This window comes from Equus caballus, chromosome 7 (assembly GCF_041296265.1).
Source record: "Equus caballus isolate H_3958 breed thoroughbred chromosome 7, TB-T2T, whole genome shotgun sequence".
NCBI classification, from domain to species: Eukaryota; Metazoa; Chordata; class Mammalia; order Perissodactyla; family Equidae; genus Equus; species Equus caballus.
Window position 1 is genome coordinate 74,954,419 of NC_091690.1, and position 102,679 is coordinate 75,057,097.

A 102,679-nucleotide genomic window follows, 5' to 3' on the forward strand; every position below is an offset into this window, starting at 1 on the left:
ACCTGTTCTCATCTTTTTTTTCAATGTAATATCTCTAATTTTTCCACATACTATGTTCTTTAGCTAATTACAAATACTTGCTGTCTCTCAATGATTTCATGCACTTTTAAAGCCTCTGTTCCACTTTGTTTTCTTTGTATGAATTGCCTTTTGCCATTTTTCTTTTTAGTAACACCTTATAAAATGAGGCTCTTTATGATTCATCAGGCAAAAAAGAAATATTCTCTCTTCAGTGTTCCCCTACCTCTTGGCACATACTTTAGAACTGGACCACTTTCAGTTCAGAAAAGTTTAAGTGAGACTGCTGAGTCATATCTATTCAAGTTAATGAAGTATCTTATATCACTCCTTTAATTGAGTTGAGATAAGACTCTCTTGGATGTAATGGACATACTTGTGGAGGGTCATCCCCTTGCTCTATGTCTGGCCTTCTTGAGATAGGCAGACCTGAATTTGGGAAAAGGCCATATCATGCCACTGGTTTAGGACGTCAGAGTTGATGTTCATTGTTTATGTCTCTCGTTTTTTCAAGTTATGCTTTTTGGCGAGGAAGATTGGCTCTGAGCTAACATCTGTTGTTAATCTTCCTTTGTCTGCCTCCCCAAAGCCCCAGCACCTAGTTGTATACCCTAGTTCTAGGTTATTCTAGTCCTTCTATGTGGGATGCCACTGCAGCATGGCCTGATGAGCAGTGTGTAGGTCCATACCCACGATTGGAACTAGTGAATCCCAGGCTGCCGAAGCAGAGCGTGTGAACTTAACCACTCAGCCATGGGGCTGGCCTCTGTTTATCTCTTAAAAAAGGTGTTCTCAAACTTCTTCTTGTCCATTGCACTGGCATCTCATAACTTTTTATGTCAGATTTGTTCTAAAGAGAATGAAGCTGATGCAGAATCAGATTGCAGTCTGCCTTTTCTACTCCTAAGGAAGCCAACAGGGATGCAGGGCTTTTAATTCTAAGAAAGTTGAGGAATGAGGGTATGGAGAATCTGGAGGAGATCTAAAATGGGCACATAGAAGAGGATGCAATTGTCAATGTCAGACTTCACCATGGAAACTGCCAGGCAAGAGAGTCTCTTGGAGAAATGGACATTCCTGAGAGAGGTTACAAGAAGAGTCAGTGCTGAAGCAGGTGACACTGTGTCCCTAGCCAGCATCACCTGATCAACACATTTATTTATTCACTTACTCAACAAACAATTCTGGAAAAAATATAATAAAGATACTATGTAGGGGACCTAGGGATACAGAGAAGAATAGGACAGAGAAACTGATCTGAGCGAACTTTCAGTTACCACATATTCTTTCAGCAATAACTGTGTGAGCTTTGTTCCTGACCCCAAAGCATCCTGTCTTTATTTCTGCCACTGAAGTTGTAGAACAGAGTTGGGGTGGATGTGAGAAAGTCCACTGTAGAACACACATTCCAGGGTAAATTGTATAGGAGGTAGAGCTGTTATTCCAGGATCTCCTTCCCAGAATATTCCAGAGCAATGAGTTTCTTCCAAACCCATTTCCTCCACCTCCTCCTTATTCTTCCTTTTCATGTTTTTCATCATCATGATTGACAGGCAATCTCTTCCCTACATTTATTTTTAAGCTGTTCTTGTAGATCATCGTTCTGTGTTGAAATATAGGTATATCACTGGAGGAAAGCCACATTTCCAAAGATAGGGAGTGTGGAATTTGGAAGATAGAAATTGCTTCTAGTGAAAATCACCCAGGGAAATTGTCTTTAGAAAAAGTAGGTGATGAGAAGAAAGACTCTAAGGAGTGAAAGATGTATCACCCTTTCTTGATCCAGACAGAGAAGGTTTTATGTCTTTCAGGAAACTTTTCATCCTATGTAAGTTGTCAAATTTACTGGCATATAAGTGTTAATAATATTCCTTTGTCATTTTTTAATATCTGTAGCATCTGTCGTGAGGTCACCTCTCTCATTCCTGCTATTGATAATTTGTCTTCTCTCTTTTTTTTTCTTCTCCTGTTCCATCTGGCTAGAGGCTTATCAATCTTATTACTTTTCTCAATGAAACAGATTTTGTTTTCATTAATTTTCTCTATTTTTTTTCTTTTGTCTATTTTGTTGATTTCCTCTCTTTATTATTTTCTTTCTTCTGCTTATCTTGGCTTTAATTTCCTCCTCTTTTTCTAGGTTATTAAGATGGAAACTGAGGTTATTGGGGTCTTTTTTTCTTATATAGATGCTGTAGTGCTATACATTTCCCTCTCAGTACTGCTTGACTTGCATCCCACAAATTTTTGATGTTTTATTTTCATTGAGTTCAAAATAATTAGTAATTTCCCTTTTCATTTCTTCTTTGACCTGTAGTTTATTTAGAACGGTATTATTTAGTTTCCAAATGTTTGAGGAGTTTTCCACAGATCTTTATGCTATCGCTTTCTAATTTAGTATCCATGTGATCAGAGAACATACTTTACACGATTTGAATCTTTTAAAGTTTACTGACAATTGTTTTATGGAACAACATATGTTTGGGTTAATGCTTCTTAAATGCTGCTGATTTAAGGACAAGTGCTCACTGAGTGCATGTGAGGCCCACTTGGAGAACCTTTTGCAAGTGCAGATTTCCAGGTCCCCTGTTATTAGAGATTCTGATTCAGGAGATCTGGCATAGGGCTCAGCAAACTATAAATTTAAAAAGTCTCCATTGGTGATTCTGGAAGATAGCAAGTTTTGGCAGCTACTGGTTAAGATGGAAACTGTGGGATGGCAAGCGTAGAAAACATTGGTCATTTGAAGGTGACTGGTAGCTAGTAAATGAGAGAATCTTTCACAATTAGGCTTCACTGGGGTCTTGTGTGATATGGAACAAGAAGACAATCTGGCTTTGGAAGCATGGGAATTACTCAGCTCTGTTTCTGAGGGGGCTATTTCCAAGGGTTAACAGGTTTTGTCTTCAGTGTGTTATGAAAACAGTCTTGTCCAAGAAAGTCAAGTAACAAACATTGAAACATGATCTTAAATGTGATTGAGATTCATTTCCTTTTTCAATCCTCAGGTTCTCTGATATGTATTCCGACAACACACTTTCTTCTCCTCTTGTAAAACTCACTGTGATTGGAAATGCTTATTTAATATCTGTATTTGCTGCTGGGCTGTATATAAGCACATGAGGGCACTGTTTCTTTGAATCTGTTCATCATTGAATCCTTAGCCTTTAGCAAGGTGCCTAGGGCATAGTAGGTACTTACGAGAGACATTGACTACTGTTCACCAAACCTAATTCTTTCCCATGGTGGACACACAGCTAGGCATTTCCTAGCCTCGTTTGAGTTGGGTATGATTAAATTTTAGCCATTACTTCCAATATGAGAGGAAGTGACACATGCCACTTCTGTGCCTCGCTTAAAAAACCCTCCTATGTACATCAACTGTGATATGGGAAATCATGTATTGTATATGGTAAACCACCAGCAGCCTGGGTTCCTAAAAAATTGTCTACTGTCAAACTCCTCCTGCTTGCAACCTTCCACCAACCCATATTTGTATCAGACAGTTAAATAAATGAAAAATAAACTACTAATGTATCAAACCTCTGAACATGTTTTTGTTGTTCTTAAAGTAATCTAGCCTTGTAAATAACAGTAAATAAATAGTTGTTGAATAAATAGATTAAAAACTAATTGTTGAATAAATAGATTAAAAACTAAAAGAAATAAAACCTAGACAGTGAGGTGCTCAGGTAAGACTGCTCTTTATTCTTCCAGAGAAAATATTGGAGGTATTAGTTTATCAAAGGAAGATATATTTCCTTATGTTAGCATGATTATTACAAAGTCTTTATTAACCAAGATTACAGCAGGCTGGATCTCATATACATTTTTATTAATTTGCTTTGGGTCAATATCCTCTCACCTTTCCTTTACATTATTGTTCCGTCTCCCTCTTGAATATCTAAACTCACCATCTCAAGCACTCCTAGCATTTATTATGTTCAAGTCTCTTCCATTAAAAACACAATGACAACCATTTGTCCAAACCTGCCTAGATCCTATTTTCCTCTTTTATTTCTTCCCTTTCTAGGCAAATCTCTTAGAGAAGTTATCTATAACTTATCTCCACTTATACATCTCTCACCTAACTCTTCCACTGCTCCGAAATAATTTTGGCCTTGGTCAAACTACCAAAAGAGCTTTCACTATCATCATCAAGGATCTCTGTGTGCCTGAGGCTTTCAGCCTTTATCTTCCCTGACTTCTCAGTAACATTCAACACAGTTGGCCACTCCCTCTTTGTTGCTACATTTTCTTCCTTTGGCCTCCATGGCATCACACTCTTGAATTTCCTCTTATCTCACTCGATACTTCTCTCAGTTTCCTTTGCACATACATTCTGCCCTGTCTGATGAGAGAACATCGTATTAGAGGGCCTAGAATCAGGCTTTTAATTGTTATGTAACCACACTTGGGTTGATGGTTTCTATTCCCATCTGCATATCATGACTTCAATTTTATCTCTAGACTAGACCTTTCAGCTAGTCTAGAGCTCTAAGCCTATAAGTCTAATGGACTGTGTAATCTAGCCATTTGGATACTTCCAAGGGAGTTTGGACTCAAAGTGGCCATAATCAAACTCATGATATTCTCTACCCTGCTATGTTCCTCTGTTCATGTTTCATATTTCAGTTACTCACACCACCATTTATCCTTAAGTGCAAGCCCCACACCTACCAGTCACCCTTGGCCCTTCTCTTTTCTTTTCTTAGCCTTTCTGTGCAATCCAAAACCAAGTTATATAATTTCTACTTCCTACATAAATTTGAACCATCTGTTTCTCTCCCTCTGTGTCTCCAGGCTCCTAGTCCAAGTTTTCACTAAATCTCATCTTGACTATTTCATTGGCCTTCTAAATGATAAATTTGCATGCATTATGGCTTTAATTCAATCTGTTCTCTACAACACAATATAAAATTATCTTTCTAAAATAAATATGATCACGTCAAAACCACCCTCATCTCTGCTTAAGATGCTAATTATTTCCCATATTTCTCTTTGGTCCTCATTTATGTTATCAGGCTTATCTTGAACCACAAGATCTGTGCGTTTTGACTTCTAGTTGCACTGCCTTTCATTCTGTCCCTTTACTGCGCCATGCTTCCTCTTCTACAACCTAATATACCTTCCCCTAAATACTCACTTTTCCTTTTTCCTAGCTAATTTTTCGTCAACATTCAGACATCACCTTAATTATAACTTCTCAAGAAAAATCATTCCTGATCCCTTGGAATAGATCAGATACCCTTATTGTGTACTTTCATAGAATCATCCGTTAATTAATCCATTTACTCTGTCACCGTAGTAGGCAGAATTCTAAAAGGTCCCACAAAAATGTCCTGTCCTAGTTCCCAAAACCTTTGAATATGGTGAAATATCACTCCTGTGACTGTGTTGTTACATGGCAAAGTTGATCTTAAGATAGGGAGTTCATATCCAGATGGGCTTGATCTAATCACATGAGCCCTTAAAAAAGAGACATTTCTGCAGACGGCGACAGAAGTTAGAAATATTTAAAGCATGAGAAGGATGCGATACACTGTCTCCAGTTTGACGATGAAGGGGGCCGCGTGAGAAGGAATGTGGGCATCCCTAAGAGCTGAGGGAGGCCAACAGACAGCAAGGAAAAGGCGATCCCAGGTGCAAAACCTCGAGGAACTGGATTCTGCTAACAATCCAAGTAAACTTGGAAACAAAGTCTTCCCCAGGGCTTCCAGATAAGAACCCAGGTGACTGACACTTTAGTTTTGGTCTTATGAGACCCTCAGTAAATAACCCAGCCAGGCCCATCCAAAAAGACCCTCAGAATGTGAACTGATAAATGGATGCGTGTGTTTCTTCTCAGATCGTGTAATATTGAATCTCACACTTTTAGGAGGAATGGTTATAGAGGAGGTAAGAAGAAAGACACACATGCCCTTGCAGTTTGACTTTGTAAGAAGGTACACTCAAGCAGAAATATATTAATAAATTTTAGTATTGTAATTTTTTTCCCCACAAAAACTCTTTATGGAGCCAGTATTTCACTGAGGTGTGAAGGGCATCAATTCTGGGGAAAGGGCCTGGGAGACCCCCTAGGGTGGAAAAGTAGGAAACCTTCACTAGGTGAGAGGGCTTAATTCAGTCAATCAGCTGCTTTGCACCTCTCATACCTCCAGGTCAGCTATTCAAGTTCAACTGGAAACCTTTTTACAATTATTTATAAGCATTCTTTCCTCTGAAGGGCCAGAAGCTACCTGGAGGCAAACATCTCCAAATTCTCTCTTAAATTAATTAATCCGTTGCCCTTTTCCCCATTTAATTCATGTATATATTTAAAAGAATTGTCGAGTAGCCATTATTCCACCAACACCACTAGACACTAAGCATATTTTGGCATATTGACAGACATTTGAATATGTGCGGGAGACAAACACTGTCAGTAAATAATGTGGAAAAGAGAATTAATTAGATAGGATTTCCTGAGAAATTAGGCTTATTCTTGACAAATGAGAAAGGTAGCTAGAAATGAGATATAGGCAGGTAGAAGATGAGAATGTTGCAGACAGAGTAAATGGTGTGTGGGAAGAGCCTGAGACCAGATAACGGCTTAAATTTTGGCTTAAACTTTTTGGCTCCAGTTTTGCCCAAATGTCCAGTCTTGCCAACATGCTACTAATCTCCAATTCATAATCCTAACTTATTTTAAAGTAAAAAATATTTAATAAGTTATTTGTATATATTACATTGAAACCAAACTACATAGTATGGTATGTGTAACCCTGCCCAATTTGGCTACCTACCTTTCTGGCTTCATCCCCTACCACTCCCTCTTCAAACTCTATGCCACAGTCACATCTGTAAAGATGTAACAAGTGGGAGAGACACAAGGAAGGGCAGGGATACTCTTCTTTCCACAAACACATTTACTTCTTCAAAACCTGGAGCCTTTTTTCATGTTGCTCTTTTTTTCCCTAGATTTTTCTCTTTCTTACTCAATTCCTGCTTTGCCTAGAAAAACCCTACACAATTTTCAAGATGAAATGAAAAGCATTCTCTCATTTGTAGAGGTTTCTCTGATCTTCTTGGGCAAGTTCTGGCAAGTAACAATTTTCAGTCCTCAGTAATCTCTTGCACAGAACTTTATTATGATACTTATAAGTCTATATTCTGATTGTGTACTCCTTACATGCCTTTATTGTGGCATAAAATTGTGAGTTTCTGGAGAGAAAGAACCATGTTTACTATATTTCTCAATCTTTAATCCTTGGCATTGCTTCTAGTACAAAGTTAAATGATGAACATAAATTTGAAACATGAATAAGCCTGGTGGTCTTCCCGCTGTATTAGCATAGACTGGGAATTTTCAGTGCCTGCTGAGGGTAGCAGGTTCCAGCAAGGCTACAGCAAGTCTCTTTTATGGTACCCAGACTATGTTATATTTCATAGTTTCATCCTTGGCCTTTCACCCTCAGTATCCTGAGCATGGCCTCCCTGATGGGCTTGGATTTGACACTGTAGATGATGGGGTTGAGCACAGGTGGCACCATTAGGTACACGTAGGCAACAAGAGCACGTACAATGTGAGGCAGGTGCCTGCCAAAACGATGGATCATGGACATAGTGATACCTGGAATAAAGAAGACAAAGACAGCTAGGATGTGGGAGACACAGGTATTGAGGGCCCGGGTGCACTCCCGGGGAGAAGCCAGCCCCATGACTATGTACAGGATGAGAGTGTAGGACAAGACAATGAGCAGAGAGTCTATACCTCCAGTGGACACAACCACATAGAGCCCATAGTGTATATTGATGATTATGTCAGCACACGCTTTTCTCATCACATCAGCGTGGAAACAGAATGAGTGGGACAAGAAGTTATTGCCAGGGCAGAAGTTTAGTCGCTTAATCAAAAATGGCACAGGGAAGAGGCACAAGGTAGCACGGGCCACAATGGCCAGCCCAATCCTAAAAATGACATTGTTTGTGAGGATAGCTGCATAGCGCAGGGGGTTGGAGATGGCCACAAAGCGGTCAAATGACATGGCCAGGAGCACCGAGGACTCCATCACAGAGAAGGAGTGGAGGAAGAACATCTGGACCAGGCAGGCATTGAAGCCGATGAGCCTATAGTCAAACCAGAGCACAGCCAGGGTGGTGGGCAGTGTGGACAAGGTGAGACCCACATCGGTGAGGGCCAGCATGGACAGAAAGTAGTACATGGGCTGGTGCAGGCTGGGAGTCCTCCTCACAGCCAAGAGGATCAAGCAGTTTCCAGTGAGGGCCGCAGTGTACATGGCAGAGAAGGGGATGGAGATCCAGCCATGAATGGCCTCCAGCCCTGGGATACCAATCATCAGGAAAGCAGGTGGCTGGAAGAAGGAAATGTTGACATAGGACTGGGAAGGGAGCATCCTTGGAGGACAGATGAGGTCTTCAGAAAGATGTGACTTCTTCAGTCTTTGTAGACACTAAAACTAACCAGGATGATAAGAAAGAGCAATCTACTCTTGAATCCAAAGTCTAAAAATCAAGTTCCATAACTGGTCATACCATTTACTGATTCCTTTAAAACATAATAACTATAACAATTGAAATATTCGATGACTCCTTATTATGTTATATTCCAGGTTCTATGCATTATAAAAGTATTTTTTAAGCCCTGGTGCCTTTCAACCACAGGATTGGGCCCTAAGTGTCATCTCACTTCTACAGAGCGTTATCTATCCTGCAAAAGTTCATCATCTCTATAGTTACACCCAGTCTGAGCTGATAGAATGAGATTTCTCTGCCAGGAAATAGTAACCGGGGTTCAGAGGATCTAGCCATTGTCTACTTATTGCCCAAATTGAAAATATGTTATTTCCGTGTGCATAGGGAGAAAAGGAAAATGACTATTTGGAGAGAGATAAGAGTAATTGAATCAGATACGCAGAGAGGAGAAGGATGAGAGTTCCTGCAGTCCAGTGAGAGACAGTCTGAGAGAGTGAGCAGCTGCTTCCCTCACCACCCAGGGAGATGGCTTTGCACTTCTTGAAACTCGTCTTCCTAAAGTCACATTTTTCTTGTTTTGGCTTTTGTGTGAAACACTTTTGGTGTATAATAAATTTCTTGATTCGTGCTTAAGCATTTTTGACTGAATTTCTCCATACTCAGAATCAGCAGAGACTTTGGACAAGGCCATCTTTCTCCTCCCGTTTTACAGATGAGGAAACTGAGACTCAAGAACTGTAGTGACGGATATCTGAATGAATGGCTCATATACTATAGACCTGAACATTGAATCCAGGTCTGTCTGATTCCAAATCCCAGACTCTTTCCTGTGATCTCTTCCGTAGTTGAGACAAAGTAGGTGAAACATTGTCAAAAGTGCAAAGCACCACAGACATGATTTTTGTTATTGTTATTGTATTGTCTAACACTTTGCATTTCTCTAAATCTTTTACTATGTGTTATTCATTTAATCTTCACAGTTATCCTGTGATGTGGACCCTGAAAGGATTACTGTTCCTACTTTTAGGATAATGTAACTGAGGTTCAAGGAAGTGACCTGTTTATATTACTTCCCTGCTGAAAACCCTTCAATCATTCCCCAATGCTTTCTGGTAAAATGTTTATGACATGGCCTACTGATCCCTATAGTCTATCACCTAACTGTCCACTCTTATCACATAATGGACAACCTCTTGCTCAACATTCTTTAGCCCACTGACTTTATTTCAATTTCTTAAATAAGCAAGTTTCTTCTTCACTTGGGGCTTTTGTGTTCATCCTGTACTCCCCCCTTTGCTTTTCACATGGCTAGCTTTTTAGATCTTAAATATCATTTTCTCAGAGAAACATTAGAGATGACTCTCACTAAGTAGGTGCCCTGAGCCACATACCCTCTCCGTTATCCTCACATCACACATTCTTAGTTTTCATTACACCACTCAACACATTTTAAAATTTTAGGATTGCTTCTTTCCTTGAAATTTGTTGTCCTCTCTCACTACACTGTAAGATCCATGAATACAGCAGCCATGTGCTTTTATTTGCTGACATATAGCTCTTGCATAGTGCAGAGCCCAGAACAGAGTAGCTTCTCAGTCAATATTTGCTTGTTTGAATAAATAAATGACAGAATGAATAATCAACCCTATAATCTCATGAAAGAGAAGGAAGTCAAAGAAAAGTTCTATTCCCCTATCCTCCAGATACATACTAGGATCAGTAGCTGATTTTGAAGTGGAGCGTGGTTGAGACCCTGTCCCGGTCAACCATGCATTAGAGAATTGGAAACATGTTTGATTTATGGATGACTGGGCATAGAAGAAATTTCTAGTGAAGGGCATGGTTAAATTTCTGAAAAATCGATTCTGAACCTGTCAACAATGAATCCTGAGTGTTTGGGTGTATCCACTCCCTGTTTTAGAAGTTGATGGGGACTCCTGCAGACACAGGTGTACTTATAGCCTCGTTGTCGGATGATCTGCATAGCAGTGAAGCTGATGGGTGTCTTCTCCTCGGCTCATTCTACCTGCCTAATATGCTTTCATCTATGCTCTCCTTCCCATTGTTCGCATAATTCAATGGCTCACCATCTCATTATTTCTCTTATAGATTCTTAGGGCAGCTGCTTGGCTGGCATCATTCCCCTCAACGTACACTGTCACCTCCCTGCCCTGATAGACTTCTCAAACTGTTTCAATCAGCTCAATTTTCCTAAGGCACCACATTGAAATTGGCACATCCTTCTCCATTGAATTTTCTTTTTAAAAGATTGGCACCTGAGCTAACATCTGTTGCCAATCTTCTTTTTTTTCCCTTCTTCTTCTTCTCCCCAAAGCCCCCCAATACATAGTTGTATATTCTAGTTGTAGGCCCTTCTGGCTGTGCTGTGTGGGACGCCACCTTAGCATGCCCTGATGAGTGGTGCCATGTCCGCTCCCAGGATCTGAACCAGTGAAACCTGGGGCTGCCAAAGTGGAGCCTGTTAACTTAACCACTTGGCTATGGCGCCGGCCCCTCCATTGAATTTTATCATCATTTTCTAGGCCCATCCATCAGTGAATTCAGGTGGAGCTCTGTACTGTCACTTGGGTGTCCATCCCTTCAAGGCTCTAGAACTAGAATCTCTGAAACCACTGTAGCTGTAGAGACCCTTGGGTACTCTCTCCATGCTTTGTAATTGCTAGTATAACACTAATACACAGCATGAAGCAGATACAATGCATTGCAACTTATTTTAAGGTAGAGAATTAGAGAAAAGTTTTCTGGATCTAGCTATGCCACTAAGTCATTGCCTTTTGCTGGTTGTATATGGCACATATTGGGAATTAGTAAAGAGTTTTTTGATTTTTCCTTTTTCTCCCCAAAGCCCCCCTGTATATTGTTGTGTATTTTTAGTTGTGGATCCCTCTAGTTGTGTCATTTGGGACGCTGCCTCAGCATGGCTTGATGAATGGTGCCATGTCTGCACCCAGGATCCGAACCGGTGAAACCCTGGGCCACCAAAGTGGAACGCGCAAACTTAACCACTTGGCCATGGGGCTGACCCCGGGAATTAGTCGTTTTGATGAACAAGGAATTCCCTCAGCTCTGAAACAACAGTATAAGATAGAACTAATTCTCTTCATGTATACAGATGAAGACACTGAGGCTTAGAGAAGCCAAGTGTTTAGCCAGGAGACATGGTAGAATGATTTAATCTAGGTTCTATTTGACACCAAATACCTTGTTTTTTCAAGTAAGCTGCACACTTTGTCACAGATTGTACCTGGTGCCAAGCTACTAAAAATATGTCAATTTCTCCTCATGGTTGTCAATTTCCTCTTCTGTAAAATCAGGGAATTGGACTAGATTATCTGTCTTTCAACTCTGGCATTCTATGACTGCAAGATTCAGTGTTCCTAAAAGAGAGGTTTTTTTTACTTTCACATCTCTTCACTTTACTTGTTTTTTTCCCTCTAAATCTCCTTTTCTTCAGGTTTTCTTGCTCCTAATTTTTCTTTTAGCTACACCAACCACCCCCCACACCCCCCAGACATTTTTTTCTTTTCTTCTGTTTGTTCATTCATGTCTCTTAAACACCCCATTCAATCATTCAGTCATTTACATGGTAATTTCTAATTTCTTTCTCCTCTCAAGCTTGAGGTTCCCAAGAAGAGTAACTCTGATTTATATTGATAAGCCTTCACTCAGCAGGCTGTATGGTACATCTCAGGAATTCAGTTATTTTGATGAATGAGTAAATGAAAAATTCACTGTTGAAATCTTTGGATCATGCTTGTATGTTGCCAAGCATGAACATCTGTATTTTTCTAGAATGCCAGCCCACAAGGGATTTTGGTTCCCTTAGCCATTACCACTTTGGGTCACCAATATGGGCATCATTCTTAGAAAGGGAGTCTGGGATTCTGAGCCCTCCTCTGAGCTACTTAATTCATGAGCCGCAGGAAGAGATCCTCCTAGATCTATTTCCCTTATGCAGGATAAGAAACTGCCAGCTGGGGATACTTAATACCCAGGTCTCCATATTTCTTTGCTATCTTTGCCTTCTGCAATTTCTTTCTATTTGACTCTTCTTTTGGAGGAGGACAGGAGGAGGTGACAGAGTTGACTCTGGAAATAGAGAAGGGTTTGAGTCTGGGTTCTGGCTACTTACCGTGTCTGCTGCCCCAGGCTGCTTTGTTGTACCACATCCTATAGAAGCCTGGGAAGGGCCTCCAGCCAAGATACTCTTATATTGCTGCAGGGAAATGCAGCCATTCTCCAGGGACATTAAGCTTTGGGTCACAGAGAAATTACTCTCTGTTGAGCTCCACCCATGGGATGTGGACATGCAATGAAAGAGTAAGGAGGATGGAGGAGGCTGGAGGTAGCTGTGGGGATAAAGAAAAGCATAGAGAGATTAGAGATATGAACAATCAGAACTCTCCGGAATGTAGAAACTCTTTGGTTATCTAGCCCAGCCCTCTCTAAGGCATGCTTTCAACAGGTTTTGATGCTTCAGTGGCCCATCTGTATTGTTCACCTCATTTTTAGAAAGGGAGTATTTTTCTATTTACTGGAAAAAGGCAGAGTTAGCCACCACTTGGGTGAGACTACTTGGGATTAATAACTAGATCAAACACTCAGTAGGTCATGAGAAAAGAAGTAATGCCTCCGCCACAGAAGGAAAGGTGATTTTTACCAAAAGAGCTTTAAGAGCTGAAAGAACGTGACGTTTGGACATAGATATTGAGATTGTTGACCAAAGTTTTGGAGACCAGGAAGTGGTAAGTACTCTGAATGCTCTGGTAAGACACACGTCTGGTAAGACACCACACAGTGAGAGATAAACTCCTCAAAAATTAAGTGGCCTGACACAGCAGTGAAGTTCTTGTAGGTTCAGTGCTCTGTGTCCTGCCAGTACATCCTCTCCAAGGTAAAGAGCAGATTATTGCAACTTGCACCTCCTACCATCAGTGAAGAGGCACAACACCTGTCAGTCATCTTTGGCTATTAAAGAGAGCACAAATACACTTGAAAATAACTCTTTGACCTACTTATCAGGTGCGTAGTAGGCTGTCAGTTTTGAGAGTGCCTAGAGCAAGAGAGGGCTACGCAGCAGGTTCAGTCTGTGATGCAAGAATCTATGTCATTTGGACCATATAACTTGGTAAAACCATGGTGCCAATTGTATTTGTGGTAGATAAATATATGTGAAGTCTCCATCAAGTCCTAGTAGGCGAGTTGCAGCACAGACACCTAAGACTCTGGAGCAAGGCCATGCTGTCTCTAGCAGAGAGTTCTCTTTGTTCAAAAGCAGGTGTTGGAATGTTACTGGACCCTAGAAAAGATTAAACACCTGATCACAGGGCATCAAGTGACTAAAATTGCCCAATTTATATGGCTATTGTCAGGCCCACTCATGTCATAAGGCTGAATACAGACACTAACAATCAATTATTTGTTATATAGATATAAGTGAGTTACATAAACAGGTGGCCCAGATTTCCTGTCACTTATCTCTTTTGCATCAAGCCTCTTCTTCAGCTGACACCTATGGTCTCATGGGGATTTCCCTATATCTAGCTGATGGAGGAGGAAGTAACCTAAGCCTGATGGTTACTGGTTGGGGTGGCTTAGTATGTAGGTGGAAGTAAAACAAATAATTTATGAATGTGACACCACATCACTTATGCTGCATTCTGCTCATCAAAGAAGTCATAAAGGCCCACTCAGTTTCAAGGAGAAAGGAAATAGTTTCCATCTTTTCGTGGTGTATTGACAAGGTTCTGGAAAAGCATGTTAGGCCAGAAATATTGCTGTGCCCATTTTTTCCACAGTCTGTTATTTGATTACAACAATTTATACCACTCCTAATATGTAGTGCAAAATACACTGGCCCATCTCTCAAGACTACCCAGTGTTATCTCATTACAACATCAAGTACTGGCTTTAGATCCAGAACCTTGTTACCTAAATTAGGTCCGGGTGTGGATGATGATGTTCCTCAGGCTCAGTCTTCAAGTGCAGCTCTTCAAGTACAGTTCTCTCAGTCTAAAGACCTGTGAACTAAGGAGAAAAGTTATCTGTCTTCCACATACCCATTCTGAAATGATGTGATAACAATTGTATCACCTGTGTGGATACCACCATTATAAGAGGGAAAATGGGGATCTGAAACAACTTGGACTCCCTGTCTCTATCTCTATGTGGTTCCTCCACATGGTCTTGGATTCCTCCCCATGAAGGCATAAAGGTGCTGGAGTTTTGAGATGGTAGTTCAGGGCTCCAAAGGCTTATGTCCCAAGAGAAAAAACGCCAGGCACAAACTGTATCACCTTTAATTGTCTAGTCTTGGAAGTCATGCAACATCACTTACACTTCATTTTATTAATTGAGGTGGGAAAAATTAACTATCTAGTTTTAAGAAAAGGTGAAATAGATTCCATATCTTGATAAAGCACTTAGAAATGTTCCAGAAGAGTGTGCGAGACCGCAAATATTTCAGTGACTATTCTGTGACTTTTTGGAAAATAGAGTCTGCCTTAGTGACCCATCTGTGGAATCTCTGCTTCCTGTCCTCTAAACTTTAGATTGTGTGTCTAGTTGTTTCCCTTCCCCTAAGGGAATGCTTATAGCAAGGCACAGTAAAGATTCCACTAATTCTAAAGCTATGGTTGCTTCCTGGTCATGTTGGGGTGCTATTGGGCAAGCAACCTGAACCAGCAGAAATCTGCCCATGAATGAGGGAAATCTAGAATGGGTGATAAAAGAAGGAAATTATGAATATTACTAATATCTTGATACCAATCACAGTAATGAGGCCTCTAGTTTGTTCCTCTAGACCCTTAGGTGTAAGAGTCTTTTTCTTTTCTTTTTTCTCACTCTGAAATTGCCACCACCATGAAGGATCAGGGATGGATGTAGTTAATGGAAACCTAGGCTCAGGGATGGATGTAGTTAACCTAATGTAAACCTAGGCTCAGGGATGGATGTAGTTAACCTAATGTAAACCTAGGCGCAGGGATGGATGTAGTTAACCTAATGGAAACCTAGGCTCAGGGATGGATGTTGTTAACCTAATGTAAACCTAGGCTCAGGGATGGATGTAGTTAACCTAATGGAAACCTAGGCTCAGGGTGGTGCAATGTGGAGCGGGTGGCGCACACTGTGAATACCCTCCCATAACCCCGCTTCACTCACTGTTCTATTCTGACAGCATCCCACTGCTATCCCCATGTGACTCTCCACCTGGAGGCTTTCTTTCTGCCACACGAAGCAGACATGAAGTACTAGGGAGTAGCTCTCAGCCGATGACAAACTGGATGGTAAATATCTCATCTTCCTGGCCCCTAAGGTGGGATAGCTCTGAGCACATTCTATACTGTCTTTCAAAATCTCCTATTGAGTTTTAACTCCAGTAACCCACGATAGTGACATGCTTAGTTACTTACACTTACTGGTTTCTTTTATTTCTCTGTCTCATGTCTCTATCTTACTAACACTTCCTGAGAAAACCTTTCAAATAAACAACTTGCAATTAAATCTTGTCTCAAGGTTTGCTTCTTGGAGAATTCAACCTAAGAGTCTTATAAACAGTCCTGTAAGTTTTAGAATTTCGGAAGGAGGTATTTTCCAAACTGCCATTTAGCTTCTCAGCCTTCCTCTTTTTATGTCCACCCTGACTTCCTCTGTCCAAGAATAGCCCTCAAAACTTTGACCAATGGTCAAGGAGCTGTTTTCCTTAAATTTCACAAAATATAAAAAGTAGGGGAGGAAATGAATCTTTGGGAACTATATTTGTTTGAAGAAATGTGTTTTAGTTTGTTTTGAATTTCAAGAACCTTATTATTGCTTTTCCTCATTTTATTATCTTATCCCTCTTGTGGCAGAATGGAGGAAGTGTTCTTAACCCTCTAGTTCAAATGCAGAAACAAATACTCAGACTTGAGAAAGTGTTTTTCAAGAGAGCACAGGGAAAAAAATCACATCAAAGTCAGTACTAGAATCTAAGTCTTCTGATGTCCAGTCCAATATTCTTTCCCTCTCTCCACAGCCTATTTCAACTTAACAAAAAGCTCTAGTTAAAGTGTCATTAGACCCAGAATATTGAGTTCTCTTCTGGGTGTGGTTCTGCTATTTTAGTCTTCGGAAAATTAGCTTTGGCAAACCTTCACCACGCACAAATTCTCTGCTGGGACACGTGTTGCTAGGAGACAAATGAGAAAAAAATCCTTGATATGAGAGTGGCTGCAAATTCATTATCACTAGAATATAAAGTAGATGAAAGTAAGTGCTGTACAAAGGTACTAAGATCCCTTTGAGATCTCACTTTGGATTGCATTTGCCCTTCAGCGTGGAGAATGGACCATGGAAGCAGCACAACGGCGGTGCTCAGGATCAGATCCAACACCCTTTGCACAGATTTTCAAAAGTTATATTGCGTGAGCCCTGCCTTCCACTCCAGCCTCATCCTCTGCCACTTTGGTCTCTTTTCTAGTCATAGTTAGCCATTTTTTCTTCCACGAAAGCAAACCTACTGATTCCTCCATTTGCAATGTCCTCTTCCACTATTTCTCCACTTTCCCCACACTAGTCCATATTCCCTCATCTACATAATATGCTCTATTTTTTAAAGGATCTAGCCCAAGCAGAGCCTCCAGAAGACTCCTGAAATCTATTTTTTTTGTTGCATATCCTCTTGCTTACCCTGTATTAGTAACTTATTACTTGTCATTGTAGTTGCCTGCTTATTTTTCTCTCTACTCTAATAGAATATGAGGTTTTCAGAGGCAAAAAGTTGACTCTTATTCATTTCTGATGTCTCAGAGCCTTAAATAGGAACAGATCAAATATTTTTCCTGATGAATGAATGAATAATTAATGCAATAGCAAGAATAGAAAACCTTTATTGTTATTTAGTGTGTATTATGTGTCACTTTGCATATATTGATCCTCACAACATTATAAGCTAGACACCTTAATCTTTCCATGCAATTGTAGAGGAAACCAAAGCATGCTGAGGTAAATCACTAGCTCCTGTGCATACCCAGAATTCTGCACAAACCTTTAGCAATGCCCTTATTACACTGTATAAACCATTTTCCTAATTATGTGTTTTGTATATATTCAAATGTGAGATTTTGAAGAAGAAGGCCATGTATAAATCATTTTTGTGTTCCTGGTACCTAGCTAAGGGCCTGAAAAGAGTTACCACTGAGAAAATACATGTGACATAAACAAGGGAATAAATAAATGAAAACAATTTCTCACCGTTATCTATCACCTCTTGTCTCACATTTCCATAACAAAGCTATGAGTGGGACTTGATCTATCCAGGATTTGTATTTTGAGTTTACCAGCCTCTTTTCAGGGACCCAATCCTGCAAGCATCCTGCACTGTTAGCTCTGGCTTTTCCTCCTTAACATCTTGAGCATGGCCTCCCTGATGGGCTTGGATTTCACACTGTAGATAATGGGGTTGAGCACAGGGGGCACCACCAGGTACAAATAGGCAACAAGAGCATGAACAATGGGGGGCAGGTGCCTCCCAAAACGGTGGATCATGGACACACCTATGACTGGGATGAAGAAGACAAAGACAGCCAGGATGTGGGAGACACAGGTGTTGAGGGCCTGAATGCGTTCCCGGGGAGAGGCCAGCCCCAGGACTGTGCTCAGGATGAGAGTATAGGACAGGACAATGAGCAGGGAGTCTATGCCCGCGGTGGACACAACCACATAAAGCCCATAGAGGATGTTTATGGTGATGTCAGCACAGGCCCGTCTCATCACATCAGGATGGAAGCAGAATGAGTGGGACAACAGGATTTTGTTAGGGCAAAAGTTCAGACGTTTAAGCAGGAATGGCACTGGGAAGAGAGACAGGGTAGCACGGGCCACAATGGCCAGCCCAATCCTAAAAATGACATTGTTTGTGAGGATAGCTGCATAGCGCAGGGGGTTGGAGATGGCCACAAAGCGGTCAAATGACATGGCCAGGAGCACCGAGGACTCCACCACAGAGAAGGAATGAAGGAAGAACATCTGGACCAGGCAGGCACTGAAGCCGATGAGCCTATAGTCAAACCAGAGCACAGCCAGGGTGGTGGGCAGTGTGGACAAGGTGAGGCCCACATCGGTGAGGGCAAGCATGGACAGAAAGTAGTACATGGGCTGGTGCAGGCTGGGAGTCCTCATCACAGTCAAGAGGATCAGGCAGTTTCCAGTGAGGGCCACAGTGTACATGGCAGAGAAGGGGATGGAGATCCAGCCATGAATGGCCTCCAGCCCTGGGATGCCAATCATCAGGAAAGCAGGTGGCTGGAAGAAGGAGATGTTGACATAGGACTGGGAAGGGAGCATCCTTGGAGGACAGATGAGGTCTTCAGAAAGATGTGATCTCTCAAATCTTGGCAGGCAAAAGGACATTGACAGGAAACCTGTCACTAGGAAGACATTTATTTATGCTGTATAGGTTTTATCATCAATTATTTCCCATTTTCTCAGCTCTTACTTTGTATTATCAACTGATCCAGGAATGTACATATGTTGGCTAATGTGTTCTCTAAATAAATGCAGAATGTAGGGGATAGTTTAACTTCTCCATGATTACCAGAAAATGAGTCACTGAAGTTAATTTAGAACTCAGTTGTTTCTAAATGTAAATTCTGTACTGTTTCCACTCTACCATGTAGTGTCTTCATTAAGTGATGTTTGTTATCCTCTTTAATTGTAAAGTGCTCTCTATGCTCATCATCATCATCATCATCGTTGTCCTGGTCCTTATTGTTGGCCCATGGTTACTGCATTTTGCAGTATTCTAAGTGTTTTCACATAATCATCTCAAGTTGTCTCACAATTACCTTGCTTATAGAGAGAGAAGGGAAATATTTTAGCTAAAATGAAAGGAGAGAAATTTTTAAGGGCATCAAAGGAAGAAATCAATGCAGCTTTCCCCTGAACCCGTTATTAGAACTCAAGATCTTTTTGTGTTTGGAGAGTTTGAGTACAAGTCCTAGGACATTCTCTTTTAATCAAGTCCAAGTATTGATAAAGTCAAGTCTCAGGCTGAAAATGACAGTAAACACTAGGAAAGTTTTGGTAAATGAAGAGACAGCTGATTCTCACCAGGTCACTGAGAACACTTAAGTATTTGGGGTCTATCTATGCCTTGCTCAGAGAATATCAGCCTGAGTCATTTGATGTCCTTATAATCCAGTCTACACGTTGCTTTTCTGGAACCATCCCCTCACACCATTCATTCAACATTCCCCACAACCTTTAGAATACCAGTTAAATATTTTATTCAGCCTCTTAGCACACACATCCATCTTGAGGTCTTGATTTGTCCTCAAATGTGCCTCCCTGTATGTCACTCGGCACAGATATCTGCCATAGCTGGAGGTACACAGACCCTGGGGTTCTCTTCCAAAGTTAGAATTTCCACAGGTACCAACTGAAAACATGAATCAAAGACATAAATTTAGGCATCTTTAGTGTTCAGTAGGCTCTGTCCAAGTAATGCCATTAATTTTAGTGCCTGATTCTGGGCAAATAAATTTACTAACTAATCAGTTATTGAATATCTCATACGGTTCAGGTATTAGACTCCTCACTTTTTTGTTTGTTTGTAAATAATGTTTCTCAGTCTCGAAAAGAAACATGGAAGATAAGTATTATTGTAGCTTTTTAACAAGTAATACTAATAACAGTAATAATGATAATGGTAAAAAATAAATAAAATTGGGTGCTGGCCATGTGGAGAGTGGTTAAGTTTGCGTGCTCTGCTTCAGTGGCCCAGGGTTTCGCTGGTTCAGATCCTGTGCATGCACATGGCACCGCTCATCAGGCCATGCTGAGGCGGTGTCCCACATAGCACAACTGGAGGCACTCACAACTAGAATATACAACTATATACTGGGGGGCTTTGGGGAGAAGGAAAAGAAGAAAAAAAAAAGAAGATTGGCATGGATGTTAGCTCAGGTGTCAATCTTCAAAAAAAAACCCAAAACATATACAAAAATTAAAAAATTAAAAAGTAAATAAAATTGGAGAGGACCGGCATAGTGAGTTCTTCTAGCCAGGCTGAAAATGAGTGAAAATTCCCATTCAGGTCTATTTGGCTTGGACACTTTCAGCAGTCTCACACTGCCTGCACTGGCCGTGGGCTGTCCTGGAGGCTACAGATTTGTAAACTGTGTCGCTGGCAGGATCAGATTATCTGGAAGAGTTCGTTTTCTTGTGGTGTTTTCCGGTGACGTGATTGGGGACTCCGTAAATGAAGCCCCTTTCTATTTCTCCAAAAATCTTCTTTTTGCTCCTCATTGTGACCCTTTGGTTTCTTCTTACAAGGCCATTTGTTTTTTATTGAGCTGATAATCTTCTTCTTGCTTTTCTTTTTACTCATCCAAGCCACATTTCTTCAGAAATCTCATTGTTCTGATTTTGATGATTTCAAAATTTGTTTCCTCTGTTTTTTTTTTTTTTTTCAGGCACAATGAATAATTGAATGAAGACACCTTAAGTCTATAATCTACTTCCCTTCCACCCCAACTCTTAGTACAGCACCTCATAGGTGTATATGTTCACAGTTTAGCCTAGATAGTTTGTATATAGCAAAGGCCAGTGACTCCTTCAGATTAATCCTGCTGATATTTATTTTTATCCAATCTTATTTGGATTTACTTAGGATCAATTCAGTAAATACTCTTTGTCTTTGGTAGCTGAAGAAATGTTAAATTCTGGGCTCTCTATTTAACTTACAGGACTCTGAGGATTAATCATATCAGGAGTTAATGTCACAGCTCTTTCTTTCATCCTACATTGATTAACCTACTATTGAGTAATTCACGAATCCTCCATCCTTTATCTTAGAACTTGCCTTTGTCCTGTAGTTGATACACAGGACCTATGAACTCTGGGTATTTGTCTGATCTATTGCTCTTGGCCATGGTAGAAGGATCTAAAGGTGAAAGTAAGCTGAATACAAGAAGCTGAGAGCTCACAAGGGTAAAATTAAAGGGTTCAAGCATTTAAGACAAGTTGCCATAAATTAGGGGCAACTCTTGTCCAATCAAGCCAGTTTCTCCCTTGTCTCTGAATAATGGCCTTTCTATGCCTTTTCACGTTTTGGGAATATTACAGTGTTATGAGGTGCCTGACATTAGGCAGGGATTCTGTCTGGTGAAAGGACAGTTTTTTTTTTCTATTCTCTTACTAACGTGCTGATTTTAGTGGGCAAGTTGAATTCACATGCTTTCTGGTTTTCATTAAGTCTGAAAGCATTATTAAATCACTTAAACCTAGAAATCCAGACAAGGTTTGGTCTTCTATTATTATCTCCAGGACACTAAAGCATCAAAGATATTACTAATTATACTCTCTCCAGAGGAATTAAATCATTTCTGTTTTGGCACTCTAGGATTCCGTTAACTTCTCACTGGGTGAGACTGGGAAAGTCAAGTTGTCTGGAAACAAAAGGATGAGTCCACCACATTTTCTTTTCAAAAGGCTTTTGTTTTCTTTTTCCCACAAAAAAGAAATGGTAATTATGTGATGTGATGGAAGTATTATCTAATACTATGGTGTAATCATCTTGCAGTATATAAGCCAAGTGATTTTCTAAAAGGCTCTTCTTACTCAGAAGAAAGTGAAGGACTATCTCATAGTGAGAGTTGAGACACCAAGGAAACATTCAGATCACCCTCAGGATGCTAACTGGGATGGGGTTTTAAGATACCCTTTCACTGTTGCCTACTCAGAGAAGCAAAAATGTACTAATCTGCTTGGATTCAGAGTCTGGGTTTCTGAAAAACTCTGTGAATTGGGAAAACTCTTTGCTTCAGGAAAGTAGCCTTATTCACTTCCTCTCTCTTATCTAGGCGCATGGACCTGCCATCCACGGAAGTCCAGGCCTCTTTACTTCTCTTCCTGCTTCTGATGCGTGCTCATCCTCCATCCCGTTGGCTCTTCCACCTGGCAGCAGCTGACAGAAAAGGGAACTCAGACTCACTAACCAGGTCCCCATCCTTCTAAACAGTGTGGAAGAGATTGTATCTGGTCCCCAAGTTACTCACTTTTCTTGTTGTCACAGCCTTCTCTACCTCTCCACATTCTGAAGGAGCCCAGGAAAACTCTGCAACTAAGATACTACTTTTATTCCACCGGCTTGATCCCTTAGTGAGTTATTGCTCCCCAGGGATGTCCAAGTCACAGGCCACAGTCCTCAGAGGATATTCCCTGCTTAATATTTCCTGGGTGATGGAGAATGTGTGGGATATGAGTGTTGGGTTGGAGAGTTAGAAGGGAAATGAGATGTTGAGCAATTGAGTTGAGGAGAAGAAGGCTAGAATCATCATCATTTTTAGGTTCATCCATTCTACCACATCTGCAGGAAACTTTATAGGGTACTGAAATTAGCAGAGAGTTATCCATTGATGATTAAGTAGCTGGGAACTAAAGTTTTTTTTTTTTTTTTTTTTTGCAATTACTTATTATAGCTTTTGGCTGTTTAACCCACCCATTGTTAACTGTGCTATTTAGGCAATATGCTATCTGACACCCACTAGGCTCCTAGAGATAACACCTCCCTGGAGCCTGGGTCACCATGGTAATCTGCGTTTGAGCTGTTCTTCAGGAATTAGAACCCCTTTGTCCACTCCGGTTGAGACCACCAACTCATCAACTGGGCCTGCGCAGATGTCTGATAGGTGACCTTTTCACGTCAAGAGGCTGAAAACTCCACACTCGGATCATGCTAACACCACAATTTTGTTAACATGGGTCCTATGAAGAGGCGCGGAGTCTGACTACACTTGTGCAGATCGTCAATTACCTCACCTCTCCTCACATCCAATCACCTACCTTCACAGTTCAGATGACCTTTCCCCCATCCCGTAAATATCCCCGAGTCCCTATTTTCAGGGAAGCTGATTTGAGATTCATGCTCTCACTTCCTTGCATGGCTGCCTTGTGATTAAACTCTATCTCTGCTGCAATCTCGTCATCTTGGTGTTTGGCCTTCTGGGTATCAGGCAAAAACGAACCTGACACAGTAATGGTACTTCAATCTTTTTCTTTACTGTGTTCTTCAGTGTTATCAGATCTGCCACTTGCAGTCACACAGAACACTTTCTGGCCCCTCCACATGTCAGCTTTCAGAGGCTCAGGTTTAGTTGTATCTATTTCCCTCCACTCTCTCCTTGGCCCCCCATCATTGTTCAAACAGGTCAAGCCACGCCACCTCCTGTGTCTGTTCCTCTTGTGACATTGTGAAAGCCCAATACTGTTCCACAGCAAATATGTATTGAATAATCAGAAGAGATAGATAAGGAATTAAGGATCTTAAGACAGAGACAGATGAATGCGGGCAGGCATGTTTACTGCGATCTCTTCCATATCTCTGTTTCTGTGTTCTTATAGATTTTAGGAGAGGAAGACAAATCCTCCACCTTCTGGGTCCTTCTGGCTAGGCTATGAATTAAATTCACATAGACAGACTAACAGGAGAAAATCAAACAAAGCTTTATGACATGTATACATGGGAGAGACCCAGGAAAACTGAGTAACTCACCAAAACGGTAGAGACTGTTCCCTTAAATACTATCTTCAGCTAAAGATGAAGGAGGATGTTGGAGGTAGCGATTTGCAGCTTCAAAGGGGAGGAAGGCAGTTCTCATGGAAATAGAAAACCCAATGTTTGGTGGATAAGATTTGGCTTAGCAGGAATCCTCACAGTCTATAGATACCAAGAGTTATCTGGGGACAGGCCTTTTATCTTAAATTCTTTTAGGAAGTTAGGGGGAAGGTCAAAGTTTCTTTCAGAGTCTTTTGTTCTTAAAAATAATAAAGCCAGGGCCTGGCCCCGTGGCTCTACACCTATGCACCGCTTGTCAAGCCATGCTTTGGTAGGCATCCCACATACAAAAAGTAGAGGAAGATGAGCATGGATGTTAGCTTAGGGCCAGTCTTCCTCAGCTAAAAGAGGAGGATGGGTGACAGATGTTAGCTCAGGGCTAATCTTCCTCAAAAAAAAAAATCAAGCCAAAGAGACATACTTTGAGGTGGCCAATTCTGATTTCTCACAAGATGAAAGTGTCTTCCATGTAGAAAATTTTTCATGCTATCTTGTTCTATCCCCAAGGGCTTCTTTTCTTTCCAATAGAGTGCAAAAAATTTAAAACGTGAAGAGGCCTCAGAGCTGAAAGGCAGAAGTGTCTTTGTATGTACGTGTTTGTTTGTGTGTGTGTAACAGCTTTGTTGAGGTATAACTGATACACAAAAAACTGCATTTTAGTTTGATGAATTTGGATATATACATACACCCATGAAATCATCATCACAATCAAGGGAATAGACATATTCATCCCCTCCCAAAGTTGTCGTGTTACAAACGGCAGGATTTTTTTTCTTTTTTCAAGCTGAATAATATTCCACTGTATGTATATACCACATTTTCTTTATCCATTCACCTTTTGATGAACATTTGGGTTGTTGCAATATCTTGGCTATTATGCATAATGCTGCAATAAACATGGGAGTGCTAGATAAATAAGGAATGCCACCCAACACAAAAAGGACGTATATGACAAGCCCACAACTAACATGATAATCAACAGGGAAAAGCTGAAAGATTTTCCTCCAAGACCAGGACCAAGGGAAAGATGGCCAGTCTGTCCACTTCTCTGTGGGCAAAATGTGTGTGGACACGTGTCAGCATAGTACTGAAAGTCATTGCCAGAGCAATTAGACAAGAAAAGGAAATAAAGTCACCTAAATTGGAAATGAAGAAGTAAAATGATCTCTGTTTGCAGATAACATGATCTTATGTACAGAAAACCCCCCCAAAACCCATAAAAATCTGTTAGAACTAATAAACAAATTCAATAAAACTGCAGGATAAAAAATAAATATACAAAAATCAGTGGTGTTTCTATACACTAAAAATGAACTACCCCAAGAGAAAATTAAGAAATCAACTCCATTTACAATAGTGTCAAAAAGAATAAAATGCTTAGGAATAAACTTAACCAAGGAAGTGAGAGTCTTATACACTGAAAACAATAAATCATTGAAGGAAGAAGTTAAAGACGAGAGAAATAAACGGAGAGACATTGAATTATCATGGATTGGGAGACTTAAATTTGCCAAATGTCCTTATGACCCAAAGTAATCTACAATTTCCATGCAATTCCTATTAAAATCTCACTTTTTATGGAAATAGGAAAAAGAATCCTAAAATTCATATTTAACCTCAAAAGACCCTAAAGAGTTAAAGCAATCTTGAGATAGAGGAACAAAGCCAGAGGCATTATACTTCCTGATTTCAAAATATATTACAAAGGTATACTAACTTTAAACAGTATGGTACTGGCATAAAACTGATGTATAGAATAGAAAGCCCAGAAATAAATCCACACGTACACAGTCAACTGATTTTTGACTTGGCTTCCAAGAATATACAATGGACAAAGGGCAATCTCTTTATTGGTGTTGGGAAAACTGGATATCCCTATGCAAATGAATGAAATTGGGCCCTTATCTCACATCATATACAAAAATCAACTAAAAAATGGATAAAGATTTGAAAACTCCTAGAAGAAAACATAGGGGAAAGCTTCATGACATTAGACTTGGCAATGATTTTGTTGGACCTAACACCAAAAGCACAAGCAACAAAGGCAAAATCAAACAAGTAGGACTACCTCAAACTAAAAAGTTAACGCACAGCAAACAATCAACAGTGAAAAGGTAACCTATGGAATGCGAGAAAATATTCAATGCAAACCAGATACCTGATATATGCAACCTCCTACAACTCAACAGCGAAAAACCCAAATAACTTGAGTTTAAAAATGGGCAAAGGAACTGAATAGATATTTGCCAAGGAAGGCATACAAATGGTTAAGAGCTATATGAAAAAGTAGTCAACATTGTTAATTATTTGCTAAAAGCAAATCAAAGTCACGATAAGATATTACCTCACAACCATTAGGATGGCTATTATCAAAAAAAAAAAAAAAGACAAGTATTGATGAGGATGTGGAAGAATTGGAACCCACGTACATTGTTGGTGGTAACGTAAACTGGTACAACCTATGGAAAGCAGTATGGAGGTCCTCAAAAAATTTAAAAAAATAGAACTACCATATCATCCAGCCTTCCCACTTCTGGATATATACTCCAAAGAATTGATATCAAGATCTTGAAGACATATCTGCAGAGGCATCTTAAGAGAACATTTGTTTTCAAACACTGGCTTCCAAATTGTGCTTCAATTTCCCATCCCCTTGTATTCTGCCAGTGTGCCTGCTGGTGAAGAAAGTGCCTCCCTCAGTGGCCTTTTTGGGATGAATTTGGGATGAAGATGTCTCTATCCAAAGGACACTGAATTTTAAGAGGTGAGGCAGAAGAGAGTTATGTGGAACTGAAGTCTGGAGTCTCTAATATTGTAATCTCATGCAATACCGGAAGAGCAGAGGAATGCCATTCTTGAACAGGAAGGTGTTCTTTTGGAGCAAAGGATTCCCATTTGCTTCACAGCTGTGAAGAGCTGTATCTACAACTTCCATTGCTTGAAAATGCTGTAAACTTAGTAATTGGTTGATGACTAAGTGAGCGAATAAACTTCAGTTTTCATTTATTTAGGAACTATTTAGGAGTATTTACTTAGGAGTATTTATTTAGAAATTATTATTCATAGATTTAATCAAGTAATATTCCTGAAGCTACCTCTGGTCAGCTCATTTCCATGGTATGAAGTCATCAATGTGAATCAGGTTTCAATGCTGCCTTCCAGGAACTAGAATAGATCAGTACAAAGGCTGATTTCAGTAGCAAGTGATGAGTGCTCTAAGAGAGATGTAAACAAGCTGCAAAGGGAGCAGAAGAGAGAAGATCCGGGAACAGCACACAGAGGACAGAAACTTTTGTCTTTTCCTGGAAGGACAAGAGTCTTCCAGCGAAGATGGAGAAAGCAAGAGGGGAGTACTATAGCAGTAATGAAACCGGGAGATCCACTCCCCAAGGCCTGTACGGTTATGGGTTCATCCCTCTGCTGTCTACATTTGGCGGTAAACTGGGGGAGGATGAGTTTAGACCTTGCACCCAGAGATCTTCATTTCTTCTGACCAGGCCCATAGGCCCTATGTTATATTCTTTCATGTCTTCACTCATTCACTAAAACATGATTTATGGAGTGGTGAGGTTTTATGTGTCAGCCCAGGTTAAACACTGGGGACACAGGGAGAACTAAAACATAGTCCCTGATTCCCAGCCTCAAGGATTTCAGTGTCTCATATGCAATCATTTATTATTACAACATAGTGTGTAAGGACGACAATCGAAGGAAGCACAGGGTGCTCAGGGATCACTGTTGAAACCCCTGACTTGGCTTGGGGTGGGAGTGGGCAAGGTTCCAACTAAGTCTTGATGGAAATCACATTCTAATCCAGAGGAAATACAATTATTTTGCTCCTTCTGCAATCTAATTCTGCCTTCTTAACACCAGCGGATCAGCTTACTCAGGCTCAGTTTTAGGCCCTCTCCCAGCATTCAGTCATTATCTGAGACACGGTCTCGTCTCTCGTGATATATAGGACCCTGAGCATGAGAGTCTCCCGCTCCCTCTCTGTCTTTCTGTCTCTCCACTTCCTCTCTCCACACACACACATACACACACACACACACGTGCGCACACACATTTTCTCTGAGGACTCATTTGGAAGTAAATTGTAGATATTACAAGCCTTCTCAATAAACAATATGCATGCACCTCCTAAAAAAGATTTTCTTATGCTAACCACAAAACCATTTTCAAACCTATACAAACTATACTAACCTAATAATATCATCAATATACATGACATATTCAAGTTTCACAATTGTCCTAATAATAACTAGTTAATGCTAGTATTCATTTGTTATTAGATTAGTTCCCCTGACATAGTTTTATAACATTGAATTTTTTAAAAGATTCCAGGCTAGTGTGTGTGTGTCTGTGTGTGTGTGTGTCTGAGATACTTCCCATGTTCAAGATTTTCCTGATAATTTCCTCACAGTTAGATTCACAATGAAAATTTTTGGTAGGAATTTTACATATGTGATGCTGTGTCTTATTGTTCATCTCAGAAGGCACATCAGGTCAAATTACCCCTTATTGGTTAAGCTAAATTTGATCGCTTGCTTAAGGTAGTCATTGCCAATCTTTTCATTGTCAAGGGACGTCCACCCTTTTCTATTTAGTAAAGTAAGCTGTGTAGTGCTACCTGGAGACTGTGTGAATATTTCGTTTCTCAGCATCCTTTATGCGTTTGTTGATTATTTTAAAATTACATTAAAAACTGCAAAAAGATAATTTTCTAAATCTATCAATACTGTAACATTTATTACATGGCATGTTTTTACAAAAGAGTTTTTTTTTCTTTTCTCCTTCTTTGTTTTGAATATCACTGTGGACTCACACTTTTAAAAACACCTCAATTGGTGATAATCAGCTGCTGTCAAAAATATTTTTAATGTTCTAGTTGACCTACTTTTGGCCACTGGTAGCCCCTTCAAATGAGATTCTGTGTATATATATATTTATTTTTACGCGACTTTATTGTCTTTGTATTCTTTATTACTTCAGGCATAAACTGTTGCAGTATCACCTTATGTTTTCCCTGCTTATAGCAGTCATCACTATTGCTCCATGGATCCCAGGGTATTTGTAGTGGGGAGTGGTATTTAGAAAGCAAGAGGTGGGTGCTAGCCCTGCTCCCTGCTACTGGTGTGGTTGCTTCCAGGCACTTTCAGAGGACAGAGAAGGGAAATGTAGAGATACAGTTTTTAAAAAAGACATCTACTTTTTTCCCTTACTGGTGACACTGACTTAATTTTAACTTTCATTCTCTTTTTCCTAGTCTGTTACAACAGCCTCTGAGATGGTTTTCTTGTGTCCTTTTCCTCCTCTACTTTCATCTTTCAAACCTGTAATACACAGTTAAGACTATGCAAGCTTTTACAATGCAATAACCTTTCCACAGCTGCCTTTTAAACAAAGAATGAAGGTCAACGTCACAACAGGTCTAAGAGGCCCCAAGAAGTCTCACCGCTGCCCATCATTTCTAGCTCATCTCCTATTGTTTTCCCTCCAACACAAGCATAGTTTCTGCTGAGCCACATGTAACGAATAACCTTTCCAGAAGCACACCAAATTATTCCACACCTCAGGTTTTTGGGGTTTTTTTGTCCTTTACGTTCTTTCCTCTTTCTTAGGTGCGCCCTCCCCTTGCCTATCTTTTCTGCCTGACAAACTCATAGTCACATTTCAGCCTCCTTATGACCTGCCTCCTGTCTCATTTCCTCTCGGCAAGGCAGCAAGTCCTCTTCTAGCTTCCCGTAGCACTTTGTGTGTACCTATTGCAGCTCCATTACACTTTATTATAATTGAATATTTACAGGCCTCTGTTATCCAACCAAGAGAGGATACCGTGTATGATTCACTGCAATATCTCGAGTAACAACCACAGATTCTTGTACCAATACACACTAAATAAAATATCTGAAGTTAATGAGTGCAGGAAAGAATCAAGACTGTTCTTCACCCGTCAGTCTGAGGGCATCTATTTAACTTGTCATACCCTTGATAATGTTTCTAGGTGAAGGCTCTGAATAAGGGCCATCTGGACATAAGATATGACTGTTTGATCATTTTTCCCCTCAGATTCCATGCTTGTTTCTCAGTTTTGTCAGCCTTGCCTCATCAGCACGCTGAGCATGGCGCCCCTGACGGTCTTGGATTTCACACTGTAGATAATGGGGTTGAGCACAGGGGGCACCATCAGGTACACATAGGCAACAAGAGCATGAACAATGGGGGGCAGGTGCCTCCCAAAATGGTGGATCATGGACACTCCTATGACTGGGATGTAGAAAACCAGAAAGCTGAGATATGAGAAATGCAAGTGTTGAGGGCCCGCACACGCTCCCTGGGAGAGGCCAGACCCATCACTGTATGAAGAATAAGGGTATAAGACAGGACTACCAGCAAGGAGTCTGCAACCACTGTGGACAGAGCTACGTACAACCCATAAAGGATGTTGACAGTAATGTCAGCACAGGCCCTTTTCATGACATCTACATGGAAACAGAATGAGTGGGACAGGAGGATCTTGTCAGGGCAAAAATTCAGTCACTTCAGTAGAAAGGGCACAGGGAAGAGGGACACAGTGGCTCGAGTCACAATGGTCAGCCCAATCCTGAGGATGACATTATTTGTGAGAACAGCTACATAGTGCAGGGGGTTAGAGATGGCCACAAAGCAGTCAAATGATGTGGCCAGGAGCACCAAGGACTCCACCACAGAGAAGGAGTGGAGGAAGACATCTGGACCAGGCAGGCATTGAAGCCGATGAGCTGACGGTCAAACCAGAGCACAGCCAGGGTGGTGGGCAGTGTGGGCAAGGTGAGGCCCACATCAGTGAGGGCCAACATGGACAGGAAGTAGTACATGGGTTGATGCAGGCTGGGAATCCTCCTCACAGCTAAGAGGATCAGGCAGTTTCCAGTGAGGGTCACAGTGTACATGAAGGAGAAGGGGATTGAGATCCAGCCATGAATGGCCTTTAGCCCTGGGATGTCAATCATCAGGAATGCATGTGGCTAGAAGAAAGAGATGTTGACATAAGACTGGGAACGGAGAGTCTTTGGAAGACAGAGGTCTTCAGAAATATGTGACCTACAACAAAAGACCCTGAATAGCCAAAGGATTCCTGAGAAAAAAGAACAAAGCTGGAGATATCTCACTCCCTGATTTCAAAATATACTACAAATACATAGTAACCAAAACAGCATGGTACTGGTATAAAAAGAGACACACAGATAAATGGAACAGAATCGAGGGCCCAGAAGTAAACCCACTCATTTATGGACAGCTAATATTCTACAAGGGAGCCAAGAGCATACGATGGAGAAAGGAGAGTCTCTTCAATAAATGGTGTTGGGAAAACTGGACAGCCACATGCAAAAGAATGAAAGTAAACCATTCCCTTACACCACGCACAAAAATCAACTAAAAATGGATTAAAGACTTGAATGTAAGACCCAAAACCATGAAACTTCTAGAAGAAAACATAGGCAGTATGTCCTTTGACATCAGTCTTAGCTGCATATTTTCAAGTACCATGTCTGACTGTGCAAAGGAAACAAAAGAAAAAATGAACAAATGGGACTACATCAAACCAAAAAGCTTCTGCACCGCAAAGGAAACCATCAACAAAACGAAAAGACAATCTAACAATTGGGGGAAGATATTTGCAAACCATATATCAGATAAGGGGTTAATATGCAAAATATACAAAGAACTAATACAGCTCAACAACAAAAAAACCAACAACCCAAATAAAAAATGGGCAAAGGATCTGAACAGAGATTTCTCCAAAGAAGATATACTGATGGCCAACAGGCATATGAAAAGATGCTCAACATCATTAGCTATCAGGGAAATGCAAATCAAAACTACAATGAGGTATCACCTCACTCCGGTCAGAATGGCTATAATTAACAAGACAAGAAACAACAAATGTTGGAGAGGTTGTGGAGAGAAGGGAACCCTTGTACATTGCTGGTGGGAGTGCAAACTGGTGCAGCCACTATGAAAGCAGTATGGAGTATCCTCAGAAAATTAAGAATAGATCTACCGTATGATCCAGCTATCCCACTGCTAGGCATTTATCCAAACAATTTGAAAACGCAAAGGTATAAAGATACTTGCACCCCTATGTTCATTGCAGTATTATATACAATAGCCAAGATTTGGAAGCAATCTAGGTGCCCATCAAGGGACAAATTGGTAAAGAAGATGTGGTTTAGATACGATGGAATACTACTCAGCCATAAGAAATGATGAAATCCAACCATTTGTGACAACATGGATGGACCTTGAGGGTATTATGCTGAGTGAAATAAGTCAGAATGAGAAAGGCAAATACCATATGATCTCACTCATAAGTAGAAGATAAAAACAACGACAAACAAACACATAGCATTGGAGATTGGATAGGTGGTTACCATAGGGGAAGAGGAAGGGCAAAAGGGGTGATTAGGCTCACACGTGAGGGGAGGGAATATAATTAGTTTTTGCGTGGTGGACATGATGTAATCTACACAGAATTCGAAACATATTATGATGTACATCCAAATGCTATATAATATTATAATCCAATGTTACTGCAATTAAAAATATAAATAAAAAATAAACAAAATAAAATATAAAAAAAGAAAGATGTGACCTCTTTAATCAGGGCAGACACAAAGACACTGACAGGACACCTGTCATTAGGAAGACATTTATTTATGCTTTTATCATCAATTATTTCCCATTTTCTCAGCTCTTACTTTGTATTATTAACTGATCCAGGAATGTACATACATTAGTAATTACGTGGTTTTTTTTTTTTTTAGATTTTTTTAACTTTTCCTTTTTCTCCCCAAAGCCCCCTGGTACATAGTTGCATATTTTTAGAGGTGGGTCCTTCTGGTTGTGGCATGTGGGATGCCACCTCAGCATGGCCTGACAAGCGGTGCCATGTCCGCGCCCAGGATCTGAACTGGTGAAACCCTGGGCCGCCAAATTGGAGTGCTCAAACCCAATCACTAGGCCACGGGGCTGGCCCCCAGCAATTATGTTTTATCATCAATTATTTCCCACTTTCTCAGCTTTTACTTCGTATTGTCAACTGATCCAGGAATGTACGTATATTAGCTAACGTGTTCTCAAAAGAAATGCAGAATGTAGGGAATAGTTTAACTTCTCCATGATTACCAGAAAACAGTCACTGAAGCGGATTTAGAAATTGTTTTTTTCTAAATGTAAATTCTGTACTGTTTCCCCTCTATCATGCAGTGTCTTCATCAAGTGAAGTGATGTTTGTTAATACTCTTTAATATATAAAGCACTCAAAATGCTCATCATCATCATCCTCCTCTTCATTACCTTAGTTTGTATCCTGGCTACTTTTGCTGTTCCATGGTTATCACATTTTGCAGTATTCTAAGTGTTTTCACATAATTATCTAATGTTGTCTCGTAATTTTCTTGCTGAAAGAAAGAGAAGGGCAATATCTTAGATAAAGTGAATGGAAAGAATGGAAAGAAATACTTAAGACCATCAAAGGAAGAAAACAACACAGCTTTCCCCTGAGTCGGTTATTAGAACTTAATATCTTTTTGTGTTTGGGGGGTTTGAGTACAAATCTTAGGACACTCTCTTTCAATCAAGCCCAAGTATTGATGAAGTCCCAGGCTGAAAATGACAATAAACACTAGGAAAGTTTTGGTAAGTGAAGAGACAACTGATTTCACTAGATCACTGAGAATACTTAAATATTTGGGCTCTATCTGTGCCTTGCCCAGAGAATATCAGCCTGGGTCACTTGATGTCTTCGTAGTCTAGGCTGCACATTGCTTTTCGGGAATCATTGCCTCACTCTGCTCACTCCGCATTCCCCACAACCTTTAGAACACCAGCCAAATATTTTGTTCAGCCCCTTAGCACACCCATCTTGAGGTCTTGACTTGTCCTTGAATGTCCCTCCCTGTAAATCGCTCAGCACTGACACCTGTCCTAGTTGAGGGCTTGGAATTTTCACTGACACCAACCAAATAAATGATTCTAGACATAAATTTTATCTCCTTTAATGTTCAGTGGGATCTGTCCTCGTAATGGCATTAATTTTAGTCTCTGATGATGGGCAAACAAGTTTAATAATTTACAAATTATTGAATATCTCATGCTTCAGATATTAGACTTCTCACTTTTTGTTTGTAAATAATATTTCTCAGTCCTGAAAAGAACTATGTAAGCTAAGTATTATTGTAACTTTTTAACAACTAATAATAATAATGATAGTGTTAAAAAACATGAAACTGAAGGGGAGAGTTTTAGTGAGTTTCTCTAGGCCACACTGAAAATATGTGCAAATTCCCATTCAGGTCTGTTTGACTTGAGCACTTTCAGCAGTCTCGCACTGCCTATACTGGCATGGGCTGTGCTGGAGGCTGGAGATTGTAAACTGTTGGGCTTGTGGGACTGGATTATCTGAAGGAACTTGTTTTCTTGTGATGTTTCCTGGTCACATGATTTGGGACTTTGTAAACGAAGCCCCTTCATATTTCTCCAAAAATCTTCTTTTCACTCCTCCTTGAGACCCTTTGGGTCCTTATCATAAAGTCATTTCCATTTTATTGTGCTATCTCCCCTTCCTTTTTTCTGTTTTTATTATTAATCCAAAGAACATTTCTTCAGAAATCTCATTCGATTGCATTGCTCTGATTTTGATGACTTCAAAATTTCTGTCCTATGTCTTTTTTTAGGGGGAGGGAAATGAATAAATGAACAACTGAATGAAGACTCCTTAATTTTATAATTCAGTTCCCCTCAACCCAAAAGCTTCATACAGCACCTCCTATGTGCATATGTTCACAACTTATACTTGATAGTTTGTAGACAGTAACGACCAGTGGCTCCTTCAGATTCATACAGTTAATCTAAATTCTTATCCAATCTTATTTGGCTTTACTTAGGATAAATCCAGGAAATTCTCTTTGTCGTTGGTATCTTAAATCAGAATAGAGGGAGAATTCTGGGTCCTCCGTTTAACCTGCAGGATTAATTTTACCAAAGATTAATGTCACATTTCTCTTTCTTTCATCCATCCTGCATTGATTTATCTGTTGTTGGGTAATTCACAAATCCTCCATCCCTTATCACAGAGCTTGCCTCTGGTGGACGTGTAAGTCCTATGAACTCTGGGTATTTTTCTGATCTATTGCTCTCGACCATGGTAGAAGGATCCAAATGCTAAATTAAGCTGAATATTACAGGAAGCTTAGAACTGACAAGGGTAAAATTATAGGATAATATTTAAGACAAGTTGATAAAAATTAGGGGCAACTCTACACAATCAAGCCAATTTCTTTCATGTCTCCAGATAATGGTTTTTCTATTCCTTTTCATATTTTGTAAATGTTACAGTGAGAGGCTTTAAATTGGGAAGGGATTCTCTGTGGGGAAATGACATGTTTTGTTTTTTCTGTTCTTTTTAAAATGCCCATTTTAACAGTCAAGTGGGTTGACAGGTTTTCTGCTTTCCATGAAGTGCAAAAACATTATATTAAATCACTTAGACCTGGAAATGAGACCAGATTTGGTCTTCTATTATTATCTCCAGGACACTAAAAGGTCAAATATATTACAACTTATAGCTCTCTCCCTATGAATTAAGTTGTTTCCGTTTTAGCACTCTAGAATTCTGTTAACTTGTGACTGGATGTGTCTGGGAAAGTCAAGTAGCCTGGAAACAAAAGGATGAATCTACCGTGCTTTCCTTAGTTTACCCAAAGGCAAGTACTTTTGTTTTTGTTTTCCACAAGAAAGATATGGTAATCATATGCCCTGAGAGAGGTGTTATCTAACACTATGGTATAATCATTTTGCAATGTTTAAGCCAGGTGCTTTTCTCAAACACTCTTCTCATTGAGAAGAATGTGAAGGACTACCTCGTAGAGCGAGTTGAGACACTAAGCAAACATTCAGATCAAGCATGGGATGTCAACTGTGGGGGTGGGATCTTAAGATACCCTTTCTACTGCTCTCCTACTCAGAGAAACTAGAGGGTACTCATCTGCTTGGACTCAGAGTCTGGGTTTCTGAGTAATTTTCTGAATTGGGAAATCTCTGGGCTTCAAAAGGAGGCTTCTTCACTTCATCTGTCTTATCTCAGGGCATAGACCTGCCATCTATTGAAGTCCAGGCCTCCTTACTTTTCTTCTTGCTTATGACATCTGCTAATCTCCCATCCCATTGGCTCCTCCACCTTGCAGCAGCTGACAGAAAAGGGAACTCAGACTCACTAATCAGGCCCCCATCCCTCTAAATAGTGTAGAAGGGATGCTATCTGGGCCCCAAGTTACTCACCTTTCTTGTTGTCACAGCTTTCTCTACCTCTTACTTGTGTAAGGAGCCCAGGAAAACTCTAAAACTAAGATAGAGCATTTACACCACTGGCTTGATGCCTTAGTGAGTTGCTGCTCTTGAGGGACGTGCAATCCACAGGCAACAGGCTGAAAAGGATATTCTCTGTTTGTTTTTTCCTGGGCAATGGGGAGTATATGGGATATGAGTGTTGGGTTGGAGAGTTATAAGGAAAGTGAGGTATTTGAGCAACTTATCTGAGGAGGAGAGTGCTAGAATCATCATCATCTTTAGGTCCATCCATTCTGCCACATCTGCAGGAAATTTTACTGGGCACTTCTATCTCTTCTTTTACTATGCTCTTTAGTGATATCAGATCTGCCATTTACAGTCACACAGAACAGTTTCTGGCCCCTCCAAATGACAACATTTCAGAGATTCAGGTTTATTTGTGTTTATTCCCTCCACTCTCTCCTTGGTCGACAGGGTTGTTCAAACAAATTAAGCCACCCCACCTCCTGTGTCTGTTCCTCATGTGACATTGTGAAAGCCCTATTTTGTTCCACAGCAAATATGTACTGAGTAATCAGAGGGGATAGATGAGGAATTAAGGACCTTAAGACAGACAGAGATGAATGGGGGAAGGCATGCTTACTGGGAGTTCTTCCATATCTTTGTTTTTATGTCCTTAGAGAGACAGAGCATCTTCAAAACTAGGAAATGTTTCTTGCTATCTTATTCTGTCCCAAGGGGCTTCCTTTCTTTCTAACAGAGGTAAAAAATTGAAAACATGAAGAGGCCCCAGGCTGAATTGCAGAAGCATCTGTGTGTGTGTAACAGCTTTATTGACCTATAATTGATATACACAAAAATGCATTTATTTAATGTAAACGGTTTGATGAATTTGTACATGAAATCATCATCAAAATCAAGGTTATAGACATATTAATCCCCTCCAAAAACTTCCTTGTTGCAAATGGCAGGGTTCTTTACCTTTTTAAGCCTGAATAATATTCCACTCTGTGTGTATACCACATTTTCCTTATCCATTCATCTGTTAATGAACATGTGCGTTGCTGCAATATCTTGGCTATTTTGAATGATGTTGTAATGAACATGGGAGAGCTAGATAAATAAGGCCTGTCTCTCAACATAAGAAAGAACACATATGAGAAGCCCACAGCTAACATCGTATGCCACAGTTAAAACTGAAAGATTTTCCTCTAAGATTAAGAACAAAACAAGGATGCACACTCTGTCACACTATGTCCACTTCTATTCAACATAGCACTGAAAGTTGTAGCCAGAGCAATTAGACAAGAAAAAGAAATAAAGACATCCTATTTGGAATTGAAGAAGTAAAATTATCTCTGTTCACAAATAACATGATCTGTTGTTTAGAAAACCCCCAAAACTACATTAAAAAACTGTTAGAACGAGGGGCCGGCCAGGTGGCACAGCGCTTAAGTTTGCATGCTCTGCTTCTTGGCGGCCTGGGGTTCACGGGTTGGGATGCCAGGTGCAGACATGGCACCACTTGGCAAAAAGCCATGCTGTGGCAGGCATCCCACGTATAAAAAAGAGGAAGATGGGCATGGATGTTAGCTCAGGACCAGTCTTCCTCAGCAAAAAAAGGAAGATTGGCAGTAGTTAGTTCAGGGTTAATCTTCCTCAAAAAAAAAAACCCAAAAACTCTTAGAACAAATAAAGCAATTCAGTGAAGTTGGAGGATACAAAATCAATATACAAAAATCACTTGTGTTTCTATGCACTAATGATGTACTACTCATAAAGGAAATTAAGAAAATAATCCAGCTTATAATACCCTCAACAAGAGTAAAACACTCACGAATAAACTTAACCAAGGAGGTGAAAGACTTATATACTGAAAACTGTAAAATGTTGATGAAGGAAATTAAAGACAAATAAATGGAAAGACATTGCATTATCATGGATTAGAAGACTTAATATTGTCAAAATCTCCATGTTACCCAAAGTTATCTACAAATTTGATGCAATTCCTATCAAAATCTTAGTGATATTTTTTATAGAAATGGAAAAAAAAAGTCTAAAATCCATATGTAACCACAAGAGACTTTAAGTAGTCAAAGCAATCTTGAGATAGAAGAACAAAGTGGGAGGCATCACACTTCCTGATTTCAAAATATATTACGAAGTTTTAGTAATTTAAAACATTATGGAATTGGCATAAAAACTAACATATAGAATAGAAAGCCCAGGAATAAACTCACACATATATAGTCAACCGATTTTTGACAAATATCTCAAGATATACAATAGGAAAAGAGAATTCTCTTTAACTAACGACGTTGGGAAAACTGGATATCCCCATGCAGATGAATGAAATTGGACGCTTATCTCACACTGTATTCAAAAATCAACCAAAAATGGATTAAAGATTTAAATATAAGATTTTAAAATATAAAGCTCAGAATAAAACATAGGGGAAAAACATCATGACATTGGATTTAGCAATGATTTATTGGACATACACAAAGCACAAGCAAGAAAAGCAAAATTAGACAACTGGGACTACATTGAACTAAAATGTTAATGTACAGCAAGGGAAATAATCAACAGAGTGAAAAGGCAACCTATGGAATGGGAGAAACTATTTTCAAACCAGATACCTGATAAGGGATTAGTACTGAAAATATTATAAGGAACTCCTACAACTCAGCAGCAAAAAAACAAAATAACTTGAGTTGAAAAATGGGCAAAGGAACTGAATAGACTTTTCTCCAAAGAAGACATACAAATGGCCAACACGTATATGAAAAGGTGCTCAACATTTCTAATTACTCACAAAAAGCAAATCAAAGCCACAACGAAATAATCACCTCACAACTATTAGAGTGGTGATCATTAAAAAAACAAGATAAGTATTGATGAGGATATGGAGAAACTGGAACCCTTGTACACTCTTGGCAGTAATGTAAACTGCTGCAGCCACTATGGAAAACAGTATGGAGGTCCGCAAAAAAGGAAAAATAGAACTAACCTATCACCCAGCAATCCCACTTCTGAATATATACCCCAAAGACTTGGTATCAGAATCTCAGAAAGGTATGTGCAGAAGCAACATAAGAGAGCATTTGTTTCCAAACATTGGCCTCTAAATCGTGCTTCAAATAACCACTCCCTGTGTTTTTGCCATTTTGCATGCCAGTGAAGAAAGTGCCTGCCTCAGTGGTCTCTTTGGGATGATCTTGGAAGTGTCTCAATCCAAGGGACACTGAACTTTAAGAGGTGATGCAGATGAGAGGAATGTGTACCTAAAGTCTAGAGTCTCAAGTATTATAATATCAGGCAATAGCGTAGGACCAAAGGAAGGTCATTCTGGAACAAAGTGTCCGTTTGGAGCCAGGGATTCCCATTTGCTGCAGAGGTGTGAAGTGCTTTATCTATAGCTTGCATTACTTGGAATGTGGTGTAAACCTAGTAAACAGTTGTTGAATAAATAAATGAATAAACTTCATAGTATTTATTCAGGAATTATGATTCATAAATAGGTTTATTCAAGGAATGTTCCTGAAGCTGCCTCTGGGTCTATCCCTTTTCCGAGTAATGAAGGCATCAATGTCAATCAGGTTTCAGTGTTGCCTTCCAGGAACTAGAATAGATCAGTACGAAGGATGATTTCAGTAGCAAGTGATGAGTGCTCTAAGAGAGATGTAAACAAGTTGCAAAGGGAGCAGAAGAGAGAAGATCCGGGAACAGCACACAGAGGGCAGAAACTTATCTCCTCCTGGAAGGACAAGAGTCTTCCAGCGAAGATGGAGAAAGCAGTAGGGGAGTACTATAGCAGTAATGAAACTGGGAGATCCACTCCCCAGGCCTGTGCGGTTACGGGTTCATCCCTCTGCTGCCTACATTCGGCGGTAAACTGGGGAGGACTGCTAGACCCTGTACTCAGAGATTTTCATTTCTGTCCAGACTCACGGGCTGCAGGCTAGATTCTTCCATTGTCTTCATTCATTACTTAATTCTCTCACACATTAGTTATTGAAGGATGAGTTTTTACATGCCAGGCCCAAGTTAAGCATTGAGGACACAGAGAGAACTAAAACATAGTTCCTGATCTGTAGCCTCAAAGGTTTCAATGTCTCATGTGCCATCATTTATATTTACAATATCGTGTGTTATGTACTACAATTGAAGGAAGCACAGAGTGCTCAGGGATCACTATTGAAACCCCTGACTTGGCTTGGGGTGGGAGTAGACAAGGTCCCAATTCAAGTTTTAGTAGAAATCACATTCTAGTCCAGAAGAAATATAATTATTTTTCTTCCTCTGCATTCTAATTCTGCGCTCTTGACACCAATGGATCAGCTTACCTTGGCTTATTCTTAGGCCTTCTCCCAGCATTCAACAACTATCTGAGACACTCTCCCATCTCTTTTGATCCTTAGGACCCTGAGCATGAGGGTCTCCCTCTCCATCTCTCTCTCTGTCTCCTTCTTCCTCTCTCTCTACACACACACTTTTTCCCAAGACTCATTTGAAAGTAAATTGTAAACACTACAACCTTTCTTCATAGATAGTAAGCATGTACCTCCTAAAAACAGATTCTCTTACATAACCACAAAACCATTTTCAAACCCAGGCAAATTATACTAACCTAATAATATCATCAAGATACAATACGTATTTAAATTTCACAGTTGTCCTAATAACTACTAGTTAATGCTAGTATTTGGTTATTATGTATCTTTAATCGCTTTTAATTTAAGTTAATTCCTCTGATGTAGTTTTTATAACATTGCATTTTTAAAAGATTTCAGGCTAGTTTATATGTGTGTATGTATGTGATCCTTCCCATACTTGAGATTTTTCTGATCATTTCCTTATGATTAGGTTCACGTTGAACATTTTTGGTAGGAATTTGTACATGTGATGTTTTATTCTTATTGTACATCTCAGAATGCACGCAAGATCAGATTATTCCATTATTGGCTAGGCTAAATTTGATCACTTGTTTAAAGTTGTCATGGCCAATCGTTTTATTGTTTAGGTACATTCATTGTTTTGTATTTAGTAAGTAAACTTTCCAGTGATGCAGAGAGACTGTGGATATTTTGTTTCCCAACATCCTTTATGCATTTGTTGATTATTTTTAAGTTACGTTAAAAACTGCAAAAAGGTACTTTTCTAAGTCTATGATAATACTTTAGCATTTATTATATGACATTCTTCTATAAAGAAGAGTTTTCTTCTTTTCCTGCTATTTTCCCTCTTTGTTTTGAATATCACTATGGACTCATATTTTTAAAAAACTCAATTCATGATCACCAATTGCTGTGAAAATTGTTTTTAATGTTCCAATTGTCAACCTTTGGCCACTGCTAGCCCTTTCACATGAATTCGTGTGTTTCTTTTTTACACGACCTTATTGTTTCTGTAGTCTTTACTGCTTCAGTTATAAGCTATTCCAGTATCAACTTATATTTTCCCTGTGTCATAATTGGAATTACTATTGCTCCGAGGATCCTGGGTTATTTGTAGTGGGGAATGGTATTTAGAAAGCAGTAAGTGGGTACTAGCTCCGCTCACTGCTACTGGTGTCACTGCTTCTGGGCACTTTCAGAGAACAGAGAAAGAAAATGTAGATATATAATTTTTAAAAAATATATCTACTTTTTTCCACTACTTATTACACTGACTTAATTTATCTTCCATTCCCTTTTTCCTGTCTGTTACGACAATCTCTTAGATGGTTTCTTTACGATGTTTTTCTTCTCCCTTTCAACCTTTCTAATCTGTAATCCACAGTTAAGCCTGTGCAACCTTTTACAATGCAATAGCCTTTCCATGACTGGCTTTTAAACGAAGAATGAAGGTCAAATGTTTCAACAGGTCTGAGGGGCCCCAAGAAATCTCATCACTGCCCGTGATTTCTGCTCATCTTCTGTTTTTCTCCCTCCAACACATACAGATTCTGAAGCCATATGCGACTACTCACCTTTCCATAAGCACGGCAAATTATTCCACACCTCGGGTTTTTGTTTTTTACATTCTTTTCCCTTTCTTAGGTGCGCCCTCCCCTTGCCTATCTTTTCTGCCTGACAAACTCATACTCACCTTTCAGCCTCCTGACCTACCTCCTTTCTCATTTCCTCTTGGCAAGGCAGTAAGCCCTCTTCTAGGTTCATATAGCACTTTGTGTGTACCTATTGCAGCTCCATTAAACTTTATTATAATTATGTGTTTACAGGCTTCTGTCCTCCAACAGATGGAGGAGACCATATATGGTTCATTTTAATATCTCTTGTCCAGAGCACAAATTCTTGCACTAGGAAACACTAAAGAAAATATCAGAGGTTAATGAGTTCAGGGAAGAATCAAGACAGTTCTTCACCCATTAGTCTGAGGATGTTCATTTACTTGTCATACTCTTGATAATGTGCGTAGGTCAAGCCTCGGAATAAGGGCAATCTGGACATAAAATATGACTGGCAATGTTTTCCCTCAGATTTTGTGGCTGTTCCTTGGTTTCATCAGCCCGGCCTCATTAGCACTCTGAGCATGGCGCCCCTGATGGGTTTGGATTTCACACTGTAGATGATGGGATTGAGCACAGGGGGCACCATCAGGTACACATAGGCAACAAGAGCATGAACAATGGGGGACAGGTGTCTCCCAAAACGGTGGATCATGGACACTCCTATGACTGGGATGTAGAAAACCAGAACAGCTGAGATGTGAGAAACACAAGTGTTGAGGGCCCGCACACGCTCCCTGGGAGAGGCCAGACCCATCACTGTATGAAGAATAAGGATATAAGACAGGACAACAAGCAAGGAGTCTATACCCACTGTGGACAGAACTATGTACAGCCCATAAATAATGTTGACAGTAATGTCAGCACAGGCCCGTTTCATGACATCTGCATGGAAACAGAATGAGTGGGACAAGAGGATCTTGCCAGGGCAAAAGTTCAGCCGCTTTAGTAAGAAGGGCAGTGGGAAGAGGGACACAGTGGCTCGAGCCACAATAGCTAACCCAATCCTGATAATGACATTATTTGTGAGGACAGCTGCATAGTGCAGGGGGGTGGAGATGGCCACAAAGCGATCAAATGACATGGCCAGGAGCACTGAGGACTCCACCACAGAGAAGGAGTGGAGGAAGAACATCTGGACCAGGCAGGCATTGAAGCCGATGAGCCGATAGTCAAACCAGAGCACAGCCAGGGTGGTGGGCAGTGTGGACAAGGTGAGGCCCACATCGGTGAGAGCCAGCATGGACAGGAAGTAGTACATGGGCTGGTGCAGGCTGGGAGTCCTCCTTACAGCCAGGAGGATCAGGCCATTTCCAGTGAGAGCTGCAGTGTACATGGCAGAGAAGGGCATGGAGATGCAGCCATGAATGGCCTCCAGGCCTGGAATGCCAATCATCAGGAAAGCAGATGGCTGGAAGAAAGAGGTGTTGATACAGGTCTGAGAAGGGAGCATCCTTGGAGGAAAGATGAGGTGTCCAGAAAGATGTGACCTCTTCAATCTGGGCAGAAAAATAGGAAGATGAGACAAAAGTATTGGAAAAAACACCAACTCTGATGTTAGTTGACTTCAGTTCGCACACAATAGCAAATATGAAATGTGAAAGAGATCTAAAAACATACTCCATCTAAAAGCAAACTGGAGAATATTTATAATTCATACCTATTTACTGTGAAATATCATTTGATAGGGTGAAACACTGATTTCTTGGCATACTGAAGAAAATAAGGTTTTGTTTCAAAAAATTTGAGATGATTCTACAGAGGGTAATCAAAAATCTCTATTTTAAACAAGAAGCAGTGGTCTCATGGAGATAAATTGCAAACATTCTGTATAAGCCTGAAGTGCTGACAGCATGGGCTTATTTCTCTTTCTTGGATTCACCTTTAAATCCCCCCAAACCAAACAAACAAGTAAATAAGCAAACAAAAAGCACTCAAAAGGTAGGTTAATAAAATAACCTAAGGGAAACTGCCACCCAAATATCTTTTAGCAGCTATTTTAAAACCCAGCAAAAATAGGTCTTTGAGACAAAAGGAGTTTTAGCATGAATCCTGGGGCCTACAGTTATGCCATACTGAGCCAATGGGATCAACTCACTCTGAAAGTAAGGATGACCTATTCTTTTCCTTTTCTTTTGGAATGAGGGTGACATGCACTTTGCCTCCAGAGCAGAGGAGTTTGCATATTTTGGTGGTAGATTTTGAAAGAAAGCATAGTGAAGTAAAGTTGCTGACAGGGTCGGCTGCGTCATCCTCCATGCCTTCTCTCTCAGACACTGTTTCTGAGCAAATATCAAGTCTCGGTGCAAGTCACCCCAGTCAAAGACGAGCAACGGAGAAGTTCCAACATAGAATTTGTGCAGGTATGTTTTGCAAAAATGAAAAGGTATAAAACAAGTTAAATAGATGTAAAAATGCTCTTTGAGATAATGAATTATTCAGGAAAGAGAAGAAAATTCTTTATGAAAATTTCCTAAAGAAAGAAATTAAAGAAATCATGAACCAAATTAAAACTTTTGATATTAGAGTATAAAAATGAGTACAATAAAAAAGAAAATGAAAATCAAAATGGAAACTGAAGAAAATAACATGAGGAAAATTATAAAAGATACTTTGAAATAGAAAATATTCCTGTTACGAAAAGGCATACTACTTAAAACACTCAGATATAGAGAATAGAATTACAAATAATAAAACAAAATTAAATTAAAACAATGATAAAAGTAATTAGAGATAATACAATAGACATGCCAGATAAATAGTGGAATTCAAAACGTAGGTATTCTTGAATAGGAATAAAATAAAAATGCAAAATAGAAAAATATTTACGTGTACCATAAAATATTTTTCTGAAAGATGAAATAAACACTAAATCTTTATATAAAAGTGCTTGTAATGTAATGTACCAGAAAATAAATACTAACAAATAAGCAAATCTAGATGTATCTAGGTATAGTTGTTATATTGAAACAATAAACAAAAATTCTATAAGCACTCTGATAGAAGCAGCAAATCTCAAAATGGAAAAATATCAGACTTTATCCCAGAAATCTCTTAAGACCAGTAGACCACAAAAAAAGGATCAATGTGTACAGAGAGTGTGGATAAATTGATGTAATCATGTATTCCTAATACATCTAGAATGTTGTTCGGGTGGAAAAGGAAAAAATACGTCAAAGTCAATGTTTTAATTGTTATTTGTAATATGGACTATTATTATAGGATAAATCATTTAAGTAGTTATTTTAATGCCTTTGGAACTCAAATTTTAAAAAATAAAAGATACATATCTAAAATCGAATGAGTAAATCAAAATGCTGTAATCATAAAGTTGAGTTGGGAATATCAGAATAAGCTTAAGAAATATTTCTCTTTTAAATAATATGTATTTCTCAGCTTTATTCACAGAAAGTGACTACAAACAAGAACAACTCAATAGCAAGGAACACACTTAATGCTTAGATGTGGTCTCTAAATACCCTATTGTCCCGAAAGGAGCCAGCTAGCCTTTGACAAATGGCTGATTTCAAGCGTTGGGCTGGAAATATACCAAACGAGCTTCGATATCTTTTAATACTAGAAAACAAGGAACCAATCAAAGAAAATTAGGATCATTTAAAAAAGACAAAGCAGTCAACTTAAGAGGCTCCCATTTGCCAACTATGGGCCAATTGATTATCAAAGGGAATAATTACTGCAATAGACTGAAATATATTAAATATGTGTGTGTGTAAGGATGATGTCAGCAAGATTAAGTAGTCAGTATTCTGAAAACTGCAAATAACCTGCTTTTTTTCTACAAATTGTTGCCTGATGTAAAGAAAAAAATTGATGAAGGAAGGTTTGTCTCTACAGAAGCATCCCAGCTACTAAGAAATAATAGAATTAGAGTACCACTTTTTTGCAAACCCAATGAAATAATGCCAAAAAATCAAGTGCTGAGAGTATCACAAAAATGACAGACATTTACATATTTTACGAAAATAATAAGCCTGACTCATATCTGACCACCAATTTAGAGAGAATATAGGGGACAACAGGCAAGCAGACATGTTAAAGGACACCAAAAGGTGCGTGAGAAGGATCCAAATTTAAAAAAACCCTCAAAACCTTGACAGGACAAAATTCTAACTTCTTCCACAAATAAATTACAAGAAAATAAAAAAGGAGGAAGGAAAAACTATAGATTAAGAGAGACTTGACTATATCAACCAAATGCAATGTCTGAACCACGTTAGGATATTGTTTCGAGCAAATCAAATATAAAAAGTGAGCAAACTAACAATCAAAAATACTTTTCTAGAGTAATTGGGGAAGTATGAATACTGGCTGAAATCTTGATGATGATGTTTTATTTTGGTGTGATTATAACATTATGGCTATGTTTTACTGTCTGAAAATATTCTTTAAATAAGAATGACACAATGACTTAGAATGACTTCTATATAATTGAAGGAGTGGGGGACACATGGTGGGGATTGTGTGGAGCTAAGCTGAAAGAGTGGCTATGAGCTGATGTTCAAGGTAGCTGGATATGGTCATATAGAGATTGATTTTATCCTGTCTCTAATTTTGAGTATTTTTGAATTTTCTCATAATAAAATACTAGCAAATCAATAGTTTTTCTCTATAGCAATTAACAACATTTAATGGGAAGAGTTTTCTAGTTAAACATGGTGAATTGCATATAAACATCTCCATTCTGCAAAATCTCAAATGATACTAAAAAATTAAAAAAAAATTTATCATAGTGACAGAAGAATAGGATGGGATATAAGGCATATCAACAATATTATGGGTGATGGCTAAAAATAAGAAAAGTGATAAGAAACTGGTAGAAATAGAGTTCCTATGGAGAGGAGGTTATGCTACTGATTCACTTGAAAAGGATTAAGGAGTTAGAGTAGATAAAGGCAAGAGTGAGGAGTGGGATTGAAGACAGGATGATTTTATAAAGAGTAGTTGTAAGATTCTCTTTCTTGTAACTTCCAATCTTATAGAAGACAGATCACTTTCTGGAAAATTTCTACTAGCAAGGTTCTGGACTCAGAGATGCCAGACAGAAATGAAAGAGGAATAATATTGAAAACAAGGGGATTGAGGAAAGGTTAGGCTGTCCGGCCCTCTTTTCCCCACTTGGTTCACAGAGTCCTGGAAATCAGGTTTATTCTGCACCATCAGATGGCTCCATGGGGTCCTCCCAGCAAATGAGTGTGACAAGGCATGTCTGTGGAGAAATGCCAGTCCAGACAAGGACAAGGATGGATGAAATACTGAGCTAGTGCTCAGATGACCTTTGAATGCCATATGGACATTGACACATCCTCTCATCTACTCCCTCTCAAGACTAGGAGGAACATACCTTCCTGGAGGTGTGGTCTGGGATTCCAATTTGCCTCTGAGCTGTAAACTCCCTGAACCTCAGGAAGGCAGCATCCTTCAGGCCCTCTTTTACAAGAAACGGATAGGGCCACTATCTCTCATTGTCCAAGACTGATTATTTCTCCTTCTTCTGCATTATTTTTTTTTCCAGAGCCTTCCCACTGATATCTCCATGTGAAGCTGAGGTGCTGGCAGTCATCCACCTGGGAAATGAAGAAGGGGGTGTGTTGGGGCTCCAGGTTAGTCACCCTGGCCATTGTCCCAGGTTGCTCTGCCATTCCACATCCTGCAGGATGTCTTTGTGGAAGAGGGATTGGGTTTTATCCCACTGCACGGGGATGCCTTGGCAGCAGTGCCTATCTTCAGGGAAGGCCAAGCCTGGACCACAGAGGAATCACTCCACTCAGGTCCCTGGGGAATGGAAAAGATGAGATTACTTTGGAATCAGAGGAAGTGTTTGAAGGGACTAAAGAATAAGGGGCAAAGGGAGACAGGATCATAGATTCTGCAAAACCCCACTGTGTTTTATTATCTTCAAAGACTATCAGCTTCAAGACCCCATCTGCATTTGAACTCCTTCCAGGACAACATTCCTGGTGAGGCCCCAGGAGCAGTCCTCCAGGAGTTCCCACTCCTTGCAGAGGGCGACATGAACTACAAAGCCTTTTATAGTCACTCCCACTTTTCTCTCCTCATACCCTTTTTAATCCCTGGCAATCTGTAACGTATTCTATATCTCTATAATTTTGTCAATTCAAGGATGTTATATAGATGAAATTATGCTGTATAGTATCTTTGGGATTGTGGGTTTTTGTTTCCCCACTCAGCGTAATTCTCTGGAGATTTATCCAGCTTATTCTGTGTATCAATAGTTCATTCCTTTTTAAATGCTAAGCAATATTGTAGGGCCTGGCTCTACCACAGTGTGTTTAACCACTCACCTGTTGAAGAACATCTGTGCTGTTTCCAGGTTTTGGCTACTAAAAATAAAGCTACTATAAACATTTGTATGCAACTTTTTGGTGATCATAACTCTTCTTTTATCTGGGATAAATGCCCAGGAGTGCAAATGCTCGGCCATATGTTAGTTTCATGTCTAGTATTTTTAGAAACTGCCAAAATATTTTCCAGAATGGCTTCGCTATACTATTTTACATTTCAACCAGCAATGTATGAGTGATTCAGTTTCCCCACATCCATGCCAGCATTTGATGTTTTCACCTTTAAAAAAAAAATTAGCCATTCTGATAGATGTGTAGTGATATCTCACTGTGGTTTTAATTTTCGTTTCCTACTGGCTAATAACTTTGAACATCTTTTCATGTGTTTACCATCTGTTTATCTTTTTCCATGAAATGTCTCTTTATGGCTTTTGCTTAATTCTAATTAGATTTTTTTTTCCAGTTGAATTTTGAGAGTTTTTAATATATTCTAGATACCAGGCCTTTGCTGGATATAGAAATTGCAAATATATTCTCTCAGTTTGTAGGTTGTCTTTTCATCCTCTTAACTGAGTCTTTGAATCAGCAGCAGTTTTAATTTTAATGAAGTCTAATTTATTGATTTATTAGTCATGATTTTGGTGTCAAGACTAAGAACATTTTGCCCTAGATCCTGAGGATTTTCTCCTATGTTTTCCTAAAAGTTTTATAGATTCATACTTATGTTAATTTTTTTTGCATTTAGGTCAGTGGTGAATTTTGGGTTAATTTTTGTATGTACTGCGGTATAACTAACAAATAAAATGCAAACTGATGCATAGCCACTATGGAAAACAGTATGGAGATTTATCAAAAAGTCAAAAATAGAAATACCATATGATCCAGCCATCTGCCTACTGGATATTTATCCAAATAACATGAAATCAACGATTCAAAAAGATTTATGCTCCCCTGTGTTCGTTACAGCATTATTCACAGTAGCCAAGAGGTGGAAGCAAACCAAGTACCCTTCAGCAGATGAATGGATAAAGAAGATGTGGTACACACACACACACACACACACACATACACACTAGAATACTACTCAGCCATATAAAAGATGGACTCGTACTATTTGCAACAACATGGATAGACCTTGAGGGTATTAAGCTAAGCAAAATAAGTCAGACAGAGAAAGACAAATACTGTATGATTTCACTCATATATGGAAGATAAACAAACACATGGATAAGGAGAACAGACTAGTGGTTAGCAAAGGGGAAGGGGGTGGGGGGAGAGCAAAAGGGACAGAGGGGTGCATACGTATGGCGATGGATAAAAACTAGACTATTGGTGGTGAACATGATGCCGTCTGTATAGAAACTGAAATATAATAATATACACCTGAAATTTGCACAATGTTATAAGCCAATATGACCTCAATATAACAAAAATAAAATTATAATATATTTAGTGTACAATGTGATGATCTGTGTTTACGTTGTGAAAAGACTCCCACCATCATTGAATTAATTAACACATCCATCACCTCGCATATTTACTTTCTTTTTTTGGCTGAGAACATATAGGTTCTACTAGCAGCAAATTTGAATTATACAATACAGTGTTATTAGCTACAGTCACTATCTTATACTTCAATCCTCAGAACTTGAGTGATTTCAAAACTCAATTGGAAGTTGGTATTCTTTTACCAACTACTCCCTCTTTCTCCATTCCTCAGCCTCTGGCAACCACCATTCTACACTCTGGCTCTATAGTTTGACTTTTTTTTCCTCCTTGATTCACGTGTAAGTGATACCACGCAGTATTTGTCTTCCTCTGTCTGGCATATTTCACTTAGCATAATGCCCTCCAGTTTGTTGCAAATGGAAGGATGTCCTTCTTTTTTAAAGCTGAAAATATTTCATTTATTATATACAATAGGTATATATCACATTTTCTTTAGCCATTCATCCATCAACAGTCACTTAAGTTGTTTCCTATCTCAGTTATTGTGAATGATGCTTCAATGAATAGGGGAGTACGGATATCTCTTTGAGATAATGATTTTGTTTCCTTTGGATAAATACTCAGACAGAAGTGGGATTTCTGAATCATATGGTAGTTCTATTTTTACTTTCTTGACTAACTTCCACACTGTTTTGCATAGTGACTACACCAATTTACATGCCTACCAACAGTGCACAGGTGTTCCCTTTTCTCCACATCTTTGCCAAGACTTGTTGTCTCTTGTCTTTTGGATAATATCTGACACCGACTATAATATCTATTGTTGTTTATTTTTGTATTCCCCTTACCTTCTACAGTGTCTGCAATGATTCTTGAATGTTTACCATTGAATGATATCAAAGAAATGGACGTTAGGCATGAATTTTGGCATCAGCTGGAGAACTCGTGGTGATCATCATTGGAAAGAATCTCAAATATGTGATGCTGGTAATCTCTGGTCATAAATATGTATTGAGATTAAATCTTTTCTTCCAATAATAAAAAAAGCTTGGGGAAATCTCTATGGCAAGAAACAAACAAACTTACATTCTGTCCTTCATTCTTGTCAATCCAGGCTGGGATAAATGTTGTGCTGCTCAGAGATGGGGGCTAAATGAAATTACTGGCAGATCGGTGCTGTCTTAGTTACGGGGCAACCTCAGACTCTTTGACTCTCAAGGGAAATTGGGTACCTAAACTCGTGCCCTTCAGTGACCAGGCCAATATAAACATGGCTGGGAAAAGGGCAGTCTTTTTATGGTCCTCAGTCCCTGGAGATTCTTTTTTGCTGGGAAAGATATTCTCACTCCAGTGAGCACTTGCCTGAGATCCAGAAGCATCTCTCACAGGGGTTGCCTGGGACCACCTCTATGAGTTAGCTCAGCTCCTCAGCACCCAGAGGGCTTCCTTCTGGAAGCCCTTTCATATAAATGGGAACCAGAAGGCAAAAGCTTTCTCAGGACCCTTATCCACGTGATCAAGGAGTAAATAACGGCTATAACCTTCCTTTAGTTTGCTACCTTCTAGAATGCAATTTCATTTTCCCGGGACAACATTGAAAACTATGGCCTTTCTGTTGGTCTTTCTCCTATAGTGCATAAGATCAGTCATTTCAATCCCATCTGAATCCCATTTAAATCTCACTTCCCCCATCCACCACGCTCCTTTACTTTTGCCCATCCTCCAACCTTAGTCCAGAACAGGCGTAAGAGAGAAAGAGAGAGAGAGAGAGAGAAAAAGCCCAGTTCTTAAACTTTAAGTTCCCAGGCTAATGTGACTAGAAGAGTGTTTAAAAAAAATTTGTGTGGCTTACTTGCCACATTTCTAGCCCCTCAATATCCCTGTGAAGCAGGGGTTATTACTTGCACCCTTCATGGTAAAAATAATGCGCAATTATTGAGTTCATACTATGTGCTAACTACTGTGCTAAATGTTGTACATGGATTATTGCACATAATTCTCACAAAAACACTGAGGGGTAGATACTGTTGTCATCTCTAATAAACAGATTTTTAGATGAACCATAATTGGCAGAATCAGAGGGTAGGAGATCAAGTTGATAAATACGATGTTTGGCCAAATAGCAGGTGTGGCCTCAGGGAAGGGGGCTGGCTTTCTTAGGTGAGTCAGAAAGCACTTCCCAAGGAGTTCCTGGAGGGTTTCAGCCTTGCAGGCCTTTTGGAATTTTTTGTGGCTTCTTAATATTCAGATCACATAATATTTAGAATGGTGATGGGATTTAGAGATTATCTAACTTAATCATCATGTTTTACAGAGTAGTTCAAAGAGTTTATGTGAATTAGTCAATATTACCCATCTAGTGGCAGAATAGGAACTATAGCTCAGAGCTCACAAATTCTATCCCAGGGTTCTTTCCTCCTCTCGATATGGGGGATTAAATCCTCTTTGGGCTACTTTTAAAAAACTTTCATAATATATTTTCTTTACAAATACAATCTTTACAAAATACAATTGTTTCAACATGTTCTTGATATTAAATTGATAATGAGATATTTTACATTATTTCTTTGATGATTATTTATTGTGGTAAAACATACATAACATAAAATTTACCATTTTAACAATTTTTTAAGTGTACAATTCAATAGGATTAAGTACATTCATGCTGTACAACCTTCACCACTATCCATTTCTAGAACATTTTTGTCATTCCAAACTGAAACTCTATATCCTTTGAGTACTAACTCCTCATCCTCCCCTCCCTTTAGCCCCTGGTAACCATTATTCTTCTTTCTGTCTCTACGAATTTGCCTATTTTAGGTACCTTATCTTATTTCACTTAGCGCAATGTTCTCAGGGTCCGTTCATGTTTTAGAAGGTATCAGAATTTCATTCCTTTTTATGGCTAAATAATATTTCATTCTATGTATATACCATATTTTGTTTATCCATTCATCTGTTGATAAACATTTGGGTTGTTTTCACCTTTTTGGCTATTGTGAATAGTGCTGCTATGAATATTGGTATACAAGTCTTTGGATAACTTTTAAAAAATAAAAATCTTAGGGGAGAGAGAAAGATAGGGAAGACAGCAATAGAATATGAATAAGTTGAGCTGTGGTAGAATACAGTAAGGGACCTGGGAGCAAGACAGGCTTTATTAAATTGTCAATCTGGCCATGCTGTTAGGCTTACGGAAGCAGGCAGGAGGGCATGATTTGAGGTACAGTGATGGTCAGGCAGAGAGAAGAGGATGGAGGTTGTGGAGAGAGACATAAAGGGGTTCAACATCATAAATTGAGGCCCCGACCTCATTGTTTGGAGTGAGGCCCAATAACTGAATCTCCACTTTTACAGAGCATGGGCATCCTTTTGTTTCTTTAGGGAAGTCACCCCTTACTTCCATTCTGCTCTCTCTCAGCGCTGGTCCATCTGTACTGACTAGCTGCATGACTGTGGAGACCACTTCACTGCCTCTCAGCAGGGAACCACGATTGGACCCTCACGGATACATATGCCAGGAGGGCCCTTTGCCAGGAGATAGGTTAAGTGTCTGAGGTTCCCGCTTCCTAAGAAAGAGCGCACAAGTTGGAGTCTCCTCCATGGTTTATTCACTCATGTCCCCCACCCAAGATTTGTTCAGTGAAGCTACTGAGGGGACACATAGGCCCAAGGATAGTCAGATTTCAGCTTCTTATCAGACTCATTCAACAACACAATGGGAATAGCTCACCTTGAGAAAGATGCATTCAGATTCCTGCACTGCTGGGAAAGAAAACTAGGGAAACTGTCACATCTCCAAATCTGAGATGTGGATTCTGTACATTTAGAAGTAATAAGCATAACATTTCGCAAAATTTAAAATAAAATTTTATTATACCTTATACTTATGTCAAAACTCAGACATTCAAAATGTTTGACAGATACAGATTACACTAAAATAAAGGGAGAGGTGATTGAGAAGATGTAGGAGATAAATAGACAAAAATATTCTCCCTTAATCTGGAAAGAAGCAGGCTGTAGAACATGAAAGGTGGCTGAATAACAAGAAGAGTAATCTGGGTTTGTTGCCCACAGCAAGGGCAGGGTTATCTCTCAACACAAATGCAGTCATTCATCTTACAAGGCACACAGCAGAGGGAAAACAGTGGATTTACACAGGCTGAGGAAATAAATGGCAGATGTTAAACAAGAAGCAATATAACATGGACTATAAGTAACTGTATTTGGTTATCAAATTTAATTTGCAATCTTGGCACAGCACTCACAAAAGTGTGACTTAGTTATCTTGTTTCATTTCTGATAAAAATAGCACCTACCACGTAAAATTGTGAAGATCAGATAAAACCTATAGAGCACTCATCACAGAGCCTGAAACATTGTAAGTACTTGGCATAGCTTCATCGGCATTATTATTTAGGGCTTAAATTCCCAGATAATGTGTAGTAAACCAGCAGCGAGCTCTGTGACAAGCCCTGATTTATGTAAATTATCAGTTTCATTTTCTCCATTTTAAAAGTTGTACTTGTCAACTAAACAAGACCTCCATAACAAAAAATTTAGAAATTAGGAACAAAAATAAGTCACTAATGATTTGAGCACATTTCCTTCAAGGCATAGATTGTTTTTCCAGTTAGTTTTAATCATGTGTCCTTATTGCTTTTCTTAACATTATATGCATGTTTCATTTCATAGCAGTCTTTAAAGGTGTACATAGTATTCCTTTAATATGGATTATTCCCCATAATATTCCATTCAGTGAATGGACCATACTTGAGTTTACTATTCCTTACTTTTATAGATCCTACCCTAGGATTTCTAATATGTGATTACTCTAAATAATGGTGTAACTAATATATTTTATGAAAAACCTGTGTTCTTCATTTAGGGATATTTTGTTAGGCTAAATTTACAAAAGTGAGGTTACAGCATTAAGGCATATAACTTTTTAGAAGTTCTTGCTACATATTCCTAATTACACCATCAGCTGTGACACTTAAGCATATACGTTTCAACACAATCTCCTTTTTCATTGTGAATTTTCATTAATAAAAACTGCTAACTTGATAGGTAAAACTGATGCTTAATTATTGTTTTAATGTATGTTTCTTGGATTACTATTTAGACAAAATAATTTTTCTCTCATTTCAAAGCCAATTTGTATTTTTTGTCACTCTTCTTTATGTTTGTTTATTACTTATTGGGGCACTGCTGGATTTTCTAATTTAAATTTTTTATTTAATAAAGTTATCAGTAAAATTTTAACCTATGGAAGGGAATCATGTAGCTTCTCAAATTTCACCCTGAGCAGAGGCAGAATTTGGAGGCCAAACCGGATGAAAGCATCGATATGCTTATAGATAACTGGAATTAAGCTAGCATTAAGAAATCACTATATGAAGCCATTAAAGATAAGGGAAAGTGGAGAGGTAAGGGTTACCTGCCTCCCACAGTCTGAAGGTCCTTGTCACAGCTCATCTTGAACATTGCTAGCACCCGAGTTCTGATCTGTTTGGTCTTGGCCCCATAGATGATGGGATTGATCACAGGAGGCAGCAGTAGATAGACATCACCCATGAGAACATGCACAATGGGATCAAGGCTGTTTCCAAAACGGTGCACCACTGAGAGACCAATGAGAGGCACATAGAAGGCCAGTACTACACCGATGTGTGACACACAGGTTCCAAAGGCCTTGGCCCGCTCTGACTTGGAAGGCAATTGTAGAACTGTTCGTATTATCAGAAAATAGGACAAGGAGATGAACAGGACATCCACACCCATGACCAGCAGAATGGCAGTAAGACCATAGACCACATTGGGCAACGTGTCTGCATAGGCCAACTTCATCACATCCTGGTGCACACAATAGGAGTGTGAGAGCACATTGGAGTGGCAGAAGACTAGCCGCTTGATGAGCAGAGGCAGTGGGATAAAGAAGAGGGATCCACGGACCACAGCCACCATACCAATCTGCACTGTTACTGTATTGTTGAGCACTGCAGCATGGCGCAATGGATGGCAGATGGCTATATAACGGTCAAAGGCCATGGCCAGTAGGATGGTGGACTCAGTGGCTGAGAGAGCATGAATAAAGAACATCTGGGCAATGCAGGCATCAAAGGTAATCTCCCGGGAGTCAAACCAGAAGAGAGCGAGGATCTTAGGCATGGTGGATGTAGACAAGGCCAGGTCAATGGCTGCCAGCATGCAGAGAAAGAGGTACATGGGAGCGTGCAGGCTGCGCTCTGTTCTTACAATGAAGACCACGATGCAGTTTCCAAATACTGCCACAGCATACATTGAAAGCAGGGGAAAGCCAATCCAGAAATGGGCTTCTTCTAGTCCTGGGATACCAATAAGCACAAAGGTAGAGTGTGTGAAGTTGCAGGAATTCATAGCTGGCACTGAGAAGGGAGCGCTGGAGAGGGTGAGGTCACACTGGCAGCCTGTTACCCTGCTAGGACACGGAGCACAATCAGAGAGGCCAGCCCTGGAAACCTGGGAACTGAATGCATCTAAGCTCTCCCTCCCCGGCTCTCTCTTCCCACTCTCTAAAGCCATTTAGGCTCTCTTATAAGCTCTGAAGCCCTCTTCCAAAGGGAAAACTGACAGCTCAAATCCATTTATCAATTACTACTCTCAAGATCTATTTAAATTTTTTAAAGAAGACTGGGGAGAACAATGCTTATCCCAAAGTGTATCCTTCCCAAGTTCCCTCAGACTTCTTCTCCGGGCCCATACCTTTATCGTCTGGACACTGGGTGGTCCTTTTCTCAGAGAGGTGTTAAGAGATATTGGGAACCCTTTCCAGATAGGGCTGCATCCTCCTTCCTCACTTCCCCTCTCCTTTTCTTCAATTTATTCTTTCATTCCATAAGCATTTACTCATATGACCTACCATATACAAGGCTATTTTCTAGATGATACAGACATGAAAGATATATCTTTTGCCCTTTAGACACCCTGCCTTGGGTGGAAGATAGACAAGTAACCAAATCATTAGAATTTTGGGATAAGTGTTAGCATAAGGTGTGCATTTAACACTTGGGAGGGGGAGAAGTACAATCAGAAGAACCTGCCTGAAAAAGATGAGCCTTCTGTTCAATCTTGAAACAAGAGTGGCAATTAAACAGAGAAGGGAATAAAGGATATACCAAGCCAGTGAGGATAGGGAGGTCTTTTTTTTTGCAAATTTTCAGGATTCCAAGTCCAGGTCTCCAGGTCTAAGGTCAGCGAGAGAGAAAAGAAACACAACATTAATTTTTTAAAAAATGAAAAGAAAAAAATACGCCAAGAAATAAAGGCAAAAGTCGATATCTTAAGGAATAAAAGGAAACTCCTCTGGAGTCATCAAATGAAAGGCAGTAACTCCCTCCAATGAATTCTCTGGAGAGGAAGGTGCTGGCATGGCGTGTGGCCTCCAACAGATCCTAGCTGCCTGTCCTGGTCCCTGTGAAGACTCTTCTCTCTGCCCCTGGCTGATGGGCTCCTGCACACCTGAAAGCTGCCTCCAAGGTCACTCTCATTGTCCCAAGGAGAACTTGGGTTGAGTCGTGATATTCCTAGATCTTTGTCTTTCCTGGAACCTTTGCCAACGTCATTCATATTATGGGAGACATTTCCTTTTTGAAACCCCAGTGTTGTTCTGCCCCAACCCTCCCCCGTCCAAACACCTGAGCTCTGACCTGATCAAACACTTTCCATACCAGGCTCTCTGGGTGTCCTGGTCTTTAGAGCTAATTGTCTCTAAAGAGCCAAGGGCTTGCCTTTAAGAAGAGCCTCCGAATCTCTGGAATAAACTCTGCAGGTGTCTTCATCATCGGTATTCAGGTTAACCTGTCCATCTCCCCAGGATTCATCTTCACTCCTAACCAGGATCCTTACTGCCACTGAGAGATGCTCTTTCATTTGGTCACAGTGGAGAGGGTTTAGAGACCAACAGTCTTAAAATATAATTTGATAAAATTGGAACTAAAAGATTTGACTTTGATTATCCCCAACATAGATAAGCAAGGAAGAACAGATCCAGGACTCAAAGGTCACAAAATCCACACCTCTAACCACTATTTGCTCTTCTCTATCCTCAGAACTTGTGCCAAGCCATAACACCAGCCCTCCTTGACAAATATCAGATCCCAGATTTGGCTACTTGCTGATGTCAGAGGATGAAAAGCCCTGTTCAGAGGCAGATAATTACATCCTTCAGTGAGATAAAAGACAGCTTATATCTTGTATACATCCAACCATCTATGTATCTGTCATAGATAACTTGGGGAGGGAGATTCATAAATCCAAACAAATCAGGCTGAAAAGCATGAGATAATGCTAAGGAACCTTCCTTGGAGAGAGGCCATATCACTGGACCTCTGTGTCTAAGACAAATGGGGAGCAGGTGAAGAACAGAGCAGCATAAAGAGGTAGCAGGGAAGCAGAGTAATTTAAGTGTCCTTTCTTAAGGCCGCTTGCCTCTGCTCCTGCATGCAGCACTGACAGATATGAGGGACTCTGTTGGCCTCAAAGTCGGGTACTCTCCTGACTCCTCTCTCTGCAGGGCATCTTTTCTGCCTTGCTGGTCATAGTCTAAGACTTTGGGCCATCGTCTTGTCTCCCCAGTTACCTGTCCTACAAGACCTCACGACTCCCTCCCATATTGTCTGGCCTTCTGCCTAAAGTGACCCCTGGCTAGACCCAATTTCAACTTCTCTTTGGGTCTGAACGTGGCTGTTGCATTCGTTCTTACTTGCCTTTCTGGATAGTCAGCTAATGCTCCAGGGCATTTCTTCTCGGCCCATGAAAGTGTGAGTGGGACACAACTGCCTCCTCTTGCCCTGCCATGAGGAGTTTGTGGGGGTGTCCAAGGCCCCTTAGGAAGGCAGGAGTTTGGGCTGCCCAACCTCAGGTGAGGGTGCCCTCAATTGAAAACAGTGCAGTCCTATTGAGAGAGCAGCTGGAGCTGGCTCGCCCTTTCAGGCACAGATCTATTTATAATGCTGCGTAGGGGCCCATGGGAACAGGCTGTGGGAGCACAGGCTGAGGCCCCAGAGGCTTGGCAGACAGGAGACAATATTTTCAAGTCCACTTGAGTGTCACCCCCACAAGTTCCCCACTGTTTCTGTCCGTGGGGGTGAGGGGCAATCACAAAGTGCCCACCGCCTTTGTCATCACTCCACTCTTACACATGTAGGGTTCTCAGCAGCCTATCTCCACTCTTCCAAGTAACTTAATCTCCCAGTTAGCTACATTGGTTAGTGGTTTTCCTCATTAGCCACTTTGTTAGACACAGCAGCCAACGTGGGTATGTAGTCATGTCCTTGGGCTCGAGGAGTTTGCAGCCTTTTTAAAAACTAATATGGGTACACAAAAATGTTGTCCCATACTTCAAAATAAGGGCGTCTGCTTCTTCAGCTTTGTTTTTCTCAGCTTTCTTTCAGTTAATGAAACAGACCTTGAAGTAAGGAAGCTACTCTTTATTGCACCTGTGTTACAGGTGAAGAATAGAGGAGATAAAGGTTTTTTGCCTTAGGTTACATGGTTAATTAGTGATAATATTGGTTGGAGAACCAGGAATTCTGACTCCTTATTCATTCACATTCACCAAATATTCATCAAGGGTCTACAATATAACAAGAAAAATAGACCAAAAATAAAACAATCCCCACCCTCATAGAGTCTACATTCTAGTGAAGGGAACAGACAATAAATGGAGTTAATATGAAAAAACTAAATAGGGTGTTAAGTTGCCCTAAGGAGAAAAAATAAATCGAGGAAGGGAAGAGATAAATATCAAGGGGGCAGTTGAAATTTTAAGTGAAGTTGCCAGGGAATGCCTCACACAATGGAGACATTTGGAGAGAAGCCTGAGAGAGTGCGAAATATATCCATGGAGATGTCTGAGGAAGACCATTCCAAGAAGAATGAACAGAAACTACAAAATTCCTGAGAAAGGAGTGTGTCTGGTGGTTTAGAACAACAAGGAGGCCAGCATGTCTGAGCAGAGAGAACAAGGGAGAGAGCGCTAGAGAGATGGAATCAGAGAGATAATGGGAACTGGATCCTATAGGGCCTCAGAGGACTTTCAACACATTTAAGGATTTACACTTGGACTCTGAGTTCAAGTAGCTACAACAGTGGCCATGTGTCCTAAAAGCTCTGGCTTTTAGGAAAGTCTCAAATTCATTGTGAGCTTGTTCACCTTCATCGGAGATGACATTTACTCGGCAAACCTCCCATTCCCAAAGTGTCCAAATAACACACTTCTAGGATGGAATCTTACAACTTTCCAGGATTGTTGGACAGAAGGGTTATACTCACGTTAGTGTGTGGGAGGAATGGTGGGGGAGGAACATCTGTAGAAGTAGTGTGAACTTCCTGGCTGTTTGGTTCTTGAGATGAAAGTTCCTTCTTCTCTTTCACATTTTTAGTGGTCTAAGTACCCCAACCTTCTTCTCTAACTCAAGTCGCTCTTTTTCTCTCCTCCCTTCCCCCATACCCCGTCTTATATAGCGTGCGGAAACAAACAAACGTCCAGTCTGTAGGTCCACATCATCTGAACTTTTTCACTTGTTTCCAACAATGAGTAAAAAGCAGTCTCTAATCTTGTGAACTGGGCACAGTCTGTTGTGGGAACAGTTGCAGTAGAGTCTGAAAAGGGATGTCATGAGAAAGAAGCACAAGGTGCTGCAGTAGCACCTGGAAAGGACCCCAGACAGACTTGAGAAGTCAGGAAAAGTTCTCTGAAGGAAAGTCACTTCTAAGTCAGGCAAAGGGAGAGGGTGAGGAGGGTGCTGTAGGTGGAGGTAACAGCTTGTCAAAGGCTTGAAAGTGAGATACAGCCACCGGGGTTAGGAAACGCAAGTCGTTTGTTACGCCTGAAGCATTGTATAGAGTGGAAGCAAGGAGGCCTGAGGGGTAAATAGAACCAGGTCATTCTGAAATTTTATTATCTTTTACTATGTGGCAGACCTTGTTTTAGGGTCTGGGAACCAAAAATGAAACAGTCCTTTTTCTCAAGTGGGGGAGTCCTTTTTCTTGTAATGGGGGAAACTAGAAAAGAAATAAAAGATATGCTGTACATGGGGGGATGGTGAAAGTGCTAGAAATTAAAATCAAGGTAGGTAAGGAAGAGTGTGAATATAGACAGAAATTGAGGGAGAGATGTTGTTTCTATTTTTTTTTAGCAATGTCAAGGGCCTTGTAATAAGATGAGACTTAAGCAGAGACCTGTACGAAGTGAGGCAGTAAATAATGTGGGTATCTGGGGGAATACCATTCGAAGTAGGGAGAACAGCAAGTGCAATGTGTGATGTTGGAGTAAGCTCAGTGAGTTTAGGGAAATATTTAGAGACTGGTGTGGATACGGTAGAGTGAATAGTAGGAGGTGAAGTTGAAATGATGGAGGGGAGTTATCATGTAGATCCTTATAAGGTATTATGACTATAAATTTTCCGTGGGTAAGACAAGAAGCCACTAGAACACACTGAATAGAGGGAGTGACATGATCTGTCTTGTGTATTAAAATAATCACTCTAACTACTGTGGGCAAATAGACTGTCAAGCAAAAGTGAATGAAAGAAGATCCACGAGGAGACTATTATATTTAAAGTCTAAGATGTTGATGGCTTGAATCATGGTGGTGGCAGTAGAGGTGGTGGAAAGTAGTTGGATCCAGATATAAATATCTGGAAGAGTCATCAGCATTTGCTGGTAGATTGGATGTAGAATAGGAGAGACAGTCAGGTTCTATCTCAGATTTGGAAAGGCAGAGTTTCTGAGTCATGGAAGACTGGTTGAGCACGTGTTTTCCTTGGTGCAAATATTAGGATATGTTTTTGGCTTGATGAATCTAAGGTGATTGTTAGCCATTCAACTGGAGATACTGATACATAGGCAGTTGGATATGAGTCTGGACTATAAGTATTAATTTGGTATTTGTCAGCATATAGGTGGTATTTAAAGCCATGATGCTAGATGAAATGACAAAAATGGGAATATAAAAGTAAAAAACAAGTCTGCAAAGTCCTGGGACATTCTAACATACAAAGATCAGGGAGATGAAGACTAACAATAATCGAGACTGAAAACATTATTGTCAAACATGTTGAGGGTTTTGACGTCATCCTTATTTTTAAATAGCCAGTATTGTAATCACTAAATAAATGTCCTATAGATAAGAATGACTGCTTCTTCTTTCTTGATGGATCTGATACCAGTTTTAGGGCCCACCTTTACTGAGTAATATCAATGTGTCATTGAAATATGTGCTTTAAAAATCTGAGAATTAGTAGATATACCCAGGTTGGAAAAAATAATTAACTTGCTAGATTAAGCCATTACATGAAATATTTGTCACAAATTTAAAATTTCTAATTAAATGACACAAATTGTAATTCACTTGCAATCCATAGTCTATTTTCAGTTTTCGCTTGGGTAGAAAGTTGATGGAGGGTAGAGAAAAATTCTGGAATATACTTAGTTGGGAAAGAACATCAGGTAGAAATACATTTGTTAGGGTTGAAAATTTTGTTTTGGGCTTTTCCAATGTAATTTGGCTGAGAATTTCTAGAGGACAGAGTTGTGTTTTTTGTTTGTTTGACTTCTTCATGTCACATGGACTGATAAATACGTATATGCACCAAATGTGTGTGTGTGTATATATATATATAAATATTATATGCAACAGTATAGCATTAAAGTTAAGAATGGGGAGAACCCTGGAGTCAGTTTGCATGGATGTGAAAATGGCTCTGTCACTTACTAGCTGTTTAAGCAACGTACTTAACATTTTTGTGTTTCAATTTTTTCATTGATAATAGGAGTAACTACCTTACAATGTTATTATGGATATAAAATCTGTTAATATCTATATAAAATGTTTAGAACGACTGGTTAAAGGAAATAATAAATGCTAGTTAAAATTATTGTTACAGTTAGAAAATGCTACTTATTTTTCTTGAAGGAGTGACTTTTTCATAATGTGTCTTTCTAACTGCTGTGAAGTAAGCAGAGAAAGGCTCTTGGCAGGATAAACAACAGTTTAGAACCAACAGTGATGGGGAAGAGAAATTCTAGCCTTAGAGTTTTAGGCTATTCCTTGTACCCATTTTTACAACTTTGTCTCCTCTTTTGTAAAATAAAGGGATCAGTTTAGCTGATATTCTAAATATATTCCAGCTTTAGTTTTAAATTTTGCATACTCAGCTTTGTTTTTTAATTGATAACAATGACCTGACATAGATTCTAGATTCATAGCCTAGAATTCTATGATTCTATGTGTTTTGGGAACGGAGAATTTTTATCACAGCTCTACGTATCTGTTTTGTCTTCACACTGTAGATGATGGGGTTCATTACAGGAGGGATCAGCAGATAGGTGTTAGCAATCATAGTATGTACATAGGCTGGGGCCTGTTTCTCAAATCTGTGAACAAAGGACAGACTGATCAATGGAATATAAAAAATAGCAACAGCCCCAATATGGGAGATACATGTGCTGAAGGCTTTCTTCTTCTCTTCTGGGGATGCAATGCTGAGAACAGTCTTAATGATCAAAACATAAGAAAGGAGGATGAGGATTGAGTCCACACCAACAGTAGAGATCATGGCATTCAAACCAACTGCGTTGTTGATCCTGGTGTCTGTGCATGAGACTTTCATCACATCAGGGTGGAAGCAGTAGGAGTGGTGGAGTATGTGGCTGTGGCAGAAAGACAGTCTTTTAAGAAGTGCTACCATTGGTGTCAGCATTAGTGTCCCCCTAATAACAATTGCCACTCCAATTTGAGCTATTCTGGAGTCAGTTAAAATGGTGGCATACCTGAGGGGATTAGAGATTGCCACAAAACGATCAAAAGCCATGGCCAATAGCACTGAAGATTCCATGACAGTGAAGAGTTTAATAAAGAACATCTGTGACAAGCAGGCGTTAAAGCCGATCTCCCTGGCGTTGAACCAGAGTATACCCAACACGGTGACCAGAGTGGATATGGACAGGCCAAGGTCAGTGGTAGACAGCATGGAGAGGAAATAATACATGGGTTCGTGGAGGCTGGGCTGAGTGACAATGGCAAAGAGAATCAGGCTGTTTCCTGAGAGGGCAGTTACGTAGAGACAGCAGAAGGGAATGGAGATCCAGATATGAAAGACTTCCAGTCCAGGAACACCAGTCAGCAGAAAAATGATGGAAGAGGGTGTGGTATTCTGGAAGTTGGACATGCCGGATTGAAAATACAGAACGCCAAGATGAAACTCTGGAACAACAAATAAACCCTATATATATATTTTTTATTAATCCAATTACAGATAATTTTATTCCACCAAAAGCTAGCCAAAGAAGAATATCTATATATTACGTAAATATGAATGGCTTATTTAAATTGATAAAAGCGTTGTCAGATTTCAGTTGCTGTAGTAGATACTTTTTTTTTTCCTTGTATTTCCCTCAGCCCACGGTTTATCTTCCCTGGGGCCCTTTGCTGGCAGCTGTGTTTATACTATGTGATCTTTCCTTCCACTCCTCTAAGCCAGAGATGAGTGGACTAAGAAAAGACACCTTACGCCGATCATAGTCCATTCTCTTTGGAATGTTTAAATTGTGATATGGAGGTAGCAGTCTAGTTTTTCTGTATAGTAGGCATTGGAGAAAAATAGATTGGGGCTATGGAGCAGCATTACATTGGCCATAAGTATAGAAATCAGAGAAGTTTACAGACATTTTGGGAAGCCAGAAAGTAAGGGGAAAGGGATACTTATAATCCAAAATAACACATATGAAGTAATAATAAATGGCTTAGGTACTAGTGCAATCACATGCGTTTGCCTACAGTGTCTAACCTTTAAAATGACACTTGCAATGCAATATCAGGCATTGCATTTGGGAGAGACGGAAAGTTGGAACACAGACCTATCACCTACAGGGCTCTGCCTCAACTTGGTATAACGTGCTGCCATGTTCAATTGTGTTTCTTTATTCAATATGCCTGAAGACTAGTTGTTCTGCAGAACAGATTTCCTCCACTCTCCTTTTTGTTAAGACACACTTCTCCGGAGATACCTAATAGAATGTTACTGTTTTGCTTTGGAGGGAAATATATAAATTTATTGCTAACATCTTATTTTTTTTTCATTGAGTAGAGAATTACAGACTAGGCAGATGTGTTTGTATGTGTCGAAAGGGGGAGTCTGGGAAAAAAGAAAGATTAGAGCTGTGTCTAGAGATGGCTGGATCAATGAGAAGCAGCCAATTTTAAGGTTACTGTTTCTCAGGGGAGCCTGTTTATTTAGACTGTACAAGTTCACTCAGATAAAGTGCCACCTCAAGAATTCCTAAATAATTCTCTTAGTTTTAAAAATTGGGAAATTTTTAATTGAATTTAATGGAAAATCAGAGAAAAAAGAAGTGTTAAGTCATGTGAATTCACCAAATAAGCACACTATAACTTTAGACTCTCAAGTTTAGAGTAATGAGAATGTCCTTGGAAAACCAATGAAATTACTCTCAGAAAGGGATTATCAAACGCATAATGGATGTAAGAGCTAACAGAAATGGAACATTCATTAAGGAAGGGAACATATTTCTTTGGACACTGCTTCCAATGACTGTTTATTGAGTATCATGAATTCAACCGATGTTGTAATACAGAAATGAAGTGGATACAGTCTTGCAAGACTGGCATGTGTGTCACAATTAATTGTGAAATTATGAAAGGTTAACAAGTTCTATTAACACTTTTCATACATAGGTTGATTTCTGAAAAACATTTTTAGTACTATACTTAGTTTAAAAAAATACATATTCATCAGAAGGACAAGCTAAAAATGTATTTATTAAATGAATGATACGATAATTTAAAATTGTAGGTGAATCTCTTATTTTACATCAAGTCTTAGACCTGTAAATGACCGGTTATTTACGATTAATTTGGGACTCAGTTTTTTAAGTTAACAGAATCCTGGGGTTACTGGGGGAGGCAGTGTAATTATGAAAGAGGGGAACACTTCAATTCTATGTACAAAAGGTTTGAGGTATTTGGAGAGGTTTCCTAGGAAAGGCAGTGCTTGAAAGATTTCTACGTTTTGTGTGAGTCAAGATGAAGTATGCCAAGGCTTTTAAGACAGCATATGTGAAAGCGTTGAGCCAGAATGAACTTGTAATATCTCTTCCTTTGCTCCTGTCTTACACTCTCAGAGACATTTACTGAGTATCTACTTTGTGTAAAGTGCTGTGTTAGAAGCTAAGTCATAGCACAGACAAACCCCTCTAAAGAGTTTACAATCAAGTGAGGGAGAAAGAAAAGTAGTATAAATAACTTCAATATCTAGGGTACAATGACAAGTGATACAAATTGTTATGGGAGTTCATATGGCCTCCATATAGGTTGATTAATTCTGGCTATCATGATTTTCACAATGATTATCATGATGCAATGACTGAGTTGTAATTTTTGCCTTTGAGTCTAGGAAATTTTATGTGTGCTTTTTTTTAAAAAATAAATTGCTATATGAACAGTTTCTCTTTCATCCTGACTTCTTCATATCTCCCCTTACATTAATTCAAATGATTTATCCATTGCTCATTTTCATTCTTATTGTAAGTTTTTTTTTTTCTTCCTTTTCTTGCTGAGACACCAGAAGAAAAACATGCAGTATAGGTTGAACTGATCTGTGCTGAGCCTGGCAGGATGGAACTCCCTCCAATTCCTTCCTTTCCATCACTCTACAACTATATCTTCCTGAACCCTCTTCTCATCCATGCTGGGCTCAGACACAGAGAATTCCTTAATCCTTTCATAGTTATTATTCCACCTAAGCTCTTTACCATCCATCATAAACACTTAGTTCATTTCAATATCAAACATACTTGGAGCTCACTGTGTATTGCATTAGCACCAAGAATATGAAGCAAGTAAAATAACTTGGTTTGGTGCCTGAGAAAACCAGAGAGGTTGTCAGGAGCTGAAAATGTCCTCTTTATAAGCCTGAATACCTTATCTTTAACAAGAGCTTAGTCATTCTTATGAAAATGAAAAATGAAACATTACCAATTTTGAATACCTACTACATGCCAGGCACTGTATTAGGCACAGCACCTACCAGAGGAGTCAGAGACAAAGAAATATTGCTAGTTGTGGAGTGGATGATATGTTTCTCAGAGATAAGACATAAATAGTGTACAGTGACAGATTCTGAGTGTGTGTATAGATGAATATGTCTGTGTGCATGTCAAGAGGGATTAGTTCCAAGAAATCTTAACAGAGTAGATTAATTATGACTGCATGAAGTTTTGTTGGGTGGATGCGAGTTCTCAAGGATGAAAAGCATGAAAGGATTATTCTTGACATAGATAACATGAGTTGAGGCTGAATGAAATAGATAACACAAGACAGTTTGTTGGACAACTACAAGAAAATTGACATATTGGAGCCTTAAATGTGAAGCTAGGGAAATCAGTGCGAGCCAGGACATAAAAGTCTTGAATTCCATGGAAACCATAAGAAACTTAGATTTTAGTTACAGAGCATCAAGAGCCAGGCATTTCCAAATATTTTTATGAATAAGTAAACAAATTATTCTCCATCTCTTCTAATTTAACTTCAACAGAATTCTTTTCTTCTTTAGTATCTTATTTAATGCCATTGGCTCCCTTTCTGCATTCTACAATACCCAAGTTTTACCCCAACCCATTTATGAAATCTTCCCACACTTTTATATGGATATTTTCAACACATTCAGCCAAGATATATTGAACATTTGTCATAATTGGCCACTGTGCTTAGTTAGTGAAGGAAATGAGACATAAACCTTGTTTTCCTCTCATATCTCCATATCTTTTATAATAACAAAAAAGTGTTCTTTGAAGAACAGTCTGCTTTTATTTACTATTCCTTTACCTTCAGTAACAATCTGGATTCTTTCTCTAACGACTCAGAAAATTCTCCAACTGTTGTCACCAATGACTTTCTAAATACTAAGTCCAGTTTACCTTCAGTTATTTTCCTCTCCCTCATCTCACATTTGTGTAATGTTGACCTCCTCCTCTTTGAAACTTAGTCTCACTAGCTCCAACGATAGTTATTCTGTGGGGTTTGTTCCCCCTGTTTATCAAACAGTGCCTTTGTTCTCTGTCTCCTAATTGTGATGTTCTTTAGGAGTGTGTTTTTCTTCCAAGAAGCACCCCTTATTTTCTTGTGCTCCATGTCCTCTCTTTGGGATGTCTTCGTTATTCCCATGACTTTAAATAGCACTTATGTCCAGACAACTCACAAATCTGAAATCTAATTATGGCCTCTCCTGAGTTATATATTTCAAACCTTGACAGAATCTCTAAAGCTGTGATAAGGTTTCTGACTTAAACTTGAAGGCAGTAATGAATCATGGAACTGGAGTGAGGAGATCAAACTGGCAATTTAGAAAAATAACTGGCAGTAGTTTGGAGAAGAAATCAAAGTTCTCTGCTTAGTGTCAGTGAATAAAAGGTGACAAACTATTTTATGTACTCTGAAGGACATCTCCACCCATAGTCTCTCAGACACCTCAATCTCAATATAAGCGAAACAGAACTCATCCCTTCCCCTATTCTGAAACTGGCTCTCTCTGCTGTGCTTCATTTATCAGTAAATGACATCAAAGTCTAGCAAATCATCTAATTAGAATGACCTCCACCACGCACACACATATTCACACGCTCGTCTCCTTCTCTCATCTTCTATATACAAATACTCTTTAATTTACATTGATTCTACATCTGAAGTGTCAAAATCTGGAGCCTCAGGAGGTCTATATATGAAGGCTAATTAATAGCAGTCTGGTTGGTAGTGGGTACTTGAAACTGTATTTCATCTCATTTTCTTTAATTGAAAAAACATAGCTCTTCATATCAAAGAATAAAGGAGGGCTAACAAATATCACTAGGGAGAGGCACTAAAATTCCCCCAAGCTACTGTTTTATACTGCCATCAGCCTTGAATCTGTTCAGTCCATCCTCTCCAATCCATATACAACCTTCATTTTCCCTTGTGAGAAATAAGCTATAGTCTCTCAACAATATTCCTGTCCACTTAGTTCACAGTGAGGCTCCTCTTCATTGTATATCATAAGCTGTAGCTTGTGGCTATGTCTTTAGCAGCCAAAATAGACCATATGGCACCGTTAATACTGTCCAACCCATTGCCAACAGCATGGCTAAAGTGTGTGACTGATTTGGGTTCAGATCCTTGCTCAAACACTAACTAGTTTTGAAAACCTGTACAGCGATAATAATGAAAAAATATTACTCATAGCAATAACTGCCATCTATTGGAACTTGGTCCTTGAATGTTACTATGTTGAACACTTTATAAACATTCTATTTTTAATTCTTAATATAACACCATGTGGGAAGTATTACTAAATGCACTTTAAATTCACTTTTTTGTTAAAGAAACTGAGTATGAGAGAGGTTATCAAACATATTCAGGATCACACACTAGTGCATGTCAGACCTGGGATTCTAAACCCAATTCTTTTTAATTCCAATGCTCATGCTCTCAAAAAACGCTGTTTTGCCTATAAGTAATGTAAGCTTTCTTTGATCCAGTTTCCTCATCTATAAGGTGGCATATGCACTGTGCCTAATACAGTACCTGGCAAGCAGTAAGTGTTCAAAATTGGTATTTTTTCATTTTTGGTAAGAATCATTAGCATTAGAAGTGAAGTTTTCAGCCCCTGGCAGTCTCTTTGGTTTTCTCAAGCACCAAACCACTAACCATGGTTTGTCTAGATTCACAACTGATTAAGCCATTTGACCAACAAACAACAGGCTATGCAATCCACACCAGGCAGAGCCAAGTGCCTATTCTCTACACATTTCCTGAGAATAAATAATTCTACAAATTCTACCATCCACTTCAGCCTACCACCCCACTATCTAATCTAATTCTGCACAATGTGAGAAAATTCTTCCCTGTGGATAAGAAACCTTGGCTCATCTAGAGTCAAGTGTTTTCATTAAACAAAACAAATTTACTTACCATACAGCAGTCTGTCTATCCCTCTCAGACTGACTCAGAAGGCAGAGGAGGCTTTAGATTCCAGGGGAGGGCTAAGTTTATGAGGAGACTTATTCCAAGTCTGGTTGGAGACAGTCACAGAGCTGAGAGGCCAGTTCCTGGTGCTGGTGTAACTCACTGCGTCTCCAGGGTCTGGAGGCTCCCAGAAGACTTCTTTTGTCTCATAGAGCCTTTTTATATCTGTTCCATTAAACAATTACCTATTGTGGCTATGTTTTTTACAGGCTGTTGTAATTTTTTTGGCCTTGTGTTCTTCTATTAAAATTTTGGTAAAAGCAGTTTTGAGATATACTTCACATACTGTGAAATTCACCCATTTGAAGTGTACAATTCAATAGTTTTTAGTAAATTCACAGAGCTGTGCAATAACCATGATCACAGTCTAATTTTAAAAAATTTTCATCACTCCAGAAATAAACCCTATACCCATTGACATCACTCTGAAGAGGATTTATAAAAATAAAATATTATACCAGATTGCAAAAAGGCATCTCCTCTTGTGGGTGTAAATTACACTCCACCCCATAGCTCCTTAGTTTGTATCATTAGTGACAGCAGTCCTATTTTATTAACCTACCTGTACTTTTTAGCAATCTCTCGCTTACGACTAGGAAAAAATATAATTCATTCATCCATATATATATATATATATATATATATATATATATATATGCAGTAAATATTTCATAAGCGTGCCTATGTTCCTAACATCATGGCTAAGTGCTGGAGATTAAAAAAAGGGAACATAACATAGTTCTTACTGCCCAGTGTCTCTCAGTTCAGTGTAGAAAACAGACAAGTGAACCAATAATTACCAATACTGCTAACCAATGATCAGATTATCTTAAAGATAGGAAGCAAATACTTGGAGAATATCATAGGTCCATAACAGGTGTGCAGAAAATCAAGTTTTATTTACTTTTTAATAATTTAATCTATTTTCAGTTTTGAAATCCAAGCCCACTAGGTGGAAGAAAACTAATCACAATAATTTGGGGTATCCCCACTTGTGTTCAAATTTTGAGGATCTTATATTGTATCAAGGAGTTCAAGTAGATGGGTGACAGATGTGGCCAGTGGTATCATCCGATGTGAAGTGACTATTGCCCTTTTTAGTCTTTAGTAAATAGCACCCACAGATTGCTATAGACTGTCCATCTTTTTTACTTATGGCTACTTATGGTCCTTTTAGATCCTCAGATATTCTCACCATTTTGGGACAGCTCTTGACCACAGGAATCGTGGAGTCATTCTTGATTTCTGTCTCGTTCACTCTGCATATAAATCTACAAATCCTGCCAATATCTTTGAAAATATAACCAGAATTTAATCATTCTCCATCACCTCCAAAAATTCTCCCTTTTCCAAGTCACAATTATCCCTCACTTGGATAATCTCAGTAGTTTCCTAACAATTCTCCCTGTTTCCATCCTTATCTCTGCCCACCACCACATCTGTTTCACCTCAAAAAAATGTCTTGGTCTGAAAAATTTTATTCTTTATAATGTAGCAGAAACAATAACAACGGCAGCAATAATATTTTACTATGCATTCTATGTCCAAAATGTTATGCCAAATGTTTGTGGTAGGCAGAGTAGTGGCCCCTGAAGGCGACTATAGCCTAATGCCTGGAACCTGTGAATGTTACCTTTACATGGCAGAAGGGACTTTTGCAGATTAAAGTTGAATACCTTGAGCTGGGGAGATTATCCTGGATTATCTGGGTGGGTTCAATCTAACCATATAAATCCTGAAAAGTGGAGACCTAGAGAGATGACAGCATGAGAATGATTTGATCCATTGTTGCTGGCTTTGAAGATGGCAGACGGAGACCGTGAGCCAAGGACTGTGGGCAGCCTCTAGAATGAGAAAATGCAAGGATATTGATTCTCTCCTAAACCTTCTAGAAAGGAATGCAGCCCTGCTGATGCCTTGATTTTAGCTCAGTGAGACTCTTATCAGACTTCTGACTTATACAACTGTAAGATAATAAATTTGGGAGAAGAATCCATTATTACTTTGATTTATGTTGTTACAAAGGGTTATAGGGTTTGAGTAATTTACTTAGGTTTCTTAGCTAAAAAGTGGCACAATCCATATTCAAAGCTTGGGTTATTGGAGACACTTTCAGGTTTAAAACTCATTCCCAAGAGAATCTTCACATGACCATTCATCCACCACTATTTCCAATTCAAGTCCTTCCAAACCCAGCAGCATGCACACATGCTTAAGTGTCAGACAAGATGTTAACACAGTGTCACTTGTGTATGTTTATATTTTGCATATGAAGGTTTGTTCTGTTGTATCTCCTCACCACAAACTTCTTAAGACCTTTGAAAACATTTTCTCTTCCAGGCTGGGCAAATTGTAGGGCAGTGACTGCTTCCCCATCAGTCTCAGAAACTACTTTGGAATGATCACTTTTCTTTTTCCCATGGTCAAAAGAATGTTACTTTTCTCTTAGAGCAATAGAGTTACTATAGTAGTATGAAGTACATTCCTTGCCAGAGCTTGTTTCATGCACATGGAACTTGTGTGCATACTGGTAATGTAGTGATAAAAACAGTGATACACATATTTTCAAAATATGGCCCTTCTCACTGCCCTCCTCTCACACCAGCCCAGCAGAACGAGTAGCTGGTAAATTGAGTGAGCCTTCTGAAAGTCTGAGCAAAATGTCCCTCAAAATCACATAGCAACAGAAATATGCAGTTATCTGTATGCCAATATCAGTACCATTGAACCCATTAAACGTACCATAGTCTACGGCATCATTGGACTTTATATTAATGTTTCCCAAACTTGTTAATCTGAACAGGAAGGACAGAATTAGAAACAAGAAAACTGTGCCATGGAGACTTGCAATAATACTATTTGGGTGTCAACATTTTGCTATAGTACACAGTGAAATATTCTTGCCTATCAAATCAGTGATTTTTCCTTTAAACATAACACATAGTGTTGTGTGCTGTGTTATGATAAAATCATTGTTTTACAATACTTGTATGAACTTTCTGGAAGTGAATTTTGCAGGATATTATTGCCTTAAAATTTGCATAATATTACATTTCTAGAAATTTATCCAAAGGAAAAAATATCAGAGATGCAAATCGTGTTTTACGTAGGGGAACATTTGCCTCAGCATTATTCACAGAGTCGAAAATGTACACAATTCTCAATGACACAGAAATAAAGTATTTACATCCAGGTGTAGGATATTATACAACCTTTAAAATTCATGCATGTAGCAGCTGATGTGCATGGTCATGCTGAATCAGGAAATGGGAAAGCAGGACTCAGGGCTGAGAGTCTTATAAGGCAGTAAACAGTGTAGATTCTGAAAGAAACAGAAAGTCTGAGACAGGAGCAAGAGGCCAGAGGTAAATCAGGTAATCTAGGGTTAATGTATCCAAATTGTAGAAATAAACTTAAAACCAATCAAACAGTAATAACAACAAAAACTGGTTGCTGCATCAATACTTTTAGGCCACTACTTACAAAAAATGTTAAGGTCCTACAATTCCTTCTGGCCCTCCAGGGTCTTGTGAGAGTCTCATTCCCCTCTTCTCCTGGATCCCGCCATGTCAAATTATTAGCAGTTCTCCCACTCTGTTGATTTGGCCAACACTGACCATTTAATTTTAGTAAATTAGGAAATGAAGCTCATCCTTACCTCTCTGTATCAGCTTCTTCTGGCTATTCCTATTATTCCTATTTATCATTCCTCTCTGCTCCCACCATGTCTTGTACATGCTTTCATCAACATTCTCCATTCATTCATTCATCGTTACAAAAATATTGTATACACACTATATATCTGTTACTGGACTAGATCTGGGGTGGAAAAGTGAACGCAATAGGCACTGGCCCAGATATTCCAGAGTCTAGTGGAGGATAACACTAAGAATGTGGGAAATTATAATACTGTGTTTTAATTACTTTAAAAGAAGAATTAAGAGAGACCTTTGCTACTAAAGAGTCAATAGCATTGGCATCACTTGGAAGCTTGTTAGAAATGCAGAATATCAGATGTACTGAATCATACTCTGCATTTTTGCAAGCTGCCTAATGGACTCATGTGACATTCAAGTTTGAGAAGCACTGATGTAGACCACGTAGGTGTTGGGACAACCTAGCCCTGTGTTGTCAAGGGAGGCTAACCAAATATAATTGCTAAAATGAGATCTGAGGAAATGAGAAGGATTTTTCCCAGAGGAGCTAGGGATGAGGGTGGGAGAGCAGAGGGTAGGATGGGGAAATGATAGGAGGTTAAGGAAATGCTCCAGGCACAGTGGACAGCTGTGGTGTTTCATCCCATTGGCAGACTAAGCAAAATATTAGGGAACTGCAAAGCAAGGCAACTAAAAATAAAACCCCAAACAAAATCAAAGCAAAATAAAAAAAGCAAAAAACCACAATATTCAGTTTCCATTAATTTATCCACAATTTTGAAATCAGAAAATCTAGGAAAAAGCCATTTTAATTTTCATACAAATGTAAATTCCAAGGCAATAAAAAATGAAATCTATTTTGAATTATATTTGAGGCAGAATTTAGGACTCAGTAAACACCTTAAACTGCCGCGGAGAACAGAAGGAGACAAGGCTCAGAGGTGAGCAAAAGCATGCCGAGTTCAAGGAATTGAGGATGAGCTCAGCATGGTTGAAGCAGAGAGAGTGGAAAGACAGTGCTTTCAGGAAAGAACTCTAAACGGGTAGGTGAAGGCAGGGAAAGTATTCAAAATATTCACGTCCTGGGACTGACCAATTGAAAAAGACACTGTACCAGTCAAAAGGAACACTGGTCATTATGCCCTTTTTTGTGTATCCACAGATTATTTGGCCTGGGCTGGTGAATGGTTTAAACTCCTTGGGTGTTGGAAAAGAGCCTGGGTTCTGCTAACTGTGTCCCAGCTCCTGCAGCCCTGCTCACGGACCAATGTTCTTCAGACTGGAATCCCTGGCATGGCCAGCAAGATTTTTGCATTTATATCCCTGTAACAGCTTTTTATGCTAAGAAGCATGTTTAACTAGTTATTGTTCTTGAAACTTACCAACCCTCGCAGCTCATGTCTAATTGTCAAAGGCTCTATTAACGGCCAAAGGCTGAAACCACTTATGAGTTTCCATAGTTTTAATGGAAGCTGTCTGTCAAATATGGTTAATGTCTCCACCACAGAGGGAGACATACGGGTGTTAGTTTTAGGCCAGTTATGAAAGCAGCCTAGTGCCTTTGCAAGCTTGCAAGGGACGCACAAGGGACTCACACAGTTTTGTAGTCTTCGTTAGTCTCTTCCTTTTCTTTTTAATAGTTTTATTCTTTATAGAAGTTTTAGGTTCACAGCAAATTGAATAGAAGGTACAGAGATTTCCCATATATTGTCTGCCCCTACACATCCATAATCTCCCCCAGTATCAACATCCCACACCAGAGTGATTTATTTGTTAGAATTGATGAATCTGCATTGACACATCATTATCACTTAAAGTCCATAATTTACAAGAACAAATCGTGGTGTTGTGCATTCTATAGTTATGGACAAATGTATAATGACATATATCCACCATTATAGTATCAAAGAGAAAATATTTTCACTGCCCTAAAAATCCACAATGCTCAGTCTATTAGTTCCTCACTCCCCACGAGCCTTTGGCAACCATTGATCTTTTTGCTATCTCCACAGCTTTTTTTCAGAGTGTCACATAGTTGGAAAAATACAGTATGTTGCCTTTTCTGAGGCTTCTTTCATTTAGTAATGTACATTTAGGTTTATTTCATGTCTTTGCATGACTTAGTCACTGATTTCTTTTTACCATTAAAAATATTCCATTATCTGGTTGTATCATAATTTATTTATCCATTCACCTACTGAAGGACATCTTGGTTGCTTCAGGTTTTGAAAGTTATGAATAAAGCTACTATAAACACTCATTTACAATTTTTCTGTGGATATAACTTTTCAATGTCTTTGGGTATATACTAAGGAGTGCAGTTGCTGGATTGTATAGTAAGAGTATGTTTAGTTTTGTAAGAAACCACCAAGCTGTCCTCCAAGGTAGCTATACCATTTTGCATTCCCACTAGCAATGAATGAGAGCCCTGTTGCTCCACATCCTCTCCAGAATTTGGTGTTGTCAGTGTTCTGGATTTTGGCCATTCTAATAGATGTGTACTAGAATCTCATTGTTGTTTTAATTTTCATTTCCCTGATGACATACAATGTGGAGCATGTTTTTACGTGCTTCTTTGCTGAGTCACTTCCTTTTAAGTTATCATTTCTGCCCCTGTGCACAAGTTACCAAAAACTCGCAAGATATTCAGGGTGCCCAGGAAAGGTCTTGAGCTCTGAATCAGATGCTAGTGCCCCAGCCTTAGTGAATATAGTTACTTAGCAACTACTTTCCTACCTTTAGTGGTTAAAGAAATGCAGCTCATCCTTACCTCTCTGTATCAGCTTCTTCTGGCTATTCCTATTATTCCCATTTATCATTCCTCTGGGCTCTATGTCTTATGATTGCTGTGATATTAGCAAACGCCTGGTGAACAAAGTTATGGGTGATCCATTAAAACCACTTCTCCCTTACTTTTGTCCTGTGTAAAGCTTTGACTTACAGCTGCTCAGGGGTCAAAATGCTTTTGAATGAGAACTAGAATTGTAATTCATCTCCAGGATTCACCTTTGGAGAAGTAAGAGTGAATCTAGACTGAAAAGAAATTGCCCTTCAGAGCCTGTCATTCGGGGCGCAGAGTGTTAGCAGGACACGGGTGTATAGAGTTGTCTCGTAGGAATTTGTTTTTCTGCTGGGTAAATGGCTTTCACCAGGCAGGTTCTGGGCTCCTAATAAAGGCTGTCCTTTCTCAAATCTGTTAGCTCACGCTTTCTTGAGAACTCCCCGTGAGCTCTCCTGGCAAAAGTGGACCTTTTTAGAGATGGCTTAAGGTGGCTGGACTGATCTGCGACTGTTTCCCCAGCCTTAGGACAGCAGGACCTTTCTGCCTGCAAGTTTGTGAGGTGGAGATAATCTCTGTCTCTCTCTCTGGCTTTCAAAGACTCTCTACTGCTGCCTGGGATGACTCTTCAAGAAGCAGAGGGCAGGATCAAATGACCTCCCTTTCCAGACCCAAGAATTCTTCTTTGCAGGAGGTCAGTGTTTTAGTGCATTGAAGTCTTTTCTGAAAACATCAGGGACTATAGTCTTCAGATAGTCCATAAAACCAAGAGTTCAGAGGAAATTGGTGAACTCAGTAATATATATTCATATATCAATTTAAAAACAATTGAGGTGTTGTTCAAAGTAGTTATTAAAATATAGACTACCGTCATGAAATCATGAGCATGTGTTCGTTCAGCCCACATTTTTAAAAAAAGTTAAGCACTTTTTAAATAAGGAGAGGCAAAGCATAGCGTTTGAAGTTAGAACAGATCTTGGATCTGCCACTGTCATGTTGGATAAACATGAGAAAGTAACATGATTCCTCTGAGCCTGGGTTTTCTAATCTTAGCCTCAGCTATGATTTAAAGGTTGACAATTTCACCTAGAAAGATTTCTTTTTATCACCAGTTCTAAATTTGAGCAAATTCCTAGTATCAAGGATGAATACCAGGTTAACAAGAAAAACGTTAGTTTATCTCATATATTAGTATATGTCAATAAGATTACATAAAACTTACTTCCAATCTGAGGGGGTCATACAATATGAATCACAATATATGCCTGATATTAAGTGCCTGGAGTCTATCACTATTATCAGATGCAATGAATTCATTTATTCAACAGATATCTTAGATACTATTGTACCAGGCATTCCTCTCTCTGAGATCACAGGTCTGAGGAAAACTGATGAGGTCCTTTCGTTTTCCTGGGGGTCATTCTCACTTAGTGGTCATACCTCTGCAATCTCATTAGTAGCTGCTTTTTCTGTATTTTCTTTAAGTACTACTGTTATCTGGGGCTCTCGCCTCAGACCTTTCCCTTAGATTTTATTATTCCAAGATATTTTTTACCACTCCTGTAACTTCAACTTATACATCAGTTTGACAACTTGCTATCAGGGCAGGAGTCATTTTGTTGGGTATGGAGAGGTAAGTACATACCTTCTAATTCTTTTTTTTTGCCAAGTAATTTTATTGGGATCATGATGCTTTAAAACACACTGTAATTTCAGGTGTACATTATTGTTTATCAATTTCTGACACTTCATTGTTCTCACCCCCAGTAGTCTAATTTTTATCCATCACCATAGAAACATGCCCCTTTATCCCTTTTGCCCAACCCTCAGTCCCCTTTCCCTTTGGTAACCACTAATCTGTTCTCTTTATCCATGTATTTGTTATCTTCCACGTGTGAGTGAAATCAAGCAGTATTTGTCTTTCTCTGTCTGGCTTATTTTGCTTAACATCATACCCCCAAGGTCCATCAATGTTGTTGCAAATGGGATGATTTTGTCTTTTTTATGGCTGAGTAGTGTTCCATTGTATATATATACCACATGTTCTTTATCCATTCATCTGTAGAAGGGCACTTGGGTTGCTTCCACATCTTGGCTATTGTGAATAATGTTGTGATGAACACAGTGATGCATAAATCTCTTTGGATCATTGATTTCAAGTTATTTGGATAAATATCCAGTAGTGAGATAGCTGGATCACATGGTATTTCTATTTTTAATTTTTTGAGAAATCTCCATACTGTTTTCCATAGTGCCTGTGCCAGTTTGCCTTCCCACCAGCAGTATATGAGCGTTCCCTTTTCTCCACATCCTCTCCACCGTTTGTTATTTTTGTCTTGGTGATTATAACCATTCTGATTGGTGTAAGGTGATATCTGATCATAGTTTTGATTTGCATTTCCCTAATAATTAGTGATGTTGAACATCGTTTCATGTATCTATTGGCCATCTGTGTATCTTCTTTGGAAAAATGTCTGTTCATATCCTCTGCTCCCTTTGATTATTTTTGATTGGGTTGTTTGTTTTATTTTTGTTGATTTTTATGAGTTCTTTATATATTTTGGAGATCAACCCCTTGTCTGATAAATGATTTGCAAATATTTTCTCCCAGTTGATGGGTTGTCTTTTCATTTTGTTCATGGTTTCTTTTATTTTGCTGAAGCTTTTTAGTATGTTGTAGTCTCATTTGTCCCAAGGCAAGGGAAACTTTTCCTTTTGTTTCCCTTGCCCTAGTAGACATGATATTCAAAAAGATGTTGCTAAGACCAATGTTGGAGTTTGCTACCTATATTTCCTTCTAGGAGTTTTATGGTTTCAGGTCTTACATTCAAAATTTTAATCCATTCAGTGCTAATTTTTGTGTATGGTGTAAGATAATGGTCTACTTTCATTCTTTTGCATGTGCCTGTCCAGTTTTCCCAACATCATTTATTGAAGAGACTTTCCTTTCTCCATTGTATGTTCTTGGCTCCTTTCTCAAAGATTAGCTGTACATAGATGTGTGGTGTTATTTCTGGACTTTCAACTCTGATCCATTGATCTGTTTTAGTGCTAGTGCCATGCTGTTTTGATTACTATAGCTTTGTAGTATGTTTTTAAGTCAGGGATTGTGATGCCTCCAGCTTTGTTCTTTTTTCTCAGGATTGCTTTAGCTATTTGGGGTCTTTTGTTGTTCCATATAAATTTTTGGATTCTTTGTCCTATTTTTGTGAAGAATGTCATTGGGATTCTGATTGAAATTGCATTGAATCTGTTGATTGCTTTAGGTAGGATGGACATTCTAACTATGTTTATTCTTCCGTCCCATGAACATGGACTATCTTTCTATTTCTTTATATCTTCTTCAATTTCTTTAAATAATGTCTTACAGTTTTCAGTGTATAAGTCTTTCACCTTTTTGGTTAAGTTTATTCCTAAGTATTTTATTCTTTTTGTTGTGATTGTAAATGGGATTGTATTCTTGATTTCTCTTTCTGTCAGTTCGTTGCTGGTGCATAGAAATGCAACTGATTTTTAAAATTGATTTTGCACTCTGCAACTTTTCTGTAGTTGTTGATTATTTCTAATAGGTTTCTGGTGGATTCTTTAGGGTTTTCTACATATAGAATCATGACATTTGGAAATAGAGAAAGTTTCACTTCTTCCTTTCCAATTTGGATTCCTTTTATTTCTTTTTCTTACCTAATTGCTCTGGCCAATACCTCTAGTACTATGTTGAATTGGTATGGCAAGAGTGGGCACCGTTGTCTTGTTCCTGTTCTCAGAGAGATGGCTTTCAGTTTTTCACCATTAAGTATGATGTTGGCATTGGCTTTGTCATATATGGCCTTTATTATGTTAAGGTACTTTCCTTTTATACCCATTTTATTGAGACTTTTTATCATAAATGGATTTGGATCTTGTCAAATGCTTTCTCTACATCTGTTGAGATGATCATGTGATTCTTAGTCCTCATTTTGTTACTGGGGTGAGTCACATTGATTGATTTGCAGATGTTGAACCATCCCTGCATCCCTGGAATAAATCCCACTTGATCATGGTGCATGATCCTTTTAATGTATTGCTGTATTTGGTTTGCCAATATTTCATTGAGGATGTTTGCATCCAAGTTTATCAGCGATATTGGCCTGTAGTTTTCCTTCTTTGTGTAGTCCTTGTCTGGTTTTGGTATCAGGGTAATATTGGCCTCATAGAAAGTCTTAGGGAGCATTCCATCGTCTTAAATTTTGTGGGATAGTTTGAGAATGATGGGTATTAAATCTTTGAAAGTTTGGTAAAATTCTGGTTATCTGGTCATCTGGTCCTGGACTTTTATTTGTTTTGGGGGGAGGTTTTTGATTACTGTTTCAATCTCTGTACTTGTGATTGGTCTATTCAGATTCTCTATTTCTTCTTGATTCAGTTTTGGGAGGCTGTATGAGTCTAAGAATTCATCAATTTCTTCTAGGTTATTGAATTTGTGGGCAGAAGGTTTTTCATAGTATTCTCTTATAATCCTTTGTATTTCGGCAGTATCTGTTGTAATTTCTCCTCTTTCATTTCTAATTTTATTTATTTGAGCCTTCTCTCTTTTTTTCTTGGTGAATCTGGCTAAAGGTTTGTCAATTTTATTTATCATCTTAAAGAAACAGGTCTTAGTTTCATTAATCCTTTCTAGTGTTTTTTTTAGTGTCTATTTCTTTTATTTCTGCTCTGATTTTTATTATTTCCCTCCTTCTGCTGACTTTGGGCTTTGTTTATTCTTCTTTTTCCAGCTCTATTAGGTGCATTTTAAGATTACTTATTTGAGATTTTTCTTGCTTGTTGATGTGGGCCTGTATTGCTATGAATTTCCCTCTTATGCTCACTTTTGCTACATGCCATAAGATTTGGTATGTTGTATTTTTACTTTCATTTGTCTCTAGGTATTTTTTAATTTCCCCTTTGATTTCTTCATTGATCTAATGGTTGTTCAATAGCGTGTTGTTTAATGTCCACATATTTCTGAATTTCCCAGTTTTTTCTTGTGGTTGATTTCTAGCTTCATAGCATTGTGGACAGAAAAGATTGTTGGGATAATTTAAATCTTCTTAAATTTACTGACACTTGCCTTGTTTTCCAACATATGGTCTATCTTTGAGAATGATACATGTGCACTTGAGAAGAAAATATATTCTTCTGTTTTGGGATGAAATGTTCTGTATGTATCTGTTAAGTCCATCTGATCAAGTGTTTCATTTAAATCTATTATTTCCTTGTTGACTTTTTGTCCAGATGATCTGTCCATTGATATAAGCAGGGTGTTTAAGTCACCTACTGTTATTATGTTGCTGTTACCTTCTCCCTTTAGGTCTGTTAATAATTGCTTTATGTACTTTGCTGCACCTGTGTTAGGTGCATATATATTAATAAGTGTTATGTCCTCTTGGTGGAATGTCCCTTTTATCATTAAATACTGCCCCTCTTTGTCTCCCATTGTCTTTTTTGACTTGAAGTCTGCTTTGTCTGATAAAAGTATGGCAACACCTTCATTCTTTTGTTTGCCATTAGCTTGGAGTATTGTCTTCCATCCCTTCACTCTAAGCCTGTTTGTCTTTAAAACTGAGATGTGTTTCCTGGAGGCAGAATACTGTTGTGTCTTATTTTTTACTCATCCAGCCACTCTGTCTTTTGATTGGAGAATTCAATCTATTTACATTTAGAGTGATTATTGATATATATGAGGGCTTAATACTGCCATTTTACCTCTTGTTTTCTGGTTGTTCTATGTTTCCATTGTTTCTCTTCCTTTGTATTTCTGACTGCCATTTCATTTTGGTGGCTTTCTCAGGGGTTTTTCCTCAGTTTTCTCTCTTTTTGCGAACTGTAGCTTTGCTCTGATATTTTGTTTAGTGGTTACTGTGAGGATTGGGTGAAAGATGTTGGAGATGAGATAGTTCATTTTCTCATAGCCTCTTATCTCCATTAACCTAAGCAGGTTCCTTCTCTTTCCTTGCCCCTTCTGAGTAATTACTGTTATAAATTGTTCTGTTTTTAAAGTTGTGAGTTTGTGACTGAGTTGAACTGTTTATCATTACTTTTGATACTTTCTTTCCCTTTCTCTTTTAAGTTGTAATTGAGTCTTTGCCTCCTTATTCCAGTAGAGAGCTGAAGGTTTCTGATTATGTCTATTTATCTCCTAGCTCAGAACTTTGTAGACCTTTGCCTTTTTGTTGCCAGTGTGAGGGCATCTTTAATTATTTCATTCTAGGAGAGGTCTAGAGGCAATGAATTCCCTCAGATTTTGTTTATCTGGGAAAGCTTTTATTTCTCCATCATATCTGAAGGAAAGTTTTTTCCTCAATTGTTGCTGCAGTTTCCCATGGTGTTTGATGAACTAATCTTTCATTGGGCATTTCTGGTATTCTTAGGTCATAGATTCCACCTGTGACCACTAGGGGTAATAGGAGCAGAGTTTCTGCCCCTACCCCATCTGCTGGAAGCTGTGGGGGTATTATGGGTGCTTGCCCCAGCCTGGGGTGTGTTCAGGTGCTTTAGTGGACTGTGTTTGGCTGGCAGGGCTTCCTTGCTGGACCAAGCTAGGGACACTCCTTGGTGCTGCAGGGGCACTATGGGCTCCCCCTCCCTGCCAGGAAAGTGATCACCAGTGGGCTAAATGCTGCCAGTGCTTCTTTCCACAGCTGTCCATGACATGTTCCCTCTTTGGGGGCTCAGCAGCACTATGAGTGCTCACACGCGTGGGCTTGGGGTGTGTTTATCCCAGTGTGGAGATGTGCTGTGGTCTCTGCTTGAGGTCTGCAGGACTTCTGTGCTTGGCAGGTGGGTCTTCCTTGCTGGGATCCGAGCTAGAGCCATTCCTTGGTGCTGCAGGGGCAGTATGGGTTCCCCCGTCCCACCAGGAAGGTGATCCTGAGTAGGCTGAAAGCTGCTGACACCTCTCCTCACACCCACCCAGGACATGTTCCCTCTTTGGGGGCTCGGCAGCACTATGAGTACTCACAGAGGCCAGAGGTGTGCTTGCCCCAATCTGTAGATCTACTGCAGTCTCTGTTTACAGTCCACAGGGCTGCTGTGCTTGGTGGGTGAGGCTTCCGTGCTGGAGCAAGCTAAGGCCACTCCTTGGTGGCACAGGGGCATGATGAGCTTCCCTTCCTCACCGGGAGGGCAATCATGAGTGTACGCTAAGGATTACCATAGCCTCCTCCTACAGTTGCCCTGGTGAATGTTCCCACTTTCAGGGCACTTGCACCAGGCTGGAAAGCATTTGTGTGCGTGCACAGGGCTACTAGAGGAGAGCAGGGCATGCTCACCTATCTCTACCACTTCCTGGGGAGCCAGTCCATCCATCCTCAGATGTATAGCTGCGTGTGTCTCTCAGGCATCCTCTTGTGCTGTATGGGCTTCCTCTGTTGGTCAGTGAATGTCCATTTAGTTGTAGTTCAAAAGGGAAGGACAAAGGGAACAGCTCACTCTGCCATGTTGCTGAGGTCACCCATACCTTCTAATTCTTACATATAAGTCGCAAGTGAAAAAGTGAGGTTTGTCTTCCAACTGACTTCCAAGGGCAGAACCAAAACCCATGTATATTATTTTGTTATATGTTGCCTCTCAATTCAAAATTTCCAGCCATTATTATTATTTTTTTAGTGAGCCTTCAAGAGGCTTCCTGTATTGAAAATTTTTGTCTTTTGTTCTCCTCAAATGCCCTCATCATCACTCTTCATGTAACCAATTATACCCACTCAAGTTGAAGCCACTGCCTGTTCATTCAGGGGTTGGAATGAAATTCACCAAATGAACTTACACTCAGATATGTTATTTTCTAGCCTCATGGACAGACCTTCTTGGAGTACCAGGTCTACTTCTAATTCTGTCCATTGCACACACTGGGATTTTGTTGGTATTTAAATATGTGTTGAGAGAATGCATGCATGAGTGAATTAAAGAGGAAAACATATTTTAAAAACCAAGCATTCTTTCTGTATGTAAAAATAGGATGTCAGAAAACTTAGGATAACAATAAATATGGAGTAACTCCTTTGATCCTACAGATTTCTTCATCTGGGTCAACACATAGGTATATCCTCAAACACAGGAGATGGTGCAAAGCTGTCCTCCTTCATCTGGGTGGAGATGAACCAGACGCAATGAGGGTTTCCGAGGGACCACACTCCCAACCCCAAACCCTTCCCTTTATTTTCAGTGCCCTTTTGCAAAATGGAACATTAAGAATCTTACTCAGGTTAATTCTGGTCCAATTATTATCTGTTAGCTTGCAATGAGTTCTTTTGTTCTTGTTAAGGTTAACTTTAGGCCATATTTCTTTAGGGAAAATTTCCCTTAAACAATAACAGATTCACAACTACTACCTATATAATCAAACACTTTACCAACTATCACCCACTATATTTTTACAGATTGAATTGGTTCTTTCCTAGCATTTAGTTTTTATCAATAGCTGTTGTGTATTTATTTAATCCAAAGTATTTTACTACAAAGTATTTAATATTATCTCTATTAGCTTCCTTTCATTGGGTACACAAGGACTTATAAATCTTGCTGGACTTCTTAAGGGTATTTGCCTTGGAAACTGAGAAATGAAGAAAAGCAGGACGAATTCCCTTTTGTGTTGTCCTGTGGTAATCAGAAATATCCTGTCTTCCCATGAACATAGAATGATAGAACTGGAAAATATGTTACCATTATCTAATCTGACCTCTTTTACATTTCTATGGAAATATACTGAAGCCTAGATGTAACATGTAGCACTGTTGCTAAAACTCTGGTGTCCTCACACAATTTAGTGATCTCTTTCCCTATTTCACCAAAGGTAAACTCCAAATCAAAGAAAAGAATAACTGGGTGCGTACTTCCATTGAAGAATAGGACAAGGTTTAAGAGTGATCCTAAATTGTATGATATATAGAAGAGAGCGAAAACATTTTTTCTTCCCTGTTTTTACAGAATCTTGTCATGTCTCCCAAGGAAATCTGTCCCTTCACTCATCATGCCATCCTTCAATCAGAGCATTTTCCACCCTGCAGTCTTCTTTCTTACTGGCATCCCTGGTTTGGAAATCTACCATGCCTGGATCTCCATCCCGTTCTGTTGTCTCTATGCCATTGCCATCTCTGGGAATGGCATGATCCTGCTTGTCATCATCACTGAGTCCAGCCTCCATGAACCCATGTACTATTTCCTCTCCATGCTATCCTTCACGGACCTAGGGCTGTGCCTTTCCACGTTAGTTACCATGCTGGGCATTTTCTGGTTCAATGCTCGAGAAATCAGCTTTGATGCCTGCATTGGCCAAATGTTCTTTATCCATGGATTCACATTCATGGAGTCCTCAGTACTCCTGGCAATGGCCTTTGACCGCTTCATTGCCATCTGTAACCCACTGAGATATGCCACAATATTAACCAATTCAAGGATCATCAAAGTGGGCTTTGCAATTGTTATTAGGGGGACAACAGCTCTTGTGCCTTTACTCCTGCTCCTTAAGCACCTGTCCTTCTGCCATAGTCGTATTCTGCACCATTCATATTGTTTCCATCCTGATGTGATGAAGCTTTCATGCACAGACACCAAGATCAACAGTGCATTTGGCCTGACCATTGTCATCTCTACTGCTGGCTTGGACTCTATCTTGATCCTCCTCTCCTATGTTCTGATCATCCACTCTGTGCTCAGCATTGCCTCCCCCGAGGAGCGTAAGAAGGCCTTTGGTACCTGTGTCTCACATGTAAGTGCCGTTGCCATCTTCTACATTCCCATGATCAGCTTGTCACTGGTGCATAGATTTGGGAAGCATGCCCCTCCCCTTGTACACACTCTCATTGCCAACGTTTATCTGCTCATCCCTCCTGTAATGAATCCCATTATCTACAGTGTGAAGACCAAGCAAATTCGCAAGGCTATGCTCAAAGTATTTCTTTCCAAGCTAACTTAGGAAATTTTCAGGGTACCATTTCTTTACCAAGACTTCTCTGACTCATATTTGATCAATCATCAGTGTGAGTTATATCTATTCCTGGAAAAAGCATCTTTATACACGCTTTGACCCTATTCTGGTCATCCAGTAACTTACAATTTACACACTTCTAGACTGTTATTCTCTGAGAGCAGGAATTGTGACTTGTGTGCTTCTGGAGCTTCCACAAATACTGCGCCTGGCACATAACAGGACCATGGTTAAAATACGTCTACAGGCATGGGCCAACAAAGTCATATTTTGGGGTCTAGAGTATGCCTCACCACCTCTAGAGTATGTAGCTACCCAAAGTATGTCTGATATAATTTAGATCAGTAGGAAAGTGTAGGTTTCTGTAATTCTTACAGTTTATTGATAATGATTATTATTATCCAAAATAGATTATTCATGGCTGAGGAACATGAATAAGCACAATAAACAAGAAGAAATGTGAATCAAAAGGGTACTTCCCTAAATCTAAATGAGTCTTTCAGGTCAGTTTGGTAAATGCATTAATATTTTAATTATGCAATATATAGTGATTCATCTTCTATATATGTGTCTAAAGGGGGATAATGGGCAAAATTGCAAAGTTGTATTGCGATGTTCAAAACATCATTATACATTGCAATGAAAATCTGGACACTGCTTAAACAATTAGTTTAGGACGTTGGTTAAATAAAACATGAACTATCATGCAACAAGCTAAAACTGATATAGATATAAGTGATACATTGTTAAGAGAACAGATTAATTAGCATACTGGGTACTTATCATTGTTTGTGCATATATTTCATGTGAATATATACATACATGTGCAAACAAACATTAAAAGAGTATGGCCCACCACAGTCTAGCAGTCTAGGGGAAAATGGAGACTGCAGTTTGAGCTCACAGGCACCATAACTCTGTACGCTACTCAGTACAGAACAAGTGGATGGAAAAATTCAGCTATCATCTCCCCTCTGGGGAGTGAAATTGTGCAGCCTTGCAGACAGCACACCAACTTCTTCAAGAGGGCTCCAAGAGGACTGATCTCTCTCTCTTGTCAGTCATGGAGCTTGGATGTGTTGTCCACAGCCTGGCAGCCTGAGAGAGAATGAAGACAGCAGCTTGGGCTTGCAAACACCATAGTTCCCCATCCTGCTCAACAGAGAATTAGTGGATAAAAAGGCCCACCTCTCAGCTTCCTTCTGGGTTGGGAAAGAGTAAAGCTATATTTACAATTACCCAACTGTTCTGAGGGGCACTCCTGGAGGACAGACCTCTTTCCTGTCAGTCTTAGAGCTTGGATGGGTTCACTACAGTCTACTAGCTTGGAAGAGAAAGAAGTCAGCAGGTTGGGCTAGCAGATTCCTTAGCTCACCCTGCTGGTTCACCACAGAGTGACCTGAAAGAAACTCCAGCTACCTGCTTTTCCCTGGGGAAGGAAAGAGTTGATAGAGGCCCCCAGAATCTCTCCCTGGGCTCATTGGTAGAGGTTGTCTTCTCTACAAGCCAGTCTGTAAAGGCTGAGAGAGGGGTCTGCTTTATCTAATGTGCAGACATTCACACAGACAGTCAAGGAGAAAGAAAAATCAGCCAAAGATCTTCCAAACAAAGGAGCGAGATAAGTCTTTGGAAACTGACCTTAATGAAATGGAGCTAGATACTTTACCTGACAGAGAATTAAAAATGCCTGTCATACAGATGCTCATCGAGCTCAAGAGAACAATGCATGAATACAATGAATATTTCAACAAAGAGATAGAAAATATAAAAACACCAAACAGATATATAGACAAATAAAGAATACCGTATTAGTGTAATGGTAGTGGGTAAATCATTTTTAATTCAAACATATAAGTTAAGGGAGAAAAGCATTAAAAATAACTATAACCACAAATATGCTTAAACATACACAATACGAACAGATGTAAATTATGACAACAATGACATAAAGTATATGGGGGGGAGGATTTAAAATGTAACATTTTTGTATGCAATTGAACTTAAGTTATTATCAACTTAAATTAGACTGTTATAACATGGTTTATGTAAGCCCTATTCAAAAATACCTGTAGAACTTACACAAAGAAAAACAGAAAGAAATCAAAGCATATCAGTACAAAAATCAACAAAATACAAAGAAGACAGTGAGGAGACAGCAAAGGAATTACAAGATGAACAGAAAATAACTAACAAAATGGCAATAGTAATTCTTCCATATGAATAATCACTTTAACTGTAAATGGATTATATTTCCCAAACAAAAGGAAAGAGTGGCTGAATGGATAAAAAAATATGATCTATCTATATGCTGCCTATAAGAAACTCACTTTAGACTTAAGGACACACTAAAAGTGAAAAGATGTAAAAAGTTATTCTATGCAAACAGTAACCAAAAGAGAACTGTGGGTGTTAACCTTATATCAGACAAAACAGACTTCAAGTCAAAAATGACCCTAAGAAACAAAGAAGGACATTACATAATGATAAAAGGATCAATCCACCAAAAAGATATAATAATTATAAATGTATATGTAGCCAACATCAGAGCACCTAAATATATAAAGCAAACACTGAGAAACTGAAGGGAGAAATAGATAGTAATACAATAAAAATAGGACGCTTCATTACTCCACTTTCAATACTGGATTTAACTACCAGAGGATCAATAAGACAAGAGAGAGCTTGAACAACACTATAGACCAAATGGACCTAACAGACACATACAGAGCATTCCAACCAACAACAGCTAAATACACATTCTTTTCAAGTGCATCTATATCTTTCTCCAGGATAGATCACACGTTAGGTCTCAAAATAAGTCTTAACAAATTTGAGAATATTGAAGTTAGACTGAATATCTTTTCTGACCACAATGGAATAAACTAGAAATTAATAGCAGAAGGGAAGCTGAACACTTCACAAAAATGAGGAAATTAACACAGTCTTGAGCAACCATTGGGTCAAAGATGAAATAAAAGAAATTAGAAAATCCCTTGAGACAAATAAAAACAAAAGTCTAATATATCAGAAATGAAAGAAGAGACATCACAACTAATGGTGCAGAAATAAAAAGCATCATAAGAGAATACTGTGAACAATTGTATGCCAACAAACTGCATGACCTAAAAGAAATGATAAATTCCAAGAAACATACAACCTACTGAAAGTAAACCTGAAGAAATAGGAAGCCTGTACAGACATATAACTAGCATGGAGATTAAAACAGTAATCAAAAACCTTCCAACAAAGAAACTTTCAGGACCAGACGGCTGCACTGGTGAATTTTACCAGACATTTAAAGAAGAATTAATGCCAGTCGATCTCAAACTCTTCAAAAAGATTAAAGAGAAGCGACTACTTCTAAGCTCATTTTATGAGGTCAGCATTACCCTGATACTAAAACCAGAGAGAACCACAGGAAAAGAAAACTATGGGCAGATATCTCTAATGAATATAGATGCAACAATCCTCAAAAAAATAGTAGCAAACCAATTTCAACAGCCCTTTAAAACTATCATGGGATTTGATCCCTGGGGAGCAAGGATGTGGGATCTTGCCATGGCATGGCTTGATGAGTAGTGCTAGGTCCGTGCCTGGGATCTGAACCTGCGAACTTCATGCCACTGAGGTAGAGTGTGCAAACTTAACCAGTACGCCACCAGACTGACCCCAGGAATAGTTTTGAAAGAGGAGAATTTTGAGAATGGGGCAACCATATTTTTGGGGTGTGTTTTAAAATAAATATGTTACAGAATGTTCTTATGAAAGGTACAACTCTGACATACTGCAATAAGAAATGACTCATGAAGTGTCAATTACATATAATTTTGCATACTACAGTCATATGTACACCAATAAGATCCATTTTAAAGTCTATTCTTTTTTCTTGTTTGTAAATTGATACCATTCACAGAAAATTACATAAGTAAGAAATTTTTTTTTAATCTTACAAGCTATACTTTTTGCTGCTTTTTACTAGCTGTGTTGCACTGTGAATTCTACACCATCCAAAATGGAGGTTGTTTTGTGCCAGTCTCAACTTATCAATAACCCAAATTGTGGATGGACTGGCCCTTGTGGTTCTTACTACAACTGCAAGGTGCTCTTCAGCAATAACCATCAAGAACTTAGAAAGAGACAGGGTTTATTACTTACAAGTCCTGGAAAGAACATGGCACACCTGGGGTCACACAGGGAGGTCAAGGGTAGAGAAAAATCATAGGCCTGGGGTTCCGCTTTTATTGGGGTTAAGGGTGGGGGCCTGGGTTTTCATGGGTTCACTCTTTATTGGTGAATTTAAACATAAGAGCAGGGATTAAAGCACAGGAAGAAAACAACCAAAAAAGTGGCTAAATAGTCAGTTATCTAAATCAACCAGATCCCTAAAATAAAGGAAACATGAGGTAGGGAGCAGCCTGGCTCTTTATCTAGTCTTTTGGCTGGTGATGTGGGTTTTTTTTTCTGAGATAACTTACATCTTCTGAATTGGATGTCTCTTTGAAGTAGATGCCTTGGCAATCATAGCTTACATCAGTTATTTGCATTACAGAAAAGGAAAAATAACTGTCAGGGATTATACTACAGAGGTCTATACATTTTTGCAAATGTTGCTTTTTTTAATTAGACCTTGAAAAACAATGCTTGTTCAAGACTGTCTCAGACAAGGCTGAAAACAAGTCTGGTTAATCAGATGTAGAATTTGGAAGAGTAAGTAATGGGTTTTCTGCCAAGACCTTATAGCACATTGAAATTCTGTTTGAGAATGTTTCTGAAACTGATATTTCTGTAGAACTGATATATTGTGGCTTAGAGGGAAAATTTGATATTTTTACCACTCAGGTTGATATTGACACTGAATAGAGAACAGCAATATACTACGGAGCCTTGAATAAGGCGCCCAACTTCCTCAGTTGCTTCATGAGAAGCTGCAGAATGTGTTTTTCTAGCCAAAGAGAAAGATTAAATTCCATGCTGAGCAATTTCTATTCTGTTATTTAGATTCAAACGCCTTAGAATCACAGTACTTCCATGAGATGGATCCCGCCTCCCTGTTTGGCTTCATGACTTGCCACTTACCCTCCCAAGTGCACTCAGGACTCCAGGTGTGCTGAGTATGTCATTAGTCACCTCTGTTCTTTCACGCTCTATGCTCCCTTGTCTTCTGACTGACCTGGTGCTGACATTCCTGCAGCTTAAATATGTGCTCTTCTATGCTCTCATCGTAAATGTGTCCTGTTGCAATCACTGAGTTTTACATGTATTTCTTTACTGAGTTTTGAGCATTTGAAGGAAAGTGACTCTGTTCTATTCTCCATATTACCAGTGCAAATCTCTGGAATGTGATAGTCTTAAAGTGTTTTATGAAAGAATTAATGAAGCGTTTTTTTTTTTTGACAGAAGCCAAGAGGTTTCTAAAAAAAACAAAAAATTCATCCAAATGATGTTGGAGGAAGATATATTTATCAGCTAGATGTGGGGGTAGTGAGTGAGCTCGTGCATAAAGCAGATGTTTTTGTCTGGAATTTTATATTCACAAATTTAACAAAACTTAATCAAGACATAAAATCAAAGAACCATAACACTAGTCCCCATACAAGTAAGTGTAATGAGGTAGAAGGGGAAGGAAGCCATGAGGTGGAATGAACCCTTGGGAAGCTTCACACTCTGGGGGCCACAAAAAAAGTCCACCAGGAGTTTTCTGATAAGAGATTTCAGGTAGCCTGAGTCATGGCTCCTTATATATGCTACCTACGCCTGAGTAGAAAACCTCCCCAGTTCTTCAGTCCCTTCCTGGCAAACAGGGCAGGAAAGAGTACATCTCTATCCTTTGTAAGTAAAACTACTACATTCAGGAAACACATCAGCTTTACACATAGTTTCCTTCAAGAATGAGGAAGATTTTATTAACTGCAAAGTGCTCTCGTGGGTGCCTAAGGAAAACAAAGAAAATCTTTTTCCTGAAATCTGTATCTCTAGGGACATTTTATTATAACTTATGGGGTTCAGTTGATCTATGGGCCATATGTCTTGCTGCTTGGAGCAGGCTGTTAGTATGCCCATGCAATTGGTTAGATACAGGTTTTGGGTTGTGCTACATTTCAAAACTCTTGGCCAAGATCAGCTGGCATACTGCCATCACCTGCCACCAACATCATCCTCATTCTCCTCCTCATTTACCATTATTAAATGCTTCCCATGTTCTAGTCAGCATATTAGATGCTTTACAAATGGTATATCATTTAATCTGTACAAATTAATTCTATTGGTGAGCTCCAATTTCACAGAAGTGATATCTGATGTAAAGTTATTATCTGGAGAGCACCAGCTAGTTGGTGACAGATCCAAGATTTGAAGCTAGGTTTGCCTGACCCTACAATGATATTGCTCACTTTCTATAATCAGAGGAGATAACTCAAGATAGCCCTGCACAGAACCTGAAGCAAGCTCTTAGAGTAAGGTTGGAGTATTATCTTATAAGAAGAAGAGAACTATTGTGAACATACGGGGCAGGGGGCACATAATGTTTAGTCTACAATACAAGGACAGAATCTGCCCTCAGAAAACAACAACAAAAAACCCCCAAACTATAACATGCACACCACACACATACACAGGCACAAACACATACAGACATAACTCAGTTTGTGGGAATGAGGGAGAGCTCAGTAAGATAATTCCAATAGTCACGTGTATAATTTCAGAAAACACAGTTTGACTTAAGTAGGCAAAACAGGAATGCACTGAGGTTCTGATATATTTCCAGAATCCTTGGTTTACAACTCTCGGATTTAATGTATATCAAGTCTATATCATTGTCCCACACTGTACAGAAAGAATGCAAGTTATTTGGAATATAATGATGAAAAGTAATGATCCCCCTTCCACTAGCTTATTTTGGTTAGAGAGGAATATTTTCAAATAATTTATGATTACACAATAAAATAACCACTATTCTAATGTTAAAGTAAAAAAAAGATGTGACTCCAGAAGAAGAAATGGTTTCTTTGGACTTCATGTGGAGAAGGTAATGTCACAAAATGTTTCCTAAAGTAAATAAGTTAATGTTGAATTTATAAATAGATTAAGGGGGAAATGATGAGTCTAAACAATGTAGGCTCATTCAAGAAGAGTGGGAAGTACATGAATTAAGGAAAGTACAATGATGTGAAAGAAGGTGTTGTATTTGGTGGTTTGGTGAAGTAGGAAAAGCACAAGTTGACGGCATGAAAAGGTTCCTGGGGCAGGGAAGAGGATAGACAGCCCTAAAGGCAGATGTTGGTCAGATTGGGAAGATCCTTGACGGCTGTAATAGAGAAAAGGAGTTTAACTTCATGCAGAAGGTAATGAAGAGCTCTGTGTGAGGAGTGATGTGGAGATGTATTTTTGGGACATCAGGCTGGTATCATGATGATAATTCGGCAAAACTTGAAACACAGGGCAGGGAAACTACTTATGAGAATATTGCTGTAGCTCCTTTAAAAACTAATGAGAGTGTTATGTAAAATAGAAGTAATGGAAATGGAGGATGAGGATGGTCAAACAAAGGCCATTTCAGAAGCTGAACCTGTATAAGTTTGGATATTGGATGGCCTAGATAGTTGTGGTAGGCAGAATTCTAAAAAGTCCCTCAAGACTCCTGCCTTCTGTGTACTTGTCTAGTATAAAACCCAGCTCTCAAGTGTGAGTGAACCTATGAATGTGAGGAATATCACTCCTGTTATTAAGTTGCATTATATGGCAAAGGAAGTTTGCAGATGTAACAAAGATCGCTGATTCCTTGACTTTGAGTGAATCAAAAGGGAGATTATGCGGGGCGGGCCAGACCTAATCATGAGAGTCTTTAAAAGAGACAAGATGCAGCAGAGTTTCTCCTGCTGGATTAGAAGAGACAACAATTTATGTTGTAAGAGGTCCACATGGCTGGGACTGAGGATAATCTCTAGGAGCTAAGAGCAACCCCTGGCAACACAACCAGCAAGAAAATGGAGACCTCAATCCTACACCACAAGGAACTCAATTCTGCCAACAACCTGAGTCTGGAAGAGGATCCTGAGCTCCAGATGGGAACACAATCCTGGCTGAAACCTCAATTTTATACTTGTGAGCTCCTGAACAGACATCCTACTTATGCTGTGCTCAGACATCTGACTTACTGAAATGTGAAATAATGGATGTGTCTTGTTTTAAAGAATAAACTTGTGGTAGTTTTTATGCAGAAATAGACAAATAATGCAACAGATGATGTATCTGTCCAAAAACAAGGCAAATTTCAACTATGGATGTGAACCATTAACAAGGAAAATGAGGATAGACAAATATTCAATAAGTTGTTGGTTAAGGGAAGGAGACACATACAAAATGGAGGCAGGGTTAATAAGAAGGAAGTTGGAATGTTTATATACTTTAGTTATGAAAGGAAATAGAAACTTAAAAAAAAGAAAGAAAGAAGGAAAAATTTTGGGGTTTATTTCTTAAAGCAGAAAGAAATCTATGTATTCATTCTTTGCTCAGTGTTTAGAAAACATCCACATTCCTTATCCTTTTAAAGGTGGAGTGATAATTCCATGTTGCATCCCTGCCACCTTTAAACACTACTGTTAGCACTTCATAGCTCACACTTTAGTGGCATTTCTAAAATACCTGAAATGACATGCCTTGGACGTGCCTAGAATATCTTCTTAGTGATTTTTATCTACCATCCCCTGCACAAGTCATCTTCATGTTCTCATGGATGCCTTTCTTGACCCTTTCCCCACTCTACTTTCTAATAAATACAGCCTCTGTATTTTAAAAACAAACCCGTTATTGTATACATCACACTGCATTTTTTGTTTGTTTACAGGGTTGCTTTCCTAACTATCCTATGCTTTCCTAAATATCCTCAAAGGTCTGCGTCATAGCTAATTTGATTCTGTATCCCTATAGTCTGGATTACAGAGTGCACTCAATAATTTAACGTTAAACTAAAGTAATATCCAAAATTGAAGGAGAGGCTGAGGTTGTCTTTGGAAAGATGCAAAAGTTCTTCTTTTTATCAATCAGGAAAGAATGAAGAAATGTTGAGAAAATTATAGCTGTGGAGGGAGGAAGAAGTGACCACATGAAAAGTTATTAACCAGTGGACATTGCCCAAGATGGATTTAGATAATATTTTCATCTTTTCTTTTAGCTCTGAGATAATAAGTCATGTGGATAAGTAGGGATGGCTGTGCAAATAGAAGTGGGAAAGGAAAGGAGAAAAATGATTGTATAATATTTAACTTTAACTGTTTGAAGTGATAATAGCTATTATTTAGTGAACTTTTACCACAGTGAGGTACTCTTCAGAGCTTTTCACAGATAATAACTAAATTAATCCTCATAGTAATCCCATGGGGTGTATATATTATTATGTCTTTAGACCTAGGAAAATCCAGGCACACTCAGTTTAGTAAGGTGTCATATGGTAACTTAGTTGGTAAATGCATTAGCCTATGCTTGAACCCAATCAAGGTTTAGAATATTTGATCCTAAAACATTGACTTGGCATGAAGGATAAAAATTCGTAATATCAAACTGTCCATAATACTCACGTTGTAGGTCCTACATACTCAAATAGTTTCATTTGTAATTTGTTAATTTCTCATATTTGAAGAGATGATTACATTTTGGGCCTCCAGAAGCTAATTTAATTTATTTTCTGTTTTAGAATCACTACATATACCATTTCCTATTTGTCTAACAATTCATACCACTTTTTGAACACATTTCAACAAATATTTATTAACTGTCTACCATAGGAAGTCCACTAGGACTGAAACCCCAGCCATATCACTCAACAGCCATGTGAAGTTAAATAGATTGACTGTTCCATTAGCTTGTATACTAATTTTGTATTCCTGTAATTGTTCATTTCCTATTTTCTGCTCCTTTGTTTGGGGTGGTCTTAGTTTTATTTTTTTAACCAATCTATATTGATATAGATATCAAACTTTACAAATTTTTACCTGGGTGAAATGATTATTTTCATGTTGAATTCAAAATAAATAAAGGCATTTTATCATGGAAGGACACCCCGCTTAAGATTCTGCAGTTTGAGTTCAACATGTCAACTTTCCAGAATACCACATCCTCTTCCATCATTTTCCTGCTAACTGGTGTTCCTGGACTGGAAGCCTTCCACACCTGGATCTCCATTCTCTTCTGCTGTCTCTACATAACTGCCCTCTCAGGAAACAGCCTGATTCTCTTTGCCATTGTCACTCAGCCCAGCCTCCACGAACCCGTGTATTATTTCCTCTCCATGCTGTCTACCACTGACCTTGGCCTGTCCATATCCACTCTGGTCACCGTGTTGGGTATACTCTGGTTCAACGCCAGGGAGATCAGCTTTAACGCCTGCTTGTCACAGATGTTTTTCATTCAACTTTTCACTGTCATGGAATCCTCAGTGCTGTTGGCTATGGCCTTTGACCGTTTTGTGGCCATTTCTAACCCTCTTAGATATGCCTCTATCTTAACTGATCTTAAAATAGCACAGATTGGAGTAGCAATCATCACCAGAGGGACATTAGTACAAATACCTATACAAGTGCTTCTAAAGCGTCTATCATTCTGCCACAGCCATGTGCTTCATCACTCCTATTGTTTCCACCCCGATGTGATAAAGCTGTCATGCACAGACACCAGGATCAATAGTGCAGCTGGGTTGACAGCCCTGATTACCACTGCTGGGGTGGACTCCATCTTCATTCTCCTTTCTTACTGTTTGATTATTAAGACTGTCCTCAGCATTGCATCCCCAGAAGAGAGGAAGAAAGCCTTCAGCACATGTATCTCCCATATTGGGGCTGTTGCTATTTTCTATATTCCATTGATCAGTCTGTCGTTTGTTCACAGATTTGGGCAACGGGCCCCGCCTTATGTACATACCCTGATTGCCAATGCCTACCTGCTAATCCCCCCTGTGATGAACCCCATCATCTACAGTGTGAAGACCAAACAGATACGCAGGGCTGTGCTGAAAGTTCTCCATCCCGGTGCAACAAAGAACTAGACGGGCTTTTCAGATTTTGCTAGTCCTGGTCATTGCATGGATGAGTAAAATGCTATTTATATAAGTTAAAATGTTGAGACTCATGCTTCCAGTGAAAGCATTCCGAAAGATCACTTTAGTGTTAAGTATGAGCTGAAACTCTCTATTGCTATTTTTCTCAGAAAACCACAATAATATTAACATTTCTTCATTTAAGAGAAAAGATTTTCAGTGACCTAGACACAAATGACCTAGTTTCAAATGTGGAGATATTATTATTGTTTTAAAAAGGAAAATAGCAATAAAAAGTGTATTAGCAATAGCAATTTTGCTGAATATTATCGTCTAAATCAAGCACATATAATTGGCATTATGCATGGTTATGGAATTGTTCCAAATACAATTGCTAGTGTCACCATCATACATGTTTCACTGCTTAATCAGTAACCTAACGTTTTTTGGTCAAACATTCTTACTTACCCCAGCTCTTCAGGGAAGATTTTTTATCACAAGCATTCTGTGAAAACTAACTCTGCTTAATTCAACTCCAATCTATATAGTTCCTTTGGGAGTACAAATGTCATGCTTAAGGCTCAATAAGTCTGTTTTTGGTTTTGGCAACTATCATTTAGAAATACAGTAAATTTCTCTGAAGTCTCAAGATTACCAGGAACCAAATGCAGACATAGTTTAATCTGGTTGGATTTATGTTGCCATATTTGGACTCTCTCCTCAAGGAATGGTGAAGTGGGTATGTTAGTCAGGCTCTAGATAGGAAAACAGAAATCATTCCAGTAGTTAACACTGGAAGTATTTAATCCAAGGAGCTAGGTAAACAGTTATTGGAGGGCTGAGAAGGCACAGAGAACACAGAAATAATAGAGAGCTAATAACTGCAGGATTTCACTTCTACCTGTATGTCTGTGGGAACAAAGAGAAAGTTTGGGGTTATGAAAACCTAGAAGCTTGGTAGAAGATCACCCCAGAGCTGAGACTCAGACCTATAATGAAAGGGTGCTATCCTGCTGGTTCTAGTACCCCAGGAGTTCAGAGGATGGACTAGATAGAGCCAAGACTCAAACCTCTGTGAAAGGGTACTTTGTAGCTGGAGCTCATGCCTCAGGAGCACAGAGGAGGAACCCTCATGGAACTGGGAGTCAGACTCCTGCAAAGGGGCACACCCTGTCTGTTTCTGTTTCTTCCAACGGAGTATGATGAGACTGTTGGGATTGTGGGAACAATTAAAACTAGAATCTGGATCCAATGCTACTAGGCAGAGAACTATAGCTGTTGTGGCATTGACAGGATCAACAAGCAAACATGAGATACTCGTCCTGCCAGTAGCTTCCAGTCTCCTTCTAGCATCCTCCAATTAACAGAATATGACAGGAACCAGCTGGCAAACCATGAGTGTGGTTCACGATTCCTTGTCTTCTCATCAACAGAGTTTATAGAATGGTGGTTTGAAGCTGAGATACAATATCTTCATAGCCAGCACAGTGGGGTAATATGTATGTATCACAATTAAGTTTGATATAGCCATGACAAGGATATCTTATGTGCCCCAAATGGATTGTTGGTAAGAACATCAGTAACTACTGACTAGAAGCTATACAAGTGTTTCCACAGTTCACCGAGTATTTCTATGTACTATCGTTTGGAAGGCTGCTAGATGACAATTTTCAGGTCTTTCGTGGTGGCACCTCCCCTCCTTTCTATCAAATTTTTAGTTCTCCCAGGACCACCCAGTTCCCTCCTCAACGGCTAGCAATAAAGTTCCAGGCTGTGTCTGTGTCAGCTTCTGGTTTGGAGTTTGCTGATTGCTCATAAACTTTTCTGCAAAACTATACTTGCTCTTTGTTTTTAGGGCATCTCTTACTTTCCCAGTTGCTTTCGCCTCTCTTAATCATGCATCATTTCCAAAGACTGAGCATATACCGTATTTTTGACTGGAAACTTTTGCTCATTACTTTCATTGCCCTTCCCAGTGAAACAGATCTACTGTTCATCCTTCCGTTCTTTGCTTGATGATCTAGGGTGTTGACTCAAATGGACTGTATTGTCAGATGCCCTTGTGGACTGACTTCTAGCTGGGTTATAAAATGGAAGGCACTGAGAGGAGAAGGAAGGGTGGGAGCTGAGATCCTGCTTTGATAAGAATTCTCTTACCACCTTGGCTCCTGGGCCAGTACTGGTTTCTCACTCTCCCTGGTATCCAGGTATCTCAGCATCCCTTGTTTGTTTCCTTAACCCTGTCCACTGTTCTGTAATTAGTTCTTTCACTAAAGTGTCTCCATTTAAGTTATCTGAGTGATTTTTATTTCTTATTGGTCTCTGACTGATATGTATATATATCTTCAATGGACAAACAAAATGACTCCTTGATCCTACTGGCATTAATGCCTATATTTGTAAGTACTTTTTGGGTATGAGATGCATAAAATAGGTGCCATTTGATCTTTTTGTCATCTGAGGCTTAAGGTAAAATGCCTTTCCTGAGCCTTTCACTCCTGTTCTTAGTCCCATGAGCCTTGCCTCAGCCACATATAAGACTCCAGGGCAAGCCCCACCAGGGTAGTTTCTAGGTATAGAGCGGCTGTGCAGGATTTTCCTCTACATCCTATCACTGCTTGAGACCAAAGTTGGGTGGAGTGGACTTCTGACCTCTTGGTTGGCTGGTCTGTGGGAAGCCTGGTACATTTTTTTCTGGTGCAAATAGAACAGACAGCCAGAACTCCAGTCTGAGAAGGGGGAGGGAGGCTTTGGTTCTCCCCTGGGATTCTTCATTTGACCTTTGCATTCACTGAAAATGTAAAGAATCCATTCACTGTTTACTTTGGGCTCAACCTGTAGAATCTACAGTTTATAAGATAAATAAGTCCTAGGGATGTAATGTACTACCTGATGACTATAGTTAATAGTGCTGGATGATATATATGAAAGTTTTTGGTCAAATCGTTATGCTGTACTCCCTAAACTTATACAGGGCTATATGTCAATTATATCTCAATAAAACTGGGGAAAAAAAGAAATTGGCCTTTTCATGCCTCCAGGGGCTAATGGTCTTGTTTGGAAGCAAGAGTCGTACCCAAATGTTTTGCAGAATATGAGCTAAAAATAAGGTTGTTGTTTGGCCTATGCAAAATTCCCAGAAAGAGGTTTGAAGCGAAAGGAGATCCCTCCTGTAGGAAAAAATCCAGTCTTCTACAAGTGTCTCCCTCGATTCAAACTCAGCTGGAATCTGGCTGATAGGTACAGCCTGTAAGAGTCAGCTCTCCTGAGATATTAAGCAGAGTAATAGAAAGAAATGAATTTGAGGAAGAATAAGTCCAGTCCACCTTTTCTGCTGTTTGTCAAATATATACATATAATAGTTGATTTAGCATAACAGGAGACAGCAATTTTTCATGTAAATGAACAAAACTTCCTCCTCTCCTTAAAAATTACAGATGTGAAAGCCCATCAGGCATGGAGTCCAGTACTTTCAAGTGATAAACTATTCTCCCAATCTGCTCAGGACATGGATCTTCACTGCCTGGTGAATTTTGTGATAAACTGTCAAATTAAGCACTACCAGCGCTCCTCATACAAAATAATTGATTGATTATTACATATGCATTAAAATACACATAGAAGGTTCAGTCCTCACTTTTATAGCTGGTCATGAGATAGAAATTTATCATTTTCTTATCGGACTCTCCACTATACATCATCTTTACCATAGCCATCATTCTGGCTGGTGGGTTGACCCAAATTTTATTCCTGAAGGCATTGGGTCCTCTGTGATCTTGCGCTTATTGAGTTACTGTGGTGTTTCATCTGCCTTTACAGCAGGGTATGGAACATAAGAGGAGCCCTAGTGAAACCTCTAGGCTCTGGATATGGTCCTCACTGTCTCCATGGTATAGCAGCAACCCAGTTCCTCCTTAGTTTTTGGAATCAGCTTTGTAACCGTGCTTCTTTGCCTGTTAGCACAGTGGCAAGAGGAGCCCCAGGTAAACATTTTAGCATAGATATGTGGGGGATAGAAAGCAATTTGTTAGGTTTAATGTTAGGAGGGGTATGGAGATCAGAGTCAAGAGATGAGGTATGACAGCAAGACAAGATGGATCATTCACTTGTAAGAAAAAAAGAATAGAAATAGTTTTCATTCACTCAAAATGTACAACAGTGTACTTTTATATTCATAGATAACCCAGGGCTATGTGGTTATAGTATAGTCTGAAGCAACCTGGAACAATAGAACACCCCACAGAATATCACACTGGACCACTACGTTGATGAAATGATGAAACCATGCTAATCATGTGGAATGGACAAGTAGCTAGTAACACATGCATTCCAGAAGGTGGCTGGCAACTTTTAGTGACCCAGTTGTCTGGGTCATGGTAGGACATCTCTTCCATAGTAAAGGAAAAATATTGTGTCTTGCATTTCCCACCACAAGAAGGATGCACAATGCTTAGTAGGCCACTTTGGGTTCTGGAGGCACGTGCATTGACTGTGCTTCTCTCCCCATCTCTTTCCACACATAATTAGGTGTGGTCTAGTTGACACTGAGCTTTTTCTCAAATACCAATAGGCTCCTCAGACATTTCTATGCATTTCCTATTAAAGAATTAACGTATTTGTGTACGTTCTTTCTGAATGAAGATGAAAGCTCTAAGTGTTCATGGGCTTAAGGACTATGGCTTGTTAAGAAATCAGGCTCTGATCTGGCCATCCCCTAACATGTGAAGTCAGTTGTCAGCAGCTTTGCTCTGCCTCTGCCCCTCCCTGCACATTTATAGTTCTGTAGCATGAGAGAAGGTACTCTAAGATATGCTACATGTATAACATGATGCGGGGACACTTCCAAAAATATTCTAGATTTAAAATTCTTATTACTTAATCTAACGCTAAAGTGTGTGTGCATGTGTGTGTGTTTGTGTGTGTGTGTGTACATACATGGGGCTATTTCCTGTCCACCTGAATTCATTGTCCACGTGAAATGATGTATTTAGGAATTCT

The 102,679-nt window shown here is 39.3% G+C and overlaps 7 protein-coding genes, 1 long non-coding RNA gene and 1 pseudogene across 11 annotated transcripts; 3 read left to right on the forward strand and 6 right to left on the reverse strand.

The window, feature by feature from the left end:
* Positions 1-7,448: 7,448 nt before the first annotated feature.
* OR51A64 (olfactory receptor family 51 subfamily A member 64) lies at positions 7,449-8,411 on the reverse strand. The gene has a single exon (NM_001391279.1). The coding sequence runs from the start codon at positions 8,409-8,411 to the stop codon at positions 7,449-7,451; it is 963 nt and encodes a 320-aa protein (NP_001378208.1).
* A 9,460-nt stretch (positions 8,412-17,871) lies between these two features.
* Positions 17,872-18,834, reverse strand: OR51A49 (olfactory receptor family 51 subfamily A member 49). Its single transcript, XM_001497206.2, has one exon. It carries the CDS (start codon positions 18,832-18,834, stop codon positions 17,872-17,874), a length of 963 nt encoding a protein of 320 aa, XP_001497256.2.
* OR51A67P (olfactory receptor family 51 subfamily A member 67, pseudogene) lies at positions 30,201-31,136 on the reverse strand (annotated as a pseudogene).
* On the reverse strand, positions 42,943-43,899 carry OR51A63 (olfactory receptor family 51 subfamily A member 63). Its single transcript, NM_001391285.1, has one exon. The coding sequence runs from the start codon at positions 43,897-43,899 to the stop codon at positions 42,943-42,945; it is 957 nt and encodes a 318-aa protein (NP_001378214.1).
* A 3,166-nt stretch (positions 43,900-47,065) lies between these two features.
* On the reverse strand, positions 47,066-70,248 carry OR51E2 (olfactory receptor family 51 subfamily E member 2). 2 transcript variants are annotated; one of them, XM_070272170.1, is made up of 3 exons: positions 70,224-70,248; positions 55,659-56,675; positions 47,066-48,239 (listed from the first exon to the last, which is right to left on the reverse strand). In XM_070272170.1, exons 2-3 carry the CDS (start codon positions 56,615-56,617, stop codon positions 48,191-48,193), a joined length of 1,008 nt encoding a protein of 335 aa, XP_070128271.1. In that variant the 5' UTR covers positions 56,618-56,675; positions 70,224-70,248; the 3' UTR covers positions 47,066-48,190. The 2 variants fall into 2 exon arrangements, with proteins under 2 accessions (XP_070128271.1, NP_001378217.1); NM_001391288.1 differs by lacking the exons at positions 47,066-48,239; positions 70,224-70,248 and having other exon boundaries at positions 55,655-56,617.
* On the forward strand, positions 47,969-55,480 carry LOC138925039 (uncharacterized). Its single transcript, XR_011440691.1, has 2 exons — positions 47,969-48,067; positions 51,076-55,480. It is a non-coding gene; the product is annotated as an uncharacterized lncRNA (long non-coding RNA).
* Positions 63,452-70,692, reverse strand: OR51F23E (olfactory receptor family 51 subfamily F member 23E). 2 transcript variants are annotated; one of them, XM_070272171.1, is made up of 2 exons: positions 70,669-70,692; positions 63,452-64,416 (listed from the first exon to the last, which is right to left on the reverse strand). In XM_070272171.1, exons 1-2 carry the CDS (start codon positions 70,690-70,692, stop codon positions 63,487-63,489), a joined length of 954 nt encoding a protein of 317 aa, XP_070128272.1. In that variant the 3' UTR covers positions 63,452-63,486. The 2 variants fall into 2 exon arrangements, with proteins under 2 accessions (XP_070128272.1, NP_001378219.1); NM_001391290.1 differs by lacking the exon at positions 70,669-70,692 and having other exon boundaries at positions 63,487-64,431.
* Positions 70,693-85,366: 14,674 nt separating this feature from the next.
* On the forward strand, positions 85,367-86,643 carry OR51F5 (olfactory receptor family 51 subfamily F member 5). 2 transcript variants are annotated; one of them, XM_070272172.1, is made up of 2 exons: positions 85,367-85,421; positions 85,733-86,643. In XM_070272172.1, the coding sequence occupies exons 1-2, from the start codon at positions 85,367-85,369 to the stop codon at positions 86,641-86,643; spliced, it is 966 nt and encodes a 321-aa protein (XP_070128273.1). The 2 variants fall into 2 exon arrangements, with proteins under 2 accessions (XP_070128273.1, NP_001378222.1); NM_001391293.1 differs by lacking the exon at positions 85,367-85,421 and having other exon boundaries at positions 85,699-86,643.
* A 10,096-nt stretch (positions 86,644-96,739) lies between these two features.
* OR51F23F (olfactory receptor family 51 subfamily F member 23F) lies at positions 96,740-97,690 on the forward strand. Its single transcript, NM_001391296.1, has one exon. It carries the CDS (start codon positions 96,740-96,742, stop codon positions 97,688-97,690), a length of 951 nt encoding a protein of 316 aa, NP_001378225.1.
* The last annotated feature ends 4,989 nt before the right edge of the window (positions 97,691-102,679 follow it).

Coding starts and splice junctions, on each gene's coding strand:
- OR51F23E (XM_070272171.1), bottom strand. CDS start 70,692: ATGGGTATAGGGTTTATTTCTGGA. Junction 64,417..70,668: donor GTATAGGGTTTATTTCTGGA/GTGATGAAAATT, acceptor TCCAACTTCCAG/AATACCACACCCTCTTCCAT.
- OR51F23F (NM_001391296.1), top strand. CDS start 96,740: ATGTCAACTTTCCAGAATACCACATCCTCTTCCATCATTTTCCTGCTA.
- OR51A64 (NM_001391279.1), bottom strand. CDS start 8,411: ATGCTCCCTTCCCAGTCCTATGTCAACATTTCCTTCTTCCAGCCACCT.
- OR51E2 (XM_070272170.1), bottom strand. CDS start 56,617: ATGAATTCCTGCAACTTCACACACTCTACCTTTGTGCTTATTGGTATC. Junction 48,240..55,658: donor CTTCAGACTGTGGGAGGCAG/GTAACCCTTACC, acceptor TCCATTCCCCAG/GGACCTGAGTGGAGTGATTC.
- OR51A63 (NM_001391285.1), bottom strand. CDS start 43,899: ATGCTCCCTTCTCAGACCTGTATCAACACCTCTTTCTTCCAGCCATCT.
- OR51F5 (XM_070272172.1), top strand. CDS start 85,367: ATGATAGAACTGGAAAATATGTTACCATTATCTAATCTGACCTCTTTT. Junction 85,422..85,732: donor TCTGACCTCTTTTACATTTC/TATGGAAATATA, acceptor TTTTCCACCCTG/CAGTCTTCTTTCTTACTGGC.
- OR51A49 (XM_001497206.2), bottom strand. CDS start 18,834: ATGCTCCCTTCCCAGTCCTATGTCAACATCTCCTTCTTCCAGCCACCT.